The sequence below is a fragment of the Falco peregrinus genome, chromosome 4, assembly GCF_023634155.1.
Source record: "Falco peregrinus isolate bFalPer1 chromosome 4, bFalPer1.pri, whole genome shotgun sequence".
In the NCBI taxonomy this organism is placed as follows: domain Eukaryota; kingdom Metazoa; phylum Chordata; class Aves; order Falconiformes; family Falconidae; genus Falco; species Falco peregrinus.
The window spans coordinates 49,532,223-49,654,302 of record NC_073724.1 but is presented as its reverse complement, the minus strand read 5'-3'; the positions used below and the strand labels follow the sequence as shown (position 1 = coordinate 49,654,302).

At 42.7% G+C, this 122,080-nt stretch overlaps 2 protein-coding genes and 1 long non-coding RNA gene across 4 annotated transcripts; 1 reads left to right on the top strand and 2 right to left on the bottom strand.

The window, feature by feature from the left end:
- Window positions 1-25,190: 25,190 nt before the first annotated feature.
- On the top strand, window positions 25,191-31,830 carry CHST7 (carbohydrate sulfotransferase 7). The gene has a single exon (XM_055802810.1). It carries the CDS (start codon window positions 25,359-25,361, stop codon window positions 26,754-26,756), a length of 1,398 nt encoding a protein of 465 aa, XP_055658785.1. The 5' UTR covers window positions 25,191-25,358; the 3' UTR covers window positions 26,757-31,830.
- Window positions 31,831-40,684: 8,854 nt separating this feature from the next.
- SLC9A7 (solute carrier family 9 member A7) lies at window positions 40,685-120,722 on the bottom strand. 2 transcript variants are annotated; one of them, XM_055802811.1, is made up of 17 exons: window positions 119,790-120,722; window positions 86,503-86,702; window positions 85,106-85,183; window positions 84,332-84,408; window positions 83,222-83,334; window positions 81,759-81,864; window positions 81,328-81,469; window positions 77,373-77,478; window positions 76,928-77,016; window positions 76,703-76,816; window positions 73,943-74,054; window positions 72,446-72,599; window positions 65,425-65,484; window positions 60,470-60,533; window positions 57,856-57,938; window positions 54,359-54,464; window positions 40,685-49,315 (listed from the first exon to the last, which is right to left on the bottom strand). In XM_055802811.1, exons 1-17 carry the CDS (start codon window positions 120,052-120,054, stop codon window positions 49,067-49,069), a joined length of 2,118 nt encoding a protein of 705 aa, XP_055658786.1. In that variant the 5' UTR covers window positions 120,055-120,722; the 3' UTR covers window positions 40,685-49,066. The 2 variants fall into 2 exon arrangements, with proteins under 2 accessions (XP_055658786.1, XP_055658787.1); XM_055802812.1 differs by lacking the exon at window positions 65,425-65,484.
- On the bottom strand, window positions 102,274-106,852 carry LOC129784353 (uncharacterized). The gene is made up of 2 exons (XR_008747006.1): window positions 103,842-106,852; window positions 102,274-103,435 (listed from the first exon to the last, which is right to left on the bottom strand). It is a non-coding gene; the product is annotated as an uncharacterized LOC129784353 (long non-coding RNA).
- Window positions 120,723-122,080: the final 1,358 nt, after the last annotated feature.

The window sequence follows — 122,080 nt, the reverse complement described above, 5'->3', positions numbered from 1 at the left end:
TGCAGTTTATAATGGTTTGCATTTCCTGATAGTTAGATATATGTTTAAATAGACATTTCAGAGCCTTAGTTAAGAGTGTTGTCAATTGCAGATCCAACAGATTTTTGTGCGAGACCAGTAAAGATTTGATGCAGTCCTAAAGGAAAAAGAGGATAGAGGAGTGCAGATAAAGAAATTGTAAGGGTACCAAGCTGACTAACTCAAAAGAAGATAGTAGGACAGTAGGGGTAATTTGAGGAATTTGCTATTGAATCAAAGATTTAATATGCAGTTAAATTTCTACTCAAGGGTGTTGTCTATTGAAACAGAATGCATACTGCCAGTCTTCTAATTACACCATTATCAGCAGCTTCAGCAAAAGATCATCGCACAGTTTTCATGCCCCTAAAGCATTATTTTGACTACACAGCAGACTATTAGATAAAACTCTTGTCTGTGTAACTTTTTCTTGCAGACCTTGGAGGATGGGGTGTGCCAGCAGTCACCCTTCAGGTATGCGTATTGCTGAAACCTTACAGACTTGTAAAGTTTTCTTTATAAATCAGAAAACAAACCCCACAAACATATATAACATGGTTGGTAAAGAAAGAGATAGAAAGCAGATACTGGGCTTACTGGAGACCTTAAAGAATGCAGCCAGCACATAGAGAAATGTGAAAAGAAGATGACCTTTTTTAAAAAACAAAGAACAAGCAAGAGATGTGTGATATTTACATAGTTTGGTACAAATTAAATAACATAGAGGGTAACAGACTGTGAGGTTCATCTTAGGCTTATGTGATGCATCCCATCAGGGCAGAGTGGTAGCGCTGTAATACCTAGTGCTGTTTGGTTGAATGGAAGACTCAGTCACAGAACATAGAAATCATGTTGTATCCAGTGTCACTATCTCACTGTCAACAGCAAATTGTTAGAATATTGAGCTATCTCTAGTGTAATAGTTACACTTCAACAGTAGACTGTAGCTTAGTGAAACTGAATCCATGGAAAGCCTCTTTGCTGAAATAATGATGCTTTACTCTGAATTTTTACTTGGATATAATGCATATTATAATTCAGTAATATAATTGAAAAAGGTGAGTGGGGTCACCCTGGGCCCCAGGTTTTCTTATCTGTTTGTGGATTAGGCTGAGGAACTGTTCTTTTAATCCTCTGTGGGAACTGGGCTTGACCTTCACAAATGCTAGCAAGTGTTCCAGTTTGTGGAGCCTGTCACAGGCATTTATATTCTAGTTCTGCTTTCCTCACTTTTCCTACCCATTATAGCCTTTAACTTTCTTAGACAGTTTTACCATATGCTGCTTTTTTTTACTAAACTTCTTTTATTGTACCCTTTCCATATTTTGCTCTTCTAGAACTGTCTTGATTATTCTGTTAATTGTAAATGTACTGGCTTAAGTTTCTACCCATGACAGATCCTTCTGGGAGCGTGTTGTTATTCTATTCCTATGTGTAAAACTGTTACAACCTGTGTAGTGGTACGGTTGCTTGGTTTTGTCAGCTGCACTGATGTGCCCTCACTTTATAGAGAAACAAGCTGTTATGTGGTAACAGCTTCTTCCCTCATACAGAAAAAAAACCCTTATATCTGGGCTTTTAGGACCATCTAAATCTTCTCGGATTTAAATGCAAATTTATCTTGTTCAAAAATGGATCTGGCCATATAAGCTTTCTTTTTAAAACTTTTCAATCTATGAAATAGTGGAGCATCTAACTTTCAAAATGTCTTAATCAAGAGTTTCTTAATGCATGTACTAGTCATGGTAGACAAAAGGAAAGCAGTAGATATTGTCTACCAGGACTTTAGTAGGATTTTCAAGACTGCTTCCCATAAGATACTCATAGAAAAAGCTTTTGGAGTATGGGGTGGATAAGCAGACAGTGAGGTGGACTGAAAACTCGCTAGACAGGCCCAGAGCATGGTGAGCATGGCACAAAGCCTAGTTGGAGGCCAGTAACTAGCGGTGTACCTCAGGGATCAACACTGGGTCCAGTCCTGTTCAGCATCTTCATTAATGATCTGGAAGACAGGGAGGCGTACACTCAGCAAGTTTGCTGATACCACGAAACTGGGAGGAGTGGCTGATACACCAGAGGGTCATGCTGCCATCCAGGGAGACCTTGACAGGCTGGAGAAATGGCTAACAGGAACCTCATGAAATTCAACAAGTGCAGAGTCCTGCACCAGGGGATGAACAACCCCATGCACTAATGTATGCTGCTGGCTGCCCAGCTGGAAGGCAGCTTTGTAGAAAAGGCCCTGGGAGTCCTGGTGGACACCAAGTTGAACATGAACCACCAATGTGCCCTTGCTGCAGAGAAGGCTAATAGATGTCCTGGGCTGCATTAGGAGAAGTCTTACCAGCAGGTTGAGGGAGGTGATCCTTCCCCTCTACTCAGCACTGATGAGGCCACATCTGGAGTACTGGGTCCAGTGCTGGGCTCCCCAGTATGAGCAAGACATGGACATACTGGATAGAGTCCAATGAAGGGCCACAAAGATGGTTAAGGGACTGGAGCATCTCTCCTATGAGGAAAGGCTGAGGGAGCTGGGATTGTTCAGCCTGGAGAAGACTTGGGGGGGATCTTACCAATGTGTGTAAATACCTGATGGAAGCAGTAAAGAAGATGGAGCTAGGCTCTGCTCAGTGGTGCCCAGGACCAGTGGCAACAGGTACAAACTGAAATACAGGAGGCTTCTGAATATCAGGAAACACTTTTTTTACTGTGAGGGTGACGGAGCACTGGCACAGGCTGCCCAGGGAGGTAGTGGAGTCTCCATCCTTGTAGATACTCACAAGCCATTCAGACATGGTCCTAGGCAAGCATCTATAGGTGGTGCTGCTTGAGGAGGGGGCTTGGACCAGATGACCTCCAGTGGTAGCTTCCAACCTGAGCCATTCTGTGATTCTGTACCCATTGCAACCTCTATCCACCACTGGCTGTGGACCCCTTCGCATCTTCTAGCATTACTCTGTGCACACTAGGCTTTTTCCATATCACCAAAAGTGTTACTTTCACTGCTAGAAACGCAGCACAGCATGCCAGGGCATGTATCACAACAGGAAATGCCCCGTCATTCACCTGGGAAGGAAAGAGCTCCAGAGAGATCCTCAACTAGTGTAAATTGTATAGCTTCATGATCGTAATGGTTTGCGTTAGCTGACACACTGATACCAAGTCCTTGACCACTGTTTCTCACATATGGCAGACCGACCAGTCAGAAATGAAAAGCCTGTGTTTGTTCTTGTGCCTGTCTGTGTTTAAGAAGAATCTAATACAAGTGAAGGCAATTAATAAGAGGGCTAGGATTTGATATTATGATACTCCCTGTTGGAAGAAGGGTTCGCCAGAGTCAAGAAGATGCTCAATATGAGTTATGCATCTTGCTCAACTTTATTAGTTTCTAACACTAGTTATATAGAACCGATACACATGCATATTAGTAAAGCAGAAATATAATTGGTTAGTAGTCTCTAAACGCGCGCGGTTCTCACACCCCTAATTATCATGACTAAAATAAGCATTCTATCCATGTAGCTAATTGTGTTGCTGTGCTTCAGCCTTGTAGTTTGTTACTCCCTATTTTCCCATACCGGTCCCTATCTTTCTTGGCCCTGCACCTGCTTTCCCAGCAGCTGTAGCTTGTTACAGCCACGGCCTGTTGGCACAACATAATTACTTGGTCTCAGGATTCAAGAATAGCTCAAGGCTACCTTTCTTGTTAACTTCAGCGCAGCAACTTCAGTACAATTCTGATTACAGGCCTATTCTAATACCAGGCCTGGATTGTGCAGATCTTCAGAGATTCTAAGGCCATGCTTCTGCAGCCATTCTTCTACAGCTCCCTGAGCACTCCCTGTCCTATTTGAAACAAGTGAGCAGCAGTGGTCCTAGTACCCAAACACGCCTCAGTCACCCGGTCCCAATCCTCTACTGCCTTCTACCTCCGCAGTCATCTGCAGCTGTGCAAAGGGTAACGAAATTCCACCAGGTCTCACTGACTTGAATTGCCCTCCGAAGTTTCCAGGGGATGCTGTTTGGAACCTCTGCAGAAGAGCCTACATAGTTTTCAATTATTTCCAGACATGCTTGGGTGAATCTGTTAGTAGCTCCTGGATGTACAGCTAATCAGCAAATCTGAAATAATTTCAGGTGCTTTGATGGAATGAGAATGTCTTGTCTATTGGGCTGGGGAGGTTTCCCATTCTAAGCTGTGACAGTGTTAGTATCGTTAAGGGCATTTCTTTTTATTCAGCTGAGTAATAGAATTGCAATGTGTAGTTGGGGCTGCAATGGTGGTGGCAGGATTTGAATCTGATTTCCAGGCATAGAACAGAAAACACTGTGTAAGGATGACATTCAAGAATTAATGAAGTACAATAAATTAATCTGGGCTTTTCCTTGAGCTGAAAATTTCTAATGAACATATAGCAAATGACGTAATTGCTATATAATAGGCTAAATTGTGGGAAAATTGGTGATTTAATATGATTACAAGTTGAAATAATTGAAAGCAACCTTCATTTTTTGTTTCAGAGAATTGCAAGAAATCTACGAGTTCCTTTGTCTGAGCTGGCAGCAGAGATTAAGGCAACCTTCCTACCCAAAACACTGGTAATATCCTTGCCTAAAAGAGAGAAAAATGACAGCTGCTCAGAAGTTTCTCAGGAACTACCATGGGCTTTCTAAGAACTGTTTTGATCCAGTGGCATCTGGAAGGATGAGAGATAGTCCAGATGGTGAAAGAGGTAGGCAGACCTCAGAGCAGTCTAAACAAAAATAGCAGCGTGATCCTGAGAACAGGTATTTGTAGGGTGCTTGGTGATAAGGGCCTTGGTGATGAAAACTGTGTCAATTTGTCTGATTCTCTGTGTGTTCAAAAAAGCAGAATTCTGTACATTCTTTTTAGTACGGAGGACTGTGCTGGAGATGAAGATCCTTCATGATTTTTCCTTTTAAAACCAACTAAGCCGCACCAAATCCCACACTTCTATACTGCACAAACATTTTCCATTAGCTGGGATGATGCCTGCATGCAATATAGTCCCACAACTTGTGCATGTAGCACATGACTATAGAAAAAGGAGTATTTCCATTATATCATGACTGCAGTTATACAGACAAATTAGTATTTGCTTTATGCTTTACAGTATAGCTGGCTTACACATTTTGCTGAGCTTACCAAATGCATCCTTTTGGAGACGTATAAATTGTAGATGCATAAATTATAGAAATTGTGAAGGTTTTACTAGCCCTTTTATTCAGGTGATGCAGGAGCTAGGAATCTTCATCCAGTGACCAGCCGGCAACTAAGCACCACCCAGCCACTCACTCGCTTCCCCCCACAGTGGCACTGGGAAGAGAATCAGAAGGGGAAAAGTGAGAAAACTCACTTTTGGGTTGAAACAAAGTTTAATAGATAAAGCAAAAGCTGCGCGCACAAGCCAAGCAAACCACGGAATTCATTCACCACCTCCCATCGGCAGGCTGGTGTTCAGCCATCCCCAGGAAGGCTGAGCTCCATCACACGTAACAGTGACTTGGGAAGACAAACGCCATTGCTCTGAGCGTTCCCCCTTGTTCTTTTTCTTCCCCCAGCTTCATATGCTGAGCGGGATGTCTTAAGGTATGGGATATCCCTTGGGTCAGCTGGGGTCACCTGTCCCAGCTGTGCCCCCTCCCACCTCCTTGTGCACCCCCAGCCTCCTCGCTGGTGTGGCGAGGAGCAGAAAAGGCACTGACCCTGTGTGAGCACTGCTTGGCCATAGCTGAAACATCCCTGTGTTATCAACAGTGTTTCTGGCACAGATCCAAAACGTAGCCCCATACCAGCTACTATGAACAAAATTAACTGTATCCCAGCCCAAACCAGCACAATCCAGGTGATTTATGACTGAAATACCACAAGTATTTAAATGTGGGGAGCAGCCAGTGGGGGGGAGGATGTTTATCCAAGTTACTTATATGATTTTCCCTGAAACTTATGAGACTAACCAGAATTTACCCACCACAACCTCTCACAGCATTCCCAAAAAGACACAGGCAAGGAGGGAGGATTTGGGAATGGATAATAATGTTTAGCAGATCAATCCCAAGTGATAAACCCCAGGTAGCTCTGTTGCTAGGGCGGACATAATATTTTCATCTGCATCCAACTTCTCTATGCTCAGAGGATTTCCCATTGCATAAAGCAAGTCACATTGATGACAGAAATGCTGGGAGCCAATCTCAACAAAAGCCTCAACAAGAGATCAGCTTAATCTGAAGAATGCAATGGCTTTTTGCCAAAACACAGAAGAAAGCCAGGTCCTGAAAAGTCCTGTAGATGACATCAGTAATAAAAACTGAATGGAACAATGTGAGATTAATGAGTGAAACTAGTAAAATGTCTGGTAAAATAGAGAGCTTTTAATATCCTTAAAATTACTATTAGCAGATGGCTCAGTTCAAGCAAATTATACATCAGAACAAAAATCACCGTCGTCCACTTCCAGAACTCCTGTGACAGAAATCTGTCAGCACTGTCTCAGTGCTGTTGGAAGCAGAGCAAACATTGACTCAGGTAGAACCCCTCAGTGAAAGAATGACTAGAGTTTATTTCCAGATCAGAAAAAAATGGCAAACATACAGTATTAAAAAACTATTTTAAAACTGGAAAAGGTGAAGGTTCTTGTTATAACTTCCCACAGCATGTGTTCCTTGTGGCCTTTAGGGATGACATCTAGCACCTAGGTAGCAATTTTAAAGCAAAATAGCAATGATGGTTTCTTTAAAATCTTGGGCATGTTTGGACTGGTTCTGAGTCTAATCAAAATGGTGAATGATTAAGTCAGATTTTACTGTGTGAATTTGCTTCATGGAGCTCTATTACAGATACATAAAATGCCATGAAAATCTCCAACAAATGCTGCAAGAAGACATTTCTGGAAAATCTTAACAGTTACAGGCAAATGTACATGCCCTATTGGCTGCTGAACCTGGTCATGATGCTACTAGCATGTAACTGGAAGTGCATTTAAACAGGGAGGGCCAACAGACACCTTTCCAGTAGTCCACCAGTAAAATACAGAAACAATGTTTCAGCTACAACTGCAGAGAAGCTTCGGTTTCATAACAGCAGCAGCAAAAAGCAAGACATGTGAAAACATGAGGGAACTACTTAGAAAGCAGAGAGAATAACAGCAATAGCAAAACAGCTTAACAGGAAGCAGCAGCAGAAAGAAGACCAAAGCAAGCTTCATGAATGCAAAACAGGTAAAGAGACAAGCAGTCCCCAAAGAACATCCTGAGCTCTGTACAGAGCCGCTAAGCAGGCTACCAGGAGTGGCTGGAAGGTATAGAGTCTGCTTTCCACTTTCTACTGGTCTTACACAGAAGAGTGCTGCAGCTGCAGAGACACACAGGCTGGTTTCATGCACATCTTACTGGCTTGGGTGCCACACAGTATGAATGTAGCTACATTGCTTTTGGGATCAAAGTCCAGAGACAATGTAAACACTTCTCATGACTCTGAACCCAAATGAATAACCTGAACCTGTCAGATTCAAATGGATTTCTACACCTACCTTACACAGATGTGCCCAGGCCACACTCCAACTGCAATAAAGAGCACAGCGCTATAAGCAGCCCAGCAATACAACACTGTAGTGCTTCTTCATAGAGCTGACATGCATGGTTCAGTGATGGCCTTCCACTTATGGACTGTCTCCATATGGGCTCTACATGGCAGCTTAGGTGCTGGTAGGACTTACTAGTTTGGATGCAAGTCATACTCGCAGACTGTGGCAGCTGCCACTGATAAAATTTCCAGAATTAGAAGTGTGATGCACATCACCCTTACTGCAGTATTATTTCTGCACTCCTAGCCATGAAGAGGATAACTATAGCAAGTAGCTGGATTTCTTTGACTTAATTGCTCTGAATGCCCCAGTCTGTTAAAAATATTACTTAGTGCAAAAGGAATTTGTTCTTCAAGAAAAGAAATCAAAATGTATCGCTGTGTGCATTCCAAAACACCTGACTGCATAGAGAAGTATTACAGAAATATAAGAAGGAAGAAAACAGTTTGACTTATCCGCATAGGCAATAAGCAATGATGTCTAAGCAACAAACAAACTTCATAAATTAAGAATGTCCCAGAAATACATGCTTTCAGTGCAGACCTCATATTTTTTAGTGAGAGGACATGGAAAACCACTAGGGTGACTAATAAAAAGGTTGAATTATTCTGAAGTAAATGCTCCTAGGAAATCTCTTCTTATAACATCCAGAATTCTAACTAGGACAAGCCCACATCAGCATCAAGCACAGCGAGACGATTGGCAGAGACATTTAGGGCACCATCAACATGACTTCTATAGCAAGTGATAATATGGATGCCATCTGGAAATCACAGAAAAGGAGTTGGATGTGGATGAGCTTCTGTCAAAGTTGGTCTCTATTTTTTCCTGGTATTTTTTGTGCAAGTTCCCGACTGTGATTATTTTTATATAATAAAAATCCTCTGCTCATAGAAAGTCTAAGCATACTTATGGGTGGAGAAGTTTTGAGAATTAAGTGCTTCAGGGGAGCAAATGTTTAGTTCTGTGAGGTTTCATGAAAGGATTTAAGCTGGCTGGCTTTGCCATCATTTGTCATGATGGATCCTAATAATACTGCAATGCCTTTTTCTCTGCCATGAGCAGCAGAAAGCTGTAGAAGGGTTGTGGGTTCCAGTGTCTATTGCAGGTTGTTATGATGAAGCATACATTAGCAGCTTGTACTCCTGTAGGTCCCACAAGCCATTCAAGTACCTAACTTGTCTGAAGACAAGTAATTCCTGCCCTGCCTGGTCGCATATGAATGAACTTCCTTCTGAGGCTGGAACGCCTGCCTATTTTCATTGGACTTAGTTTTGCTTTGTAAGACTGAGATGAGACTTGAATCCTTTTAAGGAAGAGCACCTCATTTAATCACCTCCAAATTCTTACAAGTCCCTTCAAACTTGTCATCTTTCTGTCAGCAGAAATGGGATCCTGCAAGCTGTAATCGGGGCAATCCCCAAGTTACCGTAATTACTCTTTGTCTAAAGCTAGTAATAAGCTGCATTTCTTGTTAGCACTGAAACAGTCATAAAATAAGTAGCTGTTGAGGCCTGCAATACAGAAAATTTTAGGCTTGGATTCTCAAAAATTCAGCTCTTAATTAACCTTTTTGTTGAAAGGGAGATGTTTGCATGAAGTAAGTGAACTGTTTATTCATAAATTGATACTAATAGAGGGCAGGCGAGGTGGCCAGCCTGGACTCTCCAAAGCACAGTGGCAGATCACTAATTGATCTATCTGAGACAATGTTTCACAAACCAGGGAGTCAGAAATTAATACCATGTTTAAAACTGAAGCGTAGAGACCATGGGATACAGGATGTCTCCAGAAGTGCATTTATATTCAGCTGAATTGCCAGTGTGCCCAGAAGTTCATCGGAAGAGCTTTGCTGTAAACAGCAGGTTGTAGCTCAGAGGATGGTGCCAAGGCATACAGCTTGTCAAGGGAATCAGCTCCCAGCTCAAACCAGCTGCAGACATGTCCTGGCAGCTCCTAGCTGAACAAAACACGGAGAGGACTTTGGGAATTGCTCCAAACACAGATAGCTAATAAAATTTGTGGTTGCTCTGCTTCTTTTTGTTTGTTTTCTGAATCTACTTGCTAGTTTCTTAATTTATTTTATTTTTCGTTTGGCAAATGTCACCCAGTTTGGAAAACATTTTCAGCATGAGCTGGCAATAGCTCAGGTGGCCTGACTTAAGGGGAGAGCAATACAACAAACTTCCACTAAATTGCACATATGGTATTAAGCCACACATGCTTAAATTAGAGTCTGTCCTGCTACCTTCTTGAAGAAAGTAGCGCAAGGAGAAGCTGTGAAAGAAGAGGAAGAGTTGCCTTGTAAGCAAGTCAAAGTAGGAGAGAAGCCAGCCTAATACTGGCTAAATAAAACATGAAACCTTAAAAAAAAAACAAAAACAAAACCAAAAAAAACAAACAACAAAAAACCAACAACCAAAGCCCCCCCAAAAAAACAGAGGAAAAGAGGTGGAAATTGAAAAATTGTAACAAAAAGCAAGAACATCAGTCAGCAATGCAATGAAGTTGTTGACCAAGAAGCAGACGCCAATAAATTGGGGCAGCTTCCAAGGATCATGGAACTAAGATAACAAAGCTCAAACTGAGAAATAAGGTGATCTGATATCTGAGGGCAGATATAACTTTTTTCAGGTTACTAGAAACTTGAATAAGTTCTTATGAAAAAAACTCAACTTGATCACCTTAGATTTTAACCAAATGCTCAAATTGTATTCTTGTGTCCAAAACAGAATGAAGTTAATACTACAATAATATAAGAAAAAATGAAAGGCAGGGAGAGGCTGAGGAGTGCTTTGCTTTACTGAAAGTGGGTCTCCAGGGTAAACCAGCAGTAGCCCAGCCGGGTGCTGCACAGACTGAAATGTCTTGTCTCATATCGAATCTGCTGTCTGTGTAGGCGGGAGTCAGGGAGAGCCTGCCTGGGGGGCAGGAAGAGGATCTTGCATCTTCCAGTCTAAGGGTGTCAACCCAGTGGGACAGTTAAAATAAAAAATACTGGAAACATCCTCACATGCAGGGGAAATATACAGAAAGACATTTGGGAAAGAAAGAGCAGAATCTTAGAATCTTAGGCTGCCAGAAAGAATTTGCTCAGTTAAGTGTACAATCTATGTCTGGGATGGGGATACTGCTCAGCATATTTAGCAAATTAAGTTCTTTCAAGGAAATACAAGTAGAAACAGATCGCTCTTATTTGAAGGGTGGTGGAAAAGGAAGAAGCACTGCACTCTGTTCTTCATCAGTCAGGAAAAAGTGACTTGGCTGGAAGAGGCAAGTGAATTACTGAAGGTATGCCTGAGTAGGAACGGACATGCCTGAAGTGTGGTAGTATCCCATTTCCACTTTGCCCACCAAGAGATTTCTCAGGCTGTGCTGTATTTGTCCTGCTTGACCTGTATGGACAACATGCAGAGGCCCTTCTGATTTCTTCAAGGACTCTTAGTAAGCGAACACTGGATGTGAAGATGCATTGGAAAAGTCTGCCTTCATCACTTAGTTGGAATTTCAAAACACTTATAAAATGTGAACTAATTCAGACAGGACAATGCAGATTCAACCCAGCCCTCATGGGTGAAATTTTCAAGTTCAACAGCGGCTGGAAGACCACAAAGCTGTGTCAGAAGGCTTTAAAAGCTGAATACAATGATGAGAGAGGAGGCTAAGTCTGCTCAGATTCAACAGTCCCAGTGCAGACATCTGCTTTGGCATTGGGCTTTCTTGGTAGTCAGTGGAGAGCAACAGATGTTTCTGGGCGTGACTCATCCCACTTGAAACCTGGTGTTCGTACTAGATGAAACAAACTGCACCTTGAAATTGCCAGCTTCTCTCCATTGACTGTAGAGAGTGGACAGGGTGATCGGCTCAGCTGTAAATGTAGATGTATAAACATAGATATATAAATACACAACACAGATGTATAAAACCAAGTTAGAAGATGAAGTGGATGTTGGACCAGAGGACCTCCAGAGGTCCCTTCCAGCTTCAACCATCCTGGGATTATATAAAGCCTAGGCAAAGTGCTGACATGTAAAACTGGAGCAGCCAAAGGCAGCTGCCCCCCAAGGCATGTACCCAAACTAGCTGCAAGTCCAGTCTTCCACAGCCATGTCATGAGCAAGAGCCATGAGGGGTCAGTGATACTGTCACTCCATTTACTCATCTGGGTAAAGACATGGAAGCTTCGACAAGATAGTACATGCATAAGCTTATCAAGAGGTTGTCAAGAAAGCAAAGAGACTTACTGAAGGGTCGGTGCTATTAGAGACAACCTTAATTTTGTTAAAATTGATCTGTGTGCCATTGGTCATTTTCAAGAAGAGAGAGACTGAAACTGTGGCTCTTGGGAACTGAATAAATGATTTTTTACGTGATGAGAGTTAGCCAATTACTAAATAGTCAATATTTTATCCCTTTGTGACCAGACCAACAGAGGCTGAACTGATGTCCAAGCTGCTGAGAAATATAAAGTGCCTTGGGCTGGAGGGAATAGATGTGCAGCTGCCATAGGAAAAGGGAAAGTTGGAGGACTGCCACCAAAATGGCATGTTTCTGAAGAGACAGTGATGGCCAAAGAAGCAACTAACTTGGAAAAGGTCACCTTATTTGCCTGAAAGTCTCATTCTGCCACTAATTTCTGGAAATACATCAACTCAGAGGAGTAAGTGTAGTCATCTCCGAGCTGTTTATGAGTCAGAGATTAAAGTGGGCTGATAGGGTGTGAAGAAGTATGGAGGTGTGAGGAAAAGAAAGTGCTCCTCTGTGACTGCTGTCAGATACAGCATCTAACTGCCCATAGGTTAATTGCTTTACAGAGGGAATGTCATACCCTTTGTAATCATCGTAGGATTTGTTTTTCAGTAATCTTTAAGTTTGTGTTTCAGTGCAGTTGGCCAGGCTGTCCAGGAGCACCTTGACCTACGATGGCCATAGTTCCCACCAAATAAACCACCTTAAAATACCCTCCATACTTCTAATGAACTTGAAAAAAAATCAGAAGTAACCTTTCTTATGTGTCCAAAACACTGCTAAGTACCAGCAAACAGCTTGGACAGACGGACATCCATGGCAGCTGTCTTGGACTAGCAGCTGCTCAGAAGAAGGAACTAATCTACACTGCTTTCCCTTTCCAGCACCTTCATCCCTGAGAATTTTATCAGTAAATGCAAGGAAAATATTTAGGATACAGTGACAATGAATAAAGAAATTTTTGCCTTGTTCCCCCACCCCACCAAACCCACCTACTGTACTCAAGAGCTGCAGCCCTCTCTGGGCTGCAAGGTGAGGTATGCATTCATCTCCACAACAGTTTTCCCTCTGGTGGTTGACATTCCTTTCCAATTCACATCCCAAAAATGTACATTTCTTATGCAAATACATTTTGTTAACCAAGCCAGGAATGTGGCTAAGAGACAACTGAGGAAAGAAGAAGGAAAAACAAAATGTCAGAATCCTTGGTGACTATTGAAAGTACTATGTCTCACTCCAAAACAGGCAGAGAGAGAAATATGGATGCATTAGGTTGGCATTGGCAATTTTATATTCAATCTTTTTATTGCTTTCCTGATATATTGAGTTTGTGAGGCATCTGATTCTCCACTAAGCAGTTTTAAAGAAGGCAATCATGGAAGGTAATATCTGTATCTTTGTGCTAAATTAAACAAGTCAGCTTATGTGGCAAGGGAGTAGGTGTTCTAACAGACCTATTTACTTGAATATTCTCAGTTAGTCTCATTTAATTTCTTAGTTCCTTACAAAAGTATTTCCTCATGCTCCTAGCCAACATAAATGTTCACAGCAGCCAACAACTACTGCCCGCAAGGAGCACACAGGCTTTGCTGCCGGTCAGCACTTCCAGGTCCCATGCATGAGATGAGTTAAGGAACAGCAGCAGATGTCACAGCATGGCCGATGGGAACCAGCAGTAAGTCTCAGAAGCATGCATTCCTGTACACAGCATCAGCAAGGACGTGGTGCAGACACCAATCACTTCAAAATACACCGTCCCATACCTTGCAATGCCTCTGGAATATCTGACTGTACCCTGAAAAACCACAGCATCTCCAGGCCAGGGCAGGGAATCTTGCGGTGTTTGGTGCAGTCTAAAATCACTCATACACACACACACGGCGGGGGGAATCAAGAAAGGCTTTGTCAGTAAAAGCATTGCAGAAGGAGCCCACAGCCTTCCAGAAACTATAAAAGCAAAAAAAATGAAGTCAAAAGAAACCTCTTTCCAGCATGCTTTTGTAGTGACCATTATTTAGCTGGTTTTCCATCTTGTCCCAAAGCATATTTCCATGTTTGGTTGTTTCTCTCCTGTTGGGACTTGCTATGATGCTGCCAGCAATTACGTGCATCGTGGGTGCCAGACCACATTTATGCATTCTCAGCATCCCAGCTCCTGAAGGTGGGGCCTGCCCCCTGCTCCCCAGGAACTGCTGTGGACTCTCTCCTGGGCCAGCAGGGCCACCAGCTTCCATCCTCTTGGCTGAGCTCAAATTTACTGCTCCATCCCCTCACCTCCAAACATGACTCCCTCTTTTAATTTGTATTCTCCTCTTTCTGTGCTGGCTGAAGTTGCTTTAAGCTACTGACCCCCATCACTTATTTTTTAAACAAACAAAAACCCTGATGGTGAGTACTTTAAATGGAGTGCCCCCAAATTTGACCCTCAAGTGAATTCTGCAAAGGTTAGCCTGCGTGACTGTCATAAACGCAGCTGCCATCGCAGGAGCCTGGAAAAGCCCACCTTTGTGGGCTGTGACCCATTTTGAACACACAATCACTGATTCATGGCAGAAATCTCATTATGAACATTAATTTTTTGAAGAACTGCTGAGCAGCGGATAACAGTGTATCTTCAAATTAAATCCAGTTCAATAAATAGCGCAAAATTAAATCATTCGTTGTCTGGTCTGCCTTGAGCTATACTTAAGCCCTGTGCATGATTAACAGATTAGAATGCGAAAAAAAGCAGCTTAATCTGTCTGCTGCAGAGATACTTTTATTCCCTTGTGCTGCGGATTGTTTTATCTCTAGATACACCAGTCAAGCTCTGCCTGTAGATCTCAACAGATGGTGCGGCTAGAGGAGCACTGAATTTTCAATTTATCCTGAAACATGGATATATACGTTGTGTCCTTTTAATGATAATACTGTTTTCGATTCTTGCAAAGAGCTACATATTTGTCCTTATTTTATTTATTACAGTAGTATTCCCAGTCAAGATCAACACAGACAAGCAAATGCTGAGAGGCTCAGACATGGGAAATGGCTGGTCCGAGGCCGTGCAGTAATTCAGTATAAAAGAAAAAGCAACGGCATCCAGATAGCCTGAATCCTGCTACAATGCCTTATCTGTAACAACACACTGTCTTCTATGTGGCTGTCACTTATCCTTTGAATTAGCACTTTATATTAGGACATTTAAATCCTAAATGTTCCTCACAATGTACTTAAATTAATTAACAAAGCTGGTGTTCCCAACCTTTATTTTCTTAAATGGAACGTGTTTTTATTTTTTTGTCAGGCTGCATAGCTGTATGACTACACTACTGCACTTAAAAGTAACTGTATCAGATTAATATAAGGCTCAATCCAACAGGATATAAACTGAGTTTTTCCAGTGCAGCAGGAACACATTTCACTTTCAGCAGAAACAGAGAAATGACAGCGTTCAGCATTTTGCAGGATGAAGCTACTATATACTTGCAACGTTACATACACTGTGTATAGCACTGGAGACAAAGAATATTAGGCACAAACTGAGACCATGCTCAGGTGCCTGGAATGTCACCACACAGTCTTCAGCACCTAAATAACCAGAACATCAGTAGCATCATTTGCATTTAATAACTGAAACTGACTTACACATAGGGGCATATCAGAATAACAATGAGACACACTGGCATATTCATGTATTTTGAAACATGCAAAAAATATCACCCTGCTGTACCAGGTGATGTTTTGCAGTCTGCTGTGATACCTTCCCTCATTTATGCCAGCTACTTCCACCAGGTGTTTTCTGCCAAAGTGCCTGAACAAATTAGAAAGCTACTGGCACAGGGGAGTTTTCAACCTGAGCAGTGGGATTTTAATTTAGTAATTCTTTTAAATGACCAGCGTAACTCCCTCAAACCCCTCTGTGGGCTTACAAGCTATGCAGCCAAGTCAGACTTGTACCACGTCAGGTACAAAATCCCAGTGACAGCCTGCACCAGCTACAAAAGCAGTGTGAGCTACTGAGTCCCACAGCAGGGTGATGTTACATCACCTGCAGCTGCTGAGGCACAGGCTTACATGAGAAGAGAAAAGCTGGCCTAGAAATATGTTTATATGTCAAATGGTTTCCGTTTGGTAAGATTTCATGCAATTTTCCTCTACCGAGATTTCAGAAATGAGTCAGGTGATTGTTGAGCCAGTTCTAAACAGGAAAGTTATCCCACCTGCTATGTTAGCAAGAGCAAGGATAGTCAAATGGTTTTAGGTAATACTAAGGAATAGCAGAGATGGTTAAATTAATCATTAGTTCTTTATTGTAATTTTCCACTTAATTGATGTTTGAGCAGCTGGCTTTGTTGTGTTAGAGGTTTTTTTCCTAATAGCAATTTTTGTAGTGTCTTCCACTAAAACAGTGGCATCATGTTTTTAAGACCATTATATTGGAGAATACAAAAACCTGGCTTTGTACATGTCATACTCTTTTTCTGGAGAAAAACATCAGAACAGCAGGGTCTGCAATGTGGAAAATGGTGAGCACTTTTTCAGTAGCTTGTTTAGAAATACCTGCATTTTTAGTGACCTACTTCAAATTCTAGTGGCCATGAGTCCCATACCTAACTGATTTGTAAATCTTGGTTGGAGTGTGCCAAATGCCTAAAAAAAGAATCAAGTGAATCGGAGATGTCTGATATTTGAGGAAAGACTGACTTTCCAGACTCTCCAAAACACAAAAGCATGTGAAAAGAAAACAGCCCAATATCAACAGCTGTCTCCCAGATGTTCCTCAGTTCCCGTTGAAGCAGTGAGAAAACATCATTTTATGTGATGAGCTCCTTGCCTGCAGTGCCAGGCTCTGCCCTTCCAGAGTCCTGAGCTCTGGGGAACCAGAGTAGGTGAGCCCCTGGCGTTTCCCACCTTTTATTTTCACTCTCTTACTATTATTGCCAAAGGGACATCCATCCCTATGTTCTTTCTCTTTTTTTTTTAATGTTGTGACAAGGGAAGTGACAGCTTTGTGCGTGCCACGTGTAAGAGGCACACAGCTATATGCAGCCCAGTCAACCTCAGCAGCCACAAAGACACAGCCAAAGAGACTAGCAGTAAGGCCACCGTGTCTCAGCGTCTTTTAGACATGTCAAATTTGCTGCAAATATGCAGATCCGCTGGGCTCCCACAGTCACCCTGCGTAAATCCAGCAAGCATTAGTCCAACTAACCATTGTAAGTTTGTCCAGGATGCCTGGACAGGCAATGGTGTGGGCCACCAGAGGTTCAGAGTACAGAAGCGCAAGAGGCCACCAGCAGCGCTCCAGTCAGAGCTGCAGGGAGGTCCTGAACTGCACAGAGTGATTTTTAGAGCTGAAGGCTGTAGGGCTCGGGGGAGAGAAAAAAAGCTGTCAGTAAGGCCAATGATAGGTGAGTGTATGTGAGAAAATTTTCCCCAGATTTAACACGATCCTAAGTATTTCAATAGTCTCTGAACCATTCTGTGCACCTAAAATAACATAGAGATTTGAGACTGTTGTGTGCTCTTGATTAATTAAGGGTTGTTAGGAGTCCTACTGAAACTATTTTGCTAATGTTTGTATTATAAAGGTTCTGTGAGAGTAATGTGAGAATAATAGGAATAATCCCATCATCATAACAAAAATTAAAGGGAGCTCTGTAACTGCTTGAGTTTGTGATTCAAAAAAGAATAGTTCTGTTTTTCTGTTCAGCTACATTTTATATTTATTCAGTAAAATTCTCCAGTCCTAGTTTAGACTTCTGGATCAAACACAAAGTCATTTTTTAAGAGTTTATATAAGAAAAGGTAATCTTGGTATTAACAGAATCATTCTGATATTGAACTCACTGTACTGAGAATAGCATAGTTAAAAAAAATAAAATAAAATCAAGACCTGACTTTAATTTCATTTATGCTTTACCTGGGTTTATTGCAACTTAGTATTATATTATGTAGTGTAGTTTTGGCGTCATCCTTTCTTGACTTAATTTTATTGCATTTCAACCTCTACATACAGATTTCTACGTCGAAAACCATAATAAATCACATTTCTATCAATACGTAACACAGGTAACATGAGTACACCACTCTACCAAACTGAAACTATAAATGTTTTGTGTTGACAAGCTTATGATTCTTGCAGCCACATCCAGAGTCTCTTTCCAAGGATGTTGCTTCTGTACTGATGCAGGCTGACGCAGAAAGTGATATTGTGAAGAGCAGAGTTAGTATGAGTAGGAAAACTACAAGGCACAGACAGAAAATACCCTTTAGTCTGTTATAAAAGCTATGTTATTCAAAGGGAGACTGAGAAAATTAATTCTTTTTCATTCCTGAACTGCAAAATCATGCGTTTTAAAATGGTAATAGAAAGCAGCAGTCTAGTTCGATAGGCAAATTAATTGGAACTGAAATATTAGCCGTGTGCTGTTTTATTTGGTCTGGGTTTTTCCCAAACTGAAATAAATAAACCTATACTGAATTTTAAAATCTTTTCACACTTTTAATTTCCTGTAAATACTGTTTCAGATGTTCTGGATTACAGTGGAAACCTGTGTATTTTTTCAGCTGAGAAGCTGAAAACTTAGCGACTGATTGCTGATGAGAGTACTGATGACTTAAGAACATCCATAATTTGAAAACTTGAGATATGTCACTATCATCTATTAAACATATCAAACTCTTTTAATTTTCTTCCCTATGTTCTCATTCAGTGGCAGCATAAATTGAGACAGATAGCACTCAGCAAAGCCACACAGCTTGGTGTTGATGCCAGTTTTACCTTCATCACAGGTCAGCTGGAGGCATCGCTAATTAAATCAAAAAAGACGTTAAATGCTTTCTATTTGAACATGCTATGGGGCAGAAGAAATTGTGGTTGAAGCAGTAAAACTCCATCCTGGAACATGTAGGGCTGGAACTCGGATCACAGGGAGCTCTTATTTGGGCCATATGGAGAAGGAAAACAGGTCACCTAACACAAATACAAGTAATTTGAATTACTTTAACTGCTTTCACAGGAGCCTTTTAAAGAGAAATTATTTTTTTTTAGGACTCCCAACAGGATAAAGATAAATTAACCAAATAAACAGACACAGGGCATCCTAGATCCTGGACAAAATATTTAAGCAAACTGATCTGTTTGACTTCCTTGCAGAATAACCGTCAGGGTTCCCCAGGGGAAGAGGGACAGCACCGAGCAATCCCTAGGCATCATCCAAACCCCTGAAGTCAGTAAAGCCAAACTACTGTGAAAAAGAGTAACTCGGATTTCCCTACAAACTATGATCCCTTTGGCCCATTTTTGTAAAGCTTGTAGTGAAGGCCCAAAGCAAGAGGCTACCACCAATTTTTAAATCTGTTGGACTCTAATTAGACAACTGAAAAAGGCATTTACAGACTGCTGACTACCAGTCAAGTTGGGAAACCCCAATTAACAGTGTAGCATACTGAGGGAAGACGTTCTCGTTAATAACCAGTAATGACAGCCAGGGAGCTAAACTGGTTCCCAGAGGTTCCAGGAACCCAGAAGTTTCCCAGAATTGCTACCTTCTTGCCGGCTAACAATTTCCTCTTCAAAGTCAGATCATCAGGCACAACCATACACAAGAATAAATTTCAAATGAGTTATACGTTCTGGCATTTGTCTTTCTCCCATACAGGCACAGTAATGTGTCCTGGAAATCATTTGCATCAGAAACTCCCAATTTACAAAATTATCTTTAGAAAAAGTGATGGGACGAATTTATAAAGTAGGTGCAGTGCTTGAGCCCTCAGCATTTTCATTTGCACATGCCAGTACAGATTTGCACATAAGACTGAAATGAATAAAAAGGCATACAGATTCTCAGTCCCAAAACTATATTCTGTGCATGAAAGTGTTGCCGCCTTATGAAGGCACAGCAGAGCTGTAAGTGTTTTGCTACAATTGCTGTCAGAGGGTATTTCTGGGGAAAAAAATAATCCCCAGTTAAAAATAGGTCTCAAATTTTCTAGTTCATTTCTTCGCCTGACTGAGCTATGAAAGATTTAGTTCCCTAATTATACTGACACAATGGCTTAACTTGTTGAGTTGCAAACGCTTGCTGTTGTTCTTAATCAGCATCTCTAGCGCAGCAAGAGTAAATCTGTGACAATGAGAGAAAACAGAAAAAGATTCATAGTTTCTGCCATTAAAAACAATTATTTCCCAGGCATTTTAGTGTTGAGGCACTTGTACTCGAAGCTGTGAGACCCCAAACACATTACCATTGGAGTAATTTTTCTTTGGCAGCTACTGTAAATTGCCAGGCAGCAGGAGGCTCGATGGAGGTGCTGGCTGTTAGTGTCGCGTAAGCCCGTTTCTGGGTTGTGAGATGGCTGTCTCACTGCTAATGGGATAACAGAGCACACTACGCAGGGGAAAGGCTAAAAGACTTCAGGTTAGAGTCATCCTTGGGATAACTTAGAAAGACTCAAGTTATATTAGCATTGAGTTGGATCGTGGAATAGATGTTTTCTTCTTTCATTGCTACCGATTCACCTGAATTTCCACTGTTACACTTTCTCTTGTACCTCAACAAATACATAAACTCGCTTTGCTCTGCCTTTCACCTCCTGCGTTTTCTTGCTGCATTTCCTAGTAGCGTTTTCTATCACCTTCAGTAACGGCATTATCTTCCTTTCGTAGAGGAAGTTAGAGGAGCTCACAAGATCACTGATGTCATAAAAAAGACCATGTTTTAAATTTAAAAAATAAAAAAACCCAAACAAAACAAACACCTGCTTTCAATTTTTATTTTTTTTCCCATTTCAATACCCAGATCTCACATTCTTGGAAAAGCCACATCTTGGAAAACCACAGACAATCCCTACTCTGACACTATGTCATATATTAGTAATAGATTCATTTAAAAAAAAATCAGAAGTGGAAATGAAATGTGTATGTTTCCCTTGGGTACAGAAGAACTTTCCTGGATGGGTACCCCATCAGGCTGCTGCAGTCGGTTCAGCGATGCCAGACTGTGCCATCAAGAATCCCTCAGCCCAAAAGCAGGCTGCCAGTGCTGGATCTGGCTTCATCCGACCACTTCCCCAGCCCACGCTCTGTGCCCAGCTCTCACGTCAGGCAGCGGAGAGCAGCAGCGTGCCTAACTACAACTTTACCAGTTCTTAGTTAAGAATGACTGGAGAAATTCAGCAGAGAGAAGGGAGCAACACACCCCCTCCCTTCCAACTCCACACATGCTACTTGTCCCCAAACTCAACTGCCAGCTCCCCTCAGCCTGCAGGGGCACTGAGGGGGCTCGCGCCTTCCTACTGCCCCGGCTTTTTTGGAGGGGGCTGTTGGATGGTATGATTTGCATGGTGTCTACTTGATTATATTAACCACAACCTGAATCTGTACACCTGGCTTCTCTCAAATCAACCCACAGAGAAACTCAGAGGTCTGGACTTGTGCCAGTTTGACTAGCAGAAGGACTACACAGACCAAGACAGCTGTGAATGTCACAGTTCTCCTGCCTCATTTCGTCTTTCTTGCAGGTACTGAGGAGTGACACTGAATGTACGTGCAGAGAGCTAAATTACCACCTTCTTCATGTGGCTTTGCATCTGAAGCCCCTTCCACCCGGCAGCTTGCCAGCCCCTGGGTCAGAAGTCTCCTCCCTTTTTGTCTGACTTTCCACTTTCTTCAGATCCTCTAAATTTCTGCCGAGTCGTTCAAAACTTCTGTGATATTTTTGATGTTTTGCAGGCCCTCAATCTCTGTTCTGCTTTGGGGGAAACTCCACTGTGAAAAACCCCTTCTGTGCTGGCCACCTCAGCTGGAGTCAACAGCTTCTCCATCCTGCTATTCTCAAAATGTTCCTTCTGAGATGTGAGCTGCCAAGACTGGTCTCATATGGGAAACGTGGTATTGCACATGTTCAAACATCGGATGACAACACAACTTCAAAATAAAAATACTGTCCTAGTTTGTTGGCATCTTGAAGCTTTTTTAGCTGCCATTAACCACGGACTTCCTTTTGGCTGAAGTCTGTGAGTGACAATATCTGCAAACAGAGAGCTCATTAACAGCCAGGATGTTTGAGGGCAGTGCTCCCCTCTGCTAATATTTATCAGCTAATCAAGCTATTTTTAATCACAAAGAGCTCTTTGAAAACGACAAGAGCATGCGAGAGCTGAAAGATGGCTAGATATAGAGGCAACTATTTCTATTTTGAAACCTCTGCTGAGAAGATAAAAATGATTCTGAGGCTGAAATGCGGTGTTCCAGCTTTTACTGTCTCTCTTGTCAGTAGAAGTACCATGGGAGACAGAAGAGCAAAACGTAAGTTAGAGAGATAATACACAGGAAGCCAATGTTATGTTAGATTAAAAGCAGCCAGTACTTTCAGTGACAAGCTTGGAAACTAGAAAGGAAATACTGCTATACTAAACTATGCAGAACACGTTATGCCTATATTCTTCCCCACCCCCACTCCCTTTATAAAACAACATAAAACACAGAATTATCACCAGGAAAAGGCAGGAGCTAGATGCCAAAATGGCCAGGCTGCTTTGCAGACCAGCGAAGAACCTGCCTGCCTCTCTTGGGTCCTGAGCTGTCCTGTTCTTGGAAGGCGATCCAGAAGATCATCTGTATATATAAATGGTGCTTTATGGTTCATGGAAAAAGCCTAAATGGGGGAAAATCACCCCCTTCGCTTGTGCTGGAGAGAACAAATCAACACAGAACTGAAAAGCAAGAAAAGTGAAAGCTGATCTCTTCCCAGCTCCATTTGGACCAGCAATCTACTCCCCAACGCTCATACGGGGTAGTTCTCATGACCCCTCAGGAAGGCTGAAGCTTGGCGATTTCAAGCCTAGCTTAGCTCAGGCGCCTGCTGGGTGGCAGAATGAATACCAGCTTTACTGGAATGTCCCTATGCCAAAAAAGCCCTAACCCAAAACAACTGAAGTAAACACTTAGAGCCTAATCCTCTTTCAGTAGAGGAACTGATGTGAGGGTGCATAACAAAACATTTACTGTGATTCTTTTTTGGTTTGATAATCTTCTAACAACTGACTATGTTTTTTGTCTTAGTAAAGATGTAGCCTGTGGTAAAGTGATTTGTGTCTTTCACTTGTTCCAGAACAGTTGCCACAGAAATTTGTAGCTTCATTGTCTGACAAAAAAATCAGCATAAAAAGTAGTAAATGTAGTTTTATTGCTATGGTTTCTCATTTGTCTGACCGGCTGTCTTACTCTGTGAGATTTTTCATTCTTTTCAAGAGAGCTTTGCTTTAGTTAGGCAGTTTTAAGACCTTAATTTTCATTTTTAGACAAACGTGTCACAGAAACGAATACAAAACTAGTTTAAGGTCATGTATTTTGCACTGTGGCTCCTTCGTCAGTGATGGTGCTGATGCTACTGCCAACCCAATATTTTATCTTACAAAGGGGAAAGCCCAGCAGCTCAGTTATCCATTCTAATCCGCACTTCTCAGGATCCTATCTGGGTAATTTTTCCAAAATTACTATTTTGCATGACGCCACAGACGCTGGAGAGATACCTCTCAAAATACTAGCTATGCATGTTCTTTGGATAGGGGAAGATTTGTTGTCAAGTCTGTGGCCTGGTTTAGGCAAGCGTGGTTTTATTCTGTTGTCCGCCTTTAGTTGCTTGAGGGTCTGGATGAAATGCTGGCCTTTACAGAGCCAGAGCTGAAACCCACACTGGTGTATCTTGCTACTTAAAAAGCCCAAAGCCATAACAAATATAAGCAGTGACATGTATGTTGGGGCAGAATTTCCCTTCCAATGCCATCATTTCTAAATTCTTCTGCTCAGGAGCCTTCAAGTCTTGTTTGGCACCATCTACTCACTCAGCACACCATAAACGGCAGGAAGCCCAGTCTTTAACACTTATTTAACAGAGGTCAAGTAAAGTGTTAGCAGGCAGACTGCTGGCTCGCCACCTGGACAGAAGAGAAGCATGCTTTTTCTTTCACATTGCTTTGTACTCCCTGTATTCTGCCCAATAAATTTGAAATGAGATTATTCTTTAGCTAGACATTCAGACTGTGTGCAGCAGCTGCAGACTTCGTATCTATATATCTATACTATAGAAGGAGCAGTTTTAGAACCTGTGTAACTAGCGGGTCATTTCTGCATCCTGTTGTATGTGGTATCGTTGACCAAGGTTGTGTCACGTGCCTTACCACAGGTGCATGCATACCGCACGGTCTGTTCTGAGAGTCAAAGCATCACACACTGGTGGTGAAAACTCTGTTACCCTCGCTGTATTTCACTCTACACCATACTCAAATATTAGTAGCGTTTTACAGAGGATTCCATCCACTTCCTAGAGGTTAGGACAGTCAGCAGCCCTCACTACACAGTCAGCAGGTCGGGGACATTGCTTTCCTGCCAAACAGATGCCTGGGATCGTGGTCCATCACTTTCTGTGAGGAACTTCCAAGGTCAGCCAGGGGCTGGGCATTTTGAGACTATATATTCTAATTTAAACACCTGAAGCCAACCTCTTGTTGGCTCTTCATCCCACGAGAGATTTATTCAGGCAAATCTCAGACATCTAAAAAAACTAGAAGTCTTAAGTCTGAGCCGGTAATGTTATGCTGCCGCTGCAATTAATAACGAGAAGGGTTATCAGAAGGCTATCGGACATCCAAGACAGGTTGAATGTTTCTCCGTGGGCGCCCATTTCTTCCTACCAACCGCAAAGGGTGACCAGCTCAGACGGACACAAAACTTTCAGATTAATAAACTGGAGCAACGAGTCGCGATCGAGATGTCCGTATCCCATCAGCACACACACACACAGACAAAAGCGCGGCTGAGCAATCCCGCCGCTCTCTACAGCGCCAACCTGCAGTATCCCTGAAACTCCCTGCAGATTTTAACAGCTGCCATCCGTCCCAAAATCGCATTCGCGACTCGCTCCGCTACCCCAGCCTGTTCTTTCTCTGGGGACCCGGCAGGCAACCGGGCCGAACGCTCCTCCTCGGCACACGCTCAGCCTGCCGGTACCTGCCCCGGCTAACGCACCTCCCTTGCGGTGCGCCCTTTGCCGGGCGGGGTGAGTCCCGCGGTGCCGAGCGCCCCCCGGCCCTGCCCGAGGGGAGGAGGGGGCCGGGCGGGCAGGAGGAGGGGGCGGGCGAGGGGCGGCCCGGAGCCCCGCGCAGCAGAGCGGCGGCAGCCCGGGCCCCGCCGGCGGCGGCTCTGGGGGCGGCGGCGGGGGCAGGTGCGGGGGCTGCCGCGCCGCGCCGCGAGGAGGAGGAGGCGGCGGCGGCGGAGGAGGAGGCGGAGGAGGAGACGACAGCGACGACGGCGAGGGCTGGGCGGGCGGCGGGGCTGGCGGCCCCGAGCCTGGCCGGCGTGCCCGTGGGCGTGCTCCCGGCGGGGAGGGCCGCCCGCAGCCCACACCCCCCGCCGCCGCCGCTAACTTTGCCTCTTCGCGAAGAGCCGCCATCCGGCAGCCAGAGGGTCGGCGGAGCCCCGGCGGTCCGGAGCCGAGCCCCGCGATGAAGGGCCGCCGGCGGTGGCGGTGGCGGGGCTTCGCCGCCGTGCTGGTGCTGTACACGCTGCTGCTGCTCCTGCTGGTGCCCTACGCGCTGGACTACGGGGCCAGGCGGGGGCGGGCGGACGAGGAGCCGCTGCTGCGGCGCTGCCCCAGCCTGGAGGAGGCGCTGAGCGAGTGGGGCTGGGAGCAACGGCAGCCGCCGCTGGACGAAGAGGAGGAGGACGAGGAGGGCGGCGGCGGCACGGCGGGTAACGGCAGCGCGGCGGCGGCGGCGGGGAAGCGGCACATCTACCTGCACGCCACCTGGCGCACGGGCTCCTCCTTCCTGGGGGAGCTCTTCAACCAGCACCCCGACGTCTTCTACCTCTACGAGCCCATGTGGCACCTGTGGCAGGCCCTCTACCCGGGGGACGCGCTGAGCCTGCAGGGCGCCCTGCGCGACATGCTGCGCGCCCTCTTCCGATGCGACTTCTCCGTCCTGCGCCTCTACGCCGCCCCGCCCGGCCCCCGCGACCCGCTGGCCCCTGCCCCGCCCGCCGCCGCCAACCTCACCACGGCCGGCATCTTCGGCTGGCGGACCAACAAGGTGATCTGCTCGCCGCCGCTCTGCCCCGCCGCCCCGCGGCCCCGTCGGGAGGTCGGCCTCGTCGACGGCGCCGCCTGCGAGGAGACGTGCCCGCCGCGGGCGCTGCGGGAGCTGGAGGCCGAGTGCCGCAAGTACCCGGTGGTGGTCATCAAGGACGTGCGGCTGCTGGAGCTGGGCGCCCTGCTGCCGCTGCTGCGGGAGCCCGGCCTCAACCTGCGGGTGGTGCAGCTCTTCCGCGACCCCCGCGCCGTCCACAACTCCCGCCTGAAGGCCAGGCAGGCGCTGCTGCGGGAGAGCATCCAGGTGCTGCGCAGCCGCCACCGCGCCGAGCCGCGGGGGCCGCCCCGCCAGCAGCAGCAGCAGCTACTGCTGCCGCCCGGGCTGCTGGGCGGGCGGGCGCCGCAGCCGCAGCACCGTGCCGAGTTCTTCCTCGGCGGCGCGCTGGAGGTGATCTGCCAGGCCTGGCTGCGCGACCTGCTGCTGGCCCGCCGCGCCCCGGCCTGGCTCCGCCGCCGCTACACGCAGCTGCGCTACGAGGACCTGGTGCGGGAGCCCCGCGCCCAGCTGCGCCGCCTGCTACGCTTCGCCGGGCTGCCGGTGCCGCCCGCCCTGGAGGCCTTCGTGCTCAACATGACCCGCGGCGCCGCCTACTCCTCCGACCGGCCCTTCCTCATCTCCGCCCGCGACGCGCGGGAGGCCATCCACGCCTGGCGGGAGCGCCTCAGCCGCCAGCAGGTGCGGCAGGTGGAGGCCGCCTGCGGCGAGGCCATGAGCCTCCTCGCCTACCCCCTCAGCGGCGGCGACGCCCGGTAGCGCCGCCGACCCGCGGCCGGCGGGGAGAGCCCGCCGCCGGGTGAGGGTGAGGGCGCGGGCCGGGCGCGGAGCTGCGCCGCGGGCGGGCGGGTGGGCGCCGGGGCTCGGCCCTGCCCCGGCGGGAGGACGGGCGCTGTGGGGCAGAGCCGAGCGCGGCGGTTCGCAGCCGGCGTGGCGGCGGCCTCACGGGCCGGGCGCTGCCGCGGAGGGCGGCCCTGGCGGGAGCGGACCCGCCTCGCCTCAGGCACGGGCAGCGCTGCGGGGCCCGGCCCCCCGTGTCCCCCCGAGGCCTCCCTGGGGGCCGCGGGCACCCCGCGGCGGGGCGAGGGTCGCTCGGGGGTGCCTGTGGGCACGGCGTCGAGCTCGGAGCCCTTCTAGCGGGACAGCACGTGCAGCGCCTGGGGGGTTCTTCGTGAAAACTGCGCCGAAGCTTAAAAATCCCACCGAGGCAGGCTCCCAGCAAGGCACCGGGCGCTGGAAAGGTGTTGCTGTGAGAGCATCGCTGCCGCCGAGCGCTGTGACAGGCTGGGCTCTGCCCTGTCCCTGCTGGAACACCTGCGGGGGGCTTCTGTGAAGGTGGCTGCAGAGGTCAGTGGAGGCCTGGGTGGGCAGGAGGTGCCCTCCGGGCCGCTGGCGCCCTGGGGAAGGGGGTGCCAGCTGCAGGAGGGGGAACCGTGTCCGACTGGCTGCATCCATCGTCCAGAGCCGCAGGGTGAGTGGTTACGCAGAGGCAGTAAGCGTTGGCCGGCTTACGTCTTACAAAGGTGTTTGCAGCAGAAATGCTGTTCAGAAGAAATCTGTAATTCTTTTTAAAGTAGGATTTTTTTTTTTTAATATATTGATAGCGTTAGGCAGTGATGCTCCTGTGAGATACAAGTGACTAACATCTTTCTTGGGGACACGCGTAGCAGTGACTGTAACTGGAAGGCGAACGCTCAGTATTTCCATTTTGTTTTCTCAGCCAGATGAGAGAATCACTTTTCTTCCCTTGCTTCCGGGCTGACACATTGTGCTGTGCACAGGGTCCTCCTGGTCACATCCCTTCCGAACAATAACATCCTCTCAGCTGGTAACTCCTGGACAAAAGCAAGCGTTTCCTAAGAGGCTAAGACAAATTAATGGTGACGTTCCAAAATAAAAACTTGTATTTAAAAAAAAAAAAGAAAAGAAAAGAAAACCTTAAGTTTTATTTTAGATTTTAAATGCCGTTTTCCTGTGGATACCCTGCAACTTGTATGAGAAGGGTGTGCATGTGTGTGTGCATGTACAAATACCTTTTCTTTATTTCTTAATTTGGGGATAGAAGGTTCAATTGTAATTTAGGGATGCGGTACTGTAACTGTACTTAGAGACTGCTTTTGAGTCCATTACAGTCTGGCTGTGTTTAAACGTCCCTGCAAGAGTATATAGGGTTATAGGGATGTTTACGTGCAGTCCTCAAATGCAAACTGAGAACATGAACTTCAAATGGAGGATATTCCAGGATCAGGAAGAAAGCAATATTTAGGTATAAAAGTGCTGGAAATAAAGGCAGTTCAAAGACATTCTGTTCTCGTGGAGGAAATGTTTGAACTGCGTTGTAGGTTTTTGTGCTCTGCATATTGTGCTGTAAAACATGTCAGTGAGTTAGGATGAACCTTCATTTATTTAAGCTCTTTTTCTTCCTTGACCCTCCCACAGGACAATGCGTTGGCACACGTTTCTTTTGTTATCTGACAGGAAAATGTAGTCATAAAAATGTTTTTGAGTAAATCTGTCCATTTAACGGCAGCATGCTTCATACAATTCTGCGTCCTTTGGCTTGTGCTTGAAGTAAAAATTACAGGGGCTTGTTCTGTGCTGGAGCAACCTTTCTTATTATCTAAGGGACGTTTCTGTATTCTTTCACAGGCGCTGTGAGACCAAAATTTGTCGCTGGGTGTTCTAGTGGTATTTAATAATTGTATTTGTATAGATGGACAATACCTGTCTTAATGCCTTGATGACCTGCATTGGCTAACCTATTTTGGAAAGCTTTTCTGGGAATACACCCAGCCTGGCTTGCACTGACAGGTTTGGGAAGAAAATAAGACTTTCTTGCATGCCAAAAGATGATACGGTACTTACATTCTTGTGTCAGATGGAGATTGAAATCCAGTGTACCCTGATGATCTTTTTAGCAAGTTGCAGTCACGGATTTGTACAGTGCAACTGTTAAGCATTCACTTCACCTTGACAGGGCGTCTCATCTTGCTGTTTCAGGTGGTAAATGCCTCATAAGAAATTTTTAGAAATCCACGCTTAGTTTCACTTACGCTGGTTCATCATGATGAAGAAAGAAGTGTTACCATCTAGTGTAACTTGATGCTTAACAGCTGGGAGGAAATCCACTAATTGCAAATTATTTAGTATTCTCTGAAGCAGTTTCTGTGTTTGATGTAGATGCGTTTTCTGTATCAAGGCTTCTCTCAACAGAAGTTGCTCACTAACACAATTGCTCTTTATTAGTGATTCAATTTTTTTTCTCATCCCAAGCTGCTCTTGTAGGGTTTTTTTATATACTGTGAAAAGGGCTCTGTTGGGCAATGTGTACAAAATACAGCAAGTGCAATTCGTGGGCTGCATTCAGGGCACCTGAGTTCAGTAGAAGACTCTGCAAAAACAATTCAGAGGGAATTTCCAAAGCTGAAAAAGGAGTAAGTAGCCCAGAGTGGGATCTTAGAGCAGCATGTGCAAGAGCATCTAAGACTGGATGACAGTTGCTTAATGATTGAAATTGTGACATGTGACAGTCACTAGAAGGCTTTCTAGAATTCCCCTGCCTCAGGAGGACAACTAAGGCTCACCAATAAATGCATCCCATTTTTCTCTCCAAGGTGTTTTGGTGGTGTTGGAGAGCGTCGTTTACAGCATATACTTGTTGGCCTTGAAACTCATACCCTGAAGAAAAAAAAATGTACTGTCAAATGTCAGTGTGGTACTTCCCTGAAAAGACAGAACAAGTCTGATTAGGACACCCAGCGTGGAGTTTCACTGGCAGAGGTCTCTGGAAGTTAGCAGAATTTGCTGAAAGCGGGATGTCTGTGGTTAAACTGCATTTTGAGAGCAGCTGGATGTTTATGGCTCGGTCACCGGCTTTTTTACTTTAATTGGGCTCAAGTGAGACTTTGAAGTGAAGTCCCAGTTCTGCTAAACGATGTAGAAAACCGAACCATAATGCATCCTTTAGAACAGAGGATGGCATGATAAGCAAGGGAACAATAAACACATCTTACAGCCAAGCTGGACTTGGCAGGCTTAGAATCGGAGAGCAGGACCAAGCCACGGAGTTTTAGTAGTTCAGGCTGAGATTTGGGAAAAATGCCTAGTTGTGCTACATTACATATAATGAATTAACAACTTTCATGTATTAAGAAGACATAGTAGGAAATGGGAACAAACCCGACAAATGCTCACAGGACTTATTTCCATTGTCTGTTTTTACTTTTGGTCATCATGTATCTGCCTTAAGGAAGGTAGAAACTTGAGTATTGGAATTGTACGTAAAACGCTGTAATATTTCCACGCTGGGATTGCTCTCTTACAAGATTGTCTGTATTTAAATTGTTGCTTTTGGGGAAACAACTTTTTGACACTTGTAGTGACATACTTGGGAGAAACACTGGAAGTCCAGAAGTCCAGAGCAAAGAAATACTTAGCACCGCCTTCCTTTTCTCCCTAGAATATTACTGGTGGAGTTCTTGTAGATACCTGTGGTACATACATACATATTTCAGATACAACATAAATGGTTTAGTAGCTCCCTCAGCTGCAGTATCTAACAGAAGTGTTAGAATGGTCGTGGAGTTACTTAACAGTTTCACTATTGCATGGGTCATTTTAGCCCTCCCCCCACCCCCCACCTCCATCAGACCGCACATCAAGAGAAGTTCTGAGTTTCTCCATTAAGTTCTCAGTATCGCCACTTTCTGTAAGCCCGATGATAAAAAACCAGTGCAAAATGTCTGGATTTATTATGGTAATACAATTAAGCAACACTTTGGTGAAGAACGAGTTCGTGAAACGCTTAAAACAAGCCTGACAGCGCATTCTGTTCCTTTCTTGAACACGAAGAGTTGCTGCTGAGACTCTGATGGTAGCTGAAGTATGGGGACAGTAAGAATGGTGCATGTTATTTCTCAGAATCACCTTGCAATCCATGCAGCACTGGGACTACCTTAGCTGTTATTTTGCCATTCCTGTCTAACTTGACACGACACCTGGCACTGCGGAGGAGGAGATGAGAAAAATACGATTGTCAAAGCAAATCTTGCACTAGTAGAAGTTTTCAACACCTCATGGGCAATCTGTGTGTGAGTGAGGGGCTGGGGTCCAGGTTGTCCTTCTCTTGACTGTGGTTTAAAGAAATTAATATTAAATCCAAACTTGTTGAGGTGGTGGGTTTCAATGACTAAGGGACCTGTCACTTGTCGCTGAGACGTACCTTTGGCAGTCTTGGCTCTGGACAACAGGCTGGAAGCTGATTAACGTTTTAGTACTTACAGTCTGTCTGGGTATTGAGTACTGGGGAATTCTTGCTTCCAGCACTGAGGCGTTAAGCTCTGCTGCTGACCTGCAGCGCCTGCAGCGCTATTGCTTGCTGTTGGTAAATGGGAATCGGGTCTTTCCCCAGCATTTCCAAATTTGTTGCCCTGTTTCTAGTTGTCCAGCTTTGCCAAACTTCAGCCATACGTACACAGAAACTTCTTGGGCTTAAGGTTTGAGTCTCTTTGGGGAACTGCAGTCAAAACAATGCATGTTCTTTGGAACCCAGGCGTAGGATGCGGTGCTTTTTTGCCTATGTTCAAATACTCTCAGAGATGTTTCTTTGAAATCATTTGTTGCTTCAGTACCTTGGGACAGGAACTCAGATTTGGGTAGGGGAAACGGCCTCTGTGTAGAGGATGCCCCCGTGTTTTGTTTTTACCTTTGCCTTCTATTCTGATTTGGCCAAATAAGTTTATGTTTGTAAAAAAAAATATAGCATGTGCTCAAGTGGTTTTGGTATGTGTGTTTATCTTTATAGCAAATAAAATCTGCATTGGTTTTATCTGCAGTGAGCATGCTCACACCTCTTTCTTTCCCATAGGAAAGCTCACTGTGGTACAAGACATAACGGCAGTGGGAATCAAAGCCATGTAACTACGGCTGGGGCTGCAGCGCTGGTGCTGAGCAGAGAGGAGTCTGCTGTCCCTGCGCTCCCACCAATGCCTTCTCTAGTCCCTCTTGCCCTTTGCTGCTAGGCCTAAGGAAGACTCCTGAATCCAGTGTTCAGCTTTCCAGTGCTTAATAATGGAAAGGACTGTAGGTGAGAGGGAGAGGACACTGATGATGGATGAGGTAAACACGAGGGGACAGGAGAAAGGAATGCCTTTGAGTCATGAGAAGTAGATGGGCAAAGGGCTTGAGTGTGAGAAGGCTGAGGGACTGGGCTTTCATGAGGAGGGCAGCTGGAAGCTTTAACTGCTTTAATTGGAAAAGGCATCCAGGAGCACGTGGGAGGGAAGGAAGGGACATTGGAAGAGCAAGCTGGGAGATGTAGGGACTAAGAGCGGGGCTGCAGTGGGGCACTGGGAATTGCCCCAAGAGCGTCGTTCCCAGGAGATAGCGGAGGAGAGTTCAGGGGAATGGAGAGCAGGGTGAGGCCGAATCTGAATTGTAGTGGAAAAACTGGTAGCTCTCCAAGTCAGGTCTTGCTTCTTCCCTGCTCCAGTGGCTGTGCAGACCACTGTGCTGGTCCACGGGGCAACAGTGACTTGCCTTCTGCTGTCCCTTTCCCAGCCCGTACAAACACACTTCTGCTAACCAGGCTCCTCCCTTCCCTCTGCATAAGGACTTTATTAACGGCCCCACAGCTCTCCTAGCAGCATCGAGGTGGGAGGCGTGGGAGGAAGTGCTCGTAAAGCTTAAGCTTGTAAAAATGGTCATCCCCTGCCTCCCAATACTGTCAGGCCCAGCTTGTGAGTACAAAAGATGGTGTGAGAGCTGTCTCATCCAGCTGCCTTTGCCTGAGGTGCCTTTGTGGTCCCTTCTGCAGTGGGCATTGCCACCAGCTGCCAGAAAAAGGGGTCTGGAGGAGGCCTTTGTCCATGTCCTTGGTTCAAGTGACAGATGTTTGCACATTGGGTTTAAAAGTCCTGGTTCTAGCAGTGACTTGTGTGTATCACTGACATCTATTGTTTTCAGTATGAGCGTTATTAAAAATTCCGGGAAACCTCTTGTATGTGCACACTGTTACAGAGACATTCAATGTGTGTGCTGCAAAGTCAAGCACTGAAGGAAATCTGCTGCTTCCCCTTCCATGCTCCTTGACAGTCATATATATATATATATATATATATATATATATATATATCTCATCTCCCAGGTGGTTAGTTTTTCTCCTCTGCAGCACTTGGTCAGCACACAAGGTTAGACCCAGCTGGGGCAGGAATGGGTTGCGCAACGTGTCTGGCACCAGGAGCATTGCCTGGTCTGTGTCAGGAGTTGGAAAACATAGCAATCCAGTAGGAGACTGAAGGAGGAGAAAGTATGGGGGCAGCGTCTCATGGCTGAGGTATTCAAAAGCTCTCAGAGGAACTGGACTCAGCCCCTGGCGCCAGACTATCTGTGAGATGTTAGGCAAATAAGCTAGCTTTTCTGAACAGGCCAAGGCCGTATCAGGCTCACTGGAGCTGAGTGATGCATTTGGTCTGCCGGAGCTGGCTTTGCAGGACCGCCGTAGAGCAGCAGGCAGCGAGCAGGTGTGCCTGGTCAGGAAGCACCGGTGGCTCAGGGGGTGACCGAACCCTTGAGCGAGCTAGTTGTGAAAAGGGCAAATGTACAGTTCTCTGGGAAAATGACATGTTCTCTGTCCTAGCCACCCAAGTCCCACGAGGATGAATTCAGATTTTTAACAGATAAAGAGAAATGTCGAGTGAAGCAACAGCCCTCTGTCTTGGAGAAGAGCAAGCCGTGTGGCTTATTTAGCCTCAAAGTCAAGGCTGAAAGAGGACAGCGGTGCACGGTGGCGTGAGCAGCACTGTGGGAGAGAGGTAATCAAGCTACGAACAATACTGGCATAAGAACAGATTTTTGTATATGAGCAATGAATCACTTCAGCCTGGAAGGTGGCGGTGTTTTTTTTAACCATGAGAACAGCATGGCAGGAAGGGAGGGAAAAAAGACACTCATTTTAAAAGACGACTCCACTAATTCAGAAATAGAAAGGAACTGATAGGGTAGACAACCCTGTTACAGCACGGTACAAAGCTATGTAGTCCAGGAGCCCCGTGATCCATGGAAAGTTCTGTACAGAGTGCTGAAGTCTCCTGAAAAATCAGCTTTGATGTACAAAAAGACCGGAGCTCCAGTTTAAAGATGCTTTGTACATTTTGGTTCTGCTCTGTGAAAAGGAGGCAATGCTGACCTTCACGGAAATGTTGTAAAATAGTTTGTTATGGAGTACTCTTTCCTAGGGGGAAATCTGGTAATTTTGTCTTTGCCAGTATTTGAATAAAATGTATTAGAGCTGTACAATAAATCAAGAGGAAAACAACCCCCACACCATTAATTCTGTAATTTCTGCCCCGTGTTTGTTTGAGAAGACGGGAGCTGAGGGGAAAGGCAAGGCGGTGTGTGTTTGTGTAAGCAGAAGCTGTGTGGTTGTTCACTTGCGATGGATAGAAATCCCGGCTGTGTAAGCAAGTGTAGGGCGTGGGGCCACACAGCCCTAGCACTACCCTAGCTGCGGTAAAGCAGTCTTTAATGTATTGCCATAGATCTGTGAAATTACTAACTTCTTGTTTATTTATGCACATACACTAAAGAGTACTAGTTTCAGGTGTGCCCTGGATAGCATTTAAAGTGCAGCGAAGATGCAAGTGCACTTGTTAAAATAATAGGAAAGGGCTGTAGGAGACCAGCCTAAGTACAGCAAAAGCCTTTCTGATGGAAGTTGTGGAAATCTTTCCTTGGCTTTTCACGATCATTTCAGCTGTTGCTTGAGCAGGGATCACTTGGGTGAATTGTGTTCCCCATCCCCATCCCCTTCTTTTTTTCTCTTTTTTTCCCCTTAAAACCAGTTTAAGTACAGTTAGTGATACTTAGCTTTATCTCAAATGGAGTTAAAGATGAGAGGATGGGACATTGGTCCCCTGTCCCAAGCTGTTCTTAAGATCATTAAGGACGGAGACTTTATATCCTCCAGTGGTCATTTACTCCATTAAGTCAATACATTCACTGTTAAAAAGTGCTCTCAATCATCCAGTTGAATCATTCTTGATCCAGTTTAAGCCTGTTGCTTCTCTTGCTTGATGCAGCAAACAGCCTGCTACCATTTCTCTGTGCTACCTCGGCCTTATCACAAGCGTGTGACTATAGGATTCTTTTTTACGTAACAACAACAACAAACCCCAACTACTCAGCTTTCAAGCCTGTTAGTTTCTAATTCAGGTCTTGGTTTTACAATTCTTGTTTTGATAAAGTGCTTTGGTTCGTTCATCCTTTCATACTCCACCTGACTCAAGCCCCAGTTCTGCCTTAACGCCACTAGAGCAGATAACCATTTAGTCGTAAGTCATTTATATAACCTCAGTTTCTTGCATGAAAAGAGGTGATTTTGCTTACCTGAAAATTGGTCTTGGCAGTTCACAAAGGGGTTTATGTCTAAGATGTGGAAACCAATAGACAGCAGGACCCAGCCTCAAGTTGCTTCTTTCTGATCAAGTGAGTGACAGCTGGTTATACTCTGCAGCAAATGAGGAGTCACTTTAGCATAAATTTCATCTTGCATCTTAAACTGTAAATTGGAAACCATATCTTCCTATTGATTCTCCATAAATTCTTAGTAAAATAGTTCTGTTAGTTGGCTCTTCTAAGAACTTCCAATTAAAGCAGCTACATTCAGACTGGAGGTAACTAGCCGATATTTCTTAGAAATGGGAAAGGAGCAATACAGGTTATATGTAGCTGCCTTGATACTTCTGCACTGGGAAGTGGCCATCCTGCTGCTTTTAGCTCTCTGCTGTAGGTTAGTGTGTTGCTTGTGAACTGGTAACGCTAACCTTGAAGGAAACAGCTAGTCAGCAGTTTTAAGGCTGAATAAACTTGGCTTATTTCTAAACTGAGTTTCAAGTTGCTTGGAGCTGTCGAAGCATGTCCGGTCATGCCTGTACCTACAGCTCCACAGATTCTTCCAGGACTAATTCCAGTTCTGAGACACTGAGGTCCCCAGGGCTGCCCCTGGAGCACCCCTCAGTGGGTGGAAGCAGAGTGAAACCCCTTTACTGGCTGCAGAGCAGGTGGGTGATGCCCCATGCCTCATGGCGCAGATCCCACCGTTCTGAAGAGTTAGGCTGTGCCTTCAATGAAGTCTATTTCAAAAATCTTTACTGTTGCAAGGGAGAAAAAGGTCCAGGGATAAGTGGGAGAGAAGTCTCTCGTGATCTGTTACAGAACAGCTGGAATAATTTTGAGCTAGATGTTTAATTAATAAAACTTCTTCATCTTCTAACGATGCTTTGATCTGAAGAATGCAGAAGCAGTATAGGACCCTACAAAATAATTCCTGAGACTTATTTCTGAATGTCTGCAGGGTTTCATCACTGCTCTACTCATGAAACATTTATTTCAATATTGAGTGGTTTTAAACCAGTAAAGGTAAGAACTATCTAGAGAAGGTGGTGGTTACTCCGTAAACTAAACCAGCTGTAGTACTAGAAGCATCTAACTGTGAGCAGTAATCTGAATACCTGTAATACCCTAAGTGCAACTAATACAGAGCAAAGTTTACATCCTTTGGACAGTCAGGTTTTGGAATAACTGCCAAAACATAAAATAAGGCTGATCATTGTGATCAAGTGTTTTTATATGTGCACAGTATTGTTCTCCAAATAAAGTGTGAACTTCTACAAGAAAAGAATGCACATCCACCTTTGTGAATTTTCTTGGATAAAGGCCCAGGACAGACCACCTTCCTGGTGGTCTTTCAGCTTTTTTTTTTTTCCTTATTGCTGCTTCTGCCCCATGCAGATATACCATCTTTATTGAAGTATGCAACTATTGATAGCTTTTAGTAACCTGAGGGTAGTTTTCTTTACATTTGCCCATAACATTGCAACAGTTAATTCCTTCCCAGTGAGGAGAGAACTACAGAAGTTTGATGGTATTCCCTTCTCCTCCCTTTCTAAATACCAATAACCAGGGTAAATCATGTCTTGTCCTGTTTATTTTTCCAGTGGGGTTTTACCAACACGTCTTGCACCTGAGGAGACTTCCTTCCATGGTTCATTAGACTAAACTGCACTTACGCACCCCTGGCTCCCCTCCCTTTTGCTGCCTTAAACTGCTCAGCACTGCTGCTTCTCTGGGGTCTAACCCCAAACTCCTGCTGCTGCCTGAAAAGCCCAGCTGTGCTGGGTTTGGCTGCTTCATTTTGTTCATAGTAGCTGGTATGGGGCTACGTTTTGGATCTGTGCCAGAAACACTGTTGATAACACAGGGATGTTTCAGCTATGGCCAAGCAGTGCTCACACAGGGTCAGTGCCTTTTCTGCTCCTCGCCACACCAGCGAGGAGGCTGGGGGTGCACAAGGAGGTGGGAGGGGGCACAGCTGGGACAGGTGACCCCAGCTGAACCAAGGGATATCCCATACCTTAAGACATCCCGCTCAGCATATGAAGCTGGGGGAAGAAAAAGAACAAGGGGGAACGCTCAGAGCAATGGCGTTTGTCTTCCCAAGTCACTGTTACGTGTGATGGAGCTCAGCCTTCCTGGGGATGGCTGAACACCAGCCTGCCGATGGGAGGTGGTGAATGAATTCCGTGGTTTGCTTGGCTTGTGCGCGCAGCTTTTGCTTTATCTATTAAACTTTGTTTCAACCCAAAAGTGAGTTTTCTCACTTTTCCCCTTCTGATTCTCTTCCCAGTGCCACTGTGGGGGGAAGCGAGTGAGTGGCTGGGTGGTGCTTAGTTGCCGGCTGGGGTTAAACCACAACACCGCCCCACAGGTCCATACAGTTGAAATCCCACTCTTTGGATAACCCAGCCAGCACTTGGTTTCTGACGGTCAAGGTAAATGAGGACACGGGTGGGAGCAGGCAGCTGGAGCTCCACAGCCACATCCAGCCCCGCGGTGGCTGTGGAGCCTCCAGGAGGAGGCTGCCTCTGGCACAGCAGAGCACACCAGGCAAGCTCAGCCTCCTGCCAAGCACAACTCGTTTGCTCTTTTAAAACCCACTCGCCACACAAGACAAACACGCCAGTATAATCAGTATAATAGGACAGAAACAATTTCCTGTACAGGATGGCTAGCAGACAGTGAGGGGTGGGGCATGGTTAAGCATGGAGAAGAGCTCTCTCCTCATTGTAACAAAACAACTGAAAGCACTGCTGGAAAAATGAGGTTGGAGTTTCTAGAGAAAGACAAGTACATTTCAGTACTGGGGTTGGTACTGAAATTTCACACCATAAACCAAGTTTCTGGCTGTAGGTGGGGCATGTGTTTAATTACTCATAATTTCTAGAATAAAGCCTGTTTTCAAGATAGCTGTAGTCTTACCTTAGGTTATGATTACTTGTTTCAGAATGTATGTAATTATTTAATATTTAAATACTATTTCTTGTCCTATAACAAGAGAACAGACTTGGTTTTGTTTAAGATTTTTAATAGAGATGGATTTGATAGTTTTATTTCATTAATCAGATGGCTCAGAACACACAGTATATTTAGAAAAAGTCACATTCTTTAAGCATTATGCTACACAACACTGAATGTAAGCTGTCACTTTTTTTTTCTTAAAAAAAAAAAAAAAAGGAAATAGAAAATGGGTCCTAACTTCAAAACCATACATGACTTATGTTGCTTAAGTGCTTACAGAAACCACTTTGTCTTGGAGCATGGATTAGTTTAGCAGGAATAGCTTTTACTTCGTGAACCCATTCTTGGTTAGGGAAAACAGAAGGTAAATGGATTAACAAAGTTCAGTTGCTTTGAGAATATTGAGCTCGGTCCTATCATTGCTGTGTTAACGCTAGAAGAGAAGCTATGTCAGATTGATAAATATAACCAATAAAGGATATTGAGGTGTTTAAGAATACATAGAATGGCTGGGGGAAAGAAAATATGCAGAGTGTCTGTAGCTCTTCAAGCACAGTTTAATTCTGATCACCATCTCCTATCTGTATTTTGACTCCTCCCTTGTTTGACACAGTTCAAATATTCAGCAGTTAGCGTACTGATGGTTTACCGAATACCCTTAAAAAGCTTATTTTCAGAAGGAAGCTCCCACCTATTTGAGGAAAACAGACTACAAAAGCAAAAGAAGAATGGTTTATTTGGACTGAACAAAAACAAACAAAAAAAGTGGAAAACAAGGACCATTAAAAGCACCGATTCTTGGGCCTCCCAAACAAAGGGGCTCTGTCATTGTAGGCAGGAAATAACTGTAATTTTCTTAGATCTCAGTTCTCCACGATAACAGCTGGTAATGTTGAAGAAGAGTCCCTTTCTCATTAAATAACAATTGTGACCTTCATAACTTACCTGATTACAAGCTTTCATGTCCTCCCACAGATGCTATAACCTACTTATGACCGTAAAACCCAACACTTGCAGGCTCACTGCAGAGCTTCCCTTCCTGACTGCAGGACAAACCGGTGCAGGGGCAGGCTGCTCTTGCTGAGTGCCAGCTGAGTACTTGCACTGCCTTGTCAGCAAGCACACACTTTGCATACATGGTCTGATAGTGAACTGGTAAAGTCACACTCCCAAATGGGGAGCACCTGTGCACTTCAAATTTTCCATCTGGAAGGGATCAAGAACTTCTTCCTAAAACAAGTTCCAATCTCTTTAAAAACCTCATCATTGACCAGAATGGAAAAGTACAGTCAAAATGCAGCAACTCTTAACCAGAGGCTCTGCTTCCAGCTATTAGTAAGGAAATGAAACAACAAAAATAGTGTAAGATGGGTTTCACCTCCTTTGACCGGAACCTTAATATTTTGTGCTGAGATTTGCTGATTCTCTGGATCATACTGCCATCAGAAAATAAAGAAGTGACTCACCGCATGCAAAGCCCAGCAAAGCCCTCAGATTGCATCACTGGGAAGAGAAAGACTGTCCCTGCTCAGAGATGGTCACGCTGTGAGCGGAAGCCTTGCCAGCCATTTCATAAGCCACCAAAAAGTGCCCATTTCTTCAGTGTTCTTATGGAAGAAGTACAAGGTGTGAGGGAAATATTTATCCTGAGGTGTAAATTCCTGTTTTCATTAAACTGAAAAATAATCCCAGTGCTAACTGGTCACTACAGTAATAGATTTCTCAATCTGTATGCAGCTAGTGTGGTTTTGGTGTAAAACGCATGATAAGATAATATAAGATAAATAAGACTGCCCACTGGTATCTCACCCTGGCATTAGCATTCTGCCCAAGCTCCGCCTCACGCCCCCTCAGAGGACAGGCAAAGCCACCCGCACGCTGCTGCTTTGGCCAGTACTAGTGAGCAGCTTCTGGACCAGACCCCCAGCTCCTCAGCCTGGGCTCTGTGCAGGTATGGCAGAGGGTTAACACAAGGCACCTCCTTCCAGCATTCATCTCCTTTATTGCAAAACCCAGACTAGCTCGCTGTGTGTGTACGAGGGGAAAAGCCTCACAGCAATGGCACCTGACACAGGCTAGCAGGGCACGCTGAGGGGAAGCCATGCAACAGAAAAAGTCCTTGGTCCTCCCCCAAATCCTCAGCTGTTTCAGGGAGTGCCTAAGGCAGAGGCCAGGTTCGGACTGTGTTGAACAGCTGTCGGTGCAACTGGTCTCGTCAGAAACGCTGACTTTTGAACCTGTTGATACACTTTTGAACAGCAAGTTTCACTATTTGTTTAGAGTAACAACGTTGCCTTTGGTTTTGTTTTGCTGCTTCACATCAGCTGGTACCCTCTTTTTTTTTTTTTTTTTTAGTAATGAGTGAATCACCATTCCCTGTTCTCCTTTGCCATACCATTTTTAATTTTACAGAACTATCAGATCTTCTTTTGTCGTCTCTTTTACCCAACTGAAACAACCCAGGTGTTTACTCATCACATGAAAATTGTACCATAATTCTGGTTACCTTTTTGCCCTGCTCTGTGCCTTTTCAGGTTTTTTATGTCCTTTCAAAGATGACCAAAGCCACATGGGATGCTGATGGCAGGGACACAGGGGTGTCTACAGCAACAGAAGCTTTGTGATTTTGACTTCAGTTCCTCAGTTCCCAACACAATCTTTTTAATCATTCCTGCCATCTTGTGAACACTAATGAGAATGATTCCAAGCACTTTCTTACAAGAAAACAGCTATTTTATGGGCTGTTGCACTTGCACAGCTGGAGGTGCTTCTCACTAAACACTACCTCACATTCTACAGTCAACCTTGAGTTCCATAATCCTGAGTAACTGAATATTCCACATATTTTTCACTTTCCTACTCACTCCCTCCTCTAAATCCAGCAGCACAAACCTCTGCATGACACTGCTAGCAACTTCTCTCCATGATGAGAACTGGTGAAAAGATAAGAAACAGAACTAAGAATCAATGGTCAGTTATTAATCCTAATACATTCCTCTTCCTACAGTGACTAAGACAGCATTAGCTAAGACCTCTTGCAAAAGGACTTTCCACATATCATCTTGTAAAATTAAGTATATCACCCAGACCTCCTTTGTCTGCGTGATCATTCTAAAATCACTCTAAGAACAGATTTAGAAGTTGTAACTCCTCTCTAATCACAGCCATATTGATGTAAATCTGTATTTTATTTCTCTATGTAATAATGTATACTTTTAGTTGCTGCTCGCAGCCCTTCCTAAAATAAAAGTATATCACAGCAACTGTTGGATGCTCCCAGGTGGGAATCATTAATTACATTTTAAGGAAGGGAACTCCAGATCAGTTCTGTACTGTAAGAAGGCGGCTGCTGAGTTCCTAGTTTTGCCTTGAGGGAAGACCTGCCAGTATCAGCCCTTTTCACTTCTGAGCTGAATTACAGAGTTTATATGTATATCAAGCCACAGCAAATATTGCACGACTAATTATCAAATAAGAAGAGATGAGACATTTCTGACGACCACAGATGACAAATATGATTATTTGTTCTAGTGCAGTTAACTATATAAGTCAATGTAAAGCAACCAACTCCACAAAAGCTAACAATACCTTGCACCTGCTACTTCCCCGTGACTCCAATGTCTATGTGAAGTAAGGGAATACCAAGAAGAAATGGAAAGACAAAGTACTTTGCTGACCTAGAATGGTAACACCATCTTCATACCTAACCTGAAACTCGTTGACAGAGCAGGAGCTCCAAGCAGCACTAGCATTTCTTCTCTTGAGAAGGGTATGGATGGATGAAGCCTTAAATCAGCACGCTCAAAGATAAAATTACTGCAGTATCTTGTCCACATGATTTAGTGCTTAGTTAAGTATGTACACAAGCCAGCCAGTGGCAGAAAGCCCAGCAGGTGTTTATTCCCCCTCCTCCGCTACTACCATCCCCACAACACGGACAGCTCACAAAATATTTTGCCTTTTCTCTCTTCCCCACCCACTGTTGCAGTTAAACAATCATCTCTTGCCATTTAACCTCATTAGGGTACTGAGCTCCCAAGGGAGGGCTCACAGCACCTGCACACCATTGTTGCCCACAGTGCTGAAGACCAAAAAAGCCAAATCCCGACACCACAACGAGCTGCTGTCCTCCTTAAATCCTCATCACAGCTTAAACTGCAAATATTGGAAAGACAGCTGCTGCTGCAGCTAACACTATGAAGAGGATGTATCAGGGGATACGGGATAATATTCCTCCAGTTCTACAAACCTCTGCTTACAGTAATTACTTCAGCATTGTGAAAGACATTTGGTGCAGTAGCACCCAATTTCTTGCAGACAAGAGACAAAAACCGTCCCTAGGAGGGACAGGATTCAATAGACCTTATGGCCTGCCCCAACACAGTGCTTGGCCCACCCCCAGCTCAAACCTATCATACCACGCAGGTTTTAGGTGCTTCAGTAACAGACAAACAGAAATTACCAGAATTTCAAAAAGACCATCTACCATAGCAGTCTTAAGCCAGACAGCATGATACGCTTTGGATACCTGGTGCGTTTTTATTTTTGAAGCAACCTTAAGACACCTCCTGCAACATTATTGATGTGCTCATATCTTAAGTATCTTAAGTGACCAGAGGGTAAGAGTTATGAGAGTGGTAGACTGATGGAAGTCAGTTTAAACACTGCTTTGTTTATGCTTTGTTTGTGCTTTGTGAACAGATCGGAAAAACAAACAGAAAACCTGTAGCACGCATCCTTTAACTGCACAGGAAAAGCACGGCAGCCTGTCCCCTTAAAGGAAGGGAACAAATCTGGGACATCCTGGCTTATGATTTCCCTGCACCAACGAAACCATCCCAAACTAAAAATCAGACAAACTTACCTCAAGTGACCCCACGGGCTGGAAGCTGTTATTTCACAATGACTATTACTAACCAGCTGATATGATCCAGAAGAATATCTTCTGGTATTCTGCTTTCTGGTATTAATCTGTGTCAGCATCAAGACATTCTGCCAGGCAATTTAGAAGTGAAATTCAGAATCAGACAGTGGATGATAACCTCCTTGATTAAACAAAAATCTGGAAACAAAATCCATAAATATGTTATAATATGGAACTGCATGACCTACTTCTCTCTGCCTCTGTAATAACAACTCCAGAGACTTTACTAGTTAAAGAAATAAATGCAATCTATTTCTCATAGCCCGAAGTTAAGTATTTTAACATTGTAGCAAAACCCTTTTAAGTTGAGCATTCACTTTCTCTGAGGGAATGCAAATCTGGTGTTTTTCCGAATGAAAGTGGGAAAGTTACTTTTAATTGCAGTATTTCAAATTATTGCCATCTAATTAACCGAATTTGTATAAGCTAGCAATTTAGCATAGCTTTGACGTTGTGCTCAGGCACAAAAGTGAAGTCTGACTGTTCCTTCCCCCCTTTTTTTTAAATGTGTAACCAATGTGTTTGTATGTGATGCTTTAAGGCTCCAAAAGATTAAAAAAATGCAGGAAATTAGGAGCATCAGAAAACTAAGTGAAAAAGCATTATGTTACCAAAAGTTAGACCTAGCCATACGTCTTTAATTTCCCTTGGAAAAAGATTGCTGCTGCTCCTTTGCATGCACCAGTATAAATCCTTTCTTGCTCTGTACTACTGTACGTGAACCTGGGAGGGGCACTGGCTTTATCCACACCGGCACAACCAGGTATTCAAAAAGCCAGGGCTTCTCTCCCTCCCTGCACCTTTCTACACCAAGTTCCCTGATGTAGACAGTGCAGGCAACCAATGAAGCCCTTCACTCCAGCATAAATTATTACGAGCTGTCTCTCCCAGTGGTTTCAAGTCCCTAGATGCAGCTTCAAACCCAACGGCATTTTGGAGGTCTGCAAGTTCATGCAGGGTGGTGCAAAATCGATTATGATCAAGAAAGTAGCATAGGATAAAGGTATAGAGGACAAACCATCCAAACCAGACAGATTATTTTATTGCCTGATTTGAGTATTTAATGGCTTTGTGAGAACTATTTGATTTCTATTGCAAGATCTTGTATACATTGCAAGTATCAAATGAAAATATGAAATTTCATTTGAGTCTGCAACACAGATTCAAATATGCCTGGCCAAGCATTTACACCCCGTAATTACACATTACACGTTTGTACGTGTGCACACATTGTAAGGCACCTCCACATTTATCAGACTAATGTTACCCTAGAACTGCTTTCAAAATTACTAAAGGCTTTTTAGGTTCAAGAAAACATAGTAGTGATACAAGGTAACTTTTAAAAAGCCTTCAAAGTTACTTTCCTTGCCCTGGAGTAGAAGTAAGTCAGTGCTTCCCTGTGAAAGCCTTTGATTTTGTGATGACTTAGGATGGGGTAGTTTACTTACTTTTGCATTATCCCATTGCCCTTATTTTAGGTTCAGATATGCAGATGCCTACAAAACTTCTCAGCATTTAAGACTGCAAGATTAAGGGGGTAGCAATTGTTTACAACGCTGTTCCCACAGTGAAGCTGCCTGTTTAAGCCATTTCCTGGCTTTGTAATTCACTATTTCCTCCACACTTTCCTTCTCTTTCACTTTGCACGCTTATTTCTACTGGAATTTATTTTTCATAAGGGCACTCCCAAAAATCCCAGTCCAAGAAGTATCTGTGGTTTCTCACTGGGCAGTATTACTCTCCTCCCCAAACTTGGGAAGCGAGGCCCTCCTCCTGCACTGCAAATAACATTTGCATGAGCGGCTTCTTACGAAGAGCTTTTTTCAATATAGGGACATTAGAAATTGTTATTCTACTTGTTTTTTCTCTTAGAAATGTGTTCAAGCTACTCAGCAGCCCTGTCCTACTTTCTGTGGCTCTGATTACGACTGAGATGATACGTGGCCAGTCTGGGGTATTTCCCGCCTGCTTTCCTGCTGGATGCTCTGTGCCTCCCGGTCGCAGTTTATCTCCCCTTGCCTCTAAGTTTCAGCAGGTTGTGAGTTCAGTATTTTGGAGGGGAATACTCCCTGCTGATACATCTGTAAGTTCTCTGGTTTCTCCCCGAAAAAAGGTCCTCCCCCTGCATCTTAAAGAAAAGCACATGAAGCTGAGGCTTCCGAGTACTCAAATTCCATTCCCACACTCGTGCAGAAGCAGAGACCATGTCTGCCAAGGCTGAGGTCAAGCATGTTATTCCTGTGAGCTACTTCAAACAGAGTTAAAAGAAACACTGAACCTTTCTTTGAAAGGCATGTGAAGTGTATTAGTTTCTAGGGGTTTACTGCTCAGAAATGGACTCAAAGCAGCTCCTCTGACCAATGCTCTCTGAAGAGAGACTGCGATTCAAGTTAAACCGAAATTATACAAGAAGGACCATGCTTTCCATACGAATCTACAAATTGTCTGATTATAAAGATTAAAATCACAAGACCTGGCCTCCTAGTTATTGTAAGCTCCTCATGTTATTAAGGTTGCTAGGCTGCTAGACTTCTTACTACGAGGTCTTTCCTTCCCCCAGGAGTAAAGCATAATAGCTATCATTTAGTAGTAGACATTATTTTAACCTTTGCTATGCACTTGATTTAGATCAGGTTCTTTGGAAGTTCAGCCAAAAAAAGTATAGATTCCCCACCCCACCCCCCGTTAAAATTTCTGCAGTCCCTTCCAAAGGCAATTCCTTCATCCTTCAGTGTAATTAAAAAAAAAAAAAAAAGGCGCCAAAACCTTGCATCCTTGACTTTACCCTTGTTCAGTCTTTATCAGAAAAAGTAGCTTAACACTGTACCCTTCCTCTGCATAGCAGACATGTAACGTACAGCATAAACACTTGTCATAGCATTCCACCTTTCTGATCACTTGAGATCAGAGTATCAGAGCTATTGCTGAGGTCAGTGTAAGCAGCACTTTGAATACCTCTCACAAAAAGCATCCTGAAAAATCTGGTGTTATGCCTGTGTTTGTAGTGAGGCTGCTATGGTACTGCTCTTAGTCGCAGGTTCTACTCATAGGTACTCATCTTTAACTGATAAAGTGCCTGTAGTCCTATGCAAGTTAACAGAATTTGTTCTTTCGCACAAAATGTGCAGTGTTGTACAGGTGACTCAAAATATGACCATTTCTCACATACACTGAATTAACTAGCAAGCAAAGCACAAAAATGCCAGTTTTCTAGATGTTTTAGCTTACCTTTTGTTGGCAGTGAAGTCCAATTTTGGAAGGGGACTTAAAATGGAAAATGGATAAAAATCATGGAATAAGATTTGTTGTTGTAATACATGGATAAAAAATAAGCTTGTGTATATGGGCTTATCCTCACCATATTGGATAAGCATTTTAAGTAATTTTTGAATGTGAAGTTAGGCTATTATATTCCTCACCTTGCACCAATGATCCGCCTATTTTGGCTGCTCTTTCAGAATCACATTTTAGGCTTACTGGTGAACTTTATTCAATTGTATATTTTTGCCATGGGAATTAAAAACACAGACAGAGAAGCACGCGCACTGGGACGGTTTATTGATGCTTTCAAGAACTTCAGTCTTCCTGAGGAAGCTAATTAAACAGAATTTCCACTTCCAGAATCTGTACCTGATCTTTCTTCCAACAAATCTCTCCCTGCATCAGGCTCTCTTTTTCAGCCAAAGCTATTTGGTAAGCTTCAGCTTCAAGCTGCCTGTAGAGACTTGCCTCACTGTATTAAGCCCATTTATTTGGGGTACATTTCACTGGCTCAAGCCCAAATTTGGTTCATATGACTGAGATAATAACTCTAAGCGTTGTAGAAGTCTCAAGTCTCGCTCAGCATTGACAGTATAGGTCCCAAAGACTTCTCCAAAATGAATGCAATTGTTTTGGTAATTTAGGAGGAAACTACTTCTTCTACTGCCAGAGCATCTAAAAAAATATAGCATGAATCACTGCTATCCTGCTTGGTCTTCCTTGAAAGCAGAAGAGAACTGAAAAGGAGTTCTGCTCAAGTATCTTCATCAGGGTTTGTTACTCTTCACCATTTAACAACAGAGCTCAGACTGTATTGGTCTTCCAGTTTTTCCACAAAAAGGCTTCTGGTTTCCTCGTGTCTCTTTTCTTAATAACGGCAGACACTCATTACAGATCAACGCCCTTTACAAATTTACCTTGGAGGGCCAGACAAGGAGGTAGATAACTCATGAAAAAACACATTTGAAAGAAAACACACTCGACAACATGACTGCAATGTTTCTCTGCAGCAGTGACTTCTTATACCAAAGTTAGCCTGGTGAATTTAATATCAAGGAAAAACAAAGTGGGTATTTACTCACGCACAATTTTATGAGAGGAACAACTGAAATGGCAGCAAGAAAACCACACTTTTTAGACAAACTGATATTACATCACATTAGTGGGCCACAGAACTCTTTAAAAAAATAAACTTTTTGAGACATGAGAATGAAGTCACATTTTAGCATGCTTTAAATAGCTGAAGTGCTCTTCAAAGCATAGTTTTTCAGCTATTGGCAAAGACACTGATTATCTCCTCATTTGGAAATTAAAAAGCATTTAGCAATAAGTTAAAGCTAGCCTACGTTAAGTGGGCTAAATACTAGGCAAAGATTTTTCCCTCTTCACATTTAAGATAATACTACAGTTCATCATTTCTGTAGCTTATATGTTGTTGTGCAATGCCCCACTGAAGTTTCATATCTACTCTGTGAAAGAGAACAAGAGTGGACACTTTTCTTTTAGGATAGTCACAAATGGTAAAGCCAGTAGTATTCGTTTGTCTGTTTAATTAGATGTTTGCTGTTTATCACACACAAGAACTGTAAGCAGAGTCCATGGATTCTTCTGAGCAATATGAAACCTCATGGTTCCACGCAAGTTCAATACTGTCTCTCTCTCTGCCCCCACCACTCCTGTCTGCTGTTTTCCCCAGCCCAAGGTAAGTTTCCAACTATCTTCATCCAATTTCAAGAACCTTAAGGGCCAGAAAGATTTACCTCGTGATTTCTACCCAAGGGAGCCTGGCTCCAGACTTGTGTTGGGTCAGGTACACCTTAGACCACAGGAAGCTGGATGTTTTCCTTTTGAGGCACCAGAAGTTAGGCTAAAAGTAATAGTCAAGTTGCCCAAAGCTAAAGGGACAAGTAGCTCTCATTGCCTTCCTATTTAAACACAAGGCCAGCGAAGAAATCTCTTCCCTTTCCCCCTGAAATACATTAAGTACAGCTTGCAGTAACAGATTCCCCATAGTCTTGCATTCATGAATCTGTAGTCCTAATGTATACTGTCCCGTTTTACTTTAGTTTCTCAGCCTCAGAGAGAAGTTAACAATGGATCTCTCCACATTCAGATACACACGCATCCTTTTTTATCTCATAATTATTAATCACGTTTATATTTCTTCTTCCGCATTCCCAAGCTAAGCCAAGACAAGCTCAGTTCTATGGACAATGTTTTCATGTACCTCTCTTCAGAGAGAGCTGCTGCAGCTGAACAAGACAATTGCAGCGTGCTAGTTATACTTGGATTCAATATGCGGTTGAGAAGAGGAGAACGACCAGTTTTCTCATTTGTCTGCTTTCAGACATTTAGAAAACCCCACCGTCAGCATCTTGAGTAAGAAAAACAGGTGACATCTTCAGACCCTAGTAAACCACTTACGCATGTTAACTTGTTTAAATAAACATCCCCACCTCAAGCGACACAGTGGCCTGCAGTCTTCCTTGATCCATCCACAGAGGAAGAGTTATTTTTACTGAGTCAGTAATCACGCGTTGTCTTCCAGAGGAAATACTAGCCGGGTACCCCTGCTTGTAACTTCATGATCTGCTGCTCCCAAATCACGTTCCAGTGCTTCCTCTGAATTACTTTTTGTTCTCCTGCCATCAAGGCTAGTGGTAGCTGTATGGGGGCCAGAAGAACCATTTGCAGTTATTGTTGTATCACCGTATGTCACAGTAAGGTCACCATCATTCAGAATAAAATCAGAATCCTCTTCTCTAAGCTGTTCTTGATTCTGGAAAGAAAAAAGAATAAAAATCTTTGTACAGTGCACAACATCTGGTCTTTGCCAAGAAGGTAACCGAACAGAAGAGTTTACCTAGATGTCAATACAGCAGCAGTAAGCGGTAGAATTCCACCTTAAGGAATGTTAAAAATAACCTCGAAGCTGGTGTTTGCAAATCAGCTTAGCGCTCCCTGTATAACTACTGCTACTGTGGAGAGATGAGGGGGAGCTGAATCCAAGAACTAGATTATGAAACCAGTAACTAGGGATTTAATAGCACTGGAAGTTTACCAGAAATATAGGAGAGATGAGCAGTATACACTGGTTTTTATGTAACAATTTAGAAGGCAGTACTGGCAAGAGACTGGAGACCAAGCACAGTGAAGTCACTCCAGATACAAAGTCAGACTTGCATCTGTCACTAATTAGTCAAGTTCATTAGTAAAAGACATGCAAACTGGTAAGAACTCACTAGGCCCAGGTTCTTTATAAAGGTTTTCTCAACAAATTTTGGTTACAGATCAAAAACTAATCACATTTTTTTAAACTATCTGCTTACTCTTACGTGGTATTAAATGGAGAATTACTTGACCTCACTCTTCGGAAAACTCCTGAGCCATAAAAGTACAAAAGACTGACACAAGAAAGCACTTGCTTCATAGTTTTGTAACTAATTCTGGTATGTTTTCTTTTCAAAGTCTTTTAAGAAAATGGCCTATGAAATCCTGTGAATTTATTTTGGCAGAGATGGGATGAAATATATGGTCAGAGACTAGAAATTACTGAAGTGTAACAAAACAATTTCCCCGAACAGCACAGTACAACAGCAAGCAACTGTACCAGGTTTCATTCCTGTTTAACATGATCTTGGTAAAAAACAAAACAGCTGAATTGGTCAGAAAATGCGGCCTCCTCATATCTGAGGAAAATCCTATCAGTACTACAAGCTTGATTTCTTGCAACTGAAAGCAATTATCTCCCCATGTAAATAGCTCCATCCTGCTCGGCAAGAGCTGAAATGTAAGCTTGCGTATTGCTGTCCTCCGCAGTAGGCTGGACACCAATCAGGTTACATTCTCAAAATACATAATTTTCTTCAGCAATTTTTTTTTCAAAAAATTCAGCAAAAGGAAGGAGGGTGCAGGCTATGTGAGAGAGGATGCCTGTGACCAGCCCGACTAGAAAGCCCTACTTGTGTTGCAGAACAGGAATTCAGGGCACTTCAGATCGAACATGCCAATTAACCTGTCCATGATGAAAAATGCAGTGCCTGGCTAAATAAAACTTCTTGGGAAAGCTTCCTGTCATTATTTCAGAATGATAACTGGCCAAAATAAAGCAGCAAAAGCCTCTACAGGATACAGAATATGTAACTAACGAGGACTGGAAAAGGTGTCAGGAGTTTACCAAAACCAATGGAAGAAATGGTGCAGTTCAGTGTTGGGTGCAAGACAAGCCCTACTTAGAATGAATGCTAATCTCAGAACCTCCATGACATCCAAATTTGGCACTGCTTATTAGAGACAGGGTTACTGTGATAGGAGCACTGTTCTCAAAGAGCAAATACCGTTTAGGACACTTGCTTTCTTTGATTGCAGAGAAAACACTGAAGTACTGTCACCATCTTAGAAAAAAAGGCAGAGATTAAAGGGTTCATCTATAGTAGGCAGAAACAGCCTTTACAAGGTTTCCATTGCAAAAAAAGTAAAAGTCTGAGGGACAAGACCAAGATGATTAGAAAAGGTACACAAAATAATGGGATGCTTAAGACAATCTGATATCTCTATATATTGGTTTTGAAGAAGAGACATCTGAATAAAGATGAAAACCAGAAAAATTAGCAAGGAGGCGGCAGTTTGTGACTGCTGACTGGTTATGTTTTAAGAAGTCAGAGAAGCTGAGAAGCGCTAGCACAGGTTCCTTTCAGGGTGTTTGCCCTTGAAGAAGCACCAAGGGGGGGGAAGGCAGGGCTTAACAACACACCAGGAGGGTACTGCGATACCAAGGCCAAAGCTCCCAAAGCGTCTCCTGTCTCCACAATACTATTCAACAGCAAATCCTTGCAGCCACCTATCAGATAAGAAACTGGTGAGAACACACACTACACTTGAGCTTCCCTAGAAGGCTGAAAAGCTCTTGGGAGCACGATACTGAAAGGAGAGGGCCACAGACTTCATACTATATGGCAAATCCTAACTCAGTCTTTGCTGGTTTGTCCCAGGCTATACTTACATGTATGTAAACATGATCAGTTCCAGAGAAAACACTGAGCTTTCTCTCAACGTAGTGAACAAACATTGCTTTGTACAAGCCAAGTTCCACTCATTTATTTCACTTCTGAACAGCACCGCAAGCAGCAGGCAATTTCATACATTTCCCCAGACAACATCCATGAACAATCCCATGTAGTATACAGATTTGCTGTGTTTGCAAGCAAAGAGGATGGGTGAATAAACCTACTGTGCTTCATGCAGCATGAACAATTCTTTTAAGACAAGACAGGAAATGTATCCAAGTAGATCCCTAGAGACTTGAAATTCTTCCAAGAATAACCCTAAACTGGCCTCTGCAATCCCCTACAGTTCTGTAGGAATAGCTTCAATTCACTCAAAAACCATAGGTCTGAACTTCACTACTTAAAGTGACAAATTAGAATGGCTAAGTACCTAAATCCAAAATCCTACAAGAGACTGAACTTTGCTTTGACATGCTGACCATAACCCTGAGGGACCTCACAGCATTCTGTCTCATTTGTGATAAAATCTGCTCATGCTCCTAAGGATGCATGCTGGAGACGTTAAAACAGCATTTTAAACATTAACTACAGCAACATTTCATGCTTTTAAGCTCCAAGCTGGATTCCGTTTGGGTGGGAAACACTTAATGGTGAGCCTAGTGGCACAGTCTTAAAGCAGCGGGAGAACATCAGCAAGGAATAATGACGACAGCTCTGGGAAAAAAAAAATCAACTGTGCCTCGCTCCTGCATGGTGACTCAGAACCTCACATGTACGCCATGCAAATTCAAGCTTAGAGGACATGAGCTCATACTTAGGAATAGGGGGTAGGTAGACAACGAATTAGGTTGTTTGAGTTTCCGACTTTAAAACCCACCCTGTGGCATCTGATGAAAAAGATGTGCTGCCACTCAGAGAAGTGAAAATGAATTCTCAATAAGGTTGTAATAAAGCCAGAGGGGGGAAAAAAACAACAAAAAAACCCAAGACACCCCCAAAAAAACAACAAAAGCTGAAACCAATACACAAATAGACAGTCAGTATAGCCACATACTTGTATGCTTTTTTTTCTTTCTTTTCTGTGTAGATATTGTAATTGCTCAGACATGCACCTGCATGAGATCTAGGATTTACTACTTTTTTGAAACACGTTTTCCAGCTATGTTACATTCTGTTGAGTATTTACAGGCTTTTTTTGGTTGCTTAATTCAAAGCCTTCAGTCTTTAATTCTCTCAGTTGCACCATTCAATTTTCCTGGAAATACCTAACAAAAGCACAACTATTCCCAGCAGTTTCTGTCCCCACAAAGACATGGCACACTCACTTGCTTCACCTGCACTTTAAAAGAAGGTAAAAAGATTCCACAGCTTTTTAGCCAGTTACAAGATGGTATAGCAAAGTGCTGTAGCAAAGCCAGCCATGCAAAGAATGAACAAGTATTAACGCAATTGCAGAGTTCAGAAATCTTGAAAAGAAACAAAAATAATGTCTCAAAATTATATTATTTCCTAAGACTAATGCATCAATGCACCAAAATAGGAACAGTAAGAGAGAATACAATGTGAAAGTTACATGTTATACACCTTAACAAAGTACACAGCCTTATAAGCATTTTTAACTATGAAATTAACACCCCAAGTGTGGGGTGGGTGGGTGTGTGCACCACAGAACCAATCCAATTAAAGTTTCCACTTGTAGTAGTAGCTAAGAATGAGAAATAAAGAGGGGGAAAAAAAGACACCAACCGTTAAGAGAAAATGAAAGGCAAAGCTTGCCTCTTCATTCTGGTTAGATCCTCAGTTACTGAATAACTAATCTTATAAGATCATATATAGACAGACACATGGGAAACACGCAAGTAGGCTAACTGGTCTGATGGATGCTGCCTTCCAGCCTAGATCTGTTAAGATCTCCAGTGGCATTGCGAAGACGGGAACAAGGCCAACTTCTTGCATTGCTAATAGCTCTAAACAGGCAGCAGGCATTTCAAATTTCTTTGACATTTTACTATCAGGTAAAAGAAAGATGCTAATGATTCCAGAAAGATAAGCAGAGAAGTATTTCCAAGTTGTAAGTGTAATTCATAACTCTCTAGGGAAAGATTAAGAGCCATCTAGTCCAAGACTACTTGAACATAGCAGAGATGTGACCATTCCAGAGAACCTGCAAGTTTGAGTGATCCCACACAGTACTATGATTTTGTTTACTATCGACGCAAAAAGTTGTAGACTTCAGAAGCATTGTACAGATAGGAATGACATGTATCAGGATCCTGCAAGAGTAATAAGAGAATGAAGCATCAATTATTGCAAGACATGGCTGTAAGGACAGTATAGTAACCTGCCAGACTGAGATAAGTAACTCATTAACGGTTTCTGAAATACAATCTCAAATTTCACAGTGGAAACAATGAAAGGAAGCTCTACCAGATTTCTTTCTGACATGGGTAAATGTGCCTGTGCTTTCTGAAGAAGTGCAACCTTAGAAGTAACAGGGAAAGAATCTTGTCTAAAAGTGTTGAGAAGGGACTGAATATTTTGAAGTGATTCACTGAACTGGTTTGTTGACTAGGTCTGTAATTTTCCAATGTCCTTAAATGTTAATGTAGTAATTGAACAATAAGATCATCTCCAATTTCTACCAATAGAAGCTGTTGCACCAAGGGAGAATATCTTTGATCTTTTCTGCCTAGGACAAACTAGCCCTTTCTTGTGTGTATAACGTACCAACTTTTGCCTAAAAAGAAAAACCCTTGCTTTGCTGAAGTTGAATAAATAAAAATCAAAACACGGCAGTATTAAGTCATTCTACTTACGTCATAAACCTGGGGACTTGTCAGACAGCGGGCTATCAGACCACACCAGCTGGGTAGAGTCGTGGTTAACGGGGGGCCACTGTGAGTGAGAATTGGCTTTAAATAACTTTAGTTGTTAAGGAAAACATGTCAGTGCTTGAAAACCACTACTGAAAATAAAGACAATTGTACATAAACGTGGTTCTGCCTTTGATCTGTGTGCTACTCAATAATTGTGTATAAAACATCCATTAGAAAAAATGTGCATTTATAAACATATAAATGAAAAAATCCTCCCCAAACTTTTTCCCCCTTCATCCTTTCAAGGGCAGTTTCTTTACTCACACATTTTCTGCAAGGGCAACTAGCTAACTCTCTTCTTAACAGTTTCAACCAGTTGCAATGTTTCCAGCTTTTGGGCTCTCTGGAGTGGAAAGGAGCAAGCAGAGGTAACAAGTGCTTTAGTGTTAATAGGTCCAAGGGGATTTCTGCTCTGCAGATGGGAGCACGGTGTCAAGGTTGCAAAGTAGAGATAACTGGGTGAAATACCTACGTGGCTCAACACAAGGAAATAAAGAAACACCGTCCATCCAACGTCTTCAAAGCAATGCAGCCACTTGAACTCCTAGCTGGTCACTGAGCCAGAGATGCGACCACAGATCTTACTCTGGTAAGGCTCGGACACCTCTGCAGTGCACACACACATACCATGCAGAGCCTCAGAAAGGCAAAGGGAAAACTGCATGGCAAGAACCACATAACACAGTGTGGAAGGAAAGCAATACTGCCTACATTGCACTGGGGGGGCACAGGGTGGGAAAGGAAGGTGCCTTTACACTTCTTTTCATAGGTCTGCCCCCAGTTAAATCCGTATTTGTTCGTACTAGTACTCTAGACCGATGGTATGCCTGAGGAAATAAATACTCAGGAGTCAAAAAAGGTGTCCCCGCTATAGAGCAAGGTGCTGATCTTGACTGGCACAAGAACAGAGCTCAGGAGGAGAGTGCTAAGACTTCCAAATATTGTCTGAAATCACCACCACAGGCTTTTGGTTGGGTTCTATTTGTTTTATTATTTTTTTTTTAAAGTCAGTCTAATTATTTTAAATGTAAATACATATTGCAGGTATTCTAGTTACTTTTTTAGTCCTCTAAGCATAGAGAGAATCAAGTCCATTTGTGCATGTATCAGTTTCCCTGATCATCTCAACAGGTCAAGGTGCTTAGGGTGAAGAGGGGGTTAAAAAAGGGGCTGTTTTAGCAGAGATGTATCCCTCCCCTTTAGCAGGGCCTGGAGCAGAGTGTTTACTTGAATATATAATGGTATGATTATGCCACTGCAGAGTTATGTTTCCTCCTTCCCTCCTCCAGTAACAGTGCAGCTACACCCAGTTCTGGAGAGAAATAAACTTCGTCCTCATGTTAACCTACCAGCCTCCACATTGCCCTGTGGCAGACAGGCATGCAGTAACTCGGTCATAATAAAACAAACCCAGTAAAAGGCATCTGGTGCTTCATCAAAGTTGCAGTTTTCTTTGTGTTTAACAATTGTGGGGGAACCCAGGGAACAGCCCATGACATTAAATGAACTCTGCGTTCCACAGGAATGAAGTTCCCAGTTATCCAACCACACAGAGCTCTGCAGGCAATAGCCAGCGTTGGAGCACACTGCCGAGTGCATCGTACTTGCATCTTTTTCAAGTTCCCTTGCAAAGAGTGAATTTTGAGACAATCTGCCTTTCTACCCACAAACCAAGTGAATGCATCAGCAAAAACTATTGTGACTTTTAGCCATGGGTATAGAGGTGGCAATTGTAAAGATGATCCCTTCCATGCAATTTAAGGCCACCCAGCAGATGCTTATCTGAATACCTTCTTGCAACAGGAGCAGACTTTTACTTCTAAGACAGAGTAAGACAGCTCTGCCTCTGGATGTCAGTTTCCTTAGCACAAACTTCACAGAAACCTTCCCCAAAGATTGCTAGTTACCATTGAGAAAGCAAATGCACTGTCGCACCCTTTTACGTTTCCGTGAAACAGCCAATTAAGCTGCAATTTTCAGCTAGCACTCCCCCTGCCCTGGCTGCAGCTGCTGGGGACTGCAGTCATGCTAGCGTCAGCCAAGGGGAAGTCAGCATTGCCAACTGCTCCTTTTCTAATCGGCACATCCCTTTTTTAAAGGCAGGGGAAAAGGATAGCTCTGCTTCTTTCTTGAAAAAGACAGAGAAGAAGCCATCAGCGACGGCCAGATCCTTCCCTGCTCTTACCACAGAAGTATGGGGGTTTTTTTAAATAAAAAAAAGTTGGCCTCAATACACTTTGACACCAGCTACTACAACTCAAAGGGTTAACCTGAAATTACTACCATTTATGAATATTTAAACTAGCACATACACTCCCTTCTGGGCTTTGGCCCAACACTACTGCTTCTGAAAGCATCAGTCACTAAAGATCTTGTCCTGAACGGGCAAGTGCTAGTAGGATCCCGATGCTTTCAACACTATACCTGGGCTTCCCTGGGTGGGAAATCTCGATGCACGAGGCATGGAAGGAAACTACTGTGCTCCAGTCAGGCCAGAGATCTCTCACCAACCAACAGCCAAGACCCCAGTGAAAAGGCTCACTGCTCAGATACAAGCTGCAAAAGATTAAGGCCCTGTCGCAGGTATTGAAGTATGTTTAACTGCCTCAGAAACTACTCGGAAACGAGAACTGAAACTTCTTTGAATTTTGGGGTATAAGTAGCTTGCCATAGCCACAGGATCACCTATGGCTTTTTCCACTAAGTGAGTGTAAACTGTTAAGGAGGGGCAACTGTATGATATACTGATTAAGAATATGCTAATTAGATTTAAAAAACAAGCATGAAAGACAGGACAGCTACATAAAAATTGCCTAGAATCTCAAGCAAAGCTATATACATAGTATAATAGCAGCTTCAGCAAGGTTGTACAGGACTATATATACATATACACACACACAAGGACACTCTCTGCTTTAACGCCCATAGAAGTTCTGGGTGTACTGAAGGGAATAAGCTGGACGACATGTAGATTTTTAGTTCCAGAACTTCCTGTGTCAGCAATGGATTTCCAAACAGGACTTCATCACAAAAGCAGATGGCTCTTCAGGGCAACGAGCTGGGGCTTAGACATGTACAATGAACTGGAAAACCAGTTTGTGCTATAAGCATCAGCGAAGATGAGAACAGATTAATGGAACAAATCAAAGGATCTGAAATAATTAATTGGCTGTCTTACTGTTTAGGAAGGAACTTCAGCTCCTAGAACTGACTGCCTTCTTTCCTCCAGCAAGTGTGACATACCGTGCATTAGAGAAAAGAAATATCTGTCTTGTGAGTCAGCAAGTTGAAGCTTCAGTTCTGTGCCTTGAACATGTTAAATACTTGATCTGTCTCCTGTCTGACTCTCTCAAATGCTTAAGGCATATGGGTACATGGAAAGGAAAAAAAGTGAACATTTCATTCCTTGAAGCTAGGCTGTGTTTTCAAAAGGATACTTATGGTCAAAGCTATACCATAGCCTGAAGAGCCAAGCACTTTCCTGCTTTGTTCTGTTCCTTCTTTCAGAATCCGGGCCATCCTAAAAATAAAATAAAAACATATTAAATTGTTTCATGCAGAAAAAAAACCCTAGATCATACATTCCAACCATTCATGTTATAATCTCCTGTCCAAACAAGCCAAATTACTTCAATACTGCACTTAGACTGCAGAAGAAAGCTATTTAGAGACATGCTTATACTGAGAAAGTTACTTTCCCTAGAAAGACCAGAAATGACTGCAGAGAATTTTAGGCTCTCTTCATTGTCCTCAAGTTACCTTAACAAGCCCTCTACCACTACGTTGCCTTGAGTCTGAAAGCTTATTGCACGGTTAATGCAGTAACAGATATATAAATAAGTCCAAAACTGACAAATAAGCCTCATTGATGTCTCATCCCCATCCCCCTCCCCAAATAAATGAGCTGGAATAGTCCAGATTTGATTCCTAGTCATTGCTTGGTTGGCTCCTTTAACTCTAGGTCTATTTGATGTTCTTTCCTTAAGCCTATCACTTCCTTGGACGAACAAGGGAATTTACCATGCCTGATCAACTTGCACAAATCTGATGAAATCTATCACATTTAAAAGAAACATGCTTAACAGCAAATCCATATAAAAATCACAACTGAGGAAGGTCATGCAAACTTCATAAGTGCTAGATCAACCTCAGAAGTGCTAACAGCATTAAATATAATCCCTTTACTAGCTGTGCTGCAAGCCATGGCACCAGCTGGTCTGCAGCTGCATTTGTTTTTACTTTTGTTACTGTTTTGGGTTTGATTTTTTTTTTTTTTTTTTGGCCACAGACCAACAGCTAAACACAGGAAAACAGATGAAGTGAGAATGCCTCATATGAATCATCTTCCAAACTACTGGAAAAGAACAAGACAGGATTGCCCTGTGTACTTCTGATTTGCACGAAATCCAGGATCCACCAAGAGTTAAAGCCTAGTACATTTTCAGCTCCCTCCCCATCCCAAATGATATATTTTCTTTAACTGTGACTTGCTGCTAATCTTGGCTTGCTGAAAGAAAGAGGAATCCAAAGGGAACAGAGTAATGGACTCCATAAGGAATGCAACGCACAGCTAAAGAGAGAAACAAATGGGTAAGTGCTTTATGTTTACATGGGAAAAAACCAAACAAGATATTTCCACCCAGACACTGAATGAGAACAGAATACCCATGCTCTGTTTCTCATTAGAGCAATTCCTCAAATCCTGACAAGTTCAGTCTGAACTGGCCAAAGCCATATTACTGCGATACCGCTTCTTAACCTTGGTTTTATGCAGTAACTGTGGCCTTCATTGTAAAACGTGTTTTGAGGCCTGGCTTCTTGCTTCCAGATAGCTACTAAACCAGGTTCACCTTTTTTGGTACCCAGACCCACCATTTCAGAATCTGTTTTGCATGCTAGACACAGGCTTCTACAAAGAACACAGAGAAGCCTAATGAAGTTTCTGCAATGAAAGAGGTCCTTCCTGAGCAAGCAACTCTTACCTGTACAACCTGTGACTGAAACAAAAGACAAGGTAGGAGAAACCACTAATAAGAAATCTCATTCCAAATACAGCAAGCATCGCATGCTCATATCTGTGACCAGACTGAACACCAGCATCATACAACCTGAGGTGTACAAAGCAGAGTTCACACACTTCTGCACCCGTAAGCATCCTCTGGGTCCAAAGTCATCCATCTTTCCTGTCATTCAACTTTCTCTAGCAGGTTCCTACATAAGCAACCAGTTGTGCTACTGAACAATTAGTGCCAAGCGGTACCCTGGGAGACTGAAAACGAAGGCCTGGGCAGAAGAAGCTCCCAGTTAAACCCCAGGGCATGTTGGTTTTTCTCCCCAGACCTTTCGCTCCTCCTGTAAATTCACTCAAATTTATAGATGAGGAAACCTGAAACTTCTGCTAGCAACCAGATTCTTTCAATAGCATTATTTGCCAATAGCATATTGCAGAGGAAAAAGTCAACTCTTGGGTTGTTACTGATGCATAGAATGCTGCACTAAAGATTCACAGCACAGTTTGCTGAAAATAAATGACAAATTTCCAGTGCTCCTTTGCCTCATACAGGTAGTAGGAAGTACAGGCAAGACCCAGCTGGGTTGTGGTATGGTACACAGCAGCTGAAATCAGATTAGCAAACTTAATATTTGATTCTAAGCAAGTCCAAGGGCCAAAATTTGGTATTAATTATTGAACAGAAGCTAAGAAGATTATCTATAGGTCAGTCTTGGGGAAGACTGTTTATGCTGTAGTATGTTAAAAGCAAGCATATTGGGTGGGTGAGGGAAGAGGAAAGCACATTGTTAAACAGAGTGTATTAGTAAATTTGGGAAGGTTTTTGATGCCTTATATACATACATAGAAAAATTTGAATGCTGCAGCATTACACCCAACACCACAGAATATTCAAGTAGCGCCTACCGAAAAACAAAGTAAAACGTATTACTGACTTGCCAGCTAGGAGAGAAAGGTTTTACCCGTGCATGTAGCTTCTGTGGTTCTTTACTGTCTCGGTTATAAGATCAGCCTAATAGAGAAGTTACGTCATTACTTACTCCTTGTAAGACTTGAAAGCTGTCATTAGTAGGTGGAGGATCCTGATCTGGGTCAACTCCAACCCTACAGAAACATTAGGAAAACAAAGCAAGTGGTGTTACTGAGGGTGGCAAATACTGTAAGTTCAGCAGAATGCATTTTGAAAGCACTTTAAGCACCCAGCAAAGCTGCATTCAGAAAGATTATAAGAATAGTTTGAGGAAGAGCTGTCCATTATTCCCCTGCAGTTACATAGTTATAAACCAGATACTTTTTCACTCAAGCAGCAACTACCTGTAGATAACAGCTTTAACTCCATCTCAGCATCAACTTTAACTGCTTACCTTTATTGCCAATTCTTTTAGGACACTGGCAAATACTATTTTTGGCTTAGAAGGTGAACTGTGGGTGACATCCTCTTCAATGGAGAACATCCCTCATGTCCAGCAGCAAGAAACCACATACTAAGGATAAGCCCAGCCTAAATATTTGACACAGCAAATAACTTAGCTGCCAGACAGGCCTGAGAATAGCTCAAATACATGATTTTAGAAAGCCACACACACACCCCCAAGTTTTAATGCACTGTGTGAAGCAACAAAAATACTTTATAAAGACTCATAATATTAGTTTGCTGCAAGTTTCATTCACCTAAGACAACACAGCCACAGTGGATTAACTCAAGGTCTGTCTAGTCCAGCCTCCCACCTGAGGGAGGGTCTGTATAATGAGACTGTTGATGTGTACAGAATAATATGTTAATGAGAAACTGTCTACTGGCTTTTGCATAATTAGCAAGCATCTTATTACTGAATCATCCTTTCACATAGTGCTCCTGTCCAAGATGGGTATTTAATCTTTGTAATTATGTTCAGGTTTTTCTGGTCTATTTGTTAAGGTTGCACCTGTCTAGTTTTAATCTTACTCATGCCTTAATCTGTGCTCCCTCGTAGAACTCAGGCCTCCAGCCTCAAATGTTAGGTAAGATTGTGAGTCTCAAACATGTTATGTTTCCATCCTACCATGTTGCATAATGAGTGTAGGAAAACGCAAGCACTAACAAAAACATACTGTCTGAAGTAGCTAACTTCTTAATTTCCCCTGTCTTGGAGGGGACCAAGCTGGTTAAATGCAATTTCTTTGTCACTTAGACTTCGTGTCAGCTATTTCTAGCCACAGTGCTTATGCAACATCCCTGAGGATTACAAGAAACCAACAGAACCTTGCTGGTAAGACCACACCATTTGTGTACCCCAGGAACACATGCTTGTATAAGGCAAGCGGTGATCTAGACATGATTAAACTAAAAGGGAACACCTTCAAATGACTTCCAGGGCAGCATTTTCTATTTTTAATTGAATAACAGAAGAAGAAAAGTTGGCATTGAACTGAAGTTTTCAGTCATCCTTGTGGACTCACAGCCAATCCAAGGCCTCACGTGACTGAATGTAGTTCAGGGAAAATCCAGAAGGCCATTCCAAGACAGCCCATAGTAGCCTTATAAAGAGCTAGTGCTGACACAAAAAAAAAAAAAAAAATCAGCTTGGATTTTTTCCTGAGTCTCTCTTCTTTCCTCATCACTTCTTCTTTCCACATAGTCACCCCAACCCTTAGGCACATTTGGCCTGGGAATTCATTGGCACTGACCAGCCTCGAGTCTAAAAGGCTTCACCAGTTTAAGGGACACTGGAGAGACAGGCTGGGTACTGGATTGTAACACATGCTAAAATAAATGCCACAAACAAGTTCTGAAAGGTTACACGGGCTTAGATGTTCCTGTTTAGGCTATCACTAAACAGTGAAGACATGGTAAGAAGGGTTTTCTGCAGACAAACTAGTTATCTAATGAAGCCTCATACAGAAAGCTGACAAGAAACCCACTCAGGAAACCCACTCAGTATGGCAATATAAATTAGATTGTGCATTCCTTTATAAATACACAAAAATAAAAGAGAAAGATTTGTGGCTTTCCAAACTCTAGCTGCATGTTGGGGAGGTTCAATGCACTGTGCAGAGCAAATACACTCACGTTAGCTGTGCAGCTGGCAGTATGAACAGGGAGTTCAAGCAGCTCATTCCAGAAGATGAACATAGCTTACATTCCTCAAATAGTTTTAACTCACTGGGCTACCCATTCACTTTACAGTACGTAAGAAAACCACACAATTCAGAATGTCTCAGCTTTTACTTGACTTCCAAGGTTGTGCATTTGCTTTGGGAGTTTTAACTGCCCTTAAGCAGGGGAAGGGGGCTTAGTGGAGGACCAAAGCAGGATGACTATACAGTTCAGTGAAAAGTCATAGTATATCATAGGCCAGGTATTTGGGTTCATTGTTGTGCTGAAGAGAAAAAGGGAGCTTTTCTATATTAACATGATTCAACATTTGGAAAAAAATTCTTACTACAGACATTTCTTTCAATATTTAAATAGTCCATTGACACAGACTTACCATTTTTTAAAAGTTATTATTCAAATAAATTTATGAGTATTTCTAGTTAATTCTTTTCTATAAATCTTTTTATTAAGTTCATGTTTCAAAGTGTGTTCCCCAGTTCACAGATTAACACAAAATATACTGCTTTTTGAATTCCCACAAGTACTTTCTGTGTCTTTCAACCAGCATACTGTGTATCTTATCCTCACTCCAGCATTAATTGTATAAGAAGCTTTATTTTTTCATAGCAACCCTGCCTGTTTAAGTTTCAAGGTATGTACACCCTGGTCTCATGACAAGTGCCATGTTTTTGCAGGCCCCACCCCCAAATTTATAAGAAAGTTTCATCTTTCGTCACTTGAAACAAAACAATACCAAAACCCAGTCAAGTCTCTTCCAACCTCCTTTATAGTGAAGCACAGAAAACATTTAGTTACTTCACCCTTACTTGCTTCCATAATTAAAAGTACAAGTAAATTGATGCATGTATGTTCTAAGCATAATTTTTTTCTGGTAGTTAAGAGAAAAAAAAAATCTCACACCTTAAGTACATTGAAAAAGCTTCCCGTAATTTATACGTGCTGTGAATGCCAGTATCAGTTGTCATTTACTTAACCAGTTTTTAAATTAAGAAAAATTATTACTGGATTGATTGACACAGATCCCCTCTCAGAGATCAGAGGCACAGAGAGGGCAGCCTTGCTAACGACTCTGGTGTTTTGCTCAAACCCCCCAGCAGCAAGGCAGGTGAGTGAGCTCTGGTTGAAAAGAGTGTTTTGTTGAGGAGGCACAGCCTATGGGATGGGGACTGAGGGGTACATCAGCTGCGGAACAGCCAAGGCCAGGGCAGTCCAGATGCCAGCAAGCATCTTTGTTTTCCGCTCCATCCTTTCTGAAAGTCCATTGCAGCAGCTGCATGTGGATTTCCTGAGGGGGTACAGTAGCAATTCAAATAAGTAACTCTCAAAAAGCAGATGTCAGATGAGGAATGAGCAGTCTTTCAGCTGTAACAATACATACATATCCCAAAACTTGTGAAAAACCCATCTGTTTACTCCATTGGCATCAATTCGGTATTTGATAGATATTTTAATACTTCACTACAGTACAATACTCAGACTTCAGTAATACATTAAGTTCAGCCATCTATTTCAGCTTTAGGAAGGTTACTGGAATCTGTAGACTAGAATATGCTACAGCAAAAATTAATCCAATTTAAGTATATTTCTTCACTCCTTCCTAATTATTTTTTTTCCTCTTTTTAAGGCATAAAAGGCTTTTCATGCTCTAAGAGCTTTGTAATAGCAAAGGGACTACCACTGAGCTACTAACACCCAATATCAAAGCACTATGTTTCTGCTCTTAACTGATTCCTGACCCTCTCGGTCCTTATTCTACAGCTACAACTCCAGCACCACACATAGGAGACCAGTTACTCAGTTTTGATCCCTCAAATGCTAAGCCTATGTATAAATCATTAATATAAACAATGTTGTAGAAAACTGTTGACAAAATGTGGAATGCAAAGTGGAAACTAAACGTACAGAAAGGAATGGTAAAAAAACACCAGACAGAACTACTTCAAGTTTTCCACTATGTTATTTTAAAAATGGGTGGAACCATTTCTTCCAATATTTCAAAACCCCTTCCAAGGCCCTGCAGCACATAAATGACAAGTTACCAGAATACCAGGCTTTAATACATTCCAGCATATGTAATTACTGTGGCAACAGCCAAGAAGGACTGTAACAGATAATAGATCTCAGATTCTCCATACAAGCTAATACACTGCATCTCTGGCAAATTTAGTAGTTTGCTGGGAACCTTCTAGTGTGACAGGATACATGAAAAACTTATCATTGCCCCACCCCAAAGAGTTTTCTTTACATAAATGTTCTGTACACTTTATAGGTACATATATATGTATACACACTTACATTCCTCTATAGATGCCAGTTAAGAGATTTCTCTCATATTTTCTTCTTTCTTTATCCATGTATCAGTCCTAGAGACCACCAACCAGAGAAGATTAGGATTCTGGTTTATCCGTGCTCTTATTAGCATCCTCTGACAATGCAACGTGATAACCCTTAGTCTTTAAAATACATCCCCGAAGAAGCTGGGCTAAATAATTTATGAAGTCCCTTCCAACCTGAACAGTTGTATGAAATAACCTCAAGGAATGCTTAAGAATACCTGTGTGATTAAGGATCATAAGATCATATCCATGATTTCTCAGCTTTCAAGTCTTCCCAGGCCAGAGATGCTAGTTTTGCTTCATTAATTACCCCTACACAGAGTTAAAGGATGTGGTGTTTTGTGGGTTTTTTTTAAGCTAAAGACATGATGTGTGATCCACGCTCTCCCAGTTCAGAAGAAGAGAACAGACTCAGAATTGAGGAATGAACATCAACGGCACTCTGTAGAAAAGGAGAAGCAGCAGCAGCATGCCATATTTTAGAAAAAGAGCACACAGTGTTACAAAGATGAAGAAAGCCAAGCACCAGGTTAATTTGCTATCAAGGAAAGCACAGTGTCACCTGAAATACAGCCAGCGGCTTTCACTCATCTCTTCCACCGATGGAACATGGTCACCAACTCTGGTACAGTACAAGAATGCAATGTGAGTAACAAAATGCTCATGAGATGGTAGCTTTACAGAGCTCCCTAGCAAAACAAACCAACAAAAACCACCCTACCCAATCAAAAAAGACAAAGCATACAAGAATAAGAATTGCAAAACAACAATAAAGTGACAAAATTCACAAAAATTAACAGCAGAACTTTATGATCAAGAGATCCAGTGATAGTCTTCATCTGTTCAGATTCAGGCTGGCAAAACACCTGCATTCATGACAGGCTACCTCCCCCAGAAAATTAGATTCAAGAGCTCTCAAGAGAGCTGCTACACACAGGCAGAGATGATTTAAGACAATTCCTACCACTTTGGACCTGTACATCATCCAAAAGAGACAAAGTCATTAGAGAAAGTAATCACAAGAAGCTATGCATAGATGAAAAAGACCATCAATAAATGGCTAGTTTCAGAGCAGTCCAAAACAACTGGTAATACATACTAAATCACTCCATTGGTTTAACTAACTGTTTATTAGCTATCTTTAACATAATTGATCTTGAGTCATAGCAAAGCATTTTTACTCCTTACTTTGTCTTTTTCAGTTGTACTTAAAAAAAACCAACAACAAAACACAAGTGAAAGCATGTTTGGTTTCTAATATTTTCCATGTAAATCCCTTTGCAGCTTGTGGGTTTTTTCCCCCTGCTGTTTTTCCACAAAGGCATGCTACATGAACTATATATTCCTTAAGTGAAATAAAAGCCCAGATGCTCAGAAATTCATAGAGGTCTCGCTTCACAAAGAGCAGGTGTACACACCCTGATTGCAGGCTGACGTCTTGACATACCAAATATTTAAGGTTGCGCTATGAGGAGTATGCACTCATCTAATCCTTGAAGGCAGAGGTAAATACCAGACTTTGGATAGATTTGTTTTGGATTCCTGGTTCAACAGCTCTTCTCCCATACCAACATACACTCCAGGTCAGAGCGCTTTGCTCCAACACTGCATACGCAGCAAAAACTAAAATTAAAAACCGCCCAATAACTTCCTTTCTATGATTTCTTTCTCTTTGTTGTATCTTTGCCAAGTCAGTATACTGAAGTTTTCCCAGATGTCTAATAAGTGCAGCATTTTTGGAAAATTTTAGCTATTTTGGAAAAGTTCAACTGTTTCTTAGAAGATGGCTAAAGAAGAAAAGCATTACCATCACCATGTTTAAAAAAAAGCATACAAACCCAAATCACTAAAGAAAAAAACCAACCAAACCCCTGGAATTAGGAAAAGTTGTTTCAGGTTGGGTTTAGGATGTCTTTGGGTATTTCTTTACTTGACCTAACTAGATAATGAATCTTGAAACTGACTGCTGAGGCTTGCCAGAGCATGGCAGTTAAACCCCTATCACCCGTGTGCTCTAGATACATTTCAACACAATTCCTATGGGGTCTGGGCCTTGCCCACACTTTCCCTCTGGTGTGAATTGCTGTGTTTCAGAGCACAAGAACAGAGACAAGGAAACGTCTCCCATACTTACTTCCAGACATCCACAAGAAGAAGCAATCACTTTCCTACCAAGGGAAAGGCCCAGAGGGGTGAGACTGGAGGTTTGCAGGCTGCACTGCACCTCCATTGGGAGATTAAAGATTGATGATTAGAAACTAGAGACTGAGAAAGAAGGAAGAAGACAGGAGAAACTAGATTGGGGAAGACAACTTGAGAAAACAGTGCAGAAAAAGATCTGGTGAAAGGAAAAACCCCACAATAGAGGGTAAGGGACAGTGCCTTGGCTTTCAAGGGCACCAGGGAGCAGCTAGAATGCAGTGAAGGATCCAACCTGTGGAATAATGGAAACTGGCTGCAAAACAGAAGGATGTAACCTCCTATCAGACATCCCCCACTCCAGTCCATAACATCACACAAGGCTGGATCCCAGCATCAACGCTTGCCTCCTGCCGCCACAGCACACTGAGGCATGGTATTTATGAAATACACATTTTATTGTTGGACCACCCTGGGTAAGATAGTAGAGTATAACCTGAGACTGCCACCAAGCCGTCAGTTTTACAACCATCCCAGATACTTCAGTAGGTCACATAGGAGCTATGTGAAAGTTAGTGTTTGCAGATTTTTCAGTTTGCTCGTTTAAAGAAAAAACCCAATCACTAAATAGAAAACTATTAAAAAGATTGTATTTGCAGAGTCAGACATAAGGCAGTAAATATTTAAGTTGACATTGCCTGTGCAAATGGTAGAAAAATACCTAAAATATTTTAAATTGAAAGATCTAATGCTTTAAGATTTAGAAAAAGGTTGCTAGGTATAACTGAAATTACTTCATTAAAATAAACATGAACTTCCTCATTTGAAACAGACTATGAAGGAAAGGAAGCCATTAATCTACGTGTTGCTTCACTCAATGTGAAAAGAACCAGGTCAATAACCTCTAATGAAAAAAGGAAAAAAACATTATTTTGCAATACAAATGCCAGGAGTTCCCTTTTTTCCTGAGAAAGATAAATGAAATAGTAAGTCAGTTACTTTTCTGAAAAGAGGAACTTTGCCAGCGGTTTTGATTTACAGGGCTCCCGAGTTTGCTGAAATTGTTAAAACTTGAGACAGGAAATTGTTTCTTTATTTTAGTCTCAAAGGATGAGACTATATTTTTAATATCCAAGTCATGCCCTAGTTTTTAAGGAAAAAAACAAAACCCTATTGCTAGAAAAGTGTAACTGTTTACCACTCACATGCTTGGGTATGTCTCACTGATAGACAGCAAAGAAATTCAAACACATGATGTTGTGGTTTTAGCTCCAGTTTCTGGTGTTGATTTTTAATTTGCTCAACATCAAGTGGCAGAAACCAAAAAGCATCTAAAGACCTCATTATTTTTTCATTGGATTTTGCTGTCATGACTGTACTTTCCCAACCAGTTGAGCAGTAAACTGAAGTTAAGATTCTGCTACAAACCATAGATCCTCTGCTTAGCTGTACATTTAAGCCTGATCAGTGGACCCTGGTACACTGGTAACATACCTTATCTGGAAAGATATCTGCTCTTCTGATTACCAAAGATGTTCAAAATAGAGCAAGGAGGGGCAGCTTGCATTTTTGCCTATTTTCCTCCTTATATTGCTTTCTGCTTTACCAGAACTTAATTTTCATGTTAGCCTCTCCATTCCTTACCTACTTACAACACATTTCACATCATGAGAGAAGTTCTTTACTTCCCAGAAGTAAAGAACAAAGCACGCATCCCATTGCTATGTAATTAATGGTGCAGCCAGAGGCAAAGGCACATGCAAAGCAACTCTGGGTTTCCGTAGGCATTGCCCCCTGCATGCACACAACTGCCTCCCCATCAACGTAGCGGTATCAAGCCAGCTGAAAGTTTGAAAGTCAGCTCTCTGGTACTGTTCTATTTCAGTTGTGCAGGCACTACCTTAAATAAAACACCTTGGTGTTGACATCTGTCTTAGCTCCTCTGACTTGCCCAGTACAACAGACATGCACCTGCAGTTCCTGGGGAAGAAGCTCAGCCCACCACAGCCCACAGGAAATATTGAAGGGGCCACCCAGAACCCCACTGATGGGCAGACCAGCACCCACAGGATTACAGTAACCCTACACCGCCACACAATGACCAGGCAAGCTAAACCACCCTAAAGGGTCAGTCAGCCTGGTCAACTCCTTGTTAAAATAGGCCCTTGTTTTCTCCTCACCTTCACACTGCAGCAAGGCCACCTACTTCATGAGGACTTTGCAATGGCTGACAGGCTTTCCATCTTTCCTTCCACAAAGGCCAAAGTCAACCAGGATACAACTGGTGTTAACTTCACACCAGAACTGGACTTTTAGGAGCCCACACAAATCCTGACATTTAAGCCCACACCTAAATGGCATTAGTTTCCTATGTCCCTTCACTTTACACAGGAAGCAAACCACCTTTTATCTTTTAATCTTTTCTGCTAAACAATCCTGTATAGGACCATTACTTATTTCCAGCCTCTTGCAATTTAACTTAATGGGCAGGTGCCAAGGCTCAGAAAGCATGCCAGGCCACCCCAGGCACAAGCTACCTACTGCACAGCCTCAGTACTGCATTAGCACTACACAGTGCTGCTGAACAAGGCACTGAGGCAGCATCTCATCCTCATCTCCTCCTGCCTACCTCTTCCACGAGGTATCAAGCGATGGAAAAGATAAAGCAGCATATTTCTAAAATTCAGCTGGAAACTAATTTGTTCCTTTCTTAAATCTGCAAGGTCAGACAGGACTTCTCGCTTTCCAGCTGAAAGGGCTCAATCACCGAGGGTCCTTCCAGCGCCGTTTCTAGCTCTCCATCAGCTGCACACAGCTGCCACCTCCTGGCACAAATCTGATTCCATGTGGTCTCAAAAGCGCCGTCTCCATCATTAACAGAGCAGTGCTTATCTAGGCAGCTGCAGGCAGACTCATGCAGTTCTCTAAAATGCTTCCTGTGTAGAGTTCCCTTGTTCACTTAATAGGGAAGTTAACCATTTATTTTCTGCCAACCATCCCAAACAAATGACAGTTAGAATTACTGCTTACCAGCAAGGGTGGGTAAGTCTCCCCAAAAACTACAGCTGAACACTCAAAACTATGGTTTGGCCAACTGCCTTTTGGCAGCTACTGCTCTAAGAATGGTATCATAGGCTTTCCAGCTGTTGGGTCTTGTTGGTTACTAATGATTTTTGCAAGTATAGCGCACCCGAAGGGCAGGCCTGGAATGGATATGGTGTTAGCTGTTCAGGAGAAACTGAGCCAGGCTCCTGGAATCTCATTACTGAACCACATATAGTCCTGCTAAAGGAGTAAGTGCATATTCTTGGATGCTTCCATAAACTGCTTCCTAGGCTCAACGCAGGGGGGAAAGCTGTTACCTCAGAACTATTTTCCAGTTGGTCAGGAGCTGGACCACATGCTGAAGTTCAGTCCTGTCCTACTGCTGACGATTTAAAGAGCCCTGTGGCAGAGGTAATGGTTGATCACACTCAGAAGCTGCCTTCTGATACAGGCAGACTGAACACAGCTCCTCTTCACTTAGCAGCACATCCTGTCCATGGCTGAACGACAAGATTTGAAAGAAACACCCAGCTATACTCCCTCAACAGCAGAGGTGCAGGCAGCAGGCTCAGGATGCCAGCACCTATGCTGAGACCTGTCGGAGTCAGTTGTGAATACCTGGTTGCAGCCACGCTTTGGAAGATGCTTTGGAAACCACTCAAGGGGAGATCAGACAAGGGGTATCCTCACATCAGCCATCAGAGAGGCTGCAGGCAGATCTTGGCATACTTCATTCAGCCATTGCAAGCAGTCTGCAAGCAGCATTTTCACTGCTGGCCTGAGCTCATCTCCCACTCCCTGGCACCCCACACCTTAGACAGTCTGTGCATACTGCCAGTTATGCAGACACTGTGCCTGCCCTGCTTGCAGAGGTGTATTAGTACAGTTGCTCCTTGTATACCACCATCAGACAGAAATCTTCTTTTGTCAGAGGTGCCAAATGAAAAGCTGCACATGGCACTGATTCCAAGTATGTTTTTAAAATTGCTACACAGCTGTCACATGGGAAAAGAAACGGTCAGGCTGAGCTTAGGAATATCATTAGCATGTGGCATCCCACAATCATTAATGACAACTGCACTAGAATTGGTTTTGTTGTTGACTTTACACTAGGTATTGCATTACCTTTTGTTAGCAACATGAACCCTCAGAAAGCCCGACTACATGGAAGTGATGCTTCTTTCTGGTGTGCTAGCCAAACACCTGGAACTTGCATTTAAAGACAGTTTTAAAGGACAGGAATGGATTCATTTGGCACCAGAAAAAGAAACTGTGATTTCCCAATATTTGCTGTTAGTCAGACCTGAGATACTGTAAATCACTGCTGAAATACCTGTCTCCAGCTGGAAGCATGCTACCTTCAATGAGAAAGGTTCACAAGCACTTCTGGGAGTCTTGTGTTTGGGGGTTTGTTTTTTTTTTTTTTTTGCTAACCTAGAAAGCACCTGCTACCAGTTGCCACATGCAATTCACTCAGGTTTTCCAAAAGCAGCCCCAGTCCCTAAGAATGATTAGTTCTTCCAAAGACCGAAACTGGTTTTTCCCAAGATTGTTTTCTCCTATCTTACCACAAGACAACGGGGTACAAATTCTGGTTAGCTCATTTAGAAAGCAAGATATAGTAAGCTTTCAAATGTCAAAAAGCATAAATAATTTACATATGAAATCCACACTGAAAAAATTGTACAGCATGTATTGTTTTAATTCCATTCTCTTTACATTTCCTCCCCCAGCTGCCAGAACTTTCACGGAATGATAACCTATGTGGTCTTTAACAATGATTCATGATTCTCTAGCACTTCTGTTGATAAGCATCCTCAAATATGAATGAATGCATTGCAGACCAAAAGAACCAAGTATTGGCCAGAATTTAGAGGCAAACTTGTTTTCACAGGTCTCCTCAAAACAGGAGAAAACACACCCAGAAGACTAGCAGGATCCCATTCATCCCGGTTGTTTAGACAACATCTCTCCAAACCTGATGTTTAAAGTGCATTCAGTTTAGCACCACCAAGGACTTCATTTAACTTAAACATAACAGGGCCATTATCAAGAGCCAAAAGACAGAGAAATGTCTTAGCATAGGAAGAAAAGTTTATATGTAACTAGATAAATGAATTATTTTCTTTCAAAATAGGCCACACTCTTCCATATCCTACTGGGCTGACAAGGACCTAGATACCTCCTTGCAGCATGTCAGAGAACTTTAGGCTGAATCCCAGCAGCATCAGTACCTTTTCTTCACCAGCCTGCACTAGCACCTTTCTCTATAAAACATACTGTTCTAAATACCTAGAACACCTCTAGCAAGCATCAAACAAGTTCTGTAGGACTATGCCTGAACAGCACAGTTGCCATTTGAAAAGTGACGTTTCCCCAGAACACAGTTGCATACTGACCTGATGTTCAGCCATGACAGCATGGGAGTTGTACCTCCACCAACAATCCACACAGTGAAAAAGACAATGAGAAGGGTTGTTGAGAACATCATTTGATGTGAGTAGGTAGCAGTATCTCGTATAGCCAGAGCAAATGCCATGGCTCCCCTGAGACCTATGCAAAATAATGAAATAGCAGAGCTTCAGAAGTGCAACCGCAATAACACAGCATCTTTCCTTGCTCCCTCCCTGCCACACACACAGAAAGTGACAGACAGAAAGCACTGAGCTCTGGCAAATTTAAGTTCCCTCACTTTCCCTGATAAATTATGCCCTGGGATGATTTAGAATGTAATTTGCCCTGGGAGTTTTCTGTAACTTACGGAATCCACACCTGCTAAGAAAAAGCATAAGTACTTCCAGAAACTAACAGGAAATAAATGTAGAAACAAACAAGTTATAGACAACAGCAAAACATATGGAGATCAAGCAGCTCTCTGAATCCAAATGAAAACACACACTTTTCCAGTTGGTTCCAAAACTCAAGCACGAGTTCTTGAAGTTTTATCAGCTGGGAAAATATTCTAGTTAATAACATGTTCACATGCAGACTGTATTTCCCCCCTCCCCTGCTCTTGATTATGAAAATCCACCAGCAAGGACAAGCCATGACATTTGGCCATCTGCAGACTTCTTAAGCAGGGGAAATCACAGGATGGTTAAGGTTGGAAGGGACCTGTAGAGGTCATCTGGTCCAACTCCCCTGCTCAAGCAGGTTCACCTGGAGTAGGTTGCCCAGGACCATGTCCAGATGGCTTTTGAGTATCTCCAAGGATGGAGATGCCACAGCCTGTCTGGGCAACCTGTGCCAGTGCTTTGACACAGTAAAAAGTATTTTCTGATGTTCAGAAGGAACCTCCTGTGTTTCAGTTTGTGCCCACTGCCCCTGTCACTGAGCACCACTGGAAAGAGCCTGGCTCCCTCTTCTTTACACCCTCTTGTGTATAGAGGCATCCCTGGCACTTCTTGAGGATGCACACTCTATTATTTGCTTTAAATGACAAACTTAAATTATCTGTGTGACAGAAATCATAAGGAAGTTTAAGTCAAATACCTCACTTTCTCAACTAAGTGGGAGAGGGCATCCATAAATACATACCTGTTTTCTCAGCAGTTATCTTTTCTGCATGACATGTATGCCATCTCAGCCAGAAATAACCTTCTGGAGGAGATACATCCCAATTCCCCCATCCCCTTCAGATGCACATCAAATGAAAATACTCTGTTCCCAACATGAGGTGACTGCTTGCTGCCAGCAGCTGGCATTTCAAGATATTACTCTTCCATGACATGACACACTTTCCATGAAGGTTGAAAGATCCGTGATGGTATGCTGCAATGACCATTAAGTCTTCTATTCAGGATGCATGGTCGTGGGTTATAAAAGCAGAAGGCAGTACTATAAATTGCTTATAAGTTAAAAATAATATTTGCTTTTCCAAACATTTTTGCTTTTACCTGAAAACATCATCATGTGCTGAAAGTTCCAGCTGATCTTATGCCTTCTGCCTAGATTCAACAAGAATGAGAGAGGATAGATGTGTGCAGCTCTGCCCAAAAAGATTGCAATCTGTTCACAGCTGAGGGTTAAGGATTACACATTCCTGAGGTATGCACCCTTGAGTACCTGGCTCTGACACCAAGCTTCTGTTTTAGTGAGAGGTTTACATCATGATACCAAGTGTTCTTGTTATCCCTGTCTACATAAAACAGACTTTCACCAGTTATGTGCCTACAAAGTTCATTGCACAGAATGCAGATTTTAACTAATGTAACCAAGTTTTTATAATGCACATATCAATTGCAAAAATGAAGATGACTTTACTTCAAAAATTCACTTTAAACAACTATCACCACCCCCATTTGATTACATGTTTCAAACCAACAGAAATGCAGTCCTACGTACAGAAGGAAAACAAACATAAGACCAGCAAGTAGCCTCTCCATTATAGCTGCTGCAGAGGCAAACTCTCCTACTGGCTGGCAAGCACTACAGAGTACAGAGTTACTAAGATGATAAATCCAAAAAACACTTGTGAACACTAGAATGAAGTTCAAAAAAAAGCAGTAAAAAAGTACTGCAGAAACTCATTACAGTAGGTGCTGAGCTCCTTCCCTCCCTTACTGTAGTGTAAAACATTCCGTGGTTCCAGTGAAGAACGAGCAAGCTGAATACACCCTCCATCACCTAAGGAACACTTGGGGACAAACCAGAGTGATGTGCTGAAATCCTATAGAACACCAACACAACCAGAAGCCCACCAAACACTGAACGTTTGCTGCTGGGATAACATCATCAGAAGAATGAAATAGCTCTCTTATGGAAAAGGAATAAAACCACTTAAGAGCTCTAGACACCACTGGGTTGTTGCCATAACTAAAGCAATACTGTCTGCAGGAAATTATGTCTCTAGGAGATTAAGATTTCTTTTATTACTATGAACAAAAAGCTTTGTGTAATTACTCCAAACAACTTTTATAGCAGTCCTTTTGAGGACTGCAGAACTCAGACATCAGAAGCCATATCATGTGTGATGATACACGACCGACATATGCAAGATTTTGTCAATGATGCTGAGGCTTTAGCTCTGCCATTGCAGTCCAACCTTCCTCTTTCAACAGCTAATGGTGCCTCTAAATTTCACCACCACAAGGTGTTAATGGGGACAGTAGCTGTCGAGGCAAAACGTGGATGCCAGTACTAGCTGCCCACCTCACAAAGGCAGAAAGACACTCAAGAGGCAACAGAGGTTAAGTGCAGTGGTAGAAAAAGGTGTGGAAAGTGTAATAAAAGATAGGTGGGTAGGAAGAGAAAGGAACAAAGTAAATACTGAAAAACAAACCTAAGACAAATAGCATAACCTGTGACAAGATGGAAGGCCACAGTAAAGATGAAAAATTACTATGCTTAGCATACAAGATGAACTATTCTGTTCCTGTCTTTATCCAGTAGCTGCAGGGCTCTAGAGCATTTTTTAGGTCAGAAGAACGGACATAGAGACACAGTACAAAATTCATTACTATTTCAGAAAAAAATAAATGACCAAATGAAAAATCAAGACAAATGTGATAAATCTCTAGAAGTAGTACAGAGATGAGAGAAAACAGTAGAAAGAAGGAGAGAAAAGAAGTACATTCCAGATTAGGCCATCTTTGTACGTCCTTTCACTGGGTTGTTTTATCTCCACTGCCAATAGCCCTACTCCTCTCCTGCAGCAGGCAGAGAGAAATCAAGACTGGAAGATGAGTTCCCATTGCTTCATGCACCCTTAATTGCTCTGAAGTTTCAAGCAGCCAGGAATATAGTGAATAAATAGTTACATAAGCCATTTCAACAGAGGCAGTGTGCAGAGAAGAGTCAAGTGATTCCTAGCTTACGTGAGTGCGACTACTACAAAAGTGTTCAAGTTCTGGGGCATTAGAGAGCCAGGTACCAAGTCAGCCAGGAACAAGGGAACTGGATGCCCATCTCCAACAGCAGCACCTTGCAGTAGCGTGTACCCTTCATGTCACGGTCTAGCACTACAGCTCAGTTCTCCCATCACCTGTGATCCTGACCTCTACACCTTTGGGGCATTGCTCAAAGACCATCTCTTCACCCACAATCCTCTTTATTTACTTGAAGTTTGTTTGCTTACTTCAAGGGGGATCGTTAGAAGCAAAGAGAAAAACTGATCCTTTTCTAAGCCTCCAAAGAATAGAAGAGCAACACAAGTGCTGCTGGCTGTCAATAGCCAAGACATACAGTAAAGCACATTAATTTATTTATCTATTGAAATTATAAGATTTCTAGCACTTGCTCAGGTACAGAGGGAACAACTGTGCAGCACAGAGGCTTTAGGGCAGGGGTCCTCAAACTTTTTAACCAGGGGGCCGGCGCACGGATGCAGTGGCAGGCAGCCATCTGCAGCTGCTTGGTTTCCCCCCCCCCCCCCCCCCCCAACCCCCAGCAGGGGGTGGGGGGGTCTGTAAATACCGGGGGCCAGATTGAGGACCCTGGGGGGCCGTATCCAGCCCGCAGGCCATAGTTTGAGGACCCCTGCTTTAGGGCTTTGATGTAAGGGAAAAGCAAAGATTGTTCTCAAAATAATTGCACCTGCAAGGCATCAGGGTAACTCAGATCAGCCACCGTCCTCTATTTGGTAAAGCCAACAGAAGCCACAAGTTTTCAGGCACATTAGTTAATAAAGAAACCTCACACAAAGCAAAAAAGGATACGAAAGCTCCAATGATGAAAACTGGGCTGAATATGTGTTTCTGGAAAGTAAACAATGCCAAACCCATATAAGAAAATATGAAGTTCTCAGCCAGGAAGTGCAATACCTCAAAGAGCTAGGGAGAAAACAATCACATGTTAAAGGCCAAGCAAAAAGATGCTTTTCAAAAACAATACTATATGAAGTACTACAGCAGTACACTGTGTAAAAGGTGAAAGAGTCTTGCCTGCTTAGTGCGACTTCTCGATTCAACTGACAAGTTATTGTAGGTATAATGCGCCTGGGTAATTCCACAGAAGAGGACAGCAACCACACCTGTGAACAAAACCACATGTAAAAATCAGCCCGTTTACTGTGTGAGCTCAACATATTTTCCCTTCCCAAGATCTATTATATTTACACATTATCCTTAACTTTGAGATTCTATGAACCTTATTTTCAAGTGCGTTAGATTCCAGGTTGGGGAGGTGGTGTTTGAATCAAAACCACTGGTCTTAAAAGCCTTTGTTACACAGTGAGCTGCACCTTCAGTGACATTGTACGGAATGTAAAAAAAGCTTTAAGTACCAACATCATGTTTCTCATAGTAAAGTTTCTATGAGAAAGTGGAAAAATGGCTGCTAAGATGGACAGGACTTCTGTCTCCGTGTGCTTGAATCCCAATAACTCACCAGTAAATCCACAAGCTTCTGCAAGCAAGAAAGTGCTCCAGGACATCAAGAAGAAGAGAGCCGTTTCCAGCAGGGGGAAGCAGTGCAACTTGGTAAACTTCGTCACGTTAAGTCATTTGTTAAGGGATCAAAAAACAAACCCTTTGGCTTCTCTATACCCAGTATTTATGAAGAACACTTATGCGCTAACAACCAATGCTAGATGGAAAACAGAACACTTCTAGTGCTGAAAAACATCAATTCCATCACATCAAGACAAACTTAAGAATCAAGGTCTCCTCTCTCAACAGTCAATTTTGTCTGTTTTTGCTGCATATCCATGGCATAACTGTGGCTCCACCTCTTTGAAGTAATACCTTACTCTATGCCATGTTTTCCTGCAAGTGCCAGCAGGGAAGGGATATATACTTAGTGTTCATTTTAGATTGTGTGTCTTGGTTTTTTCAGGTGTGTGTGGGGGGGGGTGTTGCCCCCCCCCCCCCCCCATCCTGCCCCCTCCCAAATAGAGATACCCCCCTCATCTTTGAATAAGTATCAGATACATTCAGAAGCATTTAATACACAGGACTGTTCTTGATTACAGCAACCCTAAGCTGACAGATTTTTTTTGCTCAGATTTGTTGCTCTGTCTTTTTCAGCAAGCGTGTCTGCTTCTCCACTTTTGAGGCAAAAGAAGAATTCTGTCTACAACAAAATATATCTCCTCTACTTGTATTGATGTAAGAGTAAAAGCCAACTCAAAGCAGCTCAGTCTTTCAATGGGAAGAAAAACAGGTTCATCATGCAGAGAGGAGCAAAACTTGAGGAACAAACACACACCAAATTAATAGTTCATACAGCTACTGAAGAAGTAGAACAGATTTCAGTAATATTAAATATAGTACTTCACATACTACAAAAAAGTTGTTAACATACTTATAGAATTTTGGGGTTGGTGGGGTTTTTTTTTCCCCTTATCACTACTCTGGCAGCAGGCAAACACTGAACAGCTCACTGTACCAGAGGTGCAGCTCTTCTAGAAGACACAAAAAGAAACCATGTGCTAACAGTGGTGGAAGAGAGATCCCTGGTCTTTCTGAAAGCTAACAACTAGCAGAGTCTTCTCTGAAATTCAAGTGGGAAGACAGCAAGGACACTTGAAACAGTAAGGTGATAGCACACTCCCCTGGTCACATGAAGGCAATTGGTACTTCAATGGACGCATGAAGGCTGCGCCATCATCCACCATTGCTCTCCATGCGTAACACAGCTGCATCCTGAGCTCTCTGCAGCACTACACAATCTAAAGCTAATGCCAGGACTGCTGCTTGGGGCATCATAGCTCAATATGGGATAGGGATGCTAAAAGCAATGAGCAGCACTGCTTTTTACAGATAGTTCACAGTCCTGGGAGGTCTGGGCCTCACAGCACTCTTGACGGTCTCCAGCAAGCAGCAGTCAGGTAGCCCACAAGTGTTAAACACTTGAGGCAAACAGCTGGCAGCATTCCAGTGGAAGCCTGGTTAGGACAAAGCAATCCTGAGGTCAGCCACCCACTCCACACCTACACCTACGTTTGTTGGCATTCTCTGCTAACTTGCAGGAAGGCAAGGGCTCCAAAACACATACTCCAGCCACACCTTCGGCTGTGACCTTACTTTTTCAGAAGGCTGCCCTCAAAACAAAAGCCCAAACAGTCATTAAAAAAAATATTATTCTCCATGACAGTTGTCAGTACAGCATTTAGAACAGCTGTTAATTTTCCACACAGTCACTTTTCCACATAAAACATCTCTCTTAAAACTTTTAAGGATGTACTGCTACACTCAGCCGAATCCCACCACACCCCCAGACTACTTATATTCTAAGATCCTGCTTCTAAAGTGGCAACATCCACCACAGCAACAATTAGAACCCATCTTCCCACTGGGCACTCAGATAACCCCACCACGAGCTTATCCCAGTGCCTGGCTCAAAAGGCATTCATGGGTGCTTAAGAAACTGGATAGCCACAATCACTGCACAAGAAAGAGGTTGAACCTTGTTCCCTTGAAGTTAGGCAAAGGCCCTCATCAGAACCAGTTCCTCATTTTCAGTTGTTTCCAGCAGCTTTACGAATCAAATCCTTTATTCCCATTGCTGTCATAGGTAGACATAGCAAAACATTTCATTAAATCTGAAATGAAATGCCCATCATTTTGGAGGAAGATGAATGTGAGAGAAAGCTAAGAAAACAGGTTTTATTATTTCATATAACTGACCCAAATTGAAGTGTAATTCAAATTAAATTATTTCTGTTCTCTTAACTTTCTTTCTTTAATCCTTAGACATGGTCTTCTGCTTCACTTCATTTCAACCAGGCAGATTCTGCAATTCAGAAAGAAAATACAAAGTGGTCCAATACCTTAACTGTTACAAAAATAACCACAGATATTGAGGTCAAGACAGCTTGCTGAAAGCCAGAACAAGTCCTTGTGTTTTACCTGCATAGATTTGGAAACTAAGTATTCTGTCTGTTTTCAAAGGACAACGCATGACTGCATGAAACCCCTGACTCACAGGCACAGTTATAAGTTCCTCAGAGCTATCGGATTAACAGTCTATTAACTTCACTCATTACTTAAGTTATGGATTCTAATCAGCTATGAAGAGTAAAATCCAAATTTACAGTTTCCTTCTACAGTACTGCATGACATTAAGTATTTTTCCAAAAGAAAATAGTTAAAAATTGTATAATTTGGCGACCCCACCAAAAACCAAAACACCACCACCACACACGAAAACCACCACAGAGGCTGTCTTTTGGGCAGCCTCCTCCCTCCCAGTCTCATATCACCCTCCTAAGCACAAACATTAGAAACAGCAAGAACCAACTGTTGCTTCAGAAGCGTGATTTTACAAAATGGATCTGAATGCATTTCAGCTGTAATTGGTAACCAGCCAGCAAGCCAAAAATCACAGCAACAGCATTTGAGTATCTAGAGCTATGGATGGCCAGTAGCCTAAAAGCCAGATGGAGAATCAGAGTTCTGGGTCACATCTATTGCAGAACAGTGGAACAAGAAGACCAAATATTAAAGCATCAACAGCACATCTTCCCTCTTATACCTGAAGGGTTTCCATTATGCAGACATACCAGACAAATCTGCACAGTGTGTGTATATATATAAAACAAGATACAGTTGATACATTATTGCTTAGAGATGAAGACTCACAGGTTCACAATTATTGTATAACTTATCATATTTTACCCCTTTAGGTCAATGTTCAGAAGTCTAGGCAGATCAAAGCAACTTGAGACATGTACAAATATGGTTATACTAGCTAGTCTGCAAGCAAAGAAGTTTAAATGGTTCCTGAAGAAGCATCATGATTTCTGGAGCAGGTCAGGGTTAAGGTCTACTGTCTGAGCCTAAGACAAAACTTACGTAGATTGCTTGCTGAGTACCTCAGAACTCTAGTCAAATAGCAGCAGCAAGCTTCAAGAGAATGATCACGTTATGATGTTAACTCTGGTAGAGATACAATCTTATTCAAGACATACAGCATCAGATTTCCAGCATAAAGTTTAAATACAGGACAAAGAACTCTGTGGGGTCAGAAATAGCTATTAATGATTTTGCTGAAGACAGAATCAAACACTGGTTATCATACAAGATATCTTTCAAGCCTAATAATAAACATTTCATAAAAAAACCCTGGACATTAGGACATGCCCATTTAGGGCTTCCCCTTGGCTCCCAGTGTACAGCAACATTACTAAAACTTCTAGTGTCGCCACATTTATATAGGAAAAAGCATATTTCTGTGTGTATCTATAATGCCTTTCTATAGGCAAAGGTCACAGGAATAACGATCACATCTTCACACTCAGATTGAAACAAGAGTCAATTTTGCTACAAATGGAAGTAGGAGAGTCTTGTTAATACCTGAATGTGGCATCTAGTCTGGAAGAGCTAAACATGAAAAAGGATATCAGAGCTGTCACAACCCCCGTCACTGCTCCCATCATGAAAGACCCACTGAATATTCCCAGGAAAACACCAACAGACTTGAAAAATGCTGCTGCATCAAAAGCATGGGTATTTTCACCTGTTGGCTGGTAAGCAACAATAGATCTAGAAAGAGAGTGACAGAATGAGAAGTTAGAAGGGGCATCAGAAAAGTTTTATTCCATAACAGCAACACCTGAGCAACAGAAGAGACAATCCCATACTGAAGGCAAGTATGCCATTCCGGTATATATAAGCATGAGGGATCTTGGCAAATGCTTGCTGTGTTTATTAATTCAGTTCAAGACAATCCATTTGATTTTAAAATTACATTTGGCAGAAAAAGCATTTAATTTTAGACAAATACCAAAAACAATTAAGTAATTCCAGAGTAGAAATTCAGGTAGTTACTTACGAAGATAATACGATGGCAACAGCATCATTCAACACGCTTTCCCCAAACAGAAGGGCATAGAGATCGACATCAGCATGCAGCTCATTAAATATTGCTAGCACGGTAACTACAGAAAGAAAAGAGAAAAACCATGCTGGCTGACTTCAGGAATGACTGCATGAGCTGACGGAGCAGACTTGCCAGTTTGCTTAAAGCAACAAAAACCAGGAACCAAAGTACAGGATCAACGTTAAACTGGGAAACAGACTGGTTGTATTTATCTGTAGGAAAGCAATTCCACCATCAGTTTTAGGGCAGCCCCATTAGGAGGTGGCTCTGTTGTCCTCCCACCTGCACAGTGTTTACAAGAAAGCCCCCATGATCAAGGGGCATGGGGCAGACGAAGCACATCTACCAAAGCCCTGGTTTTGTGTTGGCTTTTGGGGTTTTTTTTTAGAACATGCTCCATATAAGATAATCAACAAAACGTTGTGCAGCTCTTGGTACTTTTAAAGGCTGCATGGATTGTTGACATAGCTTTATTATTTCAGGCATTGTAAAACCGTGCTGATAATCCTAAGTGTTCCCCAAAGCATACACTATGCCATAGGAGTGCGTATTTGTGCAGAATTTGAAAAGGGCAAGACTGCTAAATATTTATAAATGTCCTTTCGAGAAACTGCAGTCTGAAATGAAAGACCATGATCTTAAAGATGTTCCCATATATAAGCTTCAAAAATCACATGGTAATTTTTTGTATAAATCATGTGCAAGCACCAGCTGTTCAGAGCTCAGCTCAGTCACAGGAGCTACTTCCTATTTTCACACAGATCACCGCTGAGCACCTCAAATAAGCTGTTTTAAACGCCAAGCTTCATACTTCACCACTCCCTGCTCTGGCCCCTGACACACCAGCACTCCAGACTGACCTGTCAAGCAAAGACACCCATGTCAGCCTACTGGACTCTGAAGGATGACTAGATTATTTTGACAAAGACTTAAATTACTGCCAGAAAAGCATTCTTCTGCTCAAACGTGTAAAACATTAAGTTCATTTGAAGAAGAAAAAAAAGTTCCCCACCCCTGAAGAGCCTAAAAGCCTCAAATATTGCTCTTAAATTATCCAATGTCCTAAGCAGTGTATTTAAAGGAAACCCTGCTATCCAGACAATGTAACATTTTCATCCATTTGCAGTCTTAAACTTGAAGCATACTAAACAAAGAACCTACTGTGGGGGGTGGGGGGAAATATGTATATTTAAAGTATATCAGCAGGAAAGTTCCATTTTTCCTCAAACATACCATCAATTCATATCAGTCCAGCAAGAAACCGACAGATAGCATGCATTTTAGAGAAAAGGATCACAGATACTAGTATAACGTAACCAAACATGAAGTGCTGTTAATATCTTTGTGCTATGCAGCAAAAAATCCTAGCAATAGGATTATTTTGGAAGGTTATTAAAAAACACTCAGCAAGCTACCTGGATCAGTGGCAGATATTATCGCTCCAAAGAGGAGGCAGTCTGTATAATAGAACTTATCAGAGAGCTGACCCACCAACTTCATTAGTTTCACAACCCCATACATGAGATTCCTGAAGAGAAAGAGGATAAAAATCCAAGTCAAAAAAAGTTGGTGCATTTCAGACAGGCAAAAGAAAAGCAGAAGGAACAGGATTTCAGGCAGGCTTGGTAATGCTACAGCTCTGCGGGACACTGCCATAGTTTAACACCAAGTACTCAAAATTAATTTTCCTCTTTTCCCTATGAACGAAGTCAAGTGATAAATGATCCAGAAGATACCATTTAAAACTAGTAAGCAAAGCATGAAATCTGTTCACACAACTAGTACACAGAATCTACAGGCTGTTTTCTTTTTCCACCAAAGGTAATATTTCCCTGCTTAAAATTCCCTTCAGTATTGCTTCTCTTAACACAACACATAGGCCAAAAGCTCTGAGCTAAGAATAGCCTTCAAAGTGTTTCTCTAGTGAAATTCTTCCAGGCAAACCCAGGTCACCTATGCAATTCAGGATTTCTGTGTTTCAGAACATCCACACACCAGAAAGTAATAATCAGCAGCATAAGAGATTGTATGCAAGTAAACTAATGTGACGAGCTATCTTAAACTAAATGTGTGTGTACATATACACATGAAATTACATATATATACACACACATGCAGAGAGAGGAAAGAGAGCACACATGCACATGTGTGGGCATTGGAAGGGACATCTCTAAAAGTTTGATAGCTAAAGTTCTATTACAAGCAGTGTTCATGATTCAAGTTAAAAAAGTCAATTCCAGCAAGAGTCTAACCAGGTTTTGTTTTGGACTGGACCACTACATCAAAAAACTCACTGCTGCTCTTCAGTACTGTGGACTTGTCAAGTGATTCAGACTTGACAACATCATTTCAAGGGGCAGTATTGTTTGGAAAGGGATAAATCTCAGCAAAAGTTGCATTTGAATTTTGTCTGGAAGATACACAAATAAAATCCTCAAACAAACAAATTACAAAATTGCCTCAGTCTGGAAGGCTCAACATAAACTTCAGTACAGAAAGGAACCGGTATCACAGAGTTCACTTACCCAATAATAAAACAAGAGACTGCTGTTCCTAAAAAGGCGTAAGCCAAAATGGACCCCAAATTCCTGAAAAAGTGTCTCTGTAGAGGAAAAAGGTTTATATAATTATTTAAAACAAGTTATATCACCTGTTCAAAAACACACAGTGCACTACTACACTTGCATTAACACACAGAACCACTACTCCACTTCAGAGAAACACTTCAATTACTGCAATGTAAATTCTGTCCAGCTTCAATGAATTGAATACACCAAATCTGAAACGTATTACATCCTACGTGTGGCTAATTGACAGGAAGCTTTCCACACAGATGTTTTCATAAGAGATGTAAGAGATAGCTGCAGAACTGAAGATCAGCACCAGTTCATGGTATCTTCAGGCAAGAGCAGAATCTGAGTACTTCTGCCATTCAGACTCTGGCACATCCCCACTGGGATTCAGGTTTGGGTCCACTTCTCAGCATGATTAAGTGAAGAACCAAACCAATTCCTAGCAGGACATCTTTTATTTTAAATGAAATTGACATTAACATCTGGCAAAGTTCAAAGAAAAACAAATCAGCAAGATTAAATAGTTTAATGTGTTCATTGTAAAAAGTACATTTTCTGTTAAACCAATATGACCTATCCACCATCTATGAAGGAAATGAGATTTTTCTTACTGCCATTAAAAAAAAATAAAAATGCTTGAAATGGAGACTGCATTCCTGAACAAATCAGTAGTCTCGTGTTAAAAAAAAAAAAGCAGCCATTCTCCTCAGAAATTATTACACTTACTTTCTTCAGGCTATAACCAGCATGAAAAATAATGGGAGGCAACAGAATGTTGAAAAAAACTTCTGGGTCAAATGTTACCTAAAAAAAAAAAATATGAAACTTTAATTAGAAATAGATATACACAAATTGTAAGGTCTTTTTTTATTTTCTGACAACTACTACTTTTGGTCGTTGAAATAGCTAAGTTGATACTCCAAAATACTAGCCAGCCTTATACATAAGCAGCAGCAAAAAGCTGCTGCTCTTCTTGGTAAACAGCATCTGGAAAAAACAGGCACTATATCCATCACCAATGATAAATCTTGCAATAGTCCCAGTTTCCTTTTTTAAATTAAAGAATCCTAACAGAAATTACACTGGAGAAGATCTCTCTTATTGTGGTAAGTGATAGTCATGTATCCTGAAGATGAAATGCTATTTTAGCTTATGGGTTTTTGCAAGTCTAGCCACTGCACAGTTACTGTTAGCCAAGCAAGTCAGATATGAAACGGGTTTTCAGGAATTTGGTTCATACATCACCTCCATCTATTTCAGTAGAAGCTCCAGATATCCCATGAAAGACTACACTACAGTAAGGAATGAAAAACAACATTTAAAATCCAAAACAGAAGACCTGCATACGTGTGAATAACTAGGCTGTCCTCACCTCCTGTCTAAGCACAGGTTAGAATACAAACCCAGGTGTGCATTCCAGAACAGGATTAATTTCAGCAAACTTTAAAAATCTATAGTAGACACGTACATATAGACAGACAACTAAGCTATCTTTGTAGTCACAGAAAGAAGTCTTTTTAGGTTACAAATCTTTATGTCTCAATCCTGTACTTCAAAGTCTAGCTTTGATACGCATAAAAGGTGGTTAACCCCTGACACTGAATAGAGTAAGAAGCCAATTAGCAGATCTGAGTAACAGGAGACAGCCAAATTTCACTTCCAATACCAGACTGTCTCACTTTGTGGATTATAAGGATGTAAGCAGTAACTATTTCCTGACAATAAACAGATTTTAAAAATCCTAGACAAAAAAATGCTAAGAAACAATCACTTTTAACTAAGAAGCAATCATTTTCCTTATATTTATTATACAAGGCAGCATCACATTTTTTTTGTTGAGCTGGTCTTCGTGAATTCCACAGACATTAGAAATGTGCACTGAGTGCTCAAACAGCAATTCAGGGCTTTGGGAAAGCACTACATACATGCAACAGAGCACAGTCTCACCAGCAGTGATATAATACAGAAGGTGCTTTTGAATTAAGCATTGAAGTACTGTCACTATCAGGAATACAGACACTTGATACTACCCAAGGTTCTAACGGGATGGAGGTGAGAGGAGGGAGGGAAGCACAGGTAAATGAGAAATACTCAACCAAGCACAAGAAACAGTCTACCCCCACCTTTCGCAACATGTCATTCTGCTCCACGTTGTGGATCTTCCCAGGGCTTATTTCCCCTTTGAGCGTGTACTCAAAGAACTTCCCGCTGACGTTGACCAGTAAGGTTGTAAACGGCCTGTCCTCCTGCGAGCAGCTGAACGGCTTGTCATGGCCACTGGTAGAGGGAGTCCCGTATCTCAAGATCACCCCAACTATGAGTCCTGGAAGAGAGTTAAAAATCCATGAGGCTGATTTGCTACTCCTGTACTAAACTTTCTAGTTTCAAATAACATCCAAGGTATAATGCATGAGCCTTACAAGTGTACATGCATCATAAACATTTTGCAGTGAATCGTTACTATCCGTTTCCTGTAGAGGAAGAGATGCCCTGATCATGTTCAGAACTACCGATGAATTTATAAGATCTGGTATCTGTTTGAAGTGACAAACAAGACTCCATTTGGCTTTTTGTCTTCCTTACCCTCACTCTCACCTCTAACGCATAAACCCCGAGTTGCACAAGTGGGTAAACACTAGAACACATCAAATACTTTTCACCTGCCTAAGGACAGAACTGCATAGTATACATATCATAGATACACCATTCAGCAAATAATGACTGCTGAAAACATGTGACCATAACTGAGCTGAAAGAGTGATGTTTGCCATAATATTTTACAGCTGCAGCAAGGATGCAGGTCTAGTAATTCTGTGCAACAAGCATTGTTTGCCTGGTTGATCCCCTGCATACTTTGCAAACATCGCAACTAAAATTCAGATTACATACATAAAGAAGCCAGCCACATATCTTTTGCAAGCATTTTCCACATTTCACAAAACCAAAGATAGAGTAAGGTAAAAATGAGCAATCATAAGAGGCACGAGATTCAGAAATACAAGAATTACTCAGCCAGCCTACATAAAATCCAACCAGAAAACACTATCAATACAGGATACATTGAACACAATGACAAGTAGTAATTTGTAACCTAATGTAAAGACCATGCCAGGAGGCCGAAGCACAAGGTTTTAGCTGAGCACCATTCCTTTTACAATGTAGTAAGAGAACAAGACGACTCCAGTCCTGCACAGAGAACGTGTAAGAACAGTCAAAGTGGTTTTGGTCTGGTAAGTAAACAAACTGATACACACTTAACTAAAGGCTCCCCTGTCATCTTAGGATAAGCTGCAATATTTTTTTTTATCCTTGTTCCAGACAACTGCCAGATGAAGATGGATGTTTGATCCTTTTGTTGACAAGTCAATGCTGGTTTTGCTCCCTGTGTCTCTGCATCCACAAGTCTGTTTCCCCAGGTGGTAAATGAAATTGACAGATAATAACCAGAGAATAAATCAGAGAACAAACAAAAAATATCCTACCACACACCACAAAAAAAAAAAAAAGACAGATTTCTCTTTATGGCATAGTGTAAAGAGTAACTACACTGTACCCCAAGAAAGCCAACCAAAAGAACACACCTCATTCTGTTCCAAGTCCAGAGTGGAAAAAGTTTTAATGCAAGACAAGGTACAGCAGGTAGTAGCTGTGACACTAGTGGTGGCGCGCCTCCGGCCATCTTTCTCTATGATCAAGATAACATAGCAGCAACAAGATCATTAAAAAGTAACTGAAAGATTAAGATTTATTTTATTTAGAAAAGAGAGAAATACATACTCAAAGATAACACAGGGGAAGAAATCCCCTCAGCAAGATAAATCTACTTACTGGAATTTCAGATGCTGACAATTTAAATACAGAGGTTTATAGAAGCATGCTCTTAAGAACCCTGGAGAATTTTACAGTTACACGTGATGGATGCGGCAGAAACACAGTTCTGCATGACATGACAGGTTACAGCCAGTCACCTCCAAGCCACTTGCACTACCAGCTATGGCTAGAGACATCTTCACCAGCCCAGCCAGGCGAGCAGCCAAAGCTTCCTGCTGCTCTCACCCCATCCCACCTAGGAAGGGCTAGGCTCACAGAGTGTATCTGGGAGACTGACTATGTTAAAAACCCACCTAATCACCATCAGCCAGAAATCCTGTAGTAAATCAGAAGCCAGAATGAAAACTGTACAGATGAGCTTATGCACAGCAGCGGCACAAAGCCAAATCTATATTGATACTATACTGAGAATAGAGAAGGAGACACTGATGTAACTAGCTTCATAGGCTCAGAGACTATCTTTAGTGAATTAATTCCAAAAGCAGATGGGAAACTCCCGTTGCTATTGCATTAGTAAGAGGCACTGGAGAGCAGATCGTGATTGCATTACACAACTGGATATAATCCACTTATGCATTTTGCCCCCATAACAAGATATAACAGTTATTTTAAAACAAGTTTTAAAGATACACCAATTACATCCATAACTGATACACAGCATTTGAAGTGAAACATTTTTCAGCCCTTAGTGTCCCACAGCCCAGCTAACACAGCTATGGGGAGGAAATTTTCTGTTTTCATACACCTTCTATCGATAAAATACCAAACTGGATGACTTTTGCACCAAGCACCACACAGTTTAGGAATACATGATCCGTGCTGCCAGGCTGCTGTCTTGCAGCAGGATGCAGCTGGGACCAGGGTGGCCAGTGTTGAGGCGAGAGGCCAGCAGATGCAGTCAAGTGGCTAAAGCTATCCATGGCTCAGCTGCTAAAGGAAAGAGGTATGAAAACATAAGGGGCCCAAGAAGGCCACAAAAATTCCATGGCCAGTGTCATTAGCAAACAATACTAGGCACCTAGTAGTTCAAAAGATGGATTAGAAGAAGGGAAGGTTCCCTGACCTTACAAAGGTACAGGCATACCACTGTATTTATCATATAGTCCCAAAATAACAGGTTTTGAATAGTAAAGTAAAATGTGTCAGCTGGACACATTTCATAGACGTGAGCTGCAGAAATCTTTAAGTCATTAATGCTTTTCAAAAAAAAAAATCTTTATAGAAAATTGTATGGAAGTATTTTCAGTTTTTCAATTAATATCAAGTCTTTCACCCACTAAAAAGTTACTGGACTTGTTAAATGATTTCTACATCCCAGCTTACCTGATAAAGCAACATTAACAAAGCTTATATATTTAGTCAGTCCCCAAGGTCCCAAAAAACTAAAAAACCCAAGCACTTTTCAGGCAGACCAAAAGCCTAATTTACAACTTCAAAAAGGATGCCCTTCTAAGTCGCCTGCCATCAGGTGTTATACAGAAGGCTAGGGCAGCTTCTATAAATTCTCTCTGAATACCTGATTTCAACCATTTCCAGAACATCAGGTTGCAACTGCAGAACAAAACCAGAAAAGAAACCTGGAACTGCTCAATGTGTCTTGCCTGTACGACGCTGATTGTGCAGCTGGTACACAAAGAACATCTTACTGGAAATTAAGTATTAAAGAGCTGGGAATGTTGTTTCCCTTGTAAAACAAATCACTACTGATAAAAAAAAAAAATTAGAGTTCAGACATAGTCAATCTAACAACACACCATTTAAAGTGGCATATTTACTTTTGGTTTTGTTTGAGTACAGAAGTCACCGAAGTAAGAATATGAATTCAGATAGGCATGCACAACCGCAGGTGTCTGTCCCTGGGCAGAGCCATGCTCTGCACGGTTTCCAGCCCAATTCCCTGCTGATGTAGCCCTGAGGTTTCAGGGAGCTTCAGCAGGCAGCAGCCTACAGGAACTAGAAGTATTTGTGCTCCATGACAGGCAGTTCAATCAGTGATTTCAAACTGTGAACCACTGAACTGGATCAATCTGTGAACTCAAACCAGTTTAGATACAGTTTCTTTGATGTGCTCCTGGTAAAAAGCCAGGCACCAAATACCAAGGGTCCTTCCCTAGGCAGTGCAGTTTGTATTAACCACACTTCAGCCTGAAGGAGACTCAGCAAAGACCTTATTGCAGTTTCCAGCTATCTGCTGGGAAGATAGAGGGATGGATTCTTCCAAAAAGTGCATGGTGATTAAGACTAAAGGCAACAAACTTTATGCAATGTAGTGGAAGAATAATATATAAGGTTTGTTTTTTAAACAGTGAAGTGGCTAAGCACCAGAACAGGTTGTCCACAGAGGCTGCATGATCTCCATCCTTGTATATAGCCAAAACCCATGTATGACCCTGAGCAACCCAAGCTGTGAGGGCCTGCTGTGAGCAAAGGGCTGGACAAGACTACCTCCAGAGGTCCTTACCAGCCTAGATTATACTGCAATTCATACTCTTTCCCATGAGCATTTGGACTCCTAAGACAGGTACTTTATGCTGCAAATATTTCTCTAAAAGCACTTTGTTGCTTCCTGGGTCAGTCTTGAGGTTTTCTGTTGCTTCAGAGTTGGTTTTGTTGTTGTTGTTTAAATCACAGACTGCACTGCCGACTCTAAAATTAAGTCAGAGGGGAAGAAACGGTAATATAAAGCCAAAGTGATCCAGCAGACCAGGAAGGGTCTTACTTCCTCAGTCCATCCTGACTTGCCCCTGCCCTGGGCCACAACTCAACCTATGGAAAGCAGGCAGAGGTGATGACCAGGAGATGTTCAGCTACTCCGAATGCCACAGAAATACAGAAAAAGCAGATATCATGATACAGCAGAGAAAGCATTGTTAGTAGTCTTTTTATTTTTTTTAATGTAAAAACAAAATTTGAAAGCAACATTCCAGCAAACCATGGACTGGTTTGTCAAGTTGGGCAGCACGGTCAACTGACATCCAGTCTCATCTTGGCACACAGCCTGTCTCCCCTTAGCACAGCCCACGCATAGGCACAGTAGCACATTTTCGGTACTTGGACACCAGCTTCCTTGTGATGCAAGGCAATGGTGACTAAAATACCCATTTGCTTTTGAAAAAAAAATCACATAAAGAATATGTATAAAGGATTTCTTGCATTTGAAAGTCTAGATTTTTCCTCCCCGCTCCCAAACTGAACTTTTTACCAGCTTGAAGGCAAAGATACAAAGATGAACAACAACTTGTCAAGAAAGACCTGTAAGTATTTTCAGGGCAAAAGACTTATAATACACAGTATTTATCACTTGTTTTACTATGGGATATTTCTGTACATCAAGATACCACAGTTGTAAAGTTTTACTTTAAATAGCCTGAAACACCAACAATGTATTTTTCCTAATACAGGGTCAATCCTTGAACCTCACACTCCACACCTTCAAATTTGACAGTGATTTATGACAAAGTACTGATTTCAGTACTTCTTATGAAATAATTCAAGCACTTTTTCTGATCCAGAACTGAGCCAGTAATGCTGCACATTAAAAAGAAAAGTCAGACCAAATATTACACACCACCTCCAAAACTGCTAGCAACCCACTCTTTATACGATTTGCTTGCCATTCGCTGTACCAGCCTGTACAGGATTGCAGAGGAACTCTGCTATATGACCCCTTGAAGAAGAGTTAAGCAAGTGACTGCAGAGCTCCAGACCTCCGTTAGGGTCTCACACTTGGCATCATTAATCTGCTAGCTCCTTTCTTAATGGTGCAATGCTGCCAGCATGGTATTCATCAGCCTGTCACACTGCTGCAGAAGATGCAAGACTTGAAACATGGGAATCCTGGTCTGAAATAAACGGCCAAAGACTAGGATTAATGTTCATCGGTGTAAACACAAGTCATCACTGCATTTCGGGGGGTGGGGGGAGCATTTTTCAACTGGGAATGGAGGCAGGTGTTGCTGATACTTGAAGTCTGAAGGAAATTCTAGGGATATACAAAACCCAAAATGCTGAACAACAGATTCAAGGTCACGTCTTGTCATTGCCTTAGGGCTACTTTAGATAAGGAAATTAAAAGAGTAAACAAGCTGGGAATTCTTCTTTGTAGGCAAACTCAGCATACTGCTATAAAGGGCATCTTTGTAATAAGCATTTCATTCACTTTTTAACTAAGCCAAACTAAGCATATTTTTGAACTTAAGTAAACAGATTATTCGGGGGGGGGGGGGGGGGGGCAGTTATTGGGACACTGCACAGAACAAAATGTCAAATTAACTTGCTGGCTCTCTGCTGTCAGACACATGCACCACGCACACCCTTGCCTTCTCACAAGCACTGGGTACCAAAAAACCCACAAGACTGTCTGTGATGGTTAAAAAAGCCTTCTAACTGCTGCTCTGGTTTTTCCTAGGGAAACTAATTCTTTTTCAGATTGTATCACATTATTGTGATCCACATACTCATATGTACAGTGAAATGGTCAAAAAAAAAAAAATCATGAACTACAGAAGCAAGCAGATATGCTTTATTCTGTAATGCACATTCTTACTGATGATGGGCTTAAAGAATGAGTTTAAGGTAGAAAAAAAGTAATTTAAAAATTCAACTATTAAGAGACTTCAACAGAAGACTACTTTAGAATTTCAAGTTAAGTTTCTGAAGAATTATTAAAGTTTCACATATAGCTTCACATTTACACAGGACTATTATAACTCCAGATCAATACAGTTTGTTCCAAGTAATGCAGAGGGATGAATAGACACTATTAGCAAGGTGACACCCACAGAAGCACGAACATAAACAAATGGAAAAATAATAACCAGTAAGAAAAATTGTTCCCTGTATTCTCCCCTAGAATCTAAAATCTGGAAAACAGACTTAAAAAAAGCCCAAACACACACAAAAAACCACCACACACCCACAAACCACAACCCCACACCATATATTGAACAGCCTAAACTGAAGGCTCAGCCCTGGAAGAAATTGTTCTCCTGTGGTAAGAACACGTGGCATCTGGTCCAAGCACAGGACTGTGAGTCAAGGCTTCTGACCCAATTCCCAACTTCAGCAGTGACTCAGTGGAAAAGCTCAGACAAGCCACAGAAGACAATGTAAAGAGACACTCTCAACAGAAATAAGATACCACAGTTATAAAAGGCACAGGTATTTGCCAGAGATTACAGAGAAGGTCAGAGTCTGCAACTACACTCACGTGTTTTCAAGTTCATTTACCACATAACCATTGTTCCATGCAACACAGATTTAACAAAACTTTCGCTGTTAAATATTTTATACATAACGTTTTAAAAGATTCTTTATACTTTCAAAAATACAAGTATCCCTCCTTAGCTATAAAACCCAAAGCAGTGAAAGCCATACACACACTGACACCACACGTGTTCCTAGAGGCGTGAAGAGTAATGGGCAACCACAAAGACACTAGCCTCCACCCCTGCATGGCTCCTTTCCTTGCCCCATGCAGAATCAACTCTCTAATAGGGCAGCAACTGCAACTGGTCCCAGTCCCTTGCAGCAGGAACTGAGCTGAAGCATTTATTTCAACATAAAACTTCTAAAGCAGGTGAGGAAACCCCCTAAACACTGAGATGTTTTCCCCCAGGCACACTGGTGACCATACTGGCAGGCATCTGAGAAGAACAAGCAGCAGGAGCAGCAGCAGCTCTAGGCTACATAGCTGAAAACTTCCTATTTAATCATTGTGTTTTGTTACTGCTTTTCTCCCCATTTGCATATGCATGCTAGAAAGGTTCAGCATCTCTCAAACATGTGGCCACAAGTTCCTCAGAGTCTGAAAAAGAATAACATCAAGCTGCCTGTTACAAGAAGCTCTATAGTAATATCCCCTGGCTCAGGTACTAGCAAGAAATGAAGCTTCCCAGTTTTAAAGAGAAAGTGCAAACAATAATTATTTCTCCCCTAAAATGTGCTGTAAAGCTTCAGCAGGAGCTATTAATCTGTTATTGCAAGGAGTCAGGCTTCAATCTGCAACCCAAATGAAACTCGTTAAGCAGCAGCAATCTCTTTGCTGACACTGTCATATCATTTTGAAGGTTTGACTTAAGGAAAAGATGAAGAGGGAAGGGGCAGGAAATACATCCATCTTGGCATGGCTTTGGGTTCAAAAACCCCACAACAGCTACAAGAAGAGCTGTTAACTACAGATAAGCCTGTTTTCTTGCTACATTCTGCATCCCAGCCTCAGGCCTTTGCTCCTTTGAAGGATATTTAAAGCGATGGATTTGTGTGGAGACCTCCATCCTAAAAACAAAACCACCCAGCCACCCCCAAAACCAAACAAACCAACCAACCAACCAACCCACCCACCCACCCAAAAAAACCAACACACACCAAACCACACAACAAGTTTCTGGGAGCTTCTGATTAGGGCACGGGAGCAAGCAGTCTTAGGAAGAAAAGAACTTTAAACAAGGTGAATGAACTAAAATCTGCATGAGAAAAGTTGTCAATTGTCTCAATGATAACTTTCTAGTACTTCTCTCTTCCCAAAGGTCTTTTTTGTGCCAAGCCCCATCTATTTTCTAACAACACAACCTCCTACCTGTAGAACAGACAAAGGTTTCGAGTTGACTGAATTTTCAAGGAAATCTCTTTTGCTGAGGCAAGCCCCATGCTCTGTAGCTGTGGGCAGAAGACCGCTGGCACTTGTAAACAAGACGGTTTGTGGCTTGGAGGGAAATGCACCAACCCAAAAGACAGAAATAGTGGCAAGATAACAACTCTGGCTTTCTGTGATCATTACGCCTGACCATGTAAGTCTTGTTACTGCAACAGCCAAACACACACACAGAGCCTCAACAGCAGGCCTATCCCATCTCATAGGGAGAACCTGCTGCTTACAGGTGTCTCCCAAAGCAGAGCTGAAGCCACATGTTTCCTGTGTTTCACCTTTCTGGGCGACTGCTCTGAGCATGGGGACTTCAGTGGCCACAGCCTTCCTACAAAGCCACCACAACTTCCAGTCCCAGTCTACAGCTGTTTAACCTGCTGACCCAGCTACTGACATCCACCCCCTTTTACACACTAGGAACCAAGAAAGCCAAGAAATACTCTTCTAAGACCTTATGAACAGTTATACAGAAGATCAAAGAAATCAACTTTACTTGCTTTCACATATAGTGTAAAATTTAAGCAGTTGGTTTAGTACTAACTGCAGGCGCCAGGCGAATGACTGTTGCCACAGCTTGTGATACACGAGCAGTTTTATGACACTTCTGTCATCCTGACTGATTCCCATGAGCTAGAGAGAAGAAAGATTGCACTTTGAGCTGCAACAAGAAAAAAACAGCCAAAAGCTCAGCCTGTTCACAAGCAGCACATTGTCCAGAGGTCCTGCAGCTACAATTCCCAGCTTCCTATGCAGTCTGTTACCCCTCTCCTTCTTCCCTCCTGAAATGGTACAAACTTCATCTTACTCCAGTCAAACTCACTCTACAATTCTTAGTCTCTTAACTTCTTGCCCTGCTCCCACTACAGACTGATGCCTCCTTGCCTGTTCCTGACAGATCTCAGGCACTGTTCTGGCCTGACATTTTTGCCATCCCTTCCAGCCTTTTTTAGCATCAGTGGTGCCAGCATGGGCCCCCAGCAATCATATCTGCTTCGGCTCTCCTCTGCATCCCTCCTCAATTCTAATCCCAGCATGTCTCACTATTGGCACAGACAGGGTTAGGAACCTAAGATTTCATGTCCTTTCCTAGTCCAAAGGTGCCAGCTGAGCGCTAGTAATATCAGATGTATTAGAGGTAAAGAGCAGCCAATTCATGCTACATGGAATAATCTGACCCACTGACATCCAGGGCAGCTACTGAAATCACAGGGTCTTGGTGGAAGACCCCTTAGCAGGACAGAAAAATGTAAAGAGTACAACATCCTTCCAAAGCCTGATCTCACATGAGCAGAACCACTGTGCACATGATCTTGCTCTTATCCTAGCCATTTTAACTGCATAAAGCTATTTATGCTGTCTTTGGGCCATTCATTCTCTTCCCCTGCATATTCTCTCAAACAAATACAACCTCAAGAACATAAGAGATTCTCAGATTGAACCAGTAGGTTTTCCCACACAAGCTGTCTGAACACAACACCACCCAGCCCCACACTAAAAATCTTGGGTTTGGACATGTACATAATCACTATAAAGCAGTTCTTGCATCTGAAGGTGGATGCGTACCCTTTCAGGAAGATACCAAGCCAAAAGGAGGAACTTTCTATTTCACCCCATGCTTTCCGGGCTGCTTCCGATAAGCGTCACCAAAATGTCCTCAAAACTTCCTTAGGTTGTTTCTCAGGATGTGATTTTCATGAATGCAAGGAGTTAACTATGTCTAACTAGTTCAGTTAGAAAATTGTTTAAGTCAACTTGCTTTTAACAGAATTAACTGCACGTGGTATGCATAAAAACCTGCAAACTTAAAACGTTTGCCATCAGAAGCGTGAACAACTCCCACTTCCCACAAAATTAGAGGACAGGGGATGGACTCACACCCACACACCTGAGGTAGCACAGAAAGTAATCAGGCCATGAAACCCAGGACTGCAGCTTACCATTCACATCCTTTACCATTTTTGCATACATTTTTGAGTTTAAGTAATCAGCTATATTACTGCTCAGATGTAGCCTTCATGGCTTTTTCTTTTTACTTTTCCATTTAGATTTTTCAAGTGAAATACAGCATCAGCTAATTCTGGCTTCACTTTCACTTCACCAAAGATACTTTTTTCTTAGACTTAGAAAATGCTTGACAGGATAACACAAGTGCCAATGACAACAACATGCAATACAATATAATGCATTTTGTCTAGCTTACAACTGCCATCCCAAACCACTAAAGAGTACCTCATTTAATAGCAATGTGGCTGTTATAGCTCTGGTATCAGATAAATAGTTTAAAGTAACACAAAAAAACCCCAAGACATTGGTTTGTGCAGGTAGCAGGTTATACCACCCTGCACTTAAGTGCTGAGACAATCTACATCTGTCAACATTGCTCATCAGGAGAGCTACCCTCGGAGCATGCAAGTCTTCACAAGCAGCTCTTTCTTTTTAAAAATTACACACTAGTACTATTGCTTTTGGACAATGTGGTATAGAAATGGATGATTATCTAAACAGAAAAACACCTCTTGAAACTTTAAGTAGTACTTATTTCAAGATTTGTCACCATATGAATTTGCAAGTTAAATGGCAGTGCACGTGCACTTATTAATACCTCACAGCACAAAAGCTAATACATCAAGACTGCAGATTTACTTCGGTGGAGGTAAAGTATCTAGGGCAACTCATTGCAAGCTTCTGTTTTGCCTCCACCAAGCTCAGGTTTTGTACCACCACTCTGTACACCTTGACACTTAGGGAAGCCACTGGGATAAGTGAATGGCTTTTACCCAGAGCCAGCAGGAAACACAGCTGTTATCTCACTGGCTTTCAAGCAACCAAGCTTACAAGCTAAGACGAGAAATCTGAGCCTACCTAGGCTTACCTGTCCTCCTATTACTGCTCCATGCTCCACATCAGAAGATAACTAACTTACCCTTTCATCGCACGGCTCAAGGCTTCCAGCCCAACAGGATACTTCCTACGTCGCAGAAGCTGTTTTAGTACGTCTCAAAGAATTAGAGTTCATTTACACCCCATAGGTAGACACTGGATCTCCTTTGTGCAATTCATGTTAAAAAAGCCACAGAAGTGCTATAAATTAAGTTCATTTTTTACGGACACTACAAGTCCCTGGCGCACTTGAATAGAGTTCCGATTTAATGACTTGCCTTTTAAAAGGCCACTAATAGTTTGCAAGAGCTCCCACACATTTATCTTTCAGGTTGTTCATCAATATGGGTAGGAAAAAAGAACAGTAATCAACCACGAGCAAAACAAGTTACAGTGTTGAAGTATAAGCACCAACTTAAGTCTGACAAACAAATCTAATACTAAAGTTCAAGCTCAAGTTCCAAATCTAAAGACATCTTAAGACAGAAATGAGATGTTCTTACATAGCATTTGTATATATGCTAAAGATATTTGCATATGTAACTAAGGAGAAAAAGAAATTACCAAAATTTGACTTAAACCTCCAGGGGAAAGAGAAAACAATTTAAAAATCACATTTTTTCCTTTAGATGTCAGCTGAAAGTTACATGCTAAAACCGCTTTAAGACCTAAAAAAAGCCACTTCCGTGGGTTTTTTGGAAGGGTTCTAGAAAACTCCCAAACCACGTAACTTAGAGCAATGCTTTCCAATTTCAGCTATACAGCTTCTTACATAAAAATAATCTGAAGTTTTATCATGTTTAGCATGCATTTCCTCGGTGAAATATGCCAATGCAATGACAAATAATTTTATTAAGTTCTACATGACTTTCTGCTGGCTAAGGATTTGCAGAAAGAAGGAAGTCAGCTTCTTTGCTTAGACTGCCTGAAAACCAAAAAGGCAGCTGTTTCAACAGCAGCCTCCAACTCAAGCTAGAAAATTTGGAATGCAAGGTGCAGAGAACGAACACTTTCTACTACCACAAGTTAGTCGAGCTGGTGGGAACCTGCAGACAGTTAGCAATACTGAAAATTGACTCCTGCATATCTGAAAACGAAACCAGAGCTCAGATCAGAAGTTTGGAAATGAAAGAGCCCTTATGTTCACAAATGCTGCCTAAACCAGTTTACTCAGGCTGTATTTCCCCAAGATTCCCCATAGCTTCTGTCAGGAGAACCCCCCCCCCAAAAAAAAAAAAAGTTTCTCTTCATGGAGCAGTCCCAGATGTTCTTTTCTAGCACATCATCAGACCTTTATCTGTAGCTTCAACTGTTGTGGGCTGCACCTCTCATGCATCTCCTATGCATTCAACAACCAGCTCCCTCTGGAAAAATCTAGATCCCAGTGAGCCACTGTGCATCAAGCAGACAACCAGACTACACAGACCGTAGAGCTGCCTGGACAGGCAGCCTCTGCCAAGCCACTTACCTCTTAATACTCACCCTCCTGAAAAGGCAGCCCGAGACTTGCAGTATTTCCCACTGATCAGGAGCAAAACCAATGTCCTGCTCTGTTATATAAGATATTATTTCTGCAAACTGCTTAAAAGTTTAATACAACAAAAGTATGGAGCTGTAAAGTTGATGATTATTGCTTTACCCTCCAGACATGGTGTTGCAAGCACATCCCTAAATTTTAAGAGCCTGGCTAGAACTCCAGCAAAGCACAAGGTGGTTTTTAAAAGAACTGCTCTTGCTCCAGAGAATGCAGACTATCAGGCTTATTAAATATTAAGGCAAGACAAATTGCAGAGCTGTCAACAGACTCAAGACTTTGCAATCCAACACTGACAGACTGAGTGGTCTCTGTGGTATCCTCATCTAATGTTGCTGCAGATTTTGCAGAAAGCATGTTTGCATGAAAGTAACTTCATTTTTTGCAGACAAGGAGTAGAAAATAGTTCCATCAGAACTACCACATTTCACAGTTCCAGTTTCTGAGGAAATGTCTCATAAAGCAAGGCAAGTTCTGTCAAATAAAATTTGGACAAGTTATTTTTCTAGGCTTAAATCCTATCCCTATTAATGCTTGTACTTTAAAATAAATTTGCTGTGAAAGACTAGGTAAAGACCTCCATAAAAGTTTTTTTTAAAAGGGAACTCAAAGTCAAGACTTCTGAAACAAGTGACAATACTGAGAAAAGACTCTGTATTGTAGCTGTTAAAACAATCACTTACTACACTAGAAAGAAAAAGCTGAATTAGCTTACAAGTCTCTCCAAAGAGGCTTCCATCACAGTTCTGCCATTGGTTATGAAAGATTAGAAAAAGTTCTCGGTATTTACCTAGGCTTCTATATTTACCTTGATCAAAACTACAAAACAAACTCATGGGACACCAGAAAGCCCACAGATGCTGGAGCAAGGAGGGCACCATGACATAGCTCAGAGTGAGAGGAAGGCTGGGTGATGACAAGCTCAGAAAGAGAGGAAGAAGGCTGAGTGATGACAGGCTGGTAGAAGCAAAGACAAAAATGCTCACCAAGAAGCAAAGTGCAAAGAAGCTGTAACAAAAGCTGCATTGAGCTGCATCCCCTGACTTGTCTTTTCTCTCCATTACTGCTACCATTACTTTATTTTCACTCCAACCATACGTATTTGCACAGAACACAGTTTTCTAAGGCAAACTGAAGTGTTCCACTTTGCACACGCAGCACAATAAACTTTATTTCAGTTTGCTTCAGAAAATTGTTCACCGCTCCCAGAAGTCAGCAGGCAGAACACGAGAACATTGCACTGGGTTAGACAGCTCAAACATGAGATCCAGCCTCATTCCAACACATATCTTAGATTTACTCTAAGATTGGACCTGCTACAACTCAGAGGAAGCTGCTGAGCACTTGGACTATGTCCAGTTTATTAAAATTTGGAAGAGATATTAGCAAGGTGGGTCTCTTCCAAGAGTGACAAAGCCTTAAAGGAAAGCCATTCTGTCTGCAGAGTCAGATTCCAGGCTTGAGTTTATAAGAGCTTCCGGGTGATGCAAACAACCACAAGTGACTTTTTGCTTTTTAGTGGGCTTTCCAAGCTTCACTGATACGGAAAAGCATATCTGGGAGCATAAAGAGAAGAAAATCCCAACAACAGGCATCAAAAAGGGACAACTAAAAGAGACTGAATGAATGCTTTTGATCTTGTTCCTTGCCACAACTCCTTACCTGCAAAATGGAGTTACAGCACTTCCCTGCAAACACATCACAGAATTTAACAGTTGTGTGAACCCCCAAGAGTAGCAATTATACTCCCAAAGAATAGAAAGAAGGAAGAAAACTTTTATAGAGATGTGTTACATGGTAACAGCTGCATATACACATACAAGCTCTCTTCCAGACGCTAAGTAGAGACAACACTGTGATTAGTGTAGACCTTTCAAATCAACTGCATGAGGTCATTTTCTGTTTTGGGCACCCTCCATCTACCAACAGTATCTAGGAATTGACCTTAATTGCCGCTAGAAACACAGTATCCTCAAGCCCAAGGTAAAGAACAAGGTGGGCTAGCACAGCTAAAGCTGAGGCAGGGTAAGGTACACTGACACAAGAAAATGATGATGCATTTTCTTAGAGTGGACACAAGCAGACCACAGGTTGGTCCAGTACAAATTCGGAGTGTGATAGTCATTGCTTTTGCAGTTTCCAAGACACCTGGTTAAATACCCCAAGAGTCCACATGGCCATGGGATATAATAAATATTGGAAATTGTTATTCGATTTTCTGTGCCAGAGGCAGCATGAAAGTAGGTTCGTACAAATGTTCTACACAGGCCAGTTCCTTCAATGTAACCTACCAAAATCATAAAATAGGAACATAAAAAAAAAACCTAAAAAAATCTGTGACATAACTATAGCGATGCAAATTCAGCCTGACAGATAACTGGACAACTGATGCCTACAGAAGTGCAAATAGTCAATTGACATCCATGATTTTTGCTGATGAGTGGTGTTCTCATGTCAGGAAACAGTCACACCAATTCCCATCAAACCAGGGAACACACATACATTAGCACAGGTCTGCAAGAAAGCACATCACTGTGTGCTCAAATCTACTACTACCAAGGATCCTGAAGATGGCAACTACAAGCAAAATAATTTCACTGGAAGTCTGAAGAAAACAGTATTCAAAATCTGCACCTAGATGGCTTATATAGCACCATGTCTTCATCAAGGGAAAATCTTCTCCCCCTTGCTTCCCTCCCTCTAAATAATGTATCTCAAATAGCTGCTATTTTCAAGCTCAGTTTGCTATTCAAAAGCTCTTTATGCAAGACCTGTCACTTGTAACAAACTGTCACTAGCAAAATACCACTCAGGAAAGGTTCTCTCTAACTGTAGATGTCTTCAAAAAAGCACTACTAACATTTGCCGCTTTGGCAGCTGTATGGAAGTCCCTGGGTTTGCTTGTTGACTCAACCAAAACAGATTCCATAGTGAAAACCAAAAGGCACAAAACCCATCTTCAGACGAGAATATTAATACTGTGTGCAATAAATAACACCCACACAAGTGTTATATTTTTTAATACAATATTAACAGCAGTTATGTTTGGTTTGTGCAGTTGCTAGACCAGCTAGTAGCAATGGAATCAGAAGCCCCAGTCAGTCACAAGAGACATGTCTGTTCTGATTTGCAGTCGGTGCCTGCCACACTAGGTATGCACACCCTGCGAAATGCTTTACCAAACAATCCTGTTCCAATTTGTTATTTCAAATTACATTGTACTAGCTTTCTAATATTTTATCTATCTAAAGTGTTAGTAATAGTTGAATCAGATTGTTCTAGCAAGGGCAAACCGGTAAGGTGAGATGTTATTTAGTTGCTGTGATATTGGAGCATTGCTAAGTGCTGCATGCTAGGTAAAGAGTACAGCAACTGCCCAGGGACCATTTACTCCTCATTAACGCTGTATTTAGAAGGGACTAGTACCACTGAGGATAGAACCACTAATGAGCTTTATCAGAACACCCTGGGAAAAAACCTGCATTTTCTACCACATACCATGACAGGGACAAAGTGGAACCTGAAGGCACACAACTCTTGGTCACAGTACTATTTATATTTGCAAACACAAGGGAACATTTCAGACTCTGAAATCAACTCTGGTCTTCAGCCAGTACAGCAAGGTCTTCCTTCTTCAGTGCTCCCGGCACAATACAAAGCAGCATTCCACTCAGAATTGAGAAAGTCTTTTCGATAAGGCTTGTCTGACAAGACAAGCGCAGTTAGCAATGGAAAATAGAATTAAAGTCTAAAGTTACAAGCTTTTAGTGAGAAATTAATCAATCAATCACACTTCAGAAGATATGCTAGTACATCACATGCTGTCTCAGAATACACTCTCTTCGAGTACTTTACTGTGCTTTTAATAAAACAAGTATGTTACCCAAAGCTAACATTTTTTTCCAGCCCAAATACTTCACAATATACTGACAACTGAACAAATGCCAGGGACAATCTATCCATTCACGACCGCTGGAGTTCATCATCCCCGCTTATTCTTCATCCTTCGCAGATGCAGTAATCCTTATGAATGGAAGCTTTCTTTTAGATTGTAAATAACAGTAACAGGGCCATAATGAAAATCCATCCAAAGAAAATCCAAGCTTTCTGAGCATGCACTGAAGATTTGCTGATCTGTACAATGGCCAGCTAGAAAACATACACTCTTCAAAACAAAACAGGAAAATGGTGGAAACTGAGTCAAAAAGGGTTTACGAAGCACTACATCATTCAAATGCAGTTATTTCACAACCTGCAGTGTTTTTGTACAAAGTTGTTTCACAGCACCCTCCCTCCCAAATACACAGAAAGACTACCTTTCCCCACTCCTTTGTGTCTAGGGATCAAAAGCTCACAGAAAGAAGGAATGACAAAAATAAAATGAGGTTATGGATAGGCTGAAATGCTGTGGCAGGCACTGTGAGGCATTCTGCTGCTTCTGTACAGAAAGTATGTTCATGTCAGCTCCTGACAATGATATGTTCTGAAGCTGTAGCAATTAAAGTAGATCTTGAGAAAAGAAAAATTACTGCTGCAATGCCTATTCACGCTAAGGACCTCGAAAGACTTACCTCTTCAGCAAGCCTTTCCCTCAGCAGCAGGCAAACCAGCTGCAAGGTGCTTTTGCTACAACCCAGTGTGAGTGAAAAACTGTCTTCCAAATTCTAAAAATAAATTACACAATAGATAATACAACCCAGTAAATACACATCCATTGCCTTTTTTAAGGCTTTTAACAAGCTGTATCAATTTAAGCAAAAACACTTGTTATGAAACATGAGCAGGTTAAGCAACAATAAATGGAAAAGCAAATTGGATAATTGCTTCTTACAGTAAAGCATTACCTAGCTATTAGGCCCACAGGTATACAAGATCAGAGTTAATCATCATAAGGAAGCAAGCAGACTATTTAGCCTATCATTTCCTTCTGGAAGAGAACAACTTTGAGGACAAGTACAGCATTATCATTGTCACCATAACATTTCAAGTTGAGATCCAGATAGGTGCAGGAGAAAGTGTCATCTTCTGGATGGTTTTAACAACAAAACACAGGCAAAAGGTGTGTGCCCTATTACTCATGCTAAATGCAGACAGACTGAACTGCCAGATCATTGAGAACACACTCCTCAGACTGCAGTCAGCCAAGTTTTAGACCACAAATATAACAATTAAAAAAAATCTGGCAAGTAACATCATGAAATGTATAAAATCTCTACATTCAGAAACCAGCATAATGACTGGGCACTACTAAAATATTTGCTTTGAGCACTGGTTTCAGCTTTGGTTACTCTCTAAGCAGAAGATCATCTTTTCCAGAAGTCTAAGTCCCACAATTCTCTGATCACAACAGTAACTAAAAATCTTGCATTGAATCAAGCTGAAGTAAAGGACTAAGCGGATCCTATGAGATGAGTAATGCACACAATACCCAATACTAAGACAATCATGACAAACATCAAAAACACCACAAAAAGCCCAAGACACACCCACCCCCAGTTAACCATTTTGTCAATACTCAGACATCCATCCAAAAAAAAAAAGAAAAAATCAGGTCTCCTTATAACTGTTACCTAGAAAAAAGGCACAAGAAGCCACTCACACGCCTTTGTACCAGGTTAGAACTCAACAATGGGGAAGGGGCACTCCAGCACCCACACGCTCTCTAGCACTCACAGCTCGGTCAGGCACACAGCAGACTGCCTGCTTTGCACAGCTACTATAAGCAAAAATAGCGGACATGTTACAGGCACAGCTGAGATATGCAAAGTCAGATCATGTTTAGTTTGGGCCCTATACAATCATTACAGGAGCAAAGAGCATGCACAGCATCAACTGCTTCAGAGCAGAGGGTTCTGCTTTCCCCCCACAGAGAGAGGAGATGACACTGGTGGAAATCACTAAGGACAGAATCACAGCTTACAATCCAAGTTCCACAGTGAGTTTCCTGAGAAGCCTTGAGCAAGCCTTTTCTGTTGGGTGCTTCAGATGCAGTACTAATTTTCCATCTTCAAGTGGCAAAAAATATGGCTTTACAATGCTTGGATGCTAACATGGTATTTCATGGAGCTGTATATACATACACTTTCTTTATCCATCCATATACACAGGTATTGAGAGAAACTGCATCCTAACTGATGATAGTCTGACAAGGAGCACTGGCCCAAACGCTCCCCTGCTCCCTGCTATCATACCATCCCTTCACAAGTGCTGAACAAGTAGGAGTACAAAGAAAAAAGCAGCAGTGTAAATGCATAACTAAAAACACTTTTATGGGCTCAGCAATATAGTTTTAGCAGTTCAGAGATGGTGCAGCCGACAGCGACTTCTGAGAATGTATGCCACAACAACAGACTAACCCCAGCTGCAGCAAGAAACACCCTCCCCAGTTAAGTTCCTGAGGGAAAGTGTTCTTTTTCAGGATTTCCTATTTATCACCTCAGAGACTTGAGGTTACTGGACTGTGACCCACAGACTATGTAGAAAGGTCTGCCAAATAGCAATGAAAAGCTCAGACCAGTAATCAGAATCTTTTTATTCCTTGCAGGAAAGCTTCTGATTTCAGATATTGTTGTCACCCCTGAAAAAAAAAAAAAATTATCCCTCCAGAATACTTCTGTCATAGTATTTTAGTCATTATTACATCCACAGTCAGCCTCTCAGCCCATTTCAATAAGCTTGACTGAATCCACTGTCTTTCTCCTTGGCTAAATCTCTCTCCACAGACACAATTCAGCCAAGCATTTCTCCTTGGGATACCTGTTACCCCAGCCATTTGTTCTGCAACTTCTTCAGTACTGGCTGATTTCTTCACTGAAGCTTACAACAAAATCACTTGATAGTCAAGCACATCAAACCCCAAGTCATAGGTAGATTTTCCTGGTCAATACAGCCACTTGTAGCAGAACGTGTCCTGCAAATGTGACATCCCAGCTGTAACCACAAGCCCATTGAACTTGGTCAGTTCACATTATAGCATGATAGTGAGCTTTTTTCCAAGATATTTTATAAATAGGATATTGATTTCAATTGAATTCTCCTTAACTTTGAAGCCCAGCGTTATGGAATGGACCTCTGGCAAACAGCTATTAACAGGAATCAGTAAGGACTTCCCAACCCCTTTTAACAGCCCCAGAACACCCCCTGCTCACACTAGCCCAGTGCCTCTGAACCACGCAAAACCCCTTCCTGCTAAGAAACGTCTCACAAATCTGTGTTTGTCAATGAGCAGCTGTTTTGAGTTTCTCAGCCAGTAAGGCAAATACAATGTAATGGTAAACACCTATAGTGAGAATTGTCAAATTTAAAAGTACACTTAATAATTACTTAAGATGCATCAGATTGCCATTGACCATGTATTTATTTCAACATATGATCCACAGACCTTTTATGTTCTCCATAAAACATATTTCATGTCAGGTCATATTTCAGGACAATAGAAAGAGGGCACCTAAATGCCTTTAGTTCACAAGTTTCTGTGATGTCATTAGAAAAAAATTACCATTTCCACATGTGAAATGGTGCATTTTCTATACTAAATGGAATGCAAGGAAATACTGTTTCAAATCAAGTGAAGCATCAGAAAACTGTTCCCATGCTCAGATACAGAGTATTACACAAGAACAGGCTATTCTGGAAAGCCAGTATTTCAGCTCTGAGGCGTGCATGTTGTATGTGGGTGCACACACGTGCACAGAAATGTGACCAGTTCAAGGATCCCAGCATTCAGAAAACACCATGCAGATATTGCATCATTTGGGTTCTGGCACTTTGCCATCATTACAAAAGCTGCCGACTTTTGTTCTTAAGTATTGCCATTTTCTGTAATTAAGGGTTCTGAAAATCTCAGAAGATTAGATTCACTAAAAGACTATTTTTTACAAACTCATTATATCAGTGTTACAGATTAACTCAAATTTCCTCAGTTACCATCTCAAGAAAATGCTGTAACATAGTCCTGGTAGTAAATAGTCATCAGTGGTCCAAACTTTCTTCTTATAGCTGAGCAATCTGTACTTTGCCCATGAGTAAAACTTTAAGCCTTCTTTGGAAGCCCAGGGACTGAAAAGTAAATCTTGCTTTTGACAGAGCCTATTAGCAATTTAAACAATGTTACTTTAATTCTTTTTATAATTAAGTATTCCTAGAGACAGTGGCATCTTTACCTTTCACTTCACAAAACCACCAATTCATATAGCATTAATTAAAAAAAAAATCTAAACCAATACCCACAGAATGAGGAGGACAGCTGAGAACACAGCAACAAAGCAGGAGAGGGTTGAGGGAAGAGTTACTTATAACAAACAGCAAAAGTTTAATCTGAATGCAATACTTCTCACATGCCTTGAGAAGCAGAATGTCAAAGGAATCAATGTTGCAATGAAAGCCTGGACTGTGGGTGTGTAAAAAGAGATAGGAATTCATATCTTCCATATATGTTACCTAGAAAGAACCTGCACAGCTTAAATAGCTCACAGGTGAAGACAAGGTACAGGTAATTTCAACAGTGCTCAGGGAACCTGCCTAAATAATGGAGAAGACTGCAGTAGCAGGAAGACAAATACGACAAGTTATTTCAACCATTCTGAGCTTAAGCCCATTCCGACATGTTCCCAAGAGGTAGAGAAGCAAGCAAAGATTTTTAGTTTAGACTGGGGAAAGAAAAAGAACGGTAGGTCTGATACATAGAAAGGAATCCAGGTTGTCAGTGCTAAGATAAGCTATTGGATGCACCTTGGAGAGAAGCAGAGAAAAAACAAGGAAGGAATTTTAGGTGATTCTCACAGAAAAAGTAAAGTACTTCTTCCAGGAGAGCTAAAAGACAAAACCAGAAAAGAATACTCAAACCCACAGGAACCACTGGAGCGCAAGATTTATCTGTATCAACACCTCACATATGAAGTAAGGGGGACCCCTCACCCCCATGTAAGAGGGTATCTATATGAATTCTGGTAACCTCCTTTCCATCCTCCAAATTTCTGGGGAAGTCTAGTTTCTCTCGGAGCTGTGGAACAGGTAGCATCTAACAGAAAAACAGCATGTGGTCTGGTAACAGAGAAGAAGAGACAACTTATGACTTTGCCCAGTGAGGGTAGCAACCCAAATGCTTCAGAGGCAGTTTTTTAATTTGTTTGTCTGGTTTTGCTTTTAAGGACATAACTATAAGTTTAAGCAGTACCTACCTAAAAGATTGAGGTCCTGATGGGCAGACGGGACCTTAGCTTCAACAGGCTAAAAAAAAATGTTCATAAAAACAAAGTAGATTGTGCTCACACCTCCTGCCCCTACCTTCCAGTCTCTAGGAGAGGGGAGAGGGGCTCTGTCATATGTACACACAAAATGTAATGCAAAGTTTCCCCTATCCCTGATAATTGTTGACAAAACACTTCCGACATCATAAGCACCTGATGCAAAGAGATTAAGTGTTTATGTCTGAAGTACAAAGAATGAGAAGTGTAACTGTCCCATGTTTTACATTTTGGAAGAGATCCCAAAACCATGAGGGTCCGAAACTGAAAATGTTGAAATAAATGCACTCAAGCACTTTCAAACAAGAACAACAAACTCTTTTTATGGTTCCCTGAGGGGAAGGGGGACATAATCAAGTACTAGGTGTCACCAAGGTATCTATGTTGACATTTCTGTTTCATACAGGCAAACGTAAAAACTGAGTATGCTGCAATTATATTTAGTCACTGCAGCTTAACAAGCAGGTCGCCATTAGAAAATCACTCACTAACTCTTCAGCCATGGAGAGCTGAGGAGAAGATTTTATGTCCATGAATCTCTGTAAGAGTTCATTAGGAGGATGATCACCCACTTGATTTTTTGGAAGCCAAAGAAGTCTGTGTTCTAAGGAGGCTCCTTCTTCCCAAAAGGACAGACTTGGGAGTAGCAAACTCCCTGAGAACTTGGTAAGTCAGAACTTCAGAGAAATATTAAATCTGGTAGAGAAACACAACGTTTCCATTCAAGCTCCTGAAGTCTGAAGAATGCGTCTGGGGCTGAGCAGGTAAACACATTGTGAACAAGGTTGAAAAAAGGTTAATATTTTCTAGAGATAAAAAGCTTCATAAACAAAATTTGCCAAATTAGATATACTGCCACAGAGAGATGGAAAGCAATAGCGGTTAGGCTGAAACACCGTAGTGACACTCAGTTGCCCATATGAAAGTCTATTCCAGCATTAAGGCTACTTCACTCACATCATCACACCTTCAAAATACTCACCTCTTCCCAAGAATGACACTGTAAACAGTGTCTGGTGGGAATATGCTCCCTGCAAGACACCAGTATTGCAGACAGGTATGACAAAACCATACCTCTTATGCTGCGCAGCAGCCACAACTCCTAAAGTATAAAGCTTCAAGACAAGCTAAACAAGCAGAAGTGCCCACTTCAATTCTGTGAGCCAGGAAAGGATGCTACAGACAACCTTGTCAGACATGTCTGTAGAAGGTCACATACAGTCACCCTCCTCTGCTCTTAATATATAACATTACATAATATTCAACTAGAATATCAAAAGATAACCCAGGAGGAATCAATCAGGTGGCACTTGCACAACAGGAATAAGCCTTTACACTAGTTTTCTTCCTCCGTGCTTATTCCTGTATTTTCCAGCAGCTACAGAACTGCAGTGTAGCAGGAGATGCCAACTCCATGCGCTGCCTCACATCTCCCATGAATGCCCCTCTTCCACCGCAGGTGGTACATCCCTCCCGACTAGCCAAGGAGCTCTCCGTTTGCCAGTTCAAACTCCTCTATTGAGTCCAGCTTCTAAAGGCTGCTTAGAAAGAGTCAATTACACAGCAAAGCTAAAAGCCAGCTGAAATAAGTTGGTATTTTAGGCCAAGAATAACAAGTTTAAATATGGTATCTCCCAATAAACACAAAGCATGAATTGTATTCTCTCTCAAATACTTTAGGTTATCAACTTCACTGCTTATACACAGACAAGCAAATACAGTACCAATTAGGTAGAATCTAGCTAGGTCTTTCATGATTGTCTTTATATGAAAAAGCCAACCCGATCACTTTCAAACATGCCCAGAAGAAGCCTCTACTTCTCCAAATGTAATTTTTTTTATTTTTTTTTTAGTACTTCACAGTATATAGAAGTACAATTTGTAACTCAACTACAAAAACAGCCAGACCCTAAGACTGCAAATAACAGTACTGGATATACAGGGAATGTAAATGTGATCTCCGGCCTCAGCAGATTTTTGGATGGGGCAAGTGTCCAACTCCATAGCAGGTGACTTGCATGTTCAGCAAAGGCTATAAAGCAAGCTCCTCAGGTGCAAGAAAGGGCAAATTCTGCAGCTAAACACTAACGATTCACTCACTAAGGCAGCAATTTAAGGAAGAACAGTCAAGCTGTCTCATGGATAAGGAAACTATTCCCAGGAGAAAGCTTATTACACAATCAGTCAGCACAATGAAATCTGACATGAAGGAAAGAGCAAATAGGAAGGATTGTGCAGCAGTAAAAACAATAGCAGAGAGGTATATGACACTTTAAATGCAGGTCCGCTTTCACTACTGAAGGACTTGATATCAAGCATTAAGTGGGGAAAAAATAATTTCTCAAAATTAGTGTGGAAACAGAGTATCCATTCTAATGGACTCAAAGACAACAAATCAGAAGCTAGTCATATCCGTGTGGGATACTTGATATTTTTAAACTATCATCAGTTACAACATCTTTCTATTAGTATCTCATATTCAAAGCAATGGCAAAAGGTTAACATCAGTTTTCATACTTATTCCAATTCTTGAACTAATGGCATAGCATCCAAGCCTCAGAAGCAATGACTACCCTCCCATTGCGTTGGCACTAATCATGGCCGCAGCCTGCCCTGCTGCAGAGCTGACACAGGAACAAATATCACACACAGGGGACACCAAGCCAGCTTTCTCTTCAGCTAGCTACCGACGGCAAGAGTTGCAGGTGCATACACTGCACATCCACACACAGCACATTGAAGACTGTCATCTTATACAGACATGTTAATTGCATTTTAGAATACATTTATACATGCTCCTTTGTTTCCACCCTTGTGGTTTTTTTGTTAAGAATAGTCCCCCAACTTCATAACAAAAAAGCAGAACAAGTCAGAGAGCAGCTACTTTTAAAAAAACCCACAAACCTCCTCAGTACTAATTATATTTTTTAAGCATAAGTGAGAAGTGAAAACAACTATGGAGAAGCATGGCATTCAGAATAAGCATAATTTACTTAAACATTTTCACAAAGCCAGCAAACCCAGGTGTCCATCAGACTCACAGCTCTGCTGTTCAAAGTGCCCCTTCCAAGGGGCTTACAAGGTAACAGAGGAGGAACTAATAATACATTCATTATGTGCACTTAGAGCTTGCACCAGGTATTTCAGTGACATCCAGCTGCCTTTAAAACCATTTGCTACAGACCTATTTCAACAGGACAGGGGCATTTTAGAATAAAATAAAATAAAAAAAACAACACAAAAACCAAACCAACCCCACACTTACATCCTGATTTCAGCTGGCATAGAATTAATTTTCTTCTTAGAAAAAAGCCACAACAACCTACATGCAGAGAAAATGACAGCTATGGAGAAGTAGCCCAGACTACAGCAGAACTGCAAGCATGGCATTAGGGGCAGGACAGCTACCCCATTGCTGGACCATCCTGCGTAGTGGTGTAGGCAAGCCCACAGACACCTCCTGGCAGCAGTGCTGCACCTACAAGAGCTTTGCCAGGATAGACCTACCAGGTACAATCTTTTTCCATGCATTGCTCACACACACAGCTGTATCAAGAGAAATGCAGAGCTTAAACCCAGCCTTTGAAAATGAACATGAAATACTGAAGCCAGGAAGCAAGCACAGAAACCACACACCTCCATTGGCTAAGAACAGTCCATCTCCTCTACTCTAATTGAGAGGGAGACTTCAACTATTTCTCCTTGATAAAAAAAAAAAACCAAAAAAAAAAAACCAACCCAACGCAAACCAGCTTCTTCCACCACAGCTTTCGAAGGCCATTTCATACCATTTCTCTTTTCTCCCTTTCCCATTTGGTTAATTGCAGGCTGAAGTGCTTTTTAATGGCAGGTACTACAGTGGATTTGAGATAAACTACCCATCTCTGTAGACACAGAAAAGATTTGATCTGCTGAGAACAACTGTGTATTTTTTACAACATGAAAACCTCTTCAAGAGAAATATCCTGAAAAAAAAATTGTATCGCATTCTTTCAGTATAGGCATCATTTAGTCTAAAGCAGGGGGAGAAAGGCTATATTCAGTATCAAATGGGAATAAAGCAGTAATCCTGAGTCACAAATAAGGACTGTTGAAAAAAAATAATGAAAAAACTAAGCCTACAAGGTGGTATTTCTGGCTTGTCAGAGTAGAAACAATAGGCTTGAATTAAATACTGAGGCTGTCTCCTGAACACACAGGGACAGTTCAACAGCGCAGTGCCGGATGCTGGACTCACAGCAGTCAGCAAATGAGTAAGGAAAGAGCATCCATGGTACCCAACACCTGTTAAAGGGCTAGACAGGAACTGCAATCTATTTTTTGCTTCTAGCCCCTAACAGGCCAAGATACATAGTTCTGGACTGCAGCAAGTGTCCTATAGCACACCATAGTTCTGAGGATTATCTTTTTTTCTTTTTTTTTTTTTTTTTTTTCCCTACTCATGGTTGACCTGTGGCCCCTGCTTCAGATTTCTGGTTTCTAGATCAGTGGGGGGTAGATATTGCCACCTCTACCTAATGGAGAGAATGGTGGTTCAGATAGCAGGGCATGGTGTTGAAAACATCTCCCTACCAGACGCAAGGGAAAGTTTTCAACCAGCTCCTCAAGATGTCATCTTGAGCTGCTCTACAGAATAGGTCAGTAAAGGGACTTCCAGAAGGAAGGATGGGGGAAAAGGGCTGTTATGCACCCACAAATTGAGGTTTGTGGGGACAGAGGACACAAGAGGAGCACAACTAGCTGAACTGTGACACTTCTGACACAGGGAATCGTGCTTTCCCATCCCTGCTTCCAGAGCTATTTGTGTGTGCTACAGAACACCATCCCAGTTTGGAGGCAAGGCCAGTGCCCTGACAAGGGAGAGTTTGGGCCCCACCACATCAGAGGTAATGCTTATACTTTTTTCCAGTTGTGCTGGGAGCCTACGCAGCAGAAGTTTAGAGTTTCACGTCTGTTAGTGAGCCCAGGACATGCAGTAGTTTAGAAATACATTTCACAGGTTGCACTCCTGCACCTAAATGCTGCTCAGGACCAGTTGTCTAGATGAACCAGAGGCACTTACTGCTGTGTGGGTAATTGCTTTGGGTGAAGGTGATTTCAGTGTTAAGATGCTCTAATCTTTCTATAGCACAGAAAGTGATAAAGGTCTATAAAAGACATACTGCAATAGAAGGCACAGCTAGAATCATTTCAGTCCAGCATAACTTTGTTTAATTAAGTATTGGAAAGAACACTATCTGAATTGTTCATTCTGTTTTGCATAAGGTATAAGCCAATGCAGTATTGTGAAACTCAAGAGATAAGATCACATGCCAGTTGTCACCATAGCCAAGGAAGTGCTCCCTATTACCCTTCCATGATCATCCATAAAACAAAGGCCTAACTTACCAAACGGAAAGGAGACAGCTGAAAACCCAGACCTGATTTGTCCCATCTACCTCCTCCCAAAACTACACAGAGCTCCAATGACTAAGTAGAGCAGCACTGAGATGGGAACACCATCAGTACCTGGGAAGCAGCTCTGGCATCCTATAGGACTTGAAAGCTTTTATACACTCCCTCAGCATCCCCTTCTGTTTTCTTACCTGCATCAAAAGCAGAAGCTACTGGAGTAGCTGCAGACACTCTGCATCTACAGAGGAGCTCAGTCCTTGTGTTGTTTCAGGAAGATTCATTGAAGGACCTGTTTAAAGTCATATTTCTATTGTAAGGTAGCAAAGAAAAATTGGAAATGGTTGCAAAACAAACCTTCTGAAATGAAAAGGAAAATCTCAAGCTCCTACAGGGCCCAGACAAGAGCAACACTAATCTGTCATACACTGCAGGACCACCTCACTGTCTGACCACCAGCTTGCACACCAGATAGGTTACCTACCCTCAGTTCAGCATTCTCCTATCAACACAAACAGTCACTGAGCACGCACACAGGAGCAGAAGGCAAGCGCGTGTGCAAGCTGTTCATTATTACAGAACTGGCATCTGTTTGTGATAACTTTCTAATTCAGATGAGAATTATAGTACATGCAAAGGAACACCTTCCCCTTCAGCCTCTGCCCGGTTCCTACAACCACGTAGTGTTGTAGAGCAGTACCAGCTTTAACAGCCAGTTATGTCACCAAAGGCTTCCTCACATAGAGGAAGTCCGGGACTGACATTTCTCTCTTCTTTGGCTCATTCTGGTGATCAGAAGGGTATTCTGGTGCCCATTTGATAGAATATCTCATGAAGCTGAAGTTAAATAAAAATGAACTAATTTATCTTTATTGCTACTAAAACCACTGCCCTCCCTCAAAAAAAAAAACCAAACAAAAAACCACCACATCAAAAACCCAACCACCAAAAGAAGCCCTACACAAAATCACTGCTCTGAGAACTACAGCCAAATTGTACTCCAAAGACACTTCAGAACCATTAACAATTTATAAACCATCCAGCTACACCCCCCACCCCGAAGAGCAAATCTGAAATACGGGTAGGTTAATTACAAAGACGTAGCATGTCTTCCAAAATCTCTCACAAGATAAAATTATAAGTTCCATCCAGTTGCAGGCCACAAAGCAAGTTTACAGACAAGATTTTCAATATAATTAAAATATCCTGAATGCCAACAAACTGAGAAAGATTCACTTTGAAAGCCTGTAACCAAGCTACTTAAAAAAAATATCCAGGAAGAACAAGCAGGTTGCCAGAGAAAGAATAATGTTCTCAAAACTGGATACTTAGAGTTATACTCCTAAATCTAGTATTAGAATGCTTATGTGAAAGTGGCTTACTAAATACCAACACTGCCATTATTTATATCATCTCTAGCATATGTGGAGACTAGAACCGTAAGAGAGTACTGCAGCCAGATAAGCTAAAAATAAGCCTTTTCTGTATCTGCTCCACGGATTCAGAAACTTAGTCTGATACAGAGTACTTCAGAACAAATTTGATTGTTTTATCCTGAACATTTACCTCTCACCTTGGATTTCCCACAAAAAGTAAAAGAGGTTTTATATGCCTTTTCATACATTGTTATTCTTTCTCTCTACCCAAGTCCAGTTCTGCTCTTACTTTTACCTGCCGTGCTACCATGTGTGCCCTCCAGACAGCTCTGGAACAACTCTACAGTTAAGAAGGTACCTGGTAGGACAGACACCTGTGCTGATGTGTGGGTTGCCAGTTACCCAAATTATCACTCATGGGGACTAACTGCCTAACGGGAGTGATACCACTGGAGCTGCTGGGACATATCCACACATCCAAATAGCTGCTTCCTAAAAAGCAGAGTGCTAGGGAGCCACTGTCATTTGCCATCCTTAAACTCTCAAGGTGAACGGTCCATGTCCTGTGGCTCCCTAACGCATGGGGATGCTCCCCAACAGAGAGTGGAGAAACCTGCCAAACACAGTTAAACCTCCTCAGGAAAAAACATCTCAACATGTAACATTTGGGATTCAGACCAGCACAAAGAAAAGAGAGCATCATGATCGCTGTCACAAGTTGGAATATGTGTGCCACCAAAGTTTGGTTGTCGGTTTTGTTGTTTGGTTTTTAGATTTTTCTTTTCCCCTCAGAGGAGCTGCAGAACCTCTGCAGGTATTCATCTTTCACAGAGCAACACCCTTGTTTAAGTTTCAAGACCAAAATTCAATTGTGTTTAGCACTTGGCAAGCCAAATGCACTTTGTGGAATGGCGGGTGGATAATCACAGTGCTATGGCACAGTGAATCATCAATTCAAATCAGCATTGCGCCTGAACCTGAGGCTTTAGGCACAAGGTACTTTAAGACACTCAAAGAAGTTAGGTTGCTTCCACTTTCATGTACGCAGCTGCCAGTAGTATGTACTGCTGAAGTCTGTGACTTTCATACTGATTCATTAAAAGCATGATTTTAAGTTGCACACCACAAAAAACAAAAAAAAGCAGCACTGAAAGTCATTAAACACTCATGTAAACTCCACATTATTTCACATGTTAACAGACATTTCCAGAGAAAGACATTTAACACACCAGAATAATACAGACAGACGAGCAGTGACTCTGTTGAAGAGACAGTGACAACACAGGAAATAATAAACACAGGAAGACTCCACAATGATTTCAATTACTTTTTAACTTCAATCAAAGCAGCTAGCATGATGGTTATATAAAACACAGTAAACCTGGATGCTGGTTAAAGCTCTGCCTGGAGGCAGCTTCTCTGCTCACCATTTCAAGCCACTGTCATGCCACCCAATGTCTACCACAACCCAAGGAAAGAGGTCCCATCATACATTACTGTAAATTAGCATGGCTAGATTAAAAAAAAAAAAACAACAACCACCAAACCAAACCAGAGAGAAACCCAGCTCCACTACCTCTTCTTAAAGAGCAAAAGCAGCAAGCAGACATCAAGACCCACAGTTCTAACCAGCTCAGGTCAAATATGTATTTGATCCAATGCAATCATCTAAAGATTCATCACTTTGAAACCAATGGTTTTGGAGGGGTTTTAGGTGCAACAAACCAGTTTTTCCCAGGTCACTGTCTCCATGATAAAAAATAATCATCACTGAAGTGCTAGCTTATTTCTCCTGTAAATAAAAGCCACCTCCTCAGGTAGCATTGAAAACTGCTGTGATAGAAACACTTTGATTCTTCCATTAGAAAAACCGAGTGTAAATAGTGGAAGTGCTGTAGACTTGACCATAAAACCATGTGAAATTTACCTAGCATGCAGAGTTTGGAGCCTACACCAAGAGCATGTTATTAAATCTTTAAGAGAGCACCTAGATACTCAGAACTGTTTCATGCTAGACACTTATGTTTTTAAGACCACAAACTCTTTGGTTGAAATATTGCGCTATGATTTTGTGTTTAAGTCAGACTGATCAAACACATACCTAGTTTGAAAAAAGTGCATTTCCTAGATACCAAGTTATCAGCAAAATAGAAAGCCATCTCTCCATTTAACTGTTATCCTTTAAGTGACAAAGAAGGAAGAGGAGAAACTCCCTATTTGAAGAATAAAGCCTGGCTATCAAAAGTATAGCAGACAGTTACCATGACACTTGCTATGTTGTTTTCTTTGCTCTAAAGAAAGTCTGCAAAATGCCTAAGTGAAGCCAGGCCTCAGCAGAGCTTTACTAGCATGAAGGCTAACCAGGCTAGAAAGAAACTGAACTCACTAAACATGTTTCCTCGGATGTTCAACATGACACAGCAAGAGTCAGTTTGTTCGGGAGGGAGAAGAGCACATTTTTGGTATACTAAAGGGGTTAATTTAGAAGGTGAGTGTATTGAGGAATGATTTATGAAAACAAAATTATTTAAGCAAGAGCACACCAAGAACATGCAATGGCTTGAGCCAATCATTCTTTTGGCAGTGCTGCCTGTGGGGTGGAAAGGGATATGGTATAGTGCTTTTCCTAATACACAATTTTAGCACTTTTATGTCAAATTGAGAACATAGCATCCATTTCATGGATCAGGAACTGGATATTAGAGTCAACTAACTTGAGTTTAATGACAGGCGGCAGAAGTTGTGCCGTTGAACAAATTCTTGTTTCCCACACAGCTTATCAAAATGCATACCCAAATGCCCTTGATGCTCTGGTACTTGTATTGCATACAGTAGCACTCCCACATACACAAGATTTCCACCATAAACTAAGCCACCTAAATCACTGAAATGGTCACGACACAAATGAACTTTCTGAAGGTGACAACACCAGGGTAATACCTAAACAACACTTTCAATACCACCTTACCCTGTCTCTTCCAACCAGCACATATACAGTTAATCTACGACCTCCTGAGCACTATTCAGCTGCTAAGCATCACCACACTAGTGCATAACTAACATATATGCCCAACTGTTAATCTGTCCGTTTTCAGCAACAAGCATATGTGAAACACACAGCAATGCAGCAAAGAGATCGGTGACTAAGAGCAAATCGGGATGGTTTAGCAGAAGCATCAGCAGAGGAAAATTCCAGTGTTCTGCAAGCAATCACATAGCTCTCAAGCGCTGTAGTACTCATCAGGGAGGAAACTGTTCGCTTTTCCCCCCCTCCCCTTCAGGGCCGAGTTTCTTATCCGTGGTTACCCTCAATGTGCTGATGCTGACCGACACGGGGTAGGTGTTTCAGCAGGAACCGATTCAACTCACGGAGGAGACAAAGCGCCCCCGGCGCCGCAGCAGCAGCCAATCGCCGGCAGACAAATCGTTTTTTAAAATGGATGGCCGCTCCTCACCGCAAGTGCTTATCGTCTGCCTGGCAAAGCGCGCACGAAATGCAACTGCGCGACTTGGCAGCGGAGCCCGGCCCCGGCTCCGTGAGCGGCACCGACACAGCCCGGCTCCTCCGCGCCACCCGCCCCGCCAACGCGGGGACAGCACGGCTTCTGCCGCGCGGTTCGCTGTCCCTTCACCCGCATCCACCGGGGGGAGAGGGGCCGCAGAGGACAAACCCAGCTCGGTACAGCCCTTGCTCCGCCAGGTGAGCATAGGCTGAGCGGTAGGCGCTGCCCAGGGCGCCGGGTGTCACTGCGGCCAGCCGGTAACCAGCAGGCTCAGGGCACCGGTGACAGCCGCACGCCAGCAGCCAGCCCCAGAGCATGAAAGTTTAAACACGCTACGTTTCACACGGTGTGTCACAGCACGGCGAGGGCGTCCAGATAGCGCTTCCCAAAGGCACCGCTGCGACACCCGCGCGGCCCGGTACGCCGCTCGCTGGCAGCGCCCCAGCACGGCGGCTTTCCGCGGCGGGGGGCTGCCCAGCCGCCGTGCCCTGCCAGCGCGGCCGCTCCAGCCCCGGCGCACGGCGGCAGGGCGCACCTTGGCGCAGGACACCACTCCGCCGCCGCACGGGAGGCAGCGGGCCGTACCCACCCCCCCTCCACGCCCCCGGCCCGAGGAAAGGCGCCGGCGAGGGCGGGGGCTGCAGGGGCGCCGGCACGGGCGGGCTGCGGCGCGGCGGGGCTCCCCCTCCCCGCGGGGCGCGGCCTACCCCTGCGCTGCCGCCCGCCAGCCGTGAGGGGGCCGCGAGGCCGCAGCGCCACCGCACCTCGCCTCGCCTCAGGCAGCGGGGGCGCGGCGACACGGCGGGGCGCGGCCGAGCACCCGGGCCCGCCGCCGCCTCCGGGCCGCCGCCCCCGGCTCCTCCGGGCACCTGCCGCGGTGACAGCGGCCTCTTCAGCGGCCCTCAGAAAGGGCCGCCCGCCCGGGGAGGAGGGGTGTAGCGGGGCTGAGGCGCGGGCGGGCGGCGCTGGCCGAGGCGCGGTGCCGGGGCCCCGGCGGGACTCACCGTAGATCATGGCCAGGCCGGTCTCGTGGAGGAAGCGGACGCGACGATGCTTGAAAAGCCAGATGGTGAGGATGGTGAGGGTGAGGAGCAGGATGAAGGTGAGCAGGCTCACGCTGTCCTGCCGGTGGCTCTCCTCCGCCTCCTTCTCGGTGGCGAGCTCCTCCATGGCGCTGCTGCTGCCGCTGCTCCGCTCCGCCGCCCGCAGCCCGCCGGCTGCCAGCAGAAGGGCGAGCAGCGGCAGCCGGCGGCGCAGGGACAGAGCCATGGCGGCGGGCGGGCTGCCGCGGCTCCCCGTCCCACACCCGCGGCGACGGCCCGCGGGCACTGCCCACCACCCGGCCGGCGGGGGAGGGAGGAGGGACGGCGGGAGGGAGCGGCCCCGGTGCACAGGAACCCGCCCGCCGTCGCCTCCCCCGGCCCCTTAAAGGCGCAGCCTCGCCGGCGGCGGCCTCGGCCGGGCAGCGTGGGCTCGCCCGCCCTGAGGGCTCGATGTCCTCCCTGCCCCGGGCCCGGCCCGGCCGTCCCTGCCCGGCGGGGGTGAAGCGACGAGGGGGGTGGGAGCCGGCCCGCCCCATCCCGCCGCGGGGCCGGTTTTGCTGCGGGAGCCCCGGGTGACGCCCCGGCGGCGCCAGCAGCGCCGGCAGCGCTGTGGGGTCGGTGCCGGTCCCGGTGCCGGACCGTTGCACCGTGAGCCGGTGAGCAGCTGTTACACAGCGCCGTGTTGAAAATCACGGTCCTGGAGCCCGCTCTGACCCTGTCCGGGACCGAGCCGGGCCAGCGGCTGGTGGTCTCCCTTGGACCTAGTAAGGAACAAACGCAGGCACTGGTCGCTCGGGGTCCCTGAACTTGCAAAAGTCCTCCCAAAAGAGTGAGAATATACTCACTCTAGTGTTTTCCCACGCGGGGTTTCTTCTTGTCTTTTTCTTTATTATTTTTTTATTATTTTATTTATTATTTTTTTCCTTCCTCAGATACAGGAAAACTTACTGAACACAAATTGCTAACTTGGGGGTTTCCATCCAAATACATCCTACTGGAGATTTGCTTCTAGGAAGCAAGACAATTGTAGGAAATTAATACAGCTAGTTAGTATTTTTCATTTGAAATTGAAAAAACCAACCAAAAACCAAAGCATATGCTTACTGTTTTAAAATCATCTCGAATCGGGGGAGGGAAAGAAAAGTCACTTCTGCTTTTTGCAAACAAAGCAACATCAGAACTTTCTCCTTTAGCTTTTTTCTTTAATGAATTGCAGACCTTTCAAAAAAGAGAGAAATAAAGAAAAACCAAGGAATTCTGAGTAGTGAAAATGTTTGGGTTTAAAGAAATATGGAACACTGTAAAACTCGTCTTTGTGAGGGTTTTTTTGTTTGTTTTTATCAGTTTCAGCAGGAGTGTGCTTTGTCTACCAGAGGAATTCCCTCCCAGTTCCCAGTGGTGCTGTGAGCAGCGCTGACATTTCTACTCCTGTAACATTTCTCCCAGAATTATTTTCAAATACAACTTCTAACAGGTATTTTAGACATTGTTTTGCATAAAAAGAAAGCAGAATACCTTTGGCCACATGTTTAATTAGTTATACGGCAGATCCTATCTTTTTTAGTGCTGACCTCTTTCTTAACGTTGCTGCCTGGCCATTTCAGATGGTATTTATTGGTGTGCTCTAGTTACAAGAGTCTCTCTTCCAAACTTTCTAGCCTCTGGCCAGTGGATCAGGAATTGTCTCTTGTCACATACGCTTTTGTTTAGGACACTCCTTTTTAGAAACACTTCAACATGACAGCTATGTAAATCCACATTTTTGTTTATATGTTGTCCTTTTAAATATAGTATTTATGCAGACTTCTCAATATTAAGTATAGTATTTATGCAGACTTCTCAACAGCCCTCAGAATCCGGTATAATTATGTGCAATTACTTTTAAATATTTGACTGTGCAGGGTTGAAAGTTTGCATTGATAGTGCCATCATTTGTAAACCTCTTAGAGATGAAAAGCATTAATTTGCCCTGAAGACCTAGCTCTTAAACCTACATGAACCATTAAAAATTATTGCCTCAAGACTGCCTTACATTAAATCTCACATTCAAAATTAACATTTCTGGTGTAATGAAAGCATTATGCTGCTAAATGTTTATTGTGTATCTTTAGGATATACAATCTACATGGAACATAATATGTATCTTTAGGATATAACAACCTAAAGGCCTCAGAGCAGACTACAGGTATGCGAAGCAGTGCTAAGTATGTGTAATGCTGATAAAGTTGTAAAATAAAAGGCTGAATGGCGGT

What these genes read in the sequence shown, in the direction of transcription:
- CHST7 (XM_055802810.1), top strand. Translation starts at nt 25,359, where the DNA reads ATGAAGGGCCGCCGGCGGTGGCGGTGGCGGGGCTTCGCCGCCGTGCTG.
- SLC9A7 (XM_055802811.1), bottom strand. Translation starts at nt 120,054, where the DNA reads ATGGCTCTGTCCCTGCGCCGCCGGCTGCCGCTGCTCGCCCTTCTGCTG. An exon ending in CTGGTTATAGCCTGAAGAAA is followed by an intron (nt 84,409 to 85,105) that starts GTAAGTGTAATA and finishes TTTCCTCTACAG; the next exon opens with AGACACTTTTTCAGGAATTT. An exon ending in CTGTCATGGCTGAACATCAG is followed by an intron (nt 65,485 to 72,445) that starts GTCAGTATGCAA and finishes GTACTGTACCAG; the next exon opens with AGTTGGTGACCATGTTCCAT.